Source organism: Hesperophylax consimilis, chromosome 18 (genome assembly GCF_061612785.1).
Source record: "Hesperophylax consimilis isolate HC1 chromosome 18, BYU_Hcon_1.0, whole genome shotgun sequence".
In the NCBI taxonomy this organism is placed as follows: domain Eukaryota; kingdom Metazoa; phylum Arthropoda; class Insecta; order Trichoptera; family Limnephilidae; genus Hesperophylax; species Hesperophylax consimilis.
The window spans coordinates 16,995,969-17,140,147 of NC_142853.1; the positions used below are offsets into that span (position 1 = coordinate 16,995,969).

General features: G+C 33.7%; 1 protein-coding gene across 2 annotated transcripts; it reads right to left on the bottom strand.

The window, feature by feature from the left end:
• Positions 1 to 9,883: 9,883 nt before the first annotated feature.
• bbx (bobby sox) lies at positions 9,884 to 72,826 on the bottom strand. 2 transcript variants are annotated; one of them, XM_089642635.1, is made up of 4 exons: positions 72,593 to 72,826; positions 15,347 to 15,581; positions 14,237 to 14,318; positions 9,884 to 14,065 (listed from the first exon to the last, which is right to left on the bottom strand). In XM_089642635.1, exons 2-4 carry the CDS (start codon positions 15,559 to 15,561, stop codon positions 12,086 to 12,088), a joined length of 2,277 nt encoding a protein of 758 aa, XP_089498761.1. In that variant the 5' UTR covers positions 15,562 to 15,581; positions 72,593 to 72,826; the 3' UTR covers positions 9,884 to 12,085. The 2 variants fall into 2 exon arrangements, with proteins under 2 accessions (XP_089498761.1, XP_089498762.1); XM_089642636.1 differs by lacking the exon at positions 72,593 to 72,826 and adding an exon at positions 17,770 to 17,826.
• Positions 72,827 to 144,179: the final 71,353 nt, after the last annotated feature.

Here is a 144,179-nt window from a genome sequence, read left to right on the forward strand (position 1 = left end):
CTGCTTGAGAAAATCGTTGCCAAACAATTGGTGGGGTACTTGAACTCGGCCGGTCTATTTGCCAAAAATCAATCTGCTTATCAACAGTTTCATTCAACGGAAACTGTCCTTTTGCGGGTAATTTCAGGTTTGATCATCGGGATGGAAGCAGGTAAGTTGGGTTTGGTATCTGTTCTTGATATGAGTGCGGCATTTGACACTGTAGATCATAGTATTTTATTAAATGTGCTTGAAACCGAATTTGGCGTTCGAGGTGATGTACTCCAATGGATGTCATCGTACCTGTCTGGACGAGTAGCTTCAGTAACTTTCAATAAATATACATCACCTGAAACTCCCATCGAATTTGGAGTTCCCCAGGGTTCTGTACTGGGTCCCATTCTCTTCATTCTATATACTAATCGTCTCGAACGACTCATTCACTCAGCTGGCTTTCAATCACAAGGCTACGCGGATGATCGTTTAATTTTCAAGTTTTGCTCCCCGGATGAAAAAGACGTCCTTAAAAACGAGGTGGTTAGTTTCATTGACACGGTTTCAAGTTGGATGTCTGTTAATAAACTCAAACTTAATCCGACAAAGACGGAATTTATTTGGATAGCTTCTCCTGGAAGACAAGCCCTCATCGACTCCAGTCCAATCCGTATTCAGAATACAAATATAATCCCTTCTACGGAAATAAAATTTCTAGGTTTCACTTTAGACAATTGTCTTTCTCTTGAATCGCAAATTTCAAAAACTGTAAGTGCTGGCTTTTTCCATCTAAGGCAGATAAAATCAATTAGGAGATGCCTTCCCTTTGATGGAGCAAAATCACTCATTAATTCGTTCGTTGTCTCACGTATGGACTATTGTAATAGTGCATATGCTGGCCTACCTAAAAAACAATTCAACAGAATCCAGTCCGTTTTCAATGCTGCGGCGAGAATGATTTTTGGTGAATCTAAGCATTGTCGTATAACCCCGCTTCTAAGGGATCGTCTTCATTGGCTTCGATGCCCTGAAAGAATAGAGTTCAAGATCTGCTTAATGACCTTCAAAGCATTGCAGGGAATGGCGCCAGCCTATATATCGGAATTATGTGTCCGACAAAACCTAAGCGATAGACAGCTTACTCTGAGGTCTGCAGATCTAGATGTTACCAATCGTTTAATCGAACTTTCTCAGTCAAATCGAGCTGTTTACTATGATCGCTCTTTTCGTGTAGCTGGCCCACTCATTTGGAATAAACTTCCCCCAGCCCTTACCAATATACAAAATTTGGCTGAATTTAAACGGGTTTTAAAAACAAAATTATTCAAAAAATCATATTTAATAATTTAAAATCATTTATATTCTCATGAATCAAAGCTTCTTTTTAATATACTATAAAAAGCCAGGTTTTGAAGTTTTCCGGTAATTGTTTGGTTTCGGTTTCCTCCTTATTGTACTTTTATGTTTAATGTCCACCTATTATATAATATTTTAATGTTTTCCTGTTTTATATAATATTTTAATTTTAAAGTTCTTATTTTTCGTGCACTGTCACTGTCCTTTATTGTTGTCCTCTACTAAAATGGCACTGTTATTGTTAAATTTTATTCTCTGCTTTTGTGTAAACCGTTTATTCTTTATTTCATGTTATGTAATTAATTTTTTTTAAAGGAACACAATAGGAAATTTTTATTTTAAGTTTATTATAGTTAAGCGCACTTGAAGTGAAACAACACAAAACTGCGCTATATAAATGTTATGTTATTATTATTATTATTAAACAGTATCGGACCCAGTTTGGAAACTTATGACAACCAAATGGGATTCAAAAGGCAAACTCCTACCGATACTGCTATTTTTACGGTAAAAATAACCCTGGAATACTACAGGAATAAAAAGACCACCTCATATGCATGTTTCTTAGACCTGAGCAAGGCCTTCGACAGGGTTTCTCACCCTCTGCTATGGGCTAAACTCAGAGAAAGAGGCATATCATCGGAGGTCATACATATCCTCGACTCGTGGCACAGACAGCAGGAAAACCTAGTAAGATGGAAGGATGATTTTTCCGAACCTTTCCTCCTAAAGAGTGGCGTCAGACAGGGAGGATGCATGTCACCGATACTGTTCAATCTGTACATGGACGAACTCACCGAAAGGCTAAACAATGCAGGAGTAGGCTGCCACATCGGAGGACAGTGTCTGAATAACGTCAGTTATGCGGACGATATGGTCCTGATGGCACCATCTATAAGGGGACTGCGCATTCTTCTGAAAATCTGTGAAGAGTATGCTGAAGAAACAAATATGTTATATAACCCCGCTAAAACGGCTCTATTGGTCATAAGACATGGGCAAGGCCCGAAAAATATTCCTCCAGCTACCTTGAACGGTGTGAACTTGAAGGTGACCGAAGGAACTAAATACCTTGGACACATAATCACCAGTAATCTGATGGACGATGATGATATCGATGGACAAAGACGAGCTCTCAGCGTTAAAGCAAACATGCTCAGTAGAAGATTTCGCCTTTGCAGTACCGCAGTAAAAAGGACGCTCTTCCTTTCCTTCTGCGCAACGTTGTACACGTGCGAACTATGGGCAAACTACAAAAAGAGTAGTATAGAAAGACTACGGGTCCAATACAACAACGCCTTCCGCACAATGTTTTGTCTCCCCAGATACTGCAGCGCTTCCCGTATGTTCACGGAGGGGCAAGTTCCCGGATATGCAGCCCTTATTAGATCCAGGGTGGCAGGAATGAGGGAAAGGATAAGAAGCTCTGGAAATATCCTCACTATGGAAGCCCGCCTCACTCCATCCTCCACCATTGACGCACACTGGAGAAAAATACTAGCGCCTAATATAGTCACGGCTCCCTAAAGGCTTCGACTTTCTATTATTTTTATCATTTTATTTTCAATTTATACTGTTTTTTTTTCTTTCTGTTCTATCTTTTTGTTTTTGATCATATATTTTTTTGTATCTCTATATGGAATGTGTGGGACTGCACTAACCTCCCCACATACCGGAATAAACAGTTTATTATTTATTATTGTATTGATAGCGGCTCAATTTAAAATATTACACGACGTAATGCATCGCCTTAATTAAAAATACGATTGAGGTCCTCTTGAAGTTTAATGCAGTCATTGATCGATTTAATAACTAAGTATATTTTTTTATCATCTGCATATGCTAGGTAATTAGCATGTAAAAAACATTTGTAAATATCGTATATATAACTATGGATTCATGAATCAGGCTAGTGACGCATGTGATATAGTTGAATGTGAAATTAAAAAAAGGAGATGGACAAATTCAAGGAGCACGAGAGGAAGCACAGAATAAAACACAAATATAAAAACATTTACAAATATATTTATAAGGACAGTAGTTGTCGTTCATTAAACTATCTTGCTCTCTACAATATTAAAACAATGCAAGATAATTTAAAGCAGTAACATTCATTAAGATAAAATAAACAAAAAATAATAAATAAATACACAAAATGTGGTTACGGTCAAAAATCTATTATTCCCAAAATAAGAGTAGCTTACACTTATAAATAATTATATCTTTACGACTTAACCAATTACATACATATATTGAGTCCGATATTGGCTAGAAACCATATTATTTTGATGTTATCACAGGCGTATCCCCAATTCCTTATTCAAAACATCACATTTACCGCAATTGAGAAAACAATAGAATTTACGTCACCGATAAATTGATATTCAAAATTTACCAAAACATTTGCATATTTAGGTATATTTATATTCTAAACTTGAGGCCATGTTGCATTTCAAACATTTAAACGGTTTCATTCATATAAGTAAAGTTTCATCTTCTGTGGTTATGATTATATGCGATCATAGCTAGGACAAACTACAAAATATTGCAATTTGGGCGGTAATAACTTGCACAGTTATGTCAACATCCACAAAACCAGAAACTAGCTGCGCCAGAGGATGAAACACAAGTGGAAATTGTTAGGTCAGATTTCATGACAAAAATATTTAAAAAAAATTATTCCGGCCAAGCAGGGCTACCCAAATATTGTTTAATTTAATTGGAACTATACTAAAAAATAACAACTGTATTAATGAATAATTTTTCACATATATATTTATATATGAATAGGCAGAATTCATGATTTTAAATTGTTTTTTATGGTACTTTGCGCAGTAACGCAACAACCTAACCCCACTTGAAAATGAGGAATTACTGCATTTATCGGGTGGTCTTTCATCATTTAGATTTGATCTTAAAATGGCCACCGTTAATTAGTTCACTTTACAAACCATTCCGAGATGATTTCTCATGGATATAAAGTAAAAACAAATACCCACAAATGCGACGTAAACTTTCTTGGAATCTCAACTGCCAAGCATCTTACTTCAAAACAATATGTTTCATGGCAATTCGACAGCTAATTGCAAGGACTATACTTGTGCCTATAATATCAAAATATATATTATATTTATACTCCTACCTAAAGTTGTGTAGAAAAATATAAAACACAATGGTATTTTAATCAGCTAAGGAAGTTATACCCTGGACTCATCCTTTCAATTCACTCTCACACACCAAAATACTATACCCATTTGTGTCAATTTTTTATCATTATATTATGTATATTAAAAAGTTGATTAATTTTTACATTTATAAGGCGTCATGAATTTGCAGTACTAGTCTTTGACAAATAGAAATTTCGGTGCATAAAGCAAGTTTTAAATTATGTTACTTTCTTGACAGCAAAACAAATTGAAACTTGATCATAATAATATAAAAGCATTTATTCAACGCTTAAAAATAAATAAAAAAAAACTCACCTCTCTGATGTTGGTGTTGTCAAGTTAATAAGCGGGAATTCAAAACTCTTACATAGCACTATAATTCGTAAAAGAGAAATTGGCGATTAAAGGGTTAGTAATTATTGTACAAATATTCTTCATAAAGTGGATGGTTTGATATGATTTTTAACAAACATTGATATTAATTGCTTAATAAGAAAAAAAATCTTAGATTTTCATTTGATTACATAATAATTTTTTAAATTCATTTTCCATAAATCATTGTACCTCCAATTTTGTCACAATTAAGTTAGCACAGTAAATAAAATCATAATTTATTTGGGTAAAGTTTTGGAGTAACTGGACACACTTAATACAACTACGTCAAACAAGAAAAAACATGGTCAAACTGTCAAAATATAATTTTGAATCATTGACAAAAAAGGGAACTTTAATGCATCTTTTTCCATCTCCCCCAATGTAAATAGTTGTCTTTTATAGCAATCAAAATGTTATTTCATAAATAAATATTCTTAAGCATGTCCAGCTATCCTAAAATAATACCTTTATTTATAACATAAAAAATTCGAAGGAAAAACAAATAATTATTTGTAAAAAGTGCAATATAATGTACAAAACGAAATATTTATATTTCTTTATAACAATGGATGGATTATTTTGTATTTAAAAAATTTAAATTTTAGTTTCATTAAAATATTTCAATAGACTATGTATTTTCAAAGTGAAAATAACCTCTAATAAACATTACAAGTGGTCCATAAATTTACCCAACCAAATAAGTAATACAATGTTGAAACAAATTAACAAGGTGAAACCAATACTCATACCTACGTAAATTCCACATATTTCATTCTATTGAATTATTCAATTCCTGAATTAAGTTTGAAGAATAATCAGACTACTAAATTTCCTAAAACAAGTTAGTAGGTACTTAAAATGGATCAAATTGATATTCCCTAAGCGCAGTTCATTAACATTTGAAACTCACTTTTTTCAGTAGGTAGTGAACAATATGAACATTTATTTTTCAGTTTTTTCAAAAATCAATGCAAAAACTCTATTGAATTTTCTTTCCAAAAGGCAGCTAATCCGTAGGATGAATTAGCAAAAAAACTCCCTATCTGTGATCTCCGGTTTCATGAAATTCGCACAGTTTTTCGGTCTGAAATTTCTTGGTCAGTGCAACTATTTTTAACTCACAACATCATTATATACTTTAAAATAATGTCTGTTAAACTTTGACAAAATAAGACAAGATGCTAAATTTATTATTGTTAGTTACATATTTTTCAATCTTAACAGGATTTATTTTTAAAAGATTTACTTATGGGAAAACTATAAAAAGCACACTATTGTGTGTGTTTAATTCTGTACTTGCAGCTTTAATACTTCACATAGATATAATAAAAAATTTAATGATAATATATTTTTGGTTAATTTTCACAAAGCATTTTGTTGTAGAAGAAAACTCTATTTACTATAATACTAGCAAATAACCCACCAAGAGACAGGTCACAGTTTCTACATTTATGTTATGATTTTGAAAAGAATACATTTCAAAGAAAACTACAAAACACATAACAAATCACCCCGTTCACTCAAAAGTCACCAAATGACGACACACAATTTTTAAGATATCGCAATTTTAAAGTTAAGACGTGAAGGATCAGATTTGCATGTTAGTTATTACGAGGCGGGGAATACATGAACTGCTACAAGCAGTCGATATTGGCAGCTTCAGCTGTGACTGCATAGTTATTATAAAAAAAACAACACTTCAGTCTTAGTATTTCGAACACAAACTGCAAAGCAGTCCATATATTCCCAGACTTATGCTCATTTTAATGTTTTATCCAGCTGCTAAATAGAAAAAAAAAAACAAATGAAAGCATTCAAAAATTCAAAAAAGAGTTTTTCTCTAACATTTACTTTCCATATCGGTTGAATGCGACGTTCGTTATATTATACGTGTCCATAGATGGCGTTATTTAATTTATTTTATTAAAATATGCTTTTTGTAAGGTATTGCTTCACAATATTAAGACAAATTATTTGTTTGCGCCCGTACATATGCAATATGAATAAATAGTTCTGTTTGTCGAAAAACTAAATTCTTTCGAGAAAGGCATACAAATACAATAGCGTACTAATGATTCAATCCAATATTGTATTTGTATGCCTTTCTTGAAAGAATTGAGTTTTTTTATGGACAAAACTATTTATTCATATTCATATTGCGTATGTACGGGTGCAAACACATAATACTGTAAACCAATACCTTGCAAAAACAGTATTTTAATAAAATAAATTAATTAATGCCATCTATGAATACGTAAAATATAACGAGAAACATGCGTGATTTGGTAACTTTTGCCTGAATGGTAACAAAATGAGAAATGAAAATCAATATTATTGTAAGCATCTCAGTTAGTCAATCAGTGACATAATTTTTATTGCTAACCCAATAACATTTGCTTTTACTTTATTTATATTTATAATGAATTCCGGTAGCTTGACACATTGTATATAAGCGACAGGCGTACCTGCTGGTTTGATATATTTTTTAAAGTCTAAAAACATCTAATTCAATCAATTATTTATCTTGATATATTCTAAACATAAATTGATACTGATCTATCACACCAATATTTGCGATTATTAGAATAATTATTAAAAGATAAAATAATATGTTTACAGGTGACACAAGATTTTCACAATTTCTTATTCTAAGAATTGAATCCATGATACACTATTAATATTACCAATTAATATAAAAATATTATATGTGCTGATAAAACACCTTTCATTAATTACCCAATTATAATACACATATTTACAAGTTCGTGGCACTTAATAATATTAGTGCAATCTGTACGATTCCCCTGCCAATCATAATATATTTATATATTATTATCAATATTAAAATTGTGTACAAGGAAATGGCGCAATTCTTATAAGATTCTTTGGATTGAAGACTTTTACTTTCATTTGTTGTACAAAATGAAAGATTTCAACACATCAAGCAAGATACTGTACAAAAAATTGTTAACACATTACTCGACACATCAAGACACCGCAAGAGAGTCCAAAGCTTGTTAACATATTACTTGAAAAATCAAGACACTGCAACACAGTCCAAAATTTTTGAAGTCGTAACGTGTTAACTCAACACGTCAAGACTGTCCAAAACATTGTTAACATATTTCTTGAAACATCGAGACATTGCGAGATAGTCCAAAAAATTGTTAACATATTACTTGAAACATTGAGACACTGCAAGATAGTCCAAAACATTGTTAACATATTTCTTGAAACATCGAGGCATTGCGAGATAGTCCAAAAAATTGTTAACATATTATTAATTAAGACTGTCCAAAACATTGTTAACATATTACTCGACACATCAAGACACACTAAGACAGCCCATAACATATTACTTGACATATCAAGACACTGCAAGATTGTGGGAAACATTGACGCTAACAACTATGTAACACTATTGGCTGTGAAAATGTCAAATCATAATACAGTAGAACCCCGTTAATTCGAACCCCGATAATTCGAAAAAACGCGTAATTCGAAATTTTCGCAAAAAAAATTTCCGCTGAAAAATTTTTTCATACAAATTTTTTTTTAATTCGAAATTCGTTAATTCGTAATTCGAAATTTATTTTTGTCCGCGCACGAAAATTTGTTCGTGTAATTCGAAAAAATTTGATTTTTGCGAAAATAAATCGTAATATTTCGTAAATCTGAATCTAAAAGTCAGCCGTGGCGGTAAAACGCCGAAAAATGTAGTTTTACGTGGTTATACATCGTCCTAATTAGTATTATTATTTTGTAAATCTGAATCGATTTACACTGCAATGTCATATTTTTTCAAATTTATTTCGAATATCCGAGTTTAAAGGGCCGAGAAAATACATTTTACGCGGATATATGTCGTAGTTTTACGAGTTTACGCCAAATATCTGAATTTAAAGGGTCGGCCGCGACGAAACTCGGCCGCGTAATTTCGATTTACGCGTAAATATATCGTATTTCATCACCGCGACGGAAATCGGGCGCGAAATTTCAATTTACGCGGAAATATATCGTATTTTTACTAACTTTACTTCGAATATCCGAGTTGAAAAAATACGGCGCGACGGAAATCGGCCGAAAAATTTCGATCCATGTCGAAATATGACATATTTTTACGAATTTACTTCAAATATCTGAACTTAAAAGGCCGGCCGCGACGAAAAATTGCCGACAAAATTCGATTTACGCGGAAATATATCATATTTTTACGAATTTATTTCGAATATCTGAATTTGAAGAGCTGGCCGCGACGGAATACGGCCGCGAATTCTCGTTTTACGCGGAAATATATCGTATTTTTACGAATTCAAATTCAGATATTTGAAATAAAGAGCCGGCCGCGACAGAAAATTACCGCGAAATCTCGATTTACGCGGAAATATATCGTATTTTTACGAATATCTCAATTTAAAGGGTAGGCCGCGACCGAAATCGGCAGCGAAATCTCGATTTACGCGTAAATATATAGCATTTTTGTGAATTTATTTCGAATATCTGAATTTGAAGAGCCGTCCGCGACGGAATACGGCCGCGAATCCTCGTTTTACGCGGAAATATGTCGTATTTTTACGAATTCAAATTCAGATATTTGAAATAAAGGGCCGGCCGCGACGGAAAATTACCGCGAAATCTCGATTTACGTGGAAATATATCGTATTTTTACGAATATCTCAATTTAAAGGGTAGGCCGCGACCGAAATCAGCAGCAAAATCTCGATTTACGCGTAAATATATAGCATTTTTACGAATTTATTGCGAATATCTGAATTTAAAGGGCCGCCCGCTACGGTAATCGACTGCGAAAATAAATAAATAATTGGTATTAATACGAATTTACAACTAAAATACCACCCGGATTTGAAGAGGCGGCCGAGAAAATCGATTTTCGGCGTATTTTTTTTGTTTTTTTTTTTCATAAAATTTCGAATTACGTGGGAATTCGTTAATTCGAAATTTGATTTTTGATGTCCGCTGGATTTCGAATTAACGAGGTTCTACTGTACGTAGGTTATCATATTACATATTAAGGACTTTACACTTGTATGTCAGAAGTTGAGGATTGGATTGTCACAGAAAGAACTTTAGTATGGCAGTGCTCAATAGGGCTAATAATATTAAAGAATGCATCATAAATTTTGAGAAAAGGTCACTGCTAAAACAATTCCTCAGTTCAAATTAAGCTGAGAGAAACACAAGCACTTTGTAAATATGTCATGTCCACGTGTTTATATATATTATATTATCTTTCCTGGACTGAAGTTAGAATTTTGCTTGAACCGAGAAATAATATTCAGCAGGAATCTTAAAAAGGTCACATTGGAACAAAGTAACGTTACTTTAAATTGTTATTGGATACAATTACTTCCAAGTATTGCTTATTTAATAAGATACAAGGCAACATTTTAATTGGGAAAGGCGTGTTTTTAAAACTTCTTACTTATTGACTCGTTTAGAATTAAATAACTAATCATACTTTTCAAAGAATAGGGTTACACAATCATAAAATATTAGTGTGTGGAAAAATATATTGTCTATTCACTAAAATGTAAATAAAAGATAATAATGTAACAGGGTTAATAAAATTCTATAATTTGTTTGTTCATTGAACCAAACAATTTTTTGCAATAGATCAAGAATAATATGTATAATTTTACAAGACAATGAAACACCCAACACGTATAAATATTTAGAAAATTTAATCATAAATTACATAATAATATGTATGTATTTAAGATGAATAGGCCTATAGGAATTTTATATATTAAAATAGAGTTCTACGTACGTCAAGGTGGCATTTAAACGACACACTAAACAGTGAGAGATTATCATAACCTATATGTATTGTCCAAGTAATTTTTGCAATACTTGGACATTTCATGTCATTTTAAATTTTCCTCGACAAAATTATCAAAATTTTATCACCAAGATTTGTTGCGTTAGTATAAAAATATTAAGTGCGAGATATTTTACTAAAGTTAATTTTTTTTTGGTCATTATAAGCTAACCTATAAACTACACTTTCATCCTAAGAATTGGTCAAATACAATATAAATACGCAACCACGATGATTACCGGTAATTAAAACTGAATTAAGTTTATAAAAATTCAATTATAAAGCTCCTGGGTTTATTTTTATTTCTGATAAGGCTTTGTTTTGCTGCATTTATCAAAAGAACAAAATAATATGTAAACTATTTTGTTACATAATATTGTTTTATGTTGTGAAATGCAGAAATCATTCATTTAAGCATATTCAGATTGTGTTTGTAATGTATTCATTTAATTATATCTTGACTGTCAAATTTTACGCTGTTAATATAACAATTCTCCTGCTTTTGGGAACATTACAGAAAATTTAAGTTGAAAGATGTATTTATATATATTAAATATGTATATACATTAGGTGTATGGTGTAAGATTGAATTAACTATTGGAGGTGATTCTATTCAATATGTAATTAGAGCTAAAAGTCAATGATTAAAAAAATAGATGTTTTCTTTAGAAAACCATTAAAATTTGCAAGTATGAGGAGATGGCTTTGGTGGCAAGTGGGGAGAGCGAGGGTTTAGAAATATTGATTAAAAGTATGAAAATAAATACTGTGCATCATATGAAAACATTGCAATTTATAAACACCGGACACCTTGTATAGAAAAAGCATGAAATATTATCGGTTTACGCATTGTTAAATAATAATAAGACAAGAATGTTAAAAATATTTGCAAGACCACCATTCAAATCTAACAATAGTTTACAACTGTTAAATCTATGTAAATATATAATGTGTATATTATATATTATGTACATTAACTATATTTATATGACTAAGCAGAGCATAATCAAGCCCAATGATAAAAAAATTACTAACACAGACAATCCCAGGCATATGAGCAGATTTAATATTCAATAAAGAAAAATATGTATTGAGTTTGAACTTTGTTAGTTTTGTCAATACAACATATTTGATGGTAAAAATGTTCAAATCGTTATAAAATATTTGTCTTCTACCAGATATGTTTACTCAATATGGTGGTGAAATTGTTTTGCAAATATGCCGCGTCTCCTAAATAAATATATTTGCACACGATTTAAGGGACTGGCTGAAACTTAATATGTATAATTATTTTTGGATTTTCGATTAATCAACTATATCTTTAGAACATATTCAATAAAAAGGTGTATTTATAAGAGCCGCAATATATTATATTTCACGTGCCTTCCTTGATTTTGGAGGTATTGGCGGCAACTTCGGCCAGGGTTGCCAGGGCGCACAGGTCCACATCCTCGTTGGTGTTCTGCGTCGGAATCTGATGGATCAGGCTTTGCTCGGGCAACTGCTGGTGCATGTTCCGCTCGTGCAGTCGATGATTGCCGCTCTGCTCTGGCAGGAAGTGCTCAGGCAACATGTATATAGTGTTTTGGTCTGCAATGGTCGGCAATAAATGATTTGTTGAGGTAGGTATATTATCAGGGGTGTAAACATTTGTACAATTGTTGTTTTTGGCAGTTTCCATCATATTACTACAGGTAGAAGAATTGACATCCAATCTAGTAATACTAATCTTCCTCGGTTTCCTCTTCTTGCTGCCGATGATGGCGCTCTTTCTCTGCTCCGCGAGATACAGTCGTTCGTCATAAGATATACTCTGGTGGAGGTCATCGGCCAGTCTCGGCTGATTGGTGGTTGACCCGGAGGGACGGTTCAGAGAGGCCCCCGATGCAGTGTCCAGGGGGTAGTGCTGTCCGAGGCTCGGCAAGCGAGGTCTTACCTCTTTATGCTTGGTGGGAGGAATGTTCTTTTTCCGTTTCTTATTCTCTTTCTTCTTCTGTTGGAATCGTTCAAGGCTGAGTGAAGGCAGGGCCATTATCTTGGCATCCAAATCAAAATCATCGGCCGTGAACATTTTGTTTCCCTGATCGGCGATCTCCGCATTATCCGCCATATTATCCACATAATGATAAGGTATCTGACTGGTTTCATCCGATTCAGATTTTAATTTATAGGCACTTTCAGTTAGATCCACTCGTTCGCAGTAAGCTAAATCAGACTCATCATTTCCTTCCGCAGTCCTCGTGGGAGATTGCTTGGGATAGCTGTCATATATCTTCCAACTGCAAGTGGGACTGTTGACATCGTAGGACAGCTTGCTCGGACCGTCCGCCTGCCCCTGCCCGGGCTTCCTCTCCATGTGCTCCTTCTTCTGGCGCTTGTTAACGATGAGTCCCCCAAATTGCATGAACTGCTGATAGCGCTTTCCTTTGCACGCTCTCCCGGACGATTTAGACTGAGACTGTTCCAAGTAAGTATTCCAAGAAATCTTACTCTTTTCAAACACATTCGGATCGTCGAACTGTTGGCAATCTTTATCTAGAGATTCGTCTGAAGATTCGCTGGCTCCCTGCTTCCTGGTGGCAAACTCGTCATAAGCCTTATGCGGATTAGAAGAAAGCTTCTTAACCGGGATGAAGCCAGAAACTATAGCGCTGAAATGCTGGTTAGCATGTTTAGCACCATTATTGTTAGCAACAAGTTTATTATGCAACTTCTCCGTCTTGTTTGAAGTTTCAAATAACGGTTCCAACAAGCGAGTTGTTTCAGAAAGAGCATCCTGCAAATCTTGCAGCTTGGAGTCCTTGGAGCTCAGAACGTTTCCACAGGGAGGAGAAACTTCGTCACTCCTGTACAGCTTGTTTCTGTCGGGGTTGTCTTCCGATTCGGAAAATGGTCGCTTCTTCGGAGGGCTGGGAGTGGAGTAAGACACGGCTGTTGAGCGTTTAGGCGTTTCCAGAAGCGGGGTTCGGATTCCGAGGGTTGGTGAATGAGGGAAGTAATTCCTGTCGGTAACATAGTCGTCTTCGGATGGCTTGATGTCGGAAATGATCAGGCTGCTGAGTCCTCCCATGTGAGCTTCGTCAGCTAGTTTCCACGGGGTGAATATCGGCCGCTTTCCCTCTAGCACTTCTTTGGAGGTGGCCGTAGCGGGATGGGCATTATAGTTGACCTTGGTGAGGTGGTTGTTGTTGGTCTGCTCCACCTTGGCCTCGCTGAGTTCTCCCTCATCCGGGGGCAGGCCCAGTTCAGCAGCGGGCCCGATGTTTCCGGGCCGGGTGGCGAATTGACGGAGAGGCGGGGCCGGCAACTTGTACCACTTGAAGTTTGGGTGGGCAGTGAAGAATGCGTCTTTATACTGAAATTAATAAAGTGAAAATATGTTACTAAAGTTTTTTATAATAATAAATTTATATTAAAATGGGATTCCGTCATGAATTATTTTAGTTTAAAATGTTGCACACAACTGTCTCTCTTATAACTCTCAGGTTCGCAAACCTGAGAGATATACTTAGTAACTAATGTTTACCTGTTTAGCAAGACCAGTGTAGCATGCTTTTTCTTCCTTCTCCAAGTTAGCCCACCATTCCCCGAGAATCTTCGTTATTGACCTGTGAACAGAAAACAAATCAGTTAGTAGCAATACTATCCAAAATGTCCGCAAAAGTTGGCTTAAAAAATCTGAGACAATTTAACAGAAAGTTGCCATTGTTAAGAATGTCTGGATCCATAGCTTAAAGTGATAGAATCAATAGAATATTATGTTTAATTCACGTGTTGCATTATTTGATCAAATCCCATTTGTGTTGCACGCGTCACGCATACTGGGGTGTCACCATTTAGCGCTTTTATTGGCAATCATACAATACAGTACACAACGAGTGACACAGATCACAGCAGTGGATAAGTCGACGAAATTCAATTTTAAACACTGACAGCTGCTGTTACCAATCAAAACCTAAGAACAAGTTAAGTGAAAATTTACCCTTAGCGAAAGACTTATAACGATAATTATTTTTACTAATAGTTCAAGAGATGCCAATAGATTTCATAAATTTGGTTAAAGAAGAATATAATTTTCAATATTTAATTTGAAGAAATGATTTAGTACACTCTGTGCAAAAACTGGCAGTCCGTTTGATAGATTTCCCTATCATAACAACCCTTTCACAGTTACTGACGCTGCATCAGTATAGCTGTGCTCGAATATACTCCCATACATTTTTATATTGCATAATACTGTCTCTCTGTCGCGGCGACACTGATGCAGCGTCACTAACGCTACCGTGGCTGTTCTCAGAACCCTACCTTAAAAGTTTACACAGTTTTGTGAGAAGAAGAGAATAGGTATATAATACAAGTTACATAGTACGTCACTGTATCACACCAAAAAAGACACCGACTCTTGTGCTTGGTGTGGGACATACAATTTGCTTATACATTCCAATTATAATATTTTAGTTATTGAGTTATTTTAATGAGTGAACGACATTTAGATAACAGCAAAATCTTATGTTGTCTGAAAATTACTTCTAAAAAAAAGTTAAATAACTCAATATTAAGTCATATGAAAAATACATCTATTAAAAAGTCAATTAGCCATGTTTGAGTAAAGCAGATTTTTAATTTATATATTAACCTGTTTTCTAGATTGGGATACTTGTCCCTCACAACGCTGCGGTGCCTCTTGCAGAAGATGAGGAAGGCGTTCATGGGCCGTCGGGCGTGGTGCGCCGGCTCCGCTCCTCCATTTCTGGACATGATGCTCCCACCGGCTGCGGCATCAACTGCAGCGTCAGCCCCCGGCCCCTCTCCCTCTGGCCTGATGGCCTGCGCCTCTTGGCTCTCTGTCATGTCGGGATTCTTCGGTACCTCTGGAAGAAAGAGAACAAACTGTTAGTTATGATGAAAATTCAGCGTGCTATTCCAGAGGGCAGACATCCAGTGGGCCACCCCAGGAAGAAATCACTCCAGATACTGTGCGGAAAGAGACTAGGCTTGCAAAGAACGGAATGTAGTAGAGCAGGTTAGGGACGTCTGGAGGCACCTTGTCGATGCGATAGGTCCCCGACCCGAATAGGAAGAAGATGTATGTACAGTAAAAGCATATTCACTAAGCTATTGTATTAAACTCAATCTGTCTAGTTTTCTTATACGGTTTTAATTTATTACAATGTTCAACTACCCTTTTATCTATCGGCATTATATGAAGGACAAAAAACAGACTATATTCGTGTTCCACTTGCCGGGCTATCAAACACCTCATAATTGAGATTATGTCTAATTCAGATGGGAGAAAAATATTCAACGAAGAGGCTAGGCTAAGTGTCAGATAGAGGTTCTTCAGCATCACAGGGAAAAAAGAAAACAACTATCATTACAGGATAGTACATCCTTAACACACACACAGAAGTCTAATTTCAACATTGTTCCCCATACTACTGCAAATTGTATCTGTGCACAGCGGCGCCCCACAGTCAGCAAGCTTCCAAGTCATATCTCTCTTCGTTTATCAATGATCAAACATTTCTCCTTTATGATTGTATAATTCAGATGGGAGTAAAATGTTCAATGCTGAGACCTTTGTACCTAAATATGTACGGGCTCAAACAAATAATTTGTCTTGATATTGTAAAGCGATGCCTTTCAAAAAGGGTATTTTAATAAAATAAATTAATTAACGCCACCTGTGAACACGTAGATTATAACGAGCGACTCGTTTAATCTTAAAAAGGATTTTGGGTTCACTCATTCAACGAAATAAATCTTAATGTTAGGGCATTTTCGCTGCAATGAAACTGCATTTGTCAAATTGACTTTTATTTCTAACCTCAATTCACACATTCTCCGCTAAATCCATGTATTCTGGTAATCTATCTATCTATATAAACAAAAATTTTAATATTCATTTGTTCAAAATCTTCAATCTCTGAAAGTTCTTCTATGATTGCTTTGAAATTTTGACACAACGTTGCATTTGAATAAGTGTGTATTTTTATATAGGTACCTATATTACATAGATGTCACCTGTAACAGGTAAAAACAAGCTTTATTTGAAAAACAGCACCATCTGTTGGACAAACAAGCTTGTTTTTAGCGCCATCTGTTGGACGTAAAAGCAACACAAGTTATTTTTTCTCTATCTGCACAGACAGACTGACCCACAGCAACGCGTGGCGGGGTACAGCTAGTAGTTATATAAACACGGATATTTTCCCAACTGTAGAGCAAAATTTTACATTCAAATCATGATCGGAAGTCATTTCTGTCTTAAAGAGTAGAATACACTAATGCAACTCGCGTAGCGTGCTACCAGCACCGTCAGTAGCGTGCAACAAATCTGGATAACTTATGATTGGGAGACTTAACATCTCATGATGTAGCTACTTTAGAATATGCACTACTTATAAATAACGAGGAACTTATACAATGATAAAAGATCATTCTAATGAATTAAGAAGTAATTTGAAGTAAAGAAACTCCATTAAAGAAGGACTGAACGCAACGCGGTAGTCGCTAGTGTTCTAAGAAGTGAAGCAAGCAGTCCAAGATGGAGTGCTAATACCAACCTTGATATTTGGCAGTCAAGCATGAAACCGGCGGAGTAAGGATGAAAATACATGTACTGAATACTACAGAATTGAAATCCCTGAGACCTATGTGTAATAACCATGTACATATGATCATGTTGCAAATGTAGAGATCAGGAAAGAATGAAAGAATGTAAGCGCAGTGAGTAAGGTTAAGAAAGGAACGCTTACATGGTTTGACATGTAGAGCAGATAAATGAAGAAAAATATTAGAATAAGAGTAAAAATGAATGGTAGAAGTAGACATGACATGATCAAATAATCAAACACTTGAGTTCTGTAATGCCCCAAGTCAGAAAATAGAAGTGTATTCGTATGAGAAATCATAAGAATGTAAATAAAGCAAGGATAGTTTGCCAGGACAGATATCCTCTCTACCTACGAATGCGAGGAAACAGCGTGATGATAAGTTAGTTAGGAAAGTAACATAATGCAGATTGAAAGCTTGAACCAAAAATATTAAGCAAATTACCAGAAAAACAGCAGAGCTAAATTGACGTCCTTACCCACAAAGTCCATAGCGTGGAATGTGGAACATGGAACAACAACAACAGAGTTCTACATAGAAATATTATTATTATCATTAATGCTGAGACAGGCAGTAATTTGAAGATACCGCAGGCTGGCTCAAACGTGCCTTGCAACCATTTTCAAAACAATAGCTTATTGTTGGAAAGGATCACATTTCTAATTATTATTATGCTATTGGCTACTATTGTTGCATTCTGTCAACAGATAAAAGCTGATCTTGCTAAGATAATATATTTTAATATGAACACATTTATAATTAGAAGAAAGAATTCAGCTTTATTGCCACTATTACTTTTTTATATTTGAATAATAACTTTTTCTACGGAAAAGCTTCCTTCAGGAAGGGAACACGATTTTTAGTTACTTTGGTTAATTTGTTCGCTTTTAGAAACAGCTTATATGGTCTCAAAGAAATCGTTATTTCTCCCTTACAGTCCAGTAACCTTGTCGCCTGAAAGGGGGACACTTATTTATGATGTTGGCCCAATGAATAATCCAAGTTTTCGATGTCGAGCGCCGAACGCAACATTTTCAAAAATCCAAAAACCACGAAATTTTCAATCTTTCTACTGTTTTTAGCCGTTTTGAACCCTGAAGGACTAGTTTTCGATTATAACTACTTAAAACGTTATTCATTATTTTTATATGAAACAACAAAATACGGAGATCACAAAATTTGTTGTAATACAATTGTTACAATTGTTTACAAATTGTTTAATAAAATGTGTGTTTTCTCATTATCAGTAATAATAGTTTTAGACAAAAAAACAAAAGGTGTACCATTTTGAAGTTTTCTTTGTTAGAGTAGAAAATTTTAAAGCCTAATAAAAAGTGTCATTTTGAAATTTTTTTTATGTTTGCGTAGAAAATTTTAATAAAGTCTAATAAAATGTGTGTTCTATCGTTATAAGTAATTATAGTTTTAGACGAAAAAACAAAAAGGGAACCATTTTGAATTTTTCTTTGTAAGCGTAGAAAATTTTAATAAAGCCTAATAAAATGTGTGCCATTTTAATTTTTTTTTAATATTTGCGTAGAAAATTTAATAAAGTCTAATAAAATGTGTGTTTTCACGTTATTGATAATTATAGTTTTAGACGAAAAAACAAAAGGTGCCCATTTTGAATTCTTTTTATGTTTGCGTAGAAAATTTAATAAAGTCTAGTTATAACTATAAAGGCTATTTAAATTTGGTCACCAAACACGGCTAAAGCCATTTCATGCAAAGTTTCGATTCTGAATGGTGGTCTTTTATCAGGGCGATACTAAGAGTACCCACTATTCTGGAACGTGCTGCAAATGTACTATGTAGTAGAATGAAAATTATTTTATATTAATGAAATAAAATACCTACAGGATTTAAGAATCAAACCCACGACATCTGGATTTGTAAACGAGGACTTTACTTTTCGACCACGGAGGTATAACCACTCTAACGAAAAATAAGAATTATGAAAACTACTTAGTAAGTGTATTTTCATTTCTCCCAGCCGCCATTGTACCTACGGGACTAATATAAGTAGAAGTCTCACAAAAACATTGAGATTAAAAAAAAAACAGCAACGAAAAAAATGGCAACCCTCTAACCAGTGTATCGTAAGAATAAATAAATACCAAATGCATTGTTCGATAAAAAATGAATCAATACCATTGTTTGAAATTAGCGCGCGGAAATCTGTCCCGCAGAATATTGGGTTCGAAATTCAAAACGTACTTATTAGTGATGGAAAAACCAAAATATTCATTTCGAAACGGAGTTCGATAAAAAATATACATTGAAGTTTATTTTATACACAAAAAGTACATAAATGCCGTATGAAATTAATATTTACACAGACACTACACCAATTTAATTTAATTTGGACGATGTTTAACATTTCAACTAACACGTGTGAATTTATGATCTTGTTATTAATTCATTTAAACCTTATAATTTGTTGTTATTATGACACTTAAGCTTTTGGCGCTGGTTAGTATAATTGCCACTTTATGAAATTTTATAATTGTCCCCCGTATAGGGTTATAAACTGTTGTAATATTTTCAAAGCAATTATTGGTATCCGAAATTAATAGATAACTAGCTGACGTATACTTTCTATAAATATAATATGCATGTATTATATACAGGGTGTCCGGAAACTCGTAGTACAAGCGGGAAACTGGTGAATCTACATCACATTTGGAGTCGATTTTGTAGTATATATTTTTTTGATTTGAGCTTTCGTTATCGAGTAAATCGAGTTAGAAGTTGATTTTTTTTTTTAATCAAATTCTTATAAATTATTACTGAAGATCAAAGTACCCAACTAATTAAAACTATTTGAAACTAAAACAAATGAAGAAACTCGGATTTGAAGCATTATTTTGAAATCACCCTTCATTTAATCCGGTGTAATCATAAAATATTTCTGCTCTGCAGGGTTAAAACATCTGTTGTTCAACCCTAAACACCGAATTTTTTTTTTTTTGTGAAAATGCTCAAATCAAAAAACTTTATGTTTATTTGGGTTCCCCATGTGGTGTAGATTCTCCAGTTTCCCGCTTGTACTGCGAGTTTCCGGACACCGTGTATATAAACCTTCCGGAAAATAATCTCCAAATGAAAGTGAAAACCCTGTCAAAATCCGTTGCGTAGTTTAGAAGAACTAAGCGCACGAATAGACAGACGCGGATAGCGACTTTATTTTAGTACTAGCTGTACCACACCCCACGTTACTGTGGCTCAGTCTGTCGTTGCTTTTACGTCCTACAGATGGCACTGATTTAAAAAACCATGTTTGTCCAACAGATTGCGCTGTTTTTCAAAAGAGCATGTTTAAATCCTGTCACAGGTGACATCATTATAATATAGTGATATAAAAACACACGCTTATTCAAATGCAAAGATGTGTCAATATTACAAAATAATCGGTGAATAACATTCTGAGATTTAAGATTGTGAACAAACGAACATTTACATTTATATAAATATAGATAATAGCTACACACAAGCAGAGATGTGCAAAATGGGTACCCAAAACCATTTGAAATGCAAAATGGAAATGGGTCAAAACTTTTCCATTTGAAAATGCAAAATGGTTTTTAGAAAAGCATTTCAAATGCAAAATGCAAAATACCTATTTTCAAAATGCATTGAAAGTGCAAAATGGTTTCTCTGGTCAAACAATCAAAATAATTATAGAATTTTCAAACAATTTTGTCATTTAATAATGGACATCAATGTAGAACAAACATATTACATGATGGTAAATCCAAAAACACCACGACTACAGATTATGAAACCAGAAAAAATTTTCGCGCGACTAATGTTGCCAACGTAAAAACATAGAAACTGCTATCTAACATTTAATATTACAGCGTCATGGCCCAATGTTCAGTGTTTGAATCAGTATTTTTTGTAATGGTATCACTCAATTGCCAGGGCTCCTACCAGGGAGCAACTTGACAAATGTAAATTATCTCTCATAGCGAGGTTGAGGACCGACTGATGTTTGGGGCTTATGAAAAAAAGATGAGATAGTAGGAAGAATGTTGCAAAAAAGCATTTAAAATGGAAAATGCATTGAGAAAAGCATTTAAAATGCAAAATGCAAAATGGTTTTTAGAAAAGCATTTAAAATGCAAAATGGAAAATACCCATTTTGCATTTCCATTTGAAATGGATTTATTTGAAATAAAGCACATCTCTGCACACAAGCAATATAGAAATGTCTTCCGCGTAGACTTGAATGGAAACCAATGTCGCCACTGATGTGGTACCTTTTGAATGTAAGATCGAGACGGTCATTTAAAATTACATGAGATCGTTTGTCGCCATTCCATTGGACTGAGATATCGATTATTTGAATTTCAAATTTATGGGAGAATTTTGGATCCCGGAACACGTTCACGTTTCATTTTGTAAGGAGATTAAGGAGAACCTATAACCCTTTATTTTATCCTACGTAGTTACCATATTTTATATATATATTTATACAGTCATCTGTCAACGGTTTGAAACCGAATTTGATTATTAAATATAAGAGAAATGCAAAAAAAAATTGAAAAAACTAATTCGATTATCTGAATGTTTCGATTATCGTCACCACCACTATTTTCCACGCTATTCAACCGATTTCATTAAAGAAAACGCGAGACAACACATAATATTATCACATAATATAATGCCAATATATGGATGGAATAAAACTCCTTACACAGAAGGCATAAGTACTAAAATTGCATGCACAGAAAAATAAAAGGCCGCACAATAAATAATGATTTATTGAATTACCGATCGTTGTATTTTTCTTGCATCAACGCGCGGCGGGAATTTGAACTAATTATTTTATGTTTAACAAAATGGTGGACTTCGAACAACGTGATGTTTACGTAGTAGACTCTAGGAAATATGGTCGTATTTATTATTATTAGTTGATAAGTAGAAGCTAGGCTAAGTAGGTAGCTAGCTACCTTAGAGTAACGATATAACATTATTCCTCCAAGGTAGCTACCGTGCCCGACGACGACAAAGAATTTGCAAGCGTAAACAAATACATTTAATAATATGCTCATTAGTGAGCGGAGGGGAGTCAAGTTACGAAAATTTTCCCACAAAATTGCGAGAAAAGATGGCGTGTTTTAAATTGATTCGAAAGCAGAAACTAGTATTACGATGTCTTTGCTAAGACATCAAATTTCATTAAAAAAGGGACCGCAGTAAAGAATGGCAATTATCTCTCATGACATAAACAAATCGTAATCTGCTGATTTCATTGATTTCTTTCCAAAGAATTTTCCCTGCATTTACATTTATTTATTACAAATTTTATTATTGATTTAAAAAATATACGTGTTGTTGTTCCCTGACTTACTTTAACAAATGATTCCTGGTATTATTTGTAGTAAAAAAACGTTAAATATATTTTAATTTCCGGTGAAATTTTTGGTTGTTCAATTTTTTCAACAAAGAAAAAACCTTTCACATATCGTCCTTGATCAACTTTGTTGAAAGAAGGAAAAAAAAACAATTCGAAATTTTTTTTTTTTTACTATAATACACCTATTTTAAAACTTTTTTTTATTTTTGGTTTGGCTGAGCATTGACCTGTCGACTGTGAATGGGACACCGATGTCCCGCACACCGAAACCAATGAATGAACCCGAGTTAACCCAGGTGGGACAAACATTTATTTCGTATATTAACTGCTGTAATGTCTTCCGATTTCAGAGAAATGCGTAGGTATATGTCCGCGTGTGTGTACGTGATTGACACTAAAAGTAGATAGAATGCATTGTCATCGACAACGTGTTTCAGCTCGATCTGATGTCGGGAAGTGGGCATAGAGATACAGTGAAGTGTGTTAATTTCCGCTCCTAAGATTTACATACATTTATTATCGAAAAGAAGAGTGAAATCAAATAATTTTTAAAAACTAAAACCTAATTGTAATGATTTTTTAAACTCTAATTCTTAATTATCTGAACTAATTTAAATAGCTACATAGCTAACCATGGTATTTCCCGAAGGGGTAGGCAGAGTGGATAGACCGCCACACAACTAACTCTATCTCGGCACATACTATGTACACACACGTTGCCTCATCAAAATTCATATTCATAATATTTACTTTATCTAATATCTAATACATACTCCTATGTCATTCCGAGTCTTGACATGACCTCACTAAGTACTTCTAAGCAGTGGCGGCTCGTGACTTTTGGGTGATCTAGAGTGCTAATATTACAAATATGATATTATCGATGTTTTGTAGCTGAAAACTATTTTTTATTTTTTTCGAAAATTCGATTTTTGTATGAAGATTTTCAGGAAACTTCAGTTTTGACCGTGAGCCGCGCGGATTTCCATGAAAATTTTAATACAAAAACCGAATTTTCAAAGAAAAAGAAAGTTGTAGCTGAAAACGATTTTTTTTTTCGAAAATTCGGTTTTTTGTATGAAGATTTTCAGGAAATCAGTGCGGCCAAACTGAAATTTCCTGAAAATCTTCGTCCAAAAATCGGAATTTTCTAAAAAAAAAAAAAATAATCGTTTTCAGCTACAACATCAATAATTTCATTTTTTTGTAATTTTAGAACTTTAGAACACCCAAAAGTAACGAGCCGCCACGGCTTCTAAGGAAATATTTAGGTCATCCCTCAGTAAAGAGAAGAAACCTTAAGTGCAGAAATATGATTATTAATAATTAAAAATTATTTGATTATCTGTATGGAATGCACAACACCCGCCCGTATTCCACTCTTATCTGATTCTACTTTACTGGTATGTACGATAAATTAATAATCTATCTTGGTATACTAAACATATAAACAAGATAATAATTATTAAAACGCATCTATCTATCTCACTCGTAAGCAACTAGGTGCATTCTATACCACCCACATAGGGTGCCAAGGGGCATACCTGAAAAACTTTAACCAGAGATTCCCGAGCTTATTTAGAATAAAAATGTAGATGGAATTTTGTCAAATGTGACATTAAATATATTTTTCAAATACCTACAAACGATTTTTTTCTGTATGCCGTCACTGGTGACTCAGCCTATAACCGCCCAAGAACCCGCCCTAATCCTAACTGTTCAATACCTACTGATTTTATAAACGTTTTTAAGTGAAAAAAAGATCTTAGGAATCACTGGTTACAGTTCGTCAGGCATTATCTCCACCCTGTACAATTAATAATACGAAAGGCGTATTTAAATAATTTTCTATTGTTAGGTTGATATTGGTGGTAAGTTTTTTTAAAATTTTATATACATTATACACTTTACAAAAAAAGGTAAAAAAGTCCCGATAAACTGCTTTTTAGCAGTTTGTCTAACGGGTTCTTTCATTATACATCTTATTATAGTGAGTTTACACTTAAATTTTCACAATTATGTGTATAAAACAAAAAAAATAAAAATTTTCGAGGAATATAGCAAAAGAAAAATTATGAAAAACATAAATAACAATTTTAAAAGTCTTTAGAATAATATATCATTGTAAGCTAACACAAATTAATTCTTTCAGCAAGTCAAGTCTTCAGTAAGTTCACCTATTGTTTGTTTTGGGCACACATATTAAAACAACTGGGAATCATATAGTTTAACGTTCTTTGTCCATATTTATTTGAATGCTTAGGTACAATAAGTCCTTCATTAAAGTTAAAACGAGTATTATGATTGTGTTCTAGCGTGTTTATATATAAGAGGTTATTTATGTGCTGAAATATAATTTTGTACCACAGAATTGCTCTCACTGAAAGAATTTTGAGACTCTGATAGAAGTATGGAATATTATGCTTTTATTTGTATAATTTTTTCAGCTAATAATATAATCAATGAATTTTGCACGGATTGAACATGGTCGATATTTTAGTTGTTACATTACGTATAAGATTTTTTTACAGGTTAATCATTTTAACCCTTAGGATACGACCAACTACAACCGCAGTTCAGCGAAATCATGACTACCTTCAGGTGCACTGCAATGTACAGTGTACTCGTATAGAACTAGGTTTTGCAAGTGTTGAACGCATTTCAATATTGTCCGCGAAAATTCCTAAGTAATACCTTGACATTGTAGATGCCTGTCAATTATTTCAAATATTATATTTGGCTTTGCGAAATTTACAAAATATTAGCCGTCTTCTAAGGGTTAAAGTAGTGGTGTATGGAAGGATAAAAAAATAATTAAATTTAATAACAATTTTGTGCTTGTTGGGAAGCTGAAGGTTAAGAACGTACAACTACATTTAATACCATTATTAATATGCAAAACCTTTGCTTCAACCTAATGGCAATAACAACGGACTAATTATCGGAGATAAAATAGTGCTATTTCATATTAATTTCGTAAATATTAATAGCGTAAGTTCCTTCATATTGGACATGATATTGTGAAGGTTCATCGATATGAAGTTGGCCGATAGATGGGTACTGCCAACCGAAAAAGAAAACATAAATAATAATAGCAATAACATTTTATATAGAGCAGTTTAGTGTCATTTCACTTCAAGTGCGGTTTATTATAACAAACATAAAAAACGGTAATTTAGTATTAGTGTATAAACGCAGAGAAAATAGTTTGAAATTGGATACGAAAATCTAAAAGTAATTTTCGACGGCCGGCATAGTCCAGTGGTAACGCATTGGACTGCCATTCCGAAGGTCGCGGGTTCGAACCCGGCGTGCGCAAATAAATTTTATTTGATTAATTTGTGTTATTTCACAATTAATTAATTAAAATAATATATAGTATATTTGCGGCACGTTCCAGAGTGGAAGATACTACCAGTATCGCCCTGGTGTAAGACCACCATTCAGAATTCAAACGTTGCTCCAAATGGCTTTAGCCGTGTTTAGTGACTAGATCTGAATAGCCAGGTACTTCCCCACCTTCCTCTTTCCCTTCCCCACTTACCTTCAGCCTCACAACATCCCCCAATTGGGGATGCCATAGTCTCACTGGCTCCAGACGGGAGCAGTTGGGACTCTTGTGAGGTATTCACTATAAAAAAAAAATTATAATGGATTGTAAACTTACCTTAATCATTCTGATTACTTGAAAAAAATCTTAGCTTTTTATTACTTACTAGCTGACGTGTACCCGGCTATGCACGGGGTTATGAATGCTTTGGAGTAAAGTTTTGAGGTTGTGAATTCTAGTTTACCTTTAAGGCGAAGCTTAATGCCAAATCACTATTTTGGTTAATCTTTATAACGAATTGGTGTACATTATGAATACCAAAAATATGCTTTCGATAAATTGAAGGTTTTCCTATCGTTACGCTTGAGTAGAATACAAATTTAAAAAAATATTACTCAATAAAAAATATTAATGTACACTACTAAATTTTTTTTTTGATAGAAATGTATGAACGCATAAAGGAAACAACTTAACAAATATAGCATTAAAGCTAAGATTATCTGTGACAGTTTCACTTGATTAACTTTTTTGCTTTCTTATAAAATTATTTACAAAATAAATAAAAACTTGTTTTATGCTTGAAATCGAACGTTTCTAGACTCCGTTTGTCAAGCGATTTGAATGCCTATTACCTACAATATAAGGTATACCAAGAATATGCACATTTTTGGCTTGTAGCTTACGGTGTTTGATTTATTGATCGTGCCATGTCTATCTCGGGCGTCCCCGTCTTCTTCAATCATTCACTTCACGTCATACATTCTCCCTACACCCCTTCTTCATCACATACGCCTTATTTTACCATATATAAGTATTTGTTTCACTTCCTCGTACCATTTCTTCCTCAGGCGTTCCCGACGTAAAAAAATGTTGCAAGATTTCTGTTCTGTTTCGTAAAAGGTTTTAGTGGAAATTTTAGTCTTTCATCAAAGTTTTGAATCGGCCGTCCAAAATAATAAGTTTTTTTTAAATTTAAGAAGTTTGTGAGAAAAACCCGGAGTCACAACCGTTGGGAAGTACCTTCCTGGCTATTCAGATCCTGTCCCCAACCAAGGCTTAAGTCATTCAGTCATCAAGTAACGTTTCGATTATAAGCTCTACTCAATTCTCTCACCTGAGCGATACCTATTAAGAGAATCACAATCAAACAATAAAAATGATTTCCATTATTATAAAACACCGTATTACATTAAAACTTTTTTAACACAGAACAAATCACGCACAACAAAGATGTCTGTGTTATTTTACGAGCGTGTTGATACAATAAATTATATAATATTATATTATTTTAAACGAATTTGCTACTGAGTTGTGACTCAATATAACATTATTATTATTCAGTCGATTAATGCCATTGAAAACAGAAGACGATACAATAATATGCGATTGGAGAACTCTGAATATCCGCTATTAATGAAATTCTTCAGAATGTTGTTATTTATTATGTAACACCACAGAGATTGCAATAATGCTTAAAACTAGAATTTTAACTAGTAGTTCTGTGAATAGTGGGAGAAAGTATGTTTTAATTTTCCCTAATCAAAATCAAAATTTCCTGTGGAATCATAAGATTCCTACTTACCTACTTACGAAGGTACTTAACCCTTCAGGTTTTAAAAAAAATTACCTACAAGTCCCAACGACATGGTGAATTTTCTTGAAATTTCGGTACGCTCCCTAGGTAAAAATATGCTACATATTACTTATTTTTGAAGTCATCGTTAAAAAAAACTATTATACTATTTTGGAAACTAGATAGAATTATCTTTGAAATATTTGCATGTAAAAAAAACACAGATCTTTCTAAATAATATTTTTTTAATATCAAACATGAAAATGTTAGCAAAAAAACTTACCAGGAAATTTTTAACTCGGAACGTCTATAATTTTGATATAAATCGATATTTATAAAACATATTCCATTTGTGTAGGTAACAAGTAATAAACTGTGACTCTACTTTTTATACTCTTTATATAGTAAAAAAATATAAATATTTTTTTAACTTTCAACTTTAATGAAGAAATGCTGAAATTCTTAAACATGAACTCTCATTTAAAAAAAAATTATCCATATAATAAATAATGTATGAATATTTGATATAAACTGTGAGGAATTATTATTTATCTTTCCAATGACGAACATATCACATACGCATTACAGAAAAAAAAGATAAAACTACTTTTATAATGAATTGGTCAGATCTGTACTTCAGAGGCTATAATACAGGGTTTTCCAATAAGAGGTGTTATTTTGAATAGCCCGCTATTTCGGTAGATGTTACTTTTGAAGCTGTGATTTTTTGGCATTTGACAAGTAGAAACTACGCCATTAATAAAAATGGAACGATACACGCTTCAACAACGCATTGAAATTATTAAAATTCACTTGAGTGAATCAAATGCAAATCATCTTGAGTGATGAGGCCCATTTCCACCTCGGTGGCTTCGTCAACAAGCAAAATTGTCGCATCTGGGGCTCGGAAAACCCAAGAGTTATTGTTGAAAAGCCTCTCTATCCTCAACATGTGACTGTTTGGTGCGGTTTATGGTCCGGCGGAGTCATTGGACCTTACTTTTTAGAAAATGAGGCTGGAGCAACAGTTACGGTGAATGGATTGCGCTATCGAGAGATGATTAATGATTTTTTATGGCCGGAATTGGATGGTATTGATCTGGACAACGTTTACTTTCAACAAGACGGCGCTACGTGCCACACAAGCAACGAAACCATTGATATTTTACGACTGAATATCAAAATAACACCTCTTATTGGAAAACCCTGTAGAATATGATGTTTGTGGCTAGTAATGTCCTTCCGAGGTCTGAAGGGTTAAATACCAAAATATATTTTATGTAACATCTTTTTAATTGAAAATAAGGAATTTTTCAATTTATCCAAAGAAACGTCAACATCCCGATGACAATTCTTTTTTCAAACTTTCTTCAGCCACGTAGACATAATATTTGATTGAGCGTAGCGAAGTCCTGTTTTAATTCGACGGTTTTGCATTTCCCCTTTATGTAAATTTGTTTGTACATCCCGTTTCCGTTTCAAGATGGTGGCCGTTTTAAAGGTTCAATAAAAAATATTTTTTTCAAACTGTGCTTATTTGAACTATCTTTTACGCATTTTAAAAAAATATTATATAACCGTCGGTTCAGCGATGGTATAGGTAAGCCGGCCTTAAGCTCGGTTTAAGCCCGTAGTGATAAGTCAAGTTTTCACTATTCCGACCTTACGCGCCGCGTAATATTTATAACGCGATTAAAGTAAGGGGGTACGAGCATAAACGAAGAATACAGCAATAGTTATTCAGAGTGGAAGACTAGTCGTTGATAAAGAAACGTGATAAAATTGAACGACTTACAATACTGGAAGTGACCATTATTTTAAATGTTACTAAGTTTGGACGCGTTATCGCAATAGGCGGATAAAGGTATTTCAGTGGAACAAATGTAATGCCGCCAGTCCACGTTGGCCAAATGCATTGGGCCAATGCGCTGGCTCAACGTGTACAGGACGACTGCATGCCATGGCCGCCAACGTTGCTCGGTCAACCCGATTATTGTCGGTTTTTGTGCACACATCAAGGGATCTCGGCGCCAATCCACTAACGGCGTTCACACGTTGGCCTAGTCTCGCGTTCGCAATACGCGTTCAGCGGAGATACTCTTGTGATTATTGCATTATTGCGGGAGTGAATATTCACGTTTACAAATTACGATGATTAATAATAATTAAACGTGCTGTACAAATAAATTGTCGCAGTTGTGATAATTTCCACATCCATCTAGATTTGATGGCCTCCGTGGCCGAGGGTTAAGGCTCTCGACCTGCAATCCGAAGGTCGCGGGTTCAAATCCCGGTGTGCGCAAGTAAATTTAGTTTGATGAATTTATGTTTTTTCACAATTTATTCATTTAAAAATAATATATAGTATACTTGCGGCACGTTCCAGAGAGGAATATACTCTCAGTATCACCCTGATGTAAGATCACCATGAAGAGACCTTCCTTGTTCCCCTTTTCACTACCTTCAGCGTTACAACATACCTACCCCAATTTGGGGTGCCGTAGCCTAACTGGCTCCAGACGGTCGGGAGCAGTTGGGACTCTTGTGCGATATTCACATTAAAAAAGAAGATCGAATGGCCAAAGCAGAATAGGGTAATATCATTATTTTTTTATTCTTGAAAAAAATTACGATAGTGAAGCCTGTGACAGGCCACGCTAAAAGCGCGCTATATTTTCGTGGCTTGGCCTATTTCAGCATAACAAGGTATTTCTGTAGAACAAAAAATATAATTCGGCAAGACCATGCTATATATGATGATACGTATAGCGTAATGTGTCACCTACCTGAAGGTAGTTTATTTTTATGTTGACGAATAAATTTTCTATAATGATTTGACATGACTGTTTTTAAGTGGTTAACGCGACGGTGTTCACCTGTTGGCGCTACATTCGGCATAAAGTAACAAGGTATTACCGGATTAACATTATGCACGACTATATTATGACGACCACAGTGGTAGAGCGATAAGCTCTTTTGCTCTGGACCCAGGGGTCGCGTTTGAAACAAATTGACGTGAGCAAATCAAATATACTAATTTCGTCGAACAAACATACTAACAATTTAAGGGTAATTTTCAAAATTGGAACTGATTATGTGAAGTTTTATATTTACGAGAGTTATTTCACATACGATTTTTGTATTATTCGTATTGTATCTACATTAGCACGTCGATCCTGAGTGGTTGATACCTACTCTCAGTATTGCTCTGATATAGATCAACACTAAGAATCGAACGATGTTGCTTGTATTATCGACCAGATACTTTGGTCCTCAAAAAATACATTGGTAGGTAGATATTTCTCATACCCAACTCCCATCAGCCGCACATTTCTCAAATTAGTTGATTCCACAGTTTGACTGGCTCGCGATTTAAAAAAAGTTGCGAAATAAACCACATATAGAAATAAACGAATTACCTACTGCTCACGTTATGTATGAAAAATAAAAAAAATGTTACCCAGTATTGTAATCTATAAAAAACGCTAACTTTGATAAAAACTGACAAATACGATTGCTAAAAGAATGCATAGACCTGAAATTTTCGTGTTTACGATAACGCGAAATTCGTAATTCTTTTGCGAAAAAAAACAACGAATTTTCACGTAATATTCTGATATGTAAAAAAAAGAGAGCAATATTGTAAGTTTTATGCACTCTCTGTATATGGTTTTTACGAGTATGTACACCACTTTTGCCAAAGATAAAACGAATTTCGCCAAATAAAAAACTCGAATTTTCGTCAAACCATGTTAATGGGGAATTGACAAGTCACCTTTGACCTACAGTGAATGTGAATGAAAATTGTAGGTCCTACACCACGCGAAAGAAGAAATCTAAAGTCAGCATCGCCTAATCAATTGCACATAAATAACAAAATATTGCCAGAAGAAGAGTCGAAGCAGGAAAAAACTGCAACCGGTGCAGTCACTGTCGCTGCGCGTACATGATGCACAAATGGGTCCTACATGAATCTAAATTGTTGGAACTATTACTTATTCAGTAATAGAAACACACCGTAGAAGAATGCCCCCTATATCAGTTTCCCGGAAGCACATCAGTTGTACCGAACGGGTTATCGGGAAAATCGAAAACGAGGATGTTATGGCTACGACAGTCTTCGTTTTCTATTTTACCTGCGCTCGACGCCGCTCAGCGAGTTTGTACGAGTACTGCTCCCTCTAGACCTCACTATGGAATGGACGATGCGGGGAGCGAAGAGCGAGGAGAGTTATGTTACAGTGTATGTGAGAGACGTAACTTCAACTAACTATCCTCAAGCATACGAAGAAAATAATATTGCTCTAACACTCATAGTTCACTTTCATTCGATAACACTTTATAATGAACATCTTAACATGTGCCCGATACCTCTAATAACTGATTTGAACGAATAAACAGTATTAAAGTAATATTAAATTAGGAATTCTTTAATATGGTGCATTTGCAAAAATAATTGATATATTAAGTTCAACGAACTGATTATGGCAATATTCAATCAAAACAAAGGTCGAGACTAAAATAATATTATCATCGTGAGAGTCAGATAAGGCAGACGAAATATGCTTCGGGTTTACCGTTTACATAGTATGTAATTAATGATTCATAAAAGTAAACAAGAGAGATAAAGAAGAATCGTAACATTACGAACAGTAATAAGGAATTTCAATGAACAAAAAAATAAGAATTCGATTCTTACGAATATTTATACACATACCTACACAAAAAACCAAGTATGAAAAAAATAAACCAATATATCTAAACGCTTCGGCTCGGAACTGACATCATAGATACCGCCTGGGAGGTCATAACGGAGATAGTGATATCTTTGTGACGTCGTCTGATACAAAATTTGTGGGCGCCATCGTTTTGAAGAGTTTCCAAAGTACAAAGAACTTCATCTTCCATAAATCAATTCGAACTTTTTTGATTGATAGAAATTGCCACCAGGCAATAAGCCCTCCCATAATATGATGTATTACTATGACATAATACAATATTTTGTAACTACCTACCGGACCATAAAGTGTTAACAGAAAAATAAACCTTTTACACTTACTTGTGTGCGAATTATCACATTTTATTATTAGTTCCGAAACGTGTCAAAAAATCCTCGCCGAAAATAATAACGAGTAAAACATCAACTGAAAGTCCGCTTGAAAAAAAAATAAGAACACACATCGAGGTTATACATGGTTTAAAATTTACATAAATGTTAAAATTTTCCAAATAGGCCCATGGATGCAGAATATTTTGAGATTTTTATAGCGCGCGCCGTTTATACGAAAAATCACTTCAACGGTGAGTAGTTTGTAATGTATAACGATGAAAATCGTATTAAATAACTCTTACCAATGGTATACAATGCGATAGGATGAGCAGTTAGTGATGTAAATAATCGAATATATGCATATCGAAATGATCTCTTTTATAATTAAACGAATTAGTTCGATTTGACTCTAACTTCGATCTTTTGATTTGGATTCCTCAGGTCACGAATAACCTGCCAATATTTGAAAACCCATATTACCATTATAAAAAGCATTAAATGTTACTTGTGCAATGATTAAGGAGAAGCAGAGAATTGAGGAGGTCGAATTAGAAACAAGAGTCGAAGGAAGAAGTGTGAGATGGAAGGAAAAAAAAGATTTTGAAGCCATAATATAAGTTTTGTTGCACGTGCTCGAGCGAACCGTTCGATTATTACGATGTTTCGAAAATAAATAAATATTGTGACATCACTATTTTTAAGTATCATCACTACTGTAAGTAGTGGGTAGCGAAGATATTATTATCGTCTGTGATCTGTCTAAGAAACAAGTCTAATGTCGTCTGGATTAATAAAGTCAATCAGTGTTTCTCATAAACCACCCCAATTTATACTATTTGAAACGAATATCACAAAAATGTTTCGAATATTCCTATCTCTATTCACTATCTACAATATGCAATAATTATTACTAACATGACAATAGCACAGGGTGTTCTCGATGTCCAGAACACTCTTTCACGTTTCACGACAGTTTTACCACTTCACATAATGAGTGTGATTTTTATTTACACAATGGTAAACGGAGGGCTGGATATATATTATAAAAATAGAAATATTTGGTATACTTAAAAAATGTAATGTTACCACTAACCGATAATTTTATTTATTTATTTATTTAACGCCCAGAGGGCTTTTACATGTAGGTGGTACAATTTTAATGACAGACAGTTTTGAAACATGAGAAAGAAATAATAAAAATAAAATTACATTAAAAAATAATATATGCAAGAAACAAAAGTAAAAATAACAAGAACATAAATTAAAAAAATACAGCGATTTGACTGGTTTACAAAAATATAACTTCCATTTAGGAATAGTGTTGAAATAAGTCTTTTACGTAATCCACAAAATTCGCAAAGAATATTAAATATGTCGACCTAAGTATTGGTTTCCCATAGTGTGAAACCGTTGTATTGGGGAGTTCGCAATGTAATTGCGCTTGTGTGTTGCAGTGGAATAGTGTATTTTGTCGTGTTGTTATTGTAGGTATTCGTAAGTTTATGAGTTGCAGAAGTTCGCAACAGTCGAATTTAGAGTTTAGAATCTTGAATAAAAAAGTAAAGTCGTTTATTTTACGCCTGTCTTCCAATGTGTGTATTTTTAGAGTATTTAATAAGAAATGATATTGTAAGTCTTCTAGTGGGATATTTAATAATGATAATAATGGAATTGTGATCTACACCGATTCGAAAGATTCGATGTCAACAATTTACATAAGACCTGTCGAGTTCTCGGCCCCAACACAGTTGTTTTTCTATTCAAGAAAGAATTACGATATTTGTAAATCTTTGACAAAAAATTGACGTTGTATGTTTTTATTAAGTTCGTTCAGATTGTCCGTATAAAGTATGTGAGCCATTCCCAACTAGCAAATAAATAATTGAGCCGTCAAAAGGGCAAAATAAAGCGTACACGGAGAACTTACTGTAAAATAAAATCGGTTAAAAACGGGATCGCAGGCCATTAACGAATGAAATGATAGGTATCATGATAAACTTTTAGTAAATGACCAAATGTTTTGTAACGATTTCGCAACACGTGTTCATAAAAATGCTGACATTTTCGCATTAAGTCATTTTATATTTTTAAGACAAACACAGGTGCATGAACACGTGTTCCGATATTATTACGAATTTACAAAAAGTTTATCATTTGCAGTCCCGTTTTTAACCGAATTACCAATAATTTGAAGAGATTTTTAATAAACCAACACTACTTCAAGTAGGAAATAATTCACATTAATTATCAACAAATATTACTTAATATACAGGGTGTCCGGAAACTCGTAGTACAAGCGGGAATCTGGTGAATCTACATCACATTTGGAGTCGATTTTGTAGTATATATTTTTTTGATTTGAGCTTTCGTTATCGAGTAAATCGAGTTTGAAGTTGATTTTTTTTTATTTTTTTTATTTTTTTAATCAAATTCTTATAAATTATTACTGAAGATCAAAGTACCCAACTAATTAAAACTATTTGAAAGTAAAACAAATGAAGAAACTCGGATTTGAAGCAATATTTTGAAATCACCCTTCATTTAATCCGGTGTAATCATAAAATATTTCTGCTCTGCAGGGTTAAAACATCTGTTGTTCAACCCTAGACACCAGAAAAAACTTTAACCCTAAAATAGCCGAAAAATATATATTTTTTTATGTTTTTTTTTTTTTGTGAAAATGCTCAAATCAAAAAACTTTATGTTTATTTGGGTTCCCCATGTGGTGTAGATTCTCCAGTTTCCCGCTTGTACTACGAGTGTCCGGACACCGTGTATTTCGCACATCTCCAGCTCATGCGTCGCACACCTTTCGGAGTCTAGACCTATACAATAATTCTAACAAAAGTTTGTTTGTAAGAAATTATAATATTACATTGAATAACTTATCGCCGTGTCTCGGAGATCATCAGGTTTATCAGCTCAACAATTCCATTTAAATTTATTTTATGTAACACATCTGTGTAGTTCTTTTATCACGAGTCGATCCAGTCATAAACGACGGCTTGATGAAAACGTTAAATAAGTGAAGCATGCATTTTGTATGGCAAACGGCTTCCCAAGAAATAGAAAAAAAAAATAATATGACCGAACGACGGACGGTGAAGAGTGGATGACACTCGACGAAGCAAAACATAACCTCCAATGTATAATGGCTCAATATCTAGTTCCGACTTGACACAGCGAAGCATGCGACGCACGACCCAGACGAGTGCGAGCAAGTACCAATCAAGTGATTTGTTGGTTGGGAACAATGGGAGTTGGGAACTGCCTCGAACTCGAGCGCGATGTGTGGACAGGGCTAATGGATATACAGGTTTTCCAATAAGAGGTGTTATTTTGATATTCAAAGAAACTTTTCCCGTAAAAGATCAATGGTTTCGCTGTCGTCTTGTTGAAAGTAAACGTTGTCCAGATCAATACCATCCAATTTCGGCCATAAAAAATCATTAATCATCTCTCGATAGCCATGTCAATCCATTCACCGTAACTGTTGCTCCAGCCTCATTTTCGAAAAAGTAAGGTCCAATGACTCCGCCGGACCATAAAAGGCACCAAACAGTCACACGTTGAGGATAGAGATATTTCAACAATAACTCTTGGGTTTTCCGAGCCCCAGATGCGACAATTTTGCTTGTTGACGAAGGCACCAAGGTGGAAATGGGCCTCATCACTCAAGATGATTTTTCGATAGAATTCTAATAATTAATAATAGTGAATTTTAATAATTTCAATGCGTTGTTGAAGCATGTATCGTTCCATTTTTATTAATGGCGTAGTTTTTACTTGTCAAGTGAAAAAAATTACAGTTTTAAAAGTAACATCTACCGAAATAGCGGGCTATTCAAAATAACACCTCTTATTGGAAAATCCTGTAGAGACGAATGATTATTTTTGAATGAACATTTTAACGAGTTTTACCTTGAGTTTCAGAGAGATTGCAGGGTTTTTTTACAATTACGATACTAAAAATTATAAACGCATACATTATAACGTTTAAAATAATACAAGGTTGATCGGTTTTAGTATAACTTCAGCAGTACTAGAAACAGTAGCGTCCAGTTAATAAGTGCTTCCGAGCGCCGAACAATCCACACATAGCACCCACAGGTTAGGCAGAGTGGTTGAAGTAGTGCATCGGGAATCGATAAAATCTCTCGCTTTATAAATACTTTTTTTTAATTTTTATCTGGGTACCGCACAATAGTCCCAACTGCACAGTGCCAGTGGGACTATGGCACCCGTAATTGAGGCATGTTGTGAGGCTGTAGGGAAGGGAAGGATATAAGGGAGAGGAAGGTTGGGAAATACCTGGCTATTCAGATCTGGTCACACGGTTAAAGCCAATTCAAGAAACGTTCCGATTCGAAATGGTGTATCTAACACCTACCACTGAAAAAAAACTAATTGCAAATATAGACCACCCGCGGTTTAGTGATAACTCACTTCACATTGGGTCCGGATTTAGAGGGAAAAAACATGCATATCTTCATGAAATAGATTATTTCTGGACATTAAATTAAAAATATTCCGTGATGTGGTAAACAGTTTGATAAAACGTTGCACTTGATAAACCTGGCAGGGGTAGTCAAGCTGACCAGTCAAATATAATAAAATAAACGTAAGTTTGGTGTTCACTACGGCGATACTGAGATCTTCTGCTCTGGAACGAGGTGAATAATATCTCATATTTGTATTGTGACTGAAAAAAACACAAATAAATTTAAGGTACTTTCGTATTATATCGACACATCATTAAAAACAATATATGAATACATTTAAAAAAAAAATAATAATATTAATTCTTTTATTTTGCCACTATTTATCTTTTCCCGGTTACATTAACGAAACTATTTAGGTTAGGTTAGGTTAAAATATGTTTTTATTTTTATTTAAATGATGTGTTCATTCAGGAACAAAACGTTGCTTGAAATGACTCTAGCCGTATTTGATAACCCGATTTGAATAGCCAGTTACTTCCTAACCTTCCTCTTCCTCATCTAATTCTTTTCCCCACTTCCTTCCGCCCTACATCATACCCCAATTGGGACGCTTTACTTAATGTACAAATGTAAACGTAAGTACACGGAAAAAAAACTAATAAGATAATAACATGCGTTCGGGTTGCCGGCAATGTAAATGTAAGTAAAGTAAATATTATAATAAATAAACAAATAAAGTTAAATTAATTTAAAATTAAAGTAAATAAATAAATATAGTCTGTGCGTCCAATCTTAATTTGGCGTGAAAATTTTCACGTTCAATGAACTCAAATTTGCTTGCGTCATTTTTAAAATTGGAACTGTTGTAGGATAGTTGAGGTACCTACACCTTTAATCGAAAAAATAAATGAATTAATTAATAATTCTTTATTTGAAATGTGTATTTCTTTTGTTTCAATTTTTGACAGATTACGTGATTTTGTTTGCTAACGGTTTTCATTCGAAAGGTAGATAATTTCTAATCGTCTCCCTAATTTTTCAACAAAAGTATAATAAAATAGAGAATATATTTGTTTTTGAAAGGCAATCTTACAATTATAATATCCCGTGATTTTTCACGGGTTTGCACTAATATAAATAACAATAATAATTTATTTATTTAATAAAATTGTATTAACACCTGTATTATTAATAGAGGTGTTAAGTTAAATTGTATTAACACCTGTATTGTGGTCCTGTAAGGTCCTGGTGTTAATACAGTCCAGCAAATCTGTCACACGGCTGCTTGTCTGCCGGTTCTTACTTAATAAGAATATAAAGCAGAATTTTACATATTACATTCATAGAAATGTGAAAAATGTTGATTGTACTGTGTTAACATCCGAAGAAACAATAGTTTACGGAGTAAAAGTGTTGATTGTACAATAAACAGAATAGAAGAAACAATAGTTTACTGAGTAAAAGATATTATTGTACTGTGTTAACATCAGAAGAAAAAATAGTTTACGGAGTAAAAGTGTTGATTGTACAATAAACAGAATAGAAGAAACAATAGTTTACTGAGTAAAAGATATTATTGTACTGTGTTAACATCAGAAGAAAAAATAGTTTACGGAGTAAAAGTTATCAATTAATGTTTTAGAAAGGGAAATTAATAAAAAAAAATCATTTAAAAATTATTTTACAGATACATTGATTTATCTTTCATAATCCACCTTTCTACTTGACTATTGTAATAATTTACCAGTATTATTTTTTATAGTCAACACAGAAATAAAACACTTAATAATAGAATGTCTAATGGCGGGACGAGAAAAATGATTACCCACTCAACATTGTAGATAAATATAAATACAGGATGTCCGAGGTGATTCTACATGATGGTAGAAATTAAAAAATCGAAATATCAATGTTTATTTTCCCATGCAAAAATATTTTCCATTAGGGAATATTTATTTTCCCGTAAAATAAATTCAACTTTTTAACATAAAATAAAAAATAAATAGAAACCAATACTTAGGTGATGTCGATATATTTAACATTAACTTTGCGAATTTTATGGATTATGTAAAAGACCTATTTCAATACTATTCCTAAATGGAAGTTATATTTTTGTAAACCAGTCAAATCGCTGTATTTTTTAATTTATGTTCTTGATATTTTTAATTTTGTTTCTCGCATATACTTATGTAATTTTATTTTTATTATTTCTTTCTTTTCTTTCTTATGTTTCAAAACTGTCATTAAATTTGTACCACCCACATGTAAAAGCCCTCTGGGCGTTAAATAAATAAATAAATAAAAATAAATAAATAAATAAATAAATAAATAAATAAAAACAACCTTAAAACATTGGAATTTAAAAAAAGTTAATTATCTTTTTTACTTCTAAAATCACCCCTGAAGTTAGCGGACTTTACCCCCGGACACCCTGTATAAAAGATTATTTTTGCCCAGTTATCTTTAGCTTCTCTGCAAATTCGTCAAGTCACTGGGCGGCGAAGTGGGTGGGTTTATTTACGAATCGAGTGATACATTCGACGGAAATGCGATTGCGATTCGTCACTTGGATTCAACGATTTCATTCAATTCAAATGATAGCTTAATGGAGTTAATGAAATTATATACTAGTAGTTCAGTGAACAGTAGACCTATCAAAATAACATGTTTCTAATATTCCTCTATTTAATAAATTAAAACCTAATTTTCTTTGAAATCATAAGATTTGTAAGCAGGTACTTAACCCGTTAACCGGTCGGGACGTATAAATACGTCAAACGTAAACAGTATCGGGTACGGGTAGGACGTATAAATACGTCCTTGAAATATATGTTGCGCCCTGGAACGAGCGGGACGTATATTTCCGAACATATCACACGGAAATTGAGTTTTTAATTTTTACATATTTTAATTTTTTAAACTCAATGTTTCTCTTTTATCTGTGTGCTTTTATTTATTGTTCTGTAACTATAACCTTTTTTTATATTTTTTGTAATCTTTATAATTGTTTGTTCTATTTTTTTAATTAGATGTTTTCACTTTTTTTGAAGCATAAATAAAAAAAAATAAAAGTAACGTCCACCGGGCGTGACGTATTGATACGTCCTAGTGAAGGAGTTCGCGCCCGTTATATGATGCGTAATTCAAAACTGAACTCCCCGGTTAAATACCTAACTACATAATTATAATAGATTTCGTGGACAGATCAGAACAGCCAGGTACTTCATATCCTATCTCCTTCCCCTACCCACTCATTCACAACATACCTGCCTCAATTTGTGATGCCATAGTCTATTTAAGATGAAATATTTTATAAAGAATATTATGTAGGTAGGTAAAACAATAAGCCTGATCTGTAACGTTTGTATTAAAATCAAAATATGTAAATACACATTCATATATACTTATATGTCATTTATATATACGTATAACATAAATAGTTATAATTCATTATCACTGACAACATGACGTCGCATGACGGCGTATGACAAATAAACCACAAGCCATTATCAAGTTCATGGAATTTAAACATATCTAACAAATTCTATATAATTATAATTCGATATCTAACACAAGATATCAACAATATATTCTCTAAGTACTCAAATAATAATAATTGGCCTAACAGATATCAACATGATATCGCTATTTAACTTGTGTGGTTATGTTGCAATGATTGTGTTTTAGAATTAAGTTTAACGGACGCAATAAATATTTACATTTAAGAGATTCGGGCTTTTCAGTTGGGACGTTGCACTACTTCAAACTGAAAGTGGACGTGCCCCATTATATTAAAATATCTAAACTATATTTCCTACACATATTGTATAACTCTCTTCCAGATAAGTATAAAAACAGACAGCGTAATATTCAAAATAATCGGACCGGTCAGTGGCTATGTAAACATCGCGTCTGGGTCCCACCCAGACGTTGTGAGTGAGGCGTAGAGAACTGTGGTGATAGTAGATTTTCAAACTATTGTCAAGTTATTTGTAACCCGGAAATGGCTGCCATTCTTTAAAAAAATGATTTAAATTAATATTTTTGTACATTTAAAAATGAAAATACTTAATTTTCCATTCATGTTTCGGATTGCCTTGTTTCTTTTTTCTTTATTTGTAATCATGCATACATCTTTTTTACCTATGTGCGACTGGATAAGCATCTTTCTGTAAATTCCTACCTTGGGTTTGTGCTTATATGTATTATACTTTATTTTACCTTGTTGTATGTTCTACACTGAGAAAAATGAGTATTGTTGATTTATTAAGAACCATTTCAATGCGAGGCTTTAACGAATGAAATTACTTTTCGTACCCGCCTCAGAACAGAAATCTTCTAGTGAGGCGGGTTACTTTCATGTTTGTTATTTTGATCATGTTAATGCAATAAACGCCCGGGTTGCCGGCAATTAAAAAAAAAATTAACAGGTTTCCTGATAAAATTTTAGTCAATTTCTAATACTTATACAACAATTGGAAGAGATTGTTAATAAATCGGCAATACTCATTTTTCTCCGTGTACCTAAACTATCTTTTATTTTTGTACTGTAATGTATGTAAAACTTATATTCCCGATAACAAAATACCTACGTATGAAAAATTATATTTCCCCCACTTATATATTGAAAATTCCTCCAGTCATAAAATGAGTTTTATAACTATCGTGAGTCGGTCGCGAAAGTGTTCGCAATATATGGGCGCAAAGTCTCTAGAGGGTCTCTAACATACGGCCGCAAACATAATATCGTCCTTTTGACATAATAAATAAAATAATGTAATCATGTCACAAGACAAAGTTACGTAATTTGCTCAGTTTCCTAAATCTGCGATTAATGCTGCTATTCGATTCTCGGCCAAAAGGTAACCCTGACCTACTTAGGAAGTTACTTACAGTCAATTTCAAGACTCAAGACTAGGTCTATCTATATCTATATGACACAAGCTCTGGGATTACTTAATAACAAAGCAAACAAGTAGGAGCGGTGTCTCTACTTGGGAATGAGCTGTGTTCTGTTTAAATTTTAAGAAACCGGATCGTTGTTCCGGTTCAAAAATAAATTAACAAATTGTTAATACTCTTCTATTCACAAATCTGCAAGCAATGCACTTCCAGTCTTAATGAATTAAAAAAAAACAAAAGACCTCTCCTGCAGCTTTTGTTGGATTTCATCATTTTTGTGATGGTGCTGCCAATCTAACAAAATCTTGCAATTTTTCAGATGATGTTAGAGACAATACGCTGCTAGATGAACAAAAATCGCTGTGTACCACGGTAAAATATTGCCACTTTTAGAGATTCCAGAATTACACGAGCTTGTTTATGAGTTTCAAAAATGGTCGATAAAATTAGAAAATTTTCAAATCAAAAAAAAAAATTCTAATGCCTTGTTGAAAGAATGCTCAATGATATGATATCAAAAGAAGAAGCAGACCGAAGAAGGGGGAACTGACTGCACTGATGAAGATTAACTCTTTGTACTGCGTTGTCGCCGCCACGGCGACATAGGAAACACTAATAACCAAAGGCGCCGCAGCGGCGACATAAACAATGGGTATACATTTTATTGTTTAAAAAATAAAAGTGTTCTTTTACAGGTATTAAAATATTCAGTTGTTGTTCTTTCCACTTACTATTGGTTGTGCTTTTTGCTCTGTTTTTCATACATATATAATAACTACGCATTCATTTCATTTTAATATTTTTTACTGGGCAAAATATTCTCACTCCATTGGAGATCAGGCTCAGTGGAAAACTCCATATTTTAAGAAAAGGTTCCAAGCGGGACTGTGTGGTCTGCTCCAAAAGGGCAGTAAAAGTTAACAGGCGAGAAACTAGTGAGTACTGTTACACGTGTCCTAACAAGCCACGTATGCATTTGGGCGGGTGCTTTCTAGAATACCACAAGTTAAAAAATTATAATATGCAATTTTTTCATTTATAAACAACCTTATATGATAGTAAATATATATTTCTTAACATAACTATATCATTTTATTTAATGCCTTACCAAAAAACATTTTTGTCTAATTTTCTAAAAATATATTATTTTTCCTCAAATTTTTACATTACACTCTATGAAATAAATAGCTGGAATACCATAAAAAATAATTTGGAGTCCAAAGGGTTAAAGCAGGATGGTAAGATACGGGAATTTGAGAAGCTAGTGAGATCAGGAGCCGGAGAGATCACCTGTGGAAGATGCCTTATCCCGCCCTGAGTTAAAGTCACGGTGACGAAGTTCCGGTTAATAGCGTTGTTGAATGCAAACACTGAGAGCGAGGCAACAGCGTGAATTGGTAGTTTTGTTTACGTTCAGTAGGGAAAACTGTTTCATTATTTATGTAACGTGTATGGAAATTTGGGGTGTACATAATATCACTGACATCATTAGGTAATTTACCTACTGTTAAGAGAAGCAATGTTTGGGTTTTTCCCAGGAGCTCATCATGATCATACCCACTAGGTATACGCATTGACTTTTATATAGCTGCAGCGAAAAAATAGGAATATTGGCAATTTTTATTCCATTTTAGGTACTGTGCCGACCAGAGATGTGCAAAATGGGTACCCAAAACCATTTGAAATGCAAAATGGAAAATGGTCTTTAGAAAAGCATTTCAAATGCAAAATGCAAAATACCTATTTTCAAAATGCATTGAAAATGCAAAATGGTTTCTCAGGTCAAACAATTAAAATAATTATAGAATTTTTAAACAATTATGTCATTTAATAATGGACATCAATGTAGAACAAACATATTACATGATGGTAAATCCAAAAAAAACACGACTACAGATTATGAAACCACAAAAAATTTGCGCGGGACTAATGTTGCCAATGTAAAAACATAGAAACTGCTATCTAACATTTAATATTACAGCGTCGACCATGTTCAGTATTTTTTGTAATGGTATTACTCAATTGCCAGGGCTCCTACCAGGGAGCAACTTGACAAACGTAAATTATCTTTCATAGCGAGATTGAGGACTGACTGATATTTGGGGCTTATGAAAAAAAGATGAGTGGAGAAAGTAGGAAGAATGTTGCAAAAAAGCATTTAAAATGGAAAATGCATTGAGAAAAGCATTTAAAATGCAAAATGGTTTTTAAAAAAGCATTTAAAATGCAAAATGGAAAATACCCATTTTGCATTTTGCATTTCCATTTGAAATGGATTTATTTGAAATAAAGCACATCTCTGGTGCCGACGATAGACGAGTTTGAGTTGGTACTTTATAAAAATTGTATGCTATCGTAAGGATATAGGTAAAACGTAAATAAAATGTAAATGTGATGCAATGTTAAGAGTCTGACTGTTCAGACTGAGTACCTTTAATGATAAGGTTATGTCTAAATAATATGAACGAATACTCTTGTGAAACGCAATTTCGGACATGCTTTTAGAAACTTCCAATTACTTGCATCATTATGGATATCGATGTACCAACAATACTATTGATATGAATTTGTTATTTTTATTTAAGTTTTTGTCTTCATAAAACACGCTGTTATGTGTGACTAAGTTTAGTTTTGGGAAGCAATGTTATGAGAGGCAGGATGGCATAAACCTAATGTTCAAATAGTAACTTCGTACACACTTTATTATAATTTTAACATTAACTGTTAAAAAAAATTCAGTAAGTTTTCATTTAAATATAGTGTCCACCCACAAAGTGATTTCTTTCTTCTATAGTCTCATCCTTATGTTATTTCTGTATTACAAACAATGTATACGTCAAAATACACACCCTGGTAAAATGATATAAGACTCAAACTAAATTAAGCATATAAAAAGTTTTCTAATGAAAAGATTAAACAAATAATATCAGAGAAGAGCGCGTTCCTAAAAATACTGTGATATCCTAACTAACACGTACACAATGTCTTTGCTGTACACCATAAGCGTGAGTGTTAGATTTCTATTGGTAAGTATACATGTGCAAACCGAAACGCGAACCGAGCCACGAATTACGGGAAAAGAAAGAAGCTACTGCAAGCGGTGTTTCGCGCCGCTTGCGGTTGCTTTGTTCCTTTCCAGTAAGTTGAGGTTCAGCTCGGCAGTTCGGCTCGCGTATGCATACGTGGCATATGGTTGGCCGGATTCCACGATAACTCAACACACTATTAAAAAGTTATATAAAGTCATTAGAAACGATGAATTTTTTTTTAACCTAACCAACTTAACCCAGTTAATAAAGTTTTTGTTTCATCACTTTCCATGACTTTATATAACTTTTTAAAGATGTGATGATTTATCCGGTCACCGGTTGGCCGATCGTCCGAATTGTAAGCAAAGTATAGGGTGTTCGCGAACTGAATGATTATAATAAATAAATGTCATAAAGAAGCTTGGGTGGCAGAAATTACTTGAAAATTTACAATATTGCTCTCGTGAAATTGAAAATCAAGTGTAAATGAAGCGATAAATTATAGGTATGCTAAAACATAACTTCTTTAATTTAATGATTAAAAAAACACGCATTATAATAGGTACGCGTAATTCACAATAAAGGATTACAGTATTTTGACTGTGTTACCATAATGTCTATTATATGCTGTTTCAGAAAATAGAAATCTAAATTAATAATAATTTTAATAGTTTAAATATGTTTCAGTGAAATGAATAAAATAAATCACCCTAGCATGATTATCTTACACCAAAATATCACTGTAACAAGTTACTAAAGGGAAACCACAAACCCAAAGTTACTTCAAGTACCGCTACATTTTACGGTTACTCCCAGTTGAACAACGTACGGCGACAACACAGACTGCCCTAATTAGCCCTTACTTGCCATTAAGCCGAATAGTTGGTCGTTGAACAAGCAACAAAAGGTTAACATTGACATATCCAATATGCAGAGTGCTTTAAAAACTAACTCACATACGATTAGAGTCACGCAATCTCTCCGTAGGGACATGCGGTGAATAGTTGTATAAACTACCTTCTAACAGATGATCATCGTAGTAAAGTGGCCTACACGGAGAGAACTTACTGATATGAAATATTGCTAATTAATTAAAAATATGGTCAAATTAGTCGTTTTCCCGTTAAAGATGGGACTGCAGACCAATAAAACGAATGAATTGAAAGAGTTCCTAACAAAGTATCAGTCAAAAGTGAATGTTTTTTGAGGACGGCGGAACACGTCTTCATACAAATACTGATATTGTCGCATTTCGTCATGTAATCTATTAGGAAAAGAATACGTGATTTCAATACATAAATTTTTCTCAAAATATGAAAAACGTTTCTTTGGCATTACATGGGCGATAAGGGAGTTCAACTGTGGAACCCCCAATCCCCAATATTGGGGAATATTTTGAGGAATTAGCAACTTAATGAGCAATTATGGAGAAGTGGGGACAGTATCTGCCTTTTCATTATTAGTTAAATTTTTAAAATCATTTTATGATCGTAAAGACCATCTCACCAGGCAGCGCGATACTTTTTTATATTTTTTTTATAGTGAATACCTCACAAGAGTCCCAACTGCTCCCGTCTGGAGCCAGTGAGACTATGGCATCCCCAATTGGGGGATGTTGTGAGGCTGAAGGTAAGTGGGGAAGGGAAAGAGGAAGGTGGGGAAGTACCTGGCTATTCAGATCTAGTCACTAAACACGGCTAAAGCCATTTGGAGCAACGTTTCAATTCTGAATGGTGGTCTTACACCAGGGCGATACTGAGAGTATCTTCCACTCTGGAACGTGCCGCAAATATACTATATATTATTTTAATTAATTAATTGTGAAATAACACAAATTAATCAAATAAAATTTATTTGCGCACGCCGGGTTCGAACCCGCGACCTTCGGAATGGCAGTCCAATGCGTTACCACTGGACTATGCCGGCCGATACTGCATTGCCATTGATGTTTTAGTCAATGTGCATTGCCATTGATGTTTTAGTCAATGTGCATTGCCATTGATGTTTTAGTCAATGTGCATTGCCATTGATGTTTTAGTCAATGTGCATTGCCATTGATGTTTTAGTCAATGTGCATTGCCATTGATGTTTTAGTCAATGTGCATTGCCATTGATGTTTTAGTCAATGTGCATTGCCATTGATGTTTTAGTCAATGTGCATTGCCATTGATGTTTTAGTCAATGTGCATTGCCATTGATGTTTTAGTCAATGTGCATTGCCATTGATGTTTTAGTCAATGTGCATTGTCATTGATGTTTTAATTAATGTGCATTGCCATTGATGTTTTAGTCAATGTGCATTGCCATTGATGTTTTAGTCAATGTGCATTGTCATTGATGTTTTAGTTAATGTGCATTGCCATTGATGTTTTAGTCAATGTGCATTGCCATTGATGTTTTAGTCAATGTGCATTGCCATTGATGTTTTAGTCAATGTGTATTGCCATTGATGTTTTAGTCAATGTGTATTGCCATAAATGTTTTAGTCAATGTGCATTGCCATTGATGTTTTAGTCAATGTGCATTGCCATTGATGTTTTAGTCAATGTGTATTGCTATTCCATTTGGAATGAAACGCAAATACTAGTATAATAAAACTCTACATCGAAAGCGCTATGATGATTTATACATCCACTGCCTTTGAACTTTTCACGTTGTACCGAGAAATGCAAAACGTCAAAGTCAGTGAGGAATTTTATAAAAAAACAATCGTAGAACGGACATTTTTGTATAGTGACGTCAAGAGCTAAAAAACAGATTTATTTATTTTATCAAAAGATATATCAACACGATTTTGAAAATATGAGTGCAAGTGCCTGTTCAAGTATCATCTGCAAAATTGGAACTGACTGAATTCAGACAAGCGACAAAGTATCTACCTATAATATTATATTTTTCACTAGAACATTATTTTAATTATATATTTGAAATATGTATGTCTTAAAATGTAATTAAATAATTATATTTTAATATTTTAGGTTTAATCTTGACAGTTAAAGTCAGATTTCGTGATGTTACAAGCGTCTGAGCTTTTCAATTTTAAAGAAAGAGTTAATTTAAACAAAATTGAACAAATATCCCGTGATTTTTCACGAAGCTTCCATTTCCGTACGTTCATAATATTTAGGGTGGTACGATATGTCCATTACGAAATGATTTATTTTACAAAATATTTTATATTCTGGAAAAAAAAATTCTAACAAATCCTTCAGAAAACTGAAGTAAAATTAACCAATAAAATATGTAACAACTTCACCTCTAACAGTTCTGAATAAATCAGATAGCAATCGCCTTTGAGCAAGCACCTACAGTACCTAGGAACAGGTAACACCAGCCGCGGATCAAACAAGCAAACAGATTAATGGCAACTAATTGGCTGTGACGTGGCTGAGTGACGTCAGTAACGCCGGGATGCAGACAGACGCTTATCTGGGTACTGGGCACTGGGCATAGACCACAAACCAGAGAATACTAATTATTCTAATTTGAAACCAATACATTTTTTTCGTTAGCAAAAAATTGACCAAAGAAGCCAAGTTAGCAGTCTACAATGGAGTGCTGATACCTACCCTGATGAGTGAGGGATGGAACTGGCAGAGAAAGGATGAAAGCAGACTGAATGAGATCCCTGAGGCATAAGTGTGGTAAAATCATGTATGATCGTGTGAGAAATGTGGAGATACACAAAGAGTGCAAGGCTGATGTAAGAGTAATGAGTAAGAGTGAATCAGATACCTGTACGTGTAAATAAATGTTAAAAATAATATTGTAAACATTGATATATTATACATATAAAGGACTAAATGAAATAAATTTTAAGGGAAATGTTACAACAGTAAAGAAGAACTTTTTTATGTGAAAAATAATATTGTAAACATTGATGTATTTAATTTTTTGTATTTCTTTGGCATTCACTATGTAACAATTTCTAGACATTTTTTTTTGTTTTTAATGAGTTTTATTATTCACAATGTACATTTGTTACGTATATATTTTATTAATTAGCGACCGGTTTCGACACGTCCGTGTCATTAACTAGCTATTTTAAAACTAAATTTTTAAGTGCAGAAATATGGGGTTTTATTTAGTTTGGTTCTTTGGTGGGAGGGAATTTGAGGGAGGAGGAGGGTGTTGAGAGGGAAACGGAGGGAGGAGTCAACATAATGGGAAACATTGTCAATAGATGTATTTATATGTATAAAGGACTAAATGAAATAAATAATAACGGAAATGTTACAACAGGTCACACAGAGTAAAGAAGAACTTTTTATGTCAAAAATAATAGCAGCTTCAAAAATAATATTTTGAGTTTTATTTAAAAAAAACTTGTATTACCCTCCAACAGATTATCTGTACAATCTACATCCACACGTGGCCCCGATAACCGAGGTTCCACTGTATAAGAAAGGGAAGAATTAGCCTAGTGTAAAAATACGAGAAAACCAAAGAATTTATTGGTAACGTAGAAAGCAGAAAAAAATAGCGACCCCTCCCTTTGTTAATTCTTTGAAATTTTACCTACATACCTAGGCTCTATCTGTTAGGTAAAGTTAGGTTTTTATTCAATTTAAAAATGAATTACATAATTTGTCCAAAAAATGTCACCATTTCAGTTCTTTTTTCAATATTTCTTCAGGCAACGATTGTTCCGATCTAACAGGCCGCAGTAGGAACCACGATAATGAGAACTCTGGCGGGATAGAATAGGTAGTATACAACATGGCCACCATCTTGAAGCGGAACCGGAACGTAGCAAACAAATTTACATACAGATGAAATTCCAAACAATCGGGTAAAGACAGGACTTCGCTACTTTCAGTCAACTAATGCCCAAACAATAAAGCATATACAGGGTTTTCCAATAAGAAGTGTTATTTTGATATTCGATCGTAAAAGATCAATGGTTTCGTTGCTTGTGTGGCACGTAGCGCCGTCTTTTTGAAAGTAAACGTTGTCCAGATCAATACCATCCAATTCCGGCCATAAAAAATCATTAATCATCTCTCGATAGCGCAATCCATTCACAGTAACTGTTGCTCCAGCCTCATTTTCGAAAAAGTAAGGCCCGATGACTCATTAACACGTTGAGGATAGAGAGGCTTTTCAACAATAACTCTTGGGTTTTCCGAGCCCCAGATGCGACAATTTTGCTTGTTGACAAAGCCACCGAGGTGGAAATGGGCCTCATCACTCAAGATGATTTGCATTTGATTCACTCAAGTGAATTTTAATAATTTCAATGCGTTTGTTGAAGCGTGTATCGTTCCATTTTTATTAATGGCGTAGTTTCTACTTGTCAAATGTCAAAAAATGACAGCTTCAAAAGTAACATCTACCGAAATAGCGGGCTATTCAAAATAATACCTCTTATTGGAAAACCCTGTATAATCGCAATTTGCTTTCTATCGCCACATAGATGGCTCCATAGACATCGTTAAGCATTGATGTATTATATTTAGATGAGACATGAAGCGAAAAAAATACGTTCCACTTTTTTATCTCCAATTAACCTCTAACTCTTCCAAGGCTCTAACTAAAACTATCAAAGGCGGTCTAAGCACAACGCTTATCGCGTTCTAATAATAGTGGAACACTTTTCGACGAGATATTAGTAATAATTGAATAGCTCTACGTCGTTAAGTATGCTAATGAATTAATAAATAATACAATCCAATCTCTTTGATTTGAAAAGAGTGCCCCTTATAAAGGCTACCATTGAAGTAAAACTGATTGGTTTCAGTTATTTAATGGCAGTAAGGTCCTCCCTATAATTTGGTCGCGATAATGACAGAGAAACATCAACAAACCAACTGGTACGTATTTTATACTGGGAGACATTTTTGATTATCATCAAAAGAGTTCATTTGAAAACTGAAATGAAAAATATGAAAAAGATATGAAAAAAATATAAATACCAATGCGCAGCTTGAACCCGAGCAAAATTCGTTTTAGTAAAATAAATTAATCGTAAAAGATGCAAAAATTTTCAATCAAGAGACCAAGTAACATTTGTTTACATAAGCTCCACACAAAAAAAACTCCCACAGGGCCTATGTCATCTTTGCTCTGTAGAGGGTCTTTTTAGGGAAGGAAAGGAGAGAAATTCCTGGGAATGAAAAAGGTATGAGGGGTGGGTTTATGGTTTATATGTTTATACGGAATTATGAATCCATCCCTCCTACCGCGGTGCAAGGCGATGGGTCGAGACTCTTGCTGGAGAGGTCAAAAGGTCTCCCTCAACCAGTCTCTCCCGATTCGTCCATAACCTCCTAGATCACAAGGCCAATCAAAGCAGCCTCCTAACTTGTATGAGGTTCTACAAATAAAATCGTTTTAATTGTTTTTTCAATTTATTCTTATAGAACATTTAACATTTATAAATGTTACAGTTAATTTAATAAAATACATTTTTGAGGTTCTCATACAAGTTAGGAGGCCGATTTGATTCCCGTGTGTCCCGGCCTTGTAATCTAGGAGGTTTTAATAAGACCCGCCACGCAGTAGATGGGCAAACGCATCCGCCGCCAGACCTAGACAAACCTCAGTCCGTGAACCCGCGCACCCCTGCTAAGTCACCAAACGTAGCAAAACACTTAGACCTATGGCAGGGGTGTTGGTTATCCAATAAATGGTTACCGGGGCGGCGGTACCCATACCCCATTCCAAAATAGAAAAAAAAACAAAGATGTCAATTTTTTTGAAATATCATTAAATAGCTCGATGATATTCTGAAATAAATATCGGTTACTTAGGACGGGAACTTAGAACTTGTTCAAGTTCTGTGAAGGTTCTATTATATTTGTTGTGATTTCAATTTTTTCAGTTTCTATAATGATATAATAATAGAACTTGAATAGAACCTTCACAGAACTTGCAAATACAGATGATGAATTGTTAAAATTAAGCGAAACAATCCGTCCTTAGTTTTAACTTATTAACTAGTATATACTACCTAATCGGTTCCGGCCGAGTTTCGACAATATTTTTCCTTATTGGAACGAAAATTTATTAATTTATTCAAAAATAGTATATTACAATAAAATCGTAAGCCGCTAGTCTCACTAGGGAATTAGTGTGTCGAGATGTGTAGCAACACTTCTATTAGACATAATTTGTCCAAAGAAAATTTACACGGATTTTGTCTTTTCGATCAGGTGTCTACCATCTACTAGACGGTTACGAACAAAGACTTACATATTTCAAATAAGAGAGTTTAGTTAAAAGACGAAACATAAATGACCTTTTAATGCTTTACAAAATTGTCAATAATCAAGTAGATAGTAACATAGTCCATCTAATCAAGTTAAACGCCAGGCTCAAATTCACTAGAAACCTTAACATATTTTGGACCGAAATTTTTACCAATAACACTGGTTATTTTAATCCTATGTCTAGAATGTCTCGATCATACAACGATATTGCTAAAACACATGCTTGCATAGATATTTTCTTAAATAATATAACTTGTTTCATGAGATATCTCCAAAATTTCTGTACCTAAAAAAAAAAAAAAACAAATATTGTTTGTTGATTTTTGATGGTTTGATATTTTCTATTATATACCTAATTTAAACATATTTTCAAAATTATTATGTCTTATAATTTCTGAATGAATGTGCAAATGTGATTGTTGCAGACACATTAGTCTAGGGACATTTATATTTGTATATAAATTTATTTTATGCCATACAAGAATGTACTTTAAATGTCCTGTTTGTGTCTCAAATAAAAAAAAAAATAAAAAAACACAATTATAGTAAATAATAAAATTAAAAACATGTGAACATAATATAAACGTACAAAATTATTACAAAAAATAAACACTACAGTTATTCAAACTAAACTTACATCTGGTCGGTATGTTTAAAGTTGGGAACAATAACATTCTACTAACTAAATAAGTATTACAAAGTACCAGTGTTGGCTTATCAGCCACAATCATAGGGCACCCAATACTGACAATGACAAGAGGGACAATGTGATTGTTAAGGATATTTCGAAACTAACGATAGAAATGTCTTTTTGTGCTGATTTCAGACAGAAAAAGCTGTGGAATGACAAAATGGTTTTATGCTTAATACAGGGTGCGCCAGGGAAACTTACTTATTTGAAAGTTCAATAAAAACAAAAGCACTGTAGTTATTGTTGTAATTCTTTTTTTATTTGAAAATGCAGTGTACCAAGTTTTTTTTCATACTGTTTTAAAAATTACATCTTTTAAATGGCGACCCTCATCGCGCATACACTGGTTAAGTCGTTTTTTGAAGTTCTCGTCCACTCTTCTCAGCATATCAATCGGAATATTGGCAATAGCATCGCGAATGTTGTTCTTCAGGTGATCTATGGTCCGTGGTCGATCGACATAAACAAAGGATTTCAAATAACCCCATAAAAAAAAATCACATGGAGTCAAATCCGGAGAGCGCGCCGGCCATGGGAGATCGCCTCGGAGAGAGATGAGGCGGTTGGGGAAATGTTGTCGCAGCAAATTCATTGAGTTTCGTGTTGTGTGTGCTGTGGCTCCATCCTGCTGAAACCACACGTCCCTAACGTTCATTTCTTCGAGGCTTGGAATAAAAAATTCCTCGATCATGCTCCTGTAACGAGCTGCATTCGACCGTTACAAAAGAAGCTCTCGACGGCGAAGCCCCGCTGCTCTCTAGACCACAGCATAATGGCAACCATAAATGAACCACTCACTAGATCAATATCTTCGGGTTTTTAGTACTGAGCCCATGGGTCCTAATGTTTGCCATAGATAAAAGTCTGTAACTGAAAAATATACGTCACTACTACACATACTCACCATCGACTAGGATAGAAACTATAAAAAAGGCGTAACCATAGACAATATAATTCTCATTCGGAGCCAACCCATTGGCTAGCCTAAAATCGGCCAATGACAGCGGCCTATAAACATGCATGAAGTTCGTGACAGCGGCCTATAAACATGCATGAAGTTCGTATTGGTTTGTGGAAAATATACGTCACAAGTCACCCATAGAGATTACCGTGTCTTTTTTTCTGACCCACTTTTTTCTCGGAGTTATACCCCCCTGATGGCAACTGACGAGAATGGGAAACAAACTTGGGGAAGTCCCCCTCCAGATGAGTCCCCTCCCGCCCCTCTACCTGCCCAACTCAACGGTCGGGAATTTTTTCAAATAAGTAAGTTTCTCTGGCGCACCCTGTAGTAAAGATTGCAAGTTATATGCAATCCGGAATGTTTGAATAATTTTATAAAAATAGAGGCAATGTTGTAACAAAACGCCTAGTTGCAACAGGAACATCGTTGTTGCTAGAAAGGTTGCAGCAATTTTATTAATATTATTTTGTTTAGGAACAGTTATTTAAAAGATAATCAATCCTTTGTAAAATCTTGTAATTAAAACCAATTAAGTTCCATTAATTATTTAAATATACCAAGATCATTGATATTTAGTCGAAACTACAATGTAAACACACATAAGTATTCATTGATATTTAGTCGGTGTATATACTACAATTTAAACAAAAACAGAAGAAAAAATAAACAATAAGAACAGTGAACACAGAAAAAGTATCTAAAATTTTTGCACCAAGAGATAGTTAGATTCAGCCAGTTTGATTTTATATGTTTTCAATGTGCAGTTGAAAAAGTTAACATCTCGTAGGGTGTTGAACGTTTTGCAGATACGTCCCGTTAATAAATTTTGCGCATAATTAGATTTATAATGTAGTATTCTGAATAAATCATTCAATCTGGTGTGTCGTTCAGGGCAACGAAACGCAATCCTATCTATCTGACGTGTACCCGGCGCGCTTGGCGTTGCTTGGGGACTGGTTAGGGGTAGTTAAGAGGTTGTGAGGCCTTAAGATATACCATTCCGAATAACGTTTAGCCAGCGTTAATAAATATATTTTCCAAGCACCCTAAAAAATATATTTTTCCGAGTTTATTACAAAACGTCGACTTTGCTCTACTTTCTACAAATATAATATAAATATATTATTTATATAAACCTTCCGGAATAAATTCTCTAAATGATAGTGAAAATCCTGATCCTCAGAGACGCTGATAGCGACTTTGGTTTTAGTCTTTAACTAGCTGACGCGTACCCGTCGTTGATGGGGGTTATCCTATACCATGGCGGACTGTTCTGTAGGCGTTTTTAAGATATACAATTCCGTAGTACATTATTTTGTTATATCTCATAAGGTTTAGCCAGCTTTAACAATGTAGTGCCCGAAAACATATTTTTACGACTTTTCTCTACATTCTATAAATATAATATGCATGAATATATATGTAAACGTTTCGGAAGAAATCCTATCAAAATGCAAAAACTAAGCACACAAACAGACAGACGCGGATAACGACTTTATTTTATACTATTTAGAGATTAATACAAAAAGATCATGATGAATCTATAGTACAGTTCTCAATTTTGTATAAGAATAACTCATCAGTGATTTTTCTACGTTTTATATAGAGTAATGGGATTAAATTGATGATTAATAAAATAAAAATTAAAACAGATAATAAAATTTAGAACCCACTTAAAGTAGTTAAAAGATTGGTAATCAAAGTAATTTTGAAAAAACCGTCAAAATTTCAACAAAATTTCAAAAACCGTCAGTAGACAAAATGTATCAAAAATATTCAATACTTCAAATTTACAAAGAAATACAGTCAGATACTCATAACTTGCAATTCAATACATCAGCAAGATACCAGAAAACTATTAAAATCCCACAATTTAACACTAAGCTCATTCAAAATACCTATCTTTATCTAGGCATAATTTATTTTAATAACCTTCCATTAAATTTAAAAAATATCGAAAATATTCAGGAATTTCACCTTAAATTAAAAAAATTACCTTAAACTATTATAAGTCCAAAATACGTTCACTACTTACATCTAGAAGTAAGGTGATGTTCAGTATTTTTTTTGATGATTTCAATACGATCAATATAAGTTTGATATTGGGGATTCTAAATGACTGAGGTAAAGTCTTACATGTTATGGTCATATATTGCAAAATAAGTGTGTGCGGTATGGTAAAGGGCTTTGCAAATCATAAAACGAATCCCATTTGTTTATAGGTCTTTCCTAATAATTGTATATGATCCTTATATAACTAGTATACAATATTATACATAACCGTTATATCTAGCATTTCGTCTGGAGGCTTTCGACATAATTAGCCAATGTAGGTGGAGGTGTTCTCTTTTCGTTGGCATTGTTGTTGCAAGCAGCAACACTCTTGTTGCAGAAAACATTTCAATTAAAATCGCAAAAAAGGTAGCGATATTGTGGGGAATCTAGGTGAAAGGAATTCCGAACATTCCATACATTCAAAGTTGTCACTTGTTTATTTGAAGCTTTTCTCACATTCACTGTGATAAATATCCGACGCGAATAAATCTGCGAGCCAAACCACGTAGGTACCGGTGATTTCCTCGTCGGAATATAAATTCATTATTTTGGCCCGCGTCATTTTGCCGCCCGAAGAAAGCAGATGCAAGCAAACAACGTCATCGCAGCTATTGATCGGGAAAACAGTTTTTTTTTCAGGTGTCCGAGTGTATTCTTCACTGAGAACATATAATTAGTCGTACAAAACATATGAAAATATAGATTATTTTTATTTTAAGTGGTAGGTGTTGCTTGTACAATGGTGGTAAACTTAGCTAGGAGAGGAATTGAACCCACGACGCGCGACGCTTGGCTGGGAAACAGACGCATTAGGCAACTTAGACACTAACTGGATTTCTAAATAATAGTAATAATATACAGATACGGTCTGCAATATCTGCATAGCTCGCGTAAGTAATCGTGCTCTTTGATCCTTTGACATTATTAGCGTATTTTTTTTAACAAAACTGAATCAAATACGAATGAAATACCCTACCAAAAATATTTTTTTTAAACAATGTACCTATTTAAAAAAAAAACAATAAACCAAAATGTTATGGCAATATTCTGATGCGGATGTGAGATACTTTATTTATTTATGTTTTTTTTTGTATTTTTTTTTTTTATAGTCGGAGGCGGTTTACTTACGTTCCCCGCGAGCACTTAGGCCATAGGCCCATTGTACTATCTCCCATTTTACATCATTCCCTTGCCAGTAACCCGGTCCCTTTTATGAAGTTCACCAGGGCTGTCATTGGATATGTGGCGATGTCTTCTGGTTCCACACTGTGTCTTCCCAGGTATCTGAGCCTTATTCCCAGCAGAGCGCGACATTGGCACCATAGGTGAATTGGAGTCTCTTCCTCCTCTTCACATTTCCTACAGATGTTGGTGTTTTCCACTCCCAACAGTTGCATGTGTCTCCTGAGATGGCAGTGTCCCGTTAATAGTCCTACCAGTTCCCTCAGTGAGTTTCTGTCCATATCGAGTAGTTGCCTGGTTCGGTTAGGGTCCGGTCCGTTTATGAGTACTTTAGATTGCATCATTCCGGGTGCCTTCTTCCATTCCTTCCAGTGTTGGGATTTGACCCACCTCTTGATATGTAGTTTGGTGTGGCAAGCTGCTACTCCTACGGCCGGCTCAGATCCCACAAGTGGTGTTTTCGCCCCTTTCCTTGCTAGTTCGTCAGCCCGCTCGTTGCCCTCAATACCTTTATGTCCTGGTACCCAGAGCAGGGTTACTTTATTGATGGTCGCCAGTTCTATTAGGATAGTCCTGCATTCCATCACCTATTTATGTTTAAAATTATAAAATATAGGCCATTAAAGAAGCCGATTTTTCATGATTTCAAAGACAACTTTCGTCTGTCGTCGAACTACGACCAAAGTGCACGGACTATCAAAGCGGCGCTTTTGTGAAGGTGTTTTTGCGGACATGGTCTTTTTATGAGAAAGCTGTTCGATATTTTTCGTGATAAATTTTACAATCCTTCTATACAGGGTGTATCGGCACTAACCCGACAAACTTTAACCAGCTATTCCTTAGCACATTTGGAGTAAAAAATGTTATGGGCACTTTGCTGTCCGGTAGCATTTTTTTTCAATTAAAAACAAAAAAAAATAAAATTTCCACACTACATCACTGTCATTGGCATTGCGTTTCGTGTTAAACAGCTGTTATAAGCAAGTATGTCAAAAAGCGTCTTCGCTCTTTCGCACACACTAAATAATAATAGTTAAAAATGAGACGAATGGTGCCGTGCCATTTCGTTGTGATTGTAAGTGTGCGCCAATATAGGTACACACGTGCATTTTTCAACGGAATTCGAATAAAATATTCGCCAGATGGGTTTTCAAACTTTGACAAAGGATAAAAAAGTGGTGACATGTGGTGAAAATATGAATAATAAATTTTTTATTAAAAAAAAACGTTACCGGACAGCAAAGTGCACATAAGATTTTTTAATCCAAATATGCTAAGGAATAGCTGGTTAAAGTTTGTCGGGTACGTGCCGGTACACCCTGTATAAATGTAGCATTAAGGAAAACCAAAATTGGGTTCCTGAAATTAATGTTAAGGTATTGAAAAAAATCTTTAATCCGGCAATTGTGTTCTTTTAGTGATGCACATGTGTATTTTTAACAAAAAAATATTTTATAGGTTTTTCATCCTTATTTATGTACGTTTGAGATTATTGAAATACTTAGGTATATACGTACAATTAAAATTAGTATCATCGCATGTAGCACCATGGTGAATTGAAATGGGGAACTTTATCAAAAATCAAGTCGCAAAAAAAAACTGCTTAAAAATAAACTACTGTCGTTGACATTTCGAAAGATTGCGATCTCACGTGACTACCAAGCATAGATATACCAGTTACGTAGACAGCCATTTGATTTTACAAAGAAAAAAGAAACACTTTCTTTAAAATCATAGACAATACGTGTAATATTGCCGATATCTAGGTTTACGAGCTATTTACGGATTACATTCCAAGTTTGACATTAAAACCAAGCCGAGCTTAAAAGCAACTGATATACCGGGCCACAGTCGAATATTATTCACATGCCTTCCCGCAGCGTCCACGACTAAGTAAATCATGCTAAACTATACCCACACTTGAGGAGTGAACATTTATAACGGTAACATTTTTTTTCAATTAAAAACAAAAAATTATAAAAAAAATCCACACTCCGTCACTGTCATTGGCATTGTTTCTCGTGTTCAACAGCTGCTATTAGCAAGTGTGTCAAAAAGCGTCTTCGCTCTTTCATACACACTAAATAATAATAGTTAAAAATGAGACGAATGGTGCCATGCCATTTCGTTGTGATTGTAAAAGCGCGCCAATGTAGGTACGTACGTATATTATTCAACGAAACTCGAATAAAATATTGCCAGATGGGTTTTCAAACTGTGACAAAGGATAAAACCGTGGTGACATGTGGTGAAAATATGAATGATAATTTTTTTATTAAAAAAAATGTTACCGGACAGCAAAGTGCCCATAACATTTTTTACTCCAAATGTGCTAAGGAATAGCTGGTTAAAGTTTGTCGGGTACGTGCCGATACACCCTGTATACGACTACCTACCAGAAGTTAATTTAAATGACAATACATTATAATAAATATATACTCGCAGTAGGTAGATAACTCTTCTAACTTATCAGATTTTTAGCCACTCTTCATAGATTCGAGTGCTGAATAGTAAACTCGAACTTAATAAATAAATAAACCCTAAATCGAAAATATCTATCCAAAGTGTTTTTGATAGCTATGAAGATGATGGTGAAATGCCTCTATACTAAATACCCCTTTCGATGACCTCCGCGGTCGAGGGGTAAGGCTATCGACCAGCAAGCCGGAGGTAGCGGGTTTAAATCCCGCAAAAGTAAATATTATTTGATTAAATAGTGTGTTTCACAATTTACTCATTTAAAATAATATATAGTATATCTGTGGCTTGTTCCAGAGTGGAAGATACTCTTAAGCATCGCCCTGGTCTGAGACCACCATTCGGAATTGAAACGTTGCTTGAAATAGCTTTGGCCGTATTTGGTGACCAGATCTAACTAGCCAGGTACTTCCATATCTCCTTCCTCTCCCCTCTACCTTCAGCCTCACAACGTTCAGTTTTATTATTGTTATGTTTTATCGTGTTCTATTTCATCATGTTCAGTTCCTTTCGTAACCACAAACATACAACGTTTTTGAAGATACTCCAAGAATAATATATAAGTCTTGCTGAAGCAAGGACAACCAGCTGCAGCGAGATTATTCACGTAGGTTTCTATTCTATAACAACATTAATTTGGGAGGCGTGTGTAGAGCAAATTATAGGAAGTTTACATCTCCCGAAAATAATAACAACATTACTTTTACCCACATTTATGTGAGACTGGTATCACTGTAAACCTGCTCGCGATACCTCGCGCGGCAAATATTTCATTCTCTCTCCAGTGGTCTAGTCGCCGGTTTAGCCCGAAATCTTCTCTAACGTACGCGATCTGTTTTGTTCATACAATTATTGTAACGTGAGTTTTGTTAAAATAAAAACTAAATTGAAAATATTCGAATTCTCATTTTTACACACCGAGAGTAATCACGCAACCTTGGATTCTGCGGATTGGAGAACCACAGAATCATTCAGCCAACAACCCATTTAAATTGGTGATAATCACAATCCTCCAAACGTGTTTGGGTACCGTCACCCCTGATCTTTGGACCTTACCATATGTACAAACGCATTATAGGATAATTAGAAATGATGCTTGATTATTTAAAAGATAAATATATTAAGGCTAACTGAATCATCTTAAAACTACAACGTAAAAACAAGGAGGGCTTAACTGCATTCCCACCTGACATATGTGCTGATCTATCAAACGGACCGAACAGAGTCATGTGCATTGTTGGATATTCTGGAACTCCAAACTAGAGGTACAAGGTCAGCAGCCGTGTGCTAATATATAATACTGGTATTATAGTATCTGCGGGCTTTTACAGACTTAACACTCACAGAATAAATAAGAACATAAAAAATTCATTTCGCTCGAATCTGCTAGCCTAGATTCTTTTTGTCAGAGTATATTTTTGAAATAATTAAAAAAGGCGTCATTTTTCTAATAAATTATAGATTTTTACGAAATAGTCAACAAATTAATGTATGTACTATTGTTCAAATAGTAGGTAGTGGGATATTTTGGATGAAAATTCATACATAAATGCTCGTCGCTAGGCCTGTGACGTCATGCTCGCTCGTGAATACTAGGCTTTATTATGCGAAATGTATTACGAAATGATATTCTCAACAATTAATTGACTTTGGAGGCCATAGAAAAATTATTATTTCCGGCATTCGTTCTAACAATGATGTAGGTTGTGGAGGTATTTGAGTAGGTTTAAAAGATTAATTATAATTTGTTAATGTATCGTTATAAAACTCGATTTAAATCGAACATACATCAAATAAATCGATTGTATTATCTAAAAGACATAATATTTTTCCAGTCCTTATAAAACCACAATTGGTGTTATATATAATATATTTACCATATTATTTAATTATAATCATTCCTCAAAATATTAATATGGAAACAAAATTAAAGTGACTCTGGTTTAAAGCCAATGAATTCACCCTCATTTCACCGCTTATCAAATATATTTAGGTTGGTGACCGGATAAATCATCAAAATGATAATTCATCACATCTTTAAAAAGTTATATAAAGTCATGGAAAGTGATAAAACAAAAACTTTTTTAACTGGGTTAAATAGGTTAGGTTAGATTAAAAAAATAACTTTTTCATCGTTTTTAATGAATTTATATCATTTTTTAAATGTGTGTTGAATAATCATTGTGTTGAGTTATCATGGAACCATTTAGGTTATATAAATTGGGCACAACGTTTTTGCAACATTGGCATAATATGGCAAAAATCGCTCCAGTCGATTACATGATTTTAAAACATATTTATCCGAATCTTCGGATTTATTTTTTTCAGCAGCAAATGACAAAAGTGTAATGCAATCTCAGCGGGACTACCCTAAATGCCGTGTCTGTTTTAAAAGAATTTTAATGGAAGGTGCTCCGAGGAACCCCGTAGCTGTTACACATGTGAGACCGATTGCGTTATGCAGTTACTAGCATCGTCTCGCTTCTCTTCGCGTCGTCTATCCCGCGCTTCGTCCCGTGTCGGTTTTTTGTACGTGAGTCAAATAAGTTATATTCTAATTTTCCGCGAGAAATCACTCGATATAACATGACTTGCCAAGATCAAAACTGATGATGGGAAAATGATGTTTCTGCAGTATCAAAAATAATACACATTTCAAAATAGAACAAAAATTATATTTTCTTTATGTAATAGAAATAACTTGTTAAAAGGTTTATACTAGATATAAAAATTTATTTTTTTATAACATATAAAACATCAAAAAATATATACACGAGTATTATAAGTAGGTACTTTATAGCTTACTAGGTAGGTAATTTTCACAACACGTAGTTACATTATTTTATTGCCAAGACTCTGAATAAATAAAAAAACACTATACCGAAAGGCACAGAGTATTAATCAAACATTTTAATTTCGTCTGTGGGTCTGTTGGTGAGTGATTGAAATTCTGGTTCAATGAAATCGGACTTTTTTTAAATTTAAGTATCATTTTCAACATTGGAACTGATTGTAGAATTCAGACAAGCGATACAGTGCCTACTTATAATAAAATGCTTTAACAGAAAATTATTTTAATTTTCAACATTGGAATTGATGTGTGAAGATTTAGACAAGCGATAAACCTATATAATAATATTTCACAAGAAACATTTATTATTAATTAAATAATAATTACTTTAATTTTATATATGAAATGTGTATTTCTTTTGTTCAAATTTCTTACGGTTCATCAAGACAACTTAAGTCAGATTTCGTGATTTTTCAAGGTTCTGCGCTTTTTCCATTTTCAAGAAAGCGTTATTTACTAACTAAGTTGATTTACTGGCATAACAACTCGCGATTTTTCACGGCTGTACGCTAGTTGGTAATAATAATTATCTCTTTATAATAACAGCTGATACTACTTGTTGAAAAAACAACCCTAAAATAACAATCGTTAAAAAAACTACAAATTTACGAAGAACTTAGGTAAGTACCTAATATTAGCACATACCAAACGGGCAATTTATTTTAATGGTCATGAACATGAAATCACAAGTGAATAGCCATAAAATGTTAAGAATCAGCATTTAGGTAGGTACCGCGTATTTTATTTATTATCTCGGTAGAAACTATTTGTGAATCATCAATCTGGCAATAAATTCATAAGGAACGAGATACGGAGCAGGTACCCACAGAATGACACGGTTAACCTTGCAGTCGGTGGCATGTGGCGTAGTTAGCGATGATTTTGTGGATACCGAAAAATAAGTGAAAAAAAAACAGTTAGTTTTATTGTAATGTTCCATTTCATGATAGTATTCGCAAAAGCCTAGTATCTAGTAATAATCTCCATGCACAATTTATCTTAACGTGAGAGGTGGGTCCTGTGAGTACTTTTCATTACTGGGTACAGTGAGTACAGATACAAAAAATACCTGTTAAAAATACCGGTTACAAAATACTCCAAAGTATTTTATACCGACCTGGGGATCATAGTACCTAGGGACTGGGGACAGAAGTAATAAATACCCAGTCCCAGTATAAAATACTACAGAGTATTTTGTATGAAACCTAGAGAAATCTAAAGACAGCCCAGTTACCCTTAATAAATACGTACCACTTATTTTATTATTCTATGAAACATACAGGGTGGGGCAAAAGTAATCACCCTATTGGAAAACGCTATAACTTTTGCAAATGGCGCCAAATGTCAATTCGTTTCTGACATTTGTGAAGTAAACAAACGCAGAATACAAATCGACAAGACATGAATCGGTTTACTCCGCAAGAACGCGGAATAATTGTTTCCATTATAATTAAATAAATTATTACAAAATTACAGCAAAAGAACATCGGGTGATTACTTTTGCCCCAACCTGTATTAGACCAGAAAAATTCGCGTTTGCAATAATGCAATTTTCGTAATTTTCACGCGATTTGTTGGTATTTTAAAATAAGAAAGTATCATTATAATATCAGCTTATAGTCGAAATATTTCTGTGTCTATAGTTTTGACAAGTTTCAATAGCCATAAAATGGAACGCATTTCATATATTAAAAACACAGTTGCGATTTGTAAAAAAAAAACAATAATAAAACTGCTTTCCACTACTTTTTTGCTAAAATAACATAAGAATTATTAGAATTATAAAAAAAACAATAATTCTAATGAGAGAATATTTCATTCAATTTCAAATCAATTTTCAATATTTTCAGCCGAGTGCATTGCAATAATAGAATCTCTCAAATATATAATAAAAAATAATTTTGAATATTCCCTCGTTCTCTCTGACTCTCTCAGTTCCCTCCAAAAACTTAAATCCAGTCCTCTTCTTCATCCTGATGATCACTTTGTATGCCTTATTCGAGTGATGATTCCATTCAAAGCTCTGGTAAAACTGTAACTCTGGTTTGGATTCCTGGACATGTTGGTATCATGGGTCAATGATATTGCGGATGCCTTGGCAAAACAAGGAGCGTCCAACCCTGTTGTTACCTTCGTAAACCACATTCCCCTATCTGACATTTTTTTCCATCATCAAAGATAGATCCCGCAATGTTTGGGCAGAGTATTGGCACATTGCTAGCCAATCCAAGGGAGCCTGCTATGCCTCAATACAAAGGACTATCCCATCAAAACCGTGGTTTCAGCAATTCCCCCATTATTTCAAAAAAATAAATTTCTTCCCTCATTCGAATGAGGATCGGACATTATTCCGTTCCTTCCCACCTTTTTAAAATTCACGCTTTTGACTCCCCAGATTGTACATTCTGTGGTGTAGAAGTGGGAACTTTAGATCATATATTTTTTGGTTGTCCCTCTCTAAACAAATATCCTCTTTTCTATCAAGCCTTATCTAAAATTGCCTCCCCTCCATTCAACATCTCATCTCTTCTAAGTCTGAACTCGACTGCAATTGTCATTATAATTTTGAAATTTGCCTATTTAAAAAAAATAATTCTAAATTCACCTTTCATTTCTGCATCATTTTAAATGATGGCCAAGAACACCCTTGAAGGGTGAAAGCCAGAAATAATGGAAATAATAACAAAAGAATTAGATAACAATATTACTTTTGTGGAAAAATACCACCGCTGTTGCTGCAAAATATCACCACTTTTCCCAAAAATAACGTGTATTTAAAACGAAATTTTCAAAAAAAAGGTTTCTATAAATAACACAATAATGTTCTCTAAATACTCGATGAGGAACGTATTTCGGTTGGTTTTAATGGAAAAATTTAAATCGAAAGCAAAATGCATCTAAAATTAGGGTAGCAGGAAGAGTGGCAAAATTTTTATAGCATAGAATTTCGATTGTATCTTAGGTTAAATGATATTATTAAAAGAATTTTGTCGCCAGATTGACAAAGGTTTGTTTTCCTCTTCTCAAAAAAAACCCTCCGCACAGCATTCTCTATGTGTTAATCACCAATCAGAAAACCCTCCTCAAAGTATCCTCTGTGTGCAAATCACCAATCAAAAAATGGCTTAGTATTAGTATAACCACTGTATAGATAAATTGTATATTTTAATCTTCCTTCCATGTATATTTTAACGTAAAACCAATTTCGCCACAGTCTTGGTATCTTTTGGTTCTAGCCTATTTAGCACGCGCTTTGTCTCTCTTACACTTGCCTGACATCGTACATCGCCATCACATTTGGTCAAAATTTGATAATGATGATGCACAGTTCCGTATTTGAGATTTAAGCAAAGAATGGTCAGACTTTTGGATCACGAAACAGATCCACAAAGCATTTCTTGTGTTCTTCTTTAACCTACGAGCACCCATACTGAATTGAAAGAAGAACAGTTGTCGGCAATTATTTCCGTATTAAAATCTTCAGAAATGATCTATTTAATCTTTAATCAATTAATATAACCTACTCAGAAATGGATTGATTATCTGTTCGAGAAGGAAAATCATATTTAAAAATGAATCAATTTCGGGTAAAGTAAGATTAAAAAAAAAACAAAGTTTTTTACTACTTTTATTTTTTTCTATTTTTATTTTTTGCTTTGACTGAGGATTGAACCTTTCTCCACAGGGACTGGAATCAACCGCGCCAATAACCTCGCCAAATGCCAATTGGGTAGGACCGACATTTATTTCGTATATCAACTGCTGTAGTGTCATCCAATGCGTATTTCTTCCGCGTGTGTGTCCGTGATTGAAGAATTGATATAATGCATCGTCTTCGATAAGGCGTCTATCTTCCGAATTTCAGCTCGATCGCACGTCGGGAAGTGGGTTAAATTCCGCTTCCAAGATTTGCATTCATTCATTACCGAAAACAAAAGTGAATTTAAAATAGATGTATTCAAAAATAGCTCACAGCGGGAAGTATCGTGGTCACGCCCCCAACACACTTCTATCTATAGTTCAGTGGTACCTACACACAAGTATTTAACCTATCTGATAATGTGAATGACAGAATAACACGGGAAGATAAAAACATTAATTACATTGTTATCGGACACATCGACAGCCATTATCATCTACCTCCTACGAAATCTGTTATCCGGGCAAACCCCTTCCAACCGAGTACAGCAGGGCAGTGCTGTGGTTTGCAAACCACCCGAAGGTTATGGTTCCTTTCCCGTGTTTATGGTCTTTTTATGTGAATACTCCACAAGAGTTTCCAAAATCGTCCAGAGCCAGTGGGACTATTGCAACCTTAACTGGAGCAAGTTTTGAGGTTGGGGATAGTGGAGAGGGAAAGGAGATAGGAGAGAGGAAGGTGAGAAAGTACCACTTATTTAGATCTGGTAACTAAACACGGCTAAAGCCATACCAAGCAACGTGTCGATTCTGAATGGTGTTATTTCACCAGGGCAATACTGAGAGTAAAACTAAATCAATTTGAAAACGTTGAATTATTTCCAACTCTTGTCACATTTGTTGACCATCAAAATGTCGATCGTGAACATTTTGAATAGTTGACATTTGAACAATTCTCGGTCCGTTTCAGCTTTTGATCAAGTCACGATCGGCTGTCAAGCATAATGGTCATGTTGTTATGATCTCCAGCTGATCACAATCTGAAACGGACATTTTCGTGCCACGTGTAACAAAAATTATCAGTTTCATATCAAAGTGACGTCACGAAAATAAAAATAAAAATTCTAATATTTCCAGTGAACAAAATCAATTTGCTATTTTTTGAGCCAGTTATGCATGCCGATATTGCAAGTTCATATCAAATTCGCTTCTTTGAAAGTCAAGTATATTCCGCATCGTGACAGTCAGTTATTTTGGCTTTGACATTGTCCCACTTCAGAACCTGCTGAACTCGGTCATGGCTGGAATGCCGTGGGCGTCCTTTGTCGCACGTAATACCTATGCGCCCGTTACTTAATCTCATTCATAATGCTTTTCTTGGGTTTGAAGAAGACCATAATGTTTGGCAAAATAATAAAATTTAATAAAGTGGAACTAAAATTTTCATCACTGCGGCAACTCCGATCTTTGAGTTAATGGTGGTCACAGAAATAAAAAAAAAATACAAGTGTATATTCTTGGTATACCTTATATCGTAGGTAATAGGCATTAAAATCGCTTGACAACCGGAGTCTTGAAACGTTCGATTTCAAGCAAAAAACAGACTTTTACTTATTTTGTAAATAATTTTATAAGAAAGCAATCAAGTGAAACTTTCACAGACAATCTTAGCTATAAAACTGTATTTTTTAATAGTTGTTTCCTTTATGCGTTTATACATTTCTATTCGAAAAATATTTTTTGCAGTAGTTTGCATTTATATTTTTTTATGAGTAATTTATTGTTTTATTTGTATTCTACTCAAGCGAAGTGATAGGAAAACTTTCAATTTAACTAAAGCATATTTTTTTTTCATAATGTACACCAATTCGTTATAAAGATTAATCAAAGTAGTGATTTGGCATTAAGCTTACACGATGATATACGATGCAAGTATATGGGCTAGAACCAAAGGGTATTAGGTCAGTGGAGACATTGGTTACAATTCAAATCTACACGGAAGACATTTCTAGTATGTATGATCTATTCAGTGTGTGCGAGTTATAACTTGCGTCTCAAGTTTACAGACTTCAATGGAACTGCTAAAATAATATGTACACAATCATAATATGATTATAGTTATACGAACATGTTATAATTGACTGAGAATAGGGAAGACCTTTCATCTGTCTTTAATGCCGGCCTCCGTGGTCTAGGGGTAATGCTCTCGACTAGCAAGCCGGAGGTGGAGGTACTGAGTTCAAATCCCGGCGTGCCCGACTAAAGTTTATTTGTTTTATTTCACAATTTATCAATTAAAAATAATATACAGTATATTTGCGGCACGTTCTAGAGTGAGAAATACTCTCAGTATCGCCCTGGTCTAAGACTACCATACAGACTTGTTGAATTACAGAACATTACAGATCAGAATAGCCAGGTAATTAATTATCCATCTCCTTCCCCTCTCCACTACCTTCACCCTCACAACATACCCCAATGACATATCCTCACTGGCTGCAGATGGTTTAGGATTAGTTGGCAATTAATGGCACTTACCTGCATTAATGAAGTTTCAAAAAAGGGCTGGATATTTATTTATTAATCTTTGCGAAATCGACAGCTGAATTCAAAGATTAGGTTGAATTTTATTATTTTTAACACTATACCAAATATACAAGCAATTAAAGATTTCCTCTGGAAAATAGAGTTATATTACAGGATGTATGTATATAAAACAAATTAAATTCATTACAAAATTATATAAACAACAACGTTTCTTTTGACAAATTGTAAAGGGTTTCCAATAAGAGGTGTTATTTTGAATAGCCCACTATTTCGGTAGATGTTACTTTTGAAGCTGTCATTTTTAATTTATATACATAATAAAATAAAATAAGTGATAAGAAGTGATGTGTAGTTTGTGGCAAGTGTGTGTTTATGTATATAAAATAAATAAAAAAAATAATTTATATACATAATAAAATAACACCTCTTATTGGAAAACCCTATACATATAATTCACTTACATATTAAGTGAATTTACGGTTTGTAATTTTAGAGTAGATATACCTAACTACGAAGTGAAGGGGAAATTTTGGTTTTGATTTATTAAATAAAACATAATTAGAAACATACTTTTGTGAATACGAGGTCTCCTGGTTACAGAACTAATAGCTACTTATAGATAATCCGGAGAAATGCATTCTGCAAATTAAGTAATATCCCTCGACTTCCAAGTCCCAGATATGCCGACGAAATTGATTATCTGCTCATGAAAGAATTTCGATACTATTTGAAAAGCTTGGCTACGGACACGCCCATACTACACGTCTATCGGCTTAAATCTTCAGTGTTATACCTACAAACACATCGGTCCCTAACTACAAACGTTTTCCTCAAGTTGCATAATATTGTAAAATAATAACAAATAAACCAAACTACCTTGTTACAGTTATCGCAGCGAATGTAGATGCGAACACATACAAAGTACCCACTCACACACACGCATTGCTTGCATACAGTATGTTTCAAACTTGTCCCATTTAGAAAATATTATTTAAGTGTAATTTAAAAAAGTTCAGTAAATATATACATAAAATGGGTACACGCTTAATGTGCACTTTTTAATTTGAAAAAACACTTAGTAATAATTAGAAGTAAGTATTTCAGATTCGGGAAATGGAAATAATGCATTTTAAATTTCATTAAAATTAAAACGATGTTGATATTGATGCGAAAGTATTAGTTTGTTTTTTTTTTTCTTCTCTTATTTAACCCAAAATATGAACCCATGATCCTAAAATAGGCTGTTAGATTCTTAGTCTGGGTTTAATTAAGAAATAAATTATTAAAAAAAACTTTGTCTATTTTAATATTATTAATATGGCGTGAAGAAAAGACGTCAGATTTTCCGTATATTTAAGAAAAAGCTAAAAAAAATACATTATTTTCCATTTCCGGAGAGTGAAATACTTGCTTCTCATTGTCATCTAACTGATACAAGGTGTTTTTAAATTAAATGTGCGTATGAAGGTGTCCCTATTTTCTGAATATTTAAATATTCATAGTAAAAAGAACACCCTCTATAACTTAACATATACCTACTCAAATTCGACCTTGAACTTGTCCCGTTCTCACTAAAAGCGAAAATACAAAAAAACTGCTTCTCAGAGACATTTCTGTCGGAAGTTAATATAAATTATTCACCGAAACACACAATCCTAAGTATAACGTGTTGTTCGCATTCTAATTGAGCAACCAATAATGTTTTTATTTTATTTATTACTTCTTACTACGGAAACGATAATTAAGAATTCCTTACAAAAAAGTACACAGGAATCTATAAACAAGAAGAAAAAAAAAACATGCAGGCGATTCACACCGATACTAAAATAGAATTTATTAAATAATTCGTACCACTAGCGCCGCTCGACGAGCGGAAAAACTACAAGAAAAAGTCCCGACCAATAAACGGCGGTACATAGTTATTATGGGCCTTGTACACGTTGTACAATTGTATAATGCATTGGGCCAACGCGCTGGCCCAACGTGTACAGGACGTCTTTGCTGTTGCATGCGTTGGCCACCAACGTTGGCCGGTCGACCCGATCAAAGTATCTTGCGGCCAACTCGAAAAGAGCGTTCACATGTTGGCGCCGTCCTCACTTCGCAATAAGAGCGGAGGCGGTCGTGTTTATTATTGCGTAAAAGATAATTTACATTTACGAATGATGATTTAAGATGCTGTAGAAATAAATTGCTGCGGCTGCGACAATTTCCACATCCAACTAGATTTGACGGCCTCCGTGGTCGAGGGGTAAGGTTCTCGACTAGCAAAGGTCGCGGGTTCGAATCCCGCCGCGCGCAACTAAATTTTATTTCACAATTAATTCACTTCAACATAATATATAATGAAGGCACTTGCGGCACTTTCCAGAGTGGAAGACACTCTCAGAATCGTGACTAGATCTCGCCACCTTCCTCTTTCCATCTCCTTTCCCTCTCCACTACCCTCAGCCTCACAACATACCCCAAATGGAGATGCCGTAGTCTCACTGGCTCCAGGCGGTTGGGAGCAGTTGGGGCTCTTGCGCGGTATTGACATAAATAAGGAGGTCAAATGGCCAACGCAGAATAAGGTATTTTCATTGATTTTTTTATTCCCGAAAATGTGAGGAAAAAAATTATGAAAATAAAGGTATTTTTCGTTTATTTTTATGTTGACGAATAAATTTGCTATGACGATTAATAATGTGCCATTTTCAATTTGCTGCCGCCTAAACGACATGACCCCAACGTTGGCGACGCACCGCGACGTTGGCCCCAACATTGGCACAATGCATTGGGCCAACGTGGATATGGAGCTTTACACCTTACACCATACACCATGACAAGGCGCACACTTGCATCGGGAAAATGAACTAAAAAAACGCCATTCGACCTCTGTTTGATATTTAATCAAGCAGTAAATTGACAAACAAATAATAACTAATATGCAATGAGCACCATCGCTCTCCGCGGGGTATATGCACAATAAATTAGTGCATTCATTGCACTTCTTAAACTACGGTAAAATCCAGTTCTAATGTGCACCGTACCTTCTTGTTGCTACCGAGAATAAAAAACACACCCAAACACTTTGCGATACATTTCTACCAGCATAAATTATTTCACAGCAAATACTAAGCATATTAATCAAAATTCTCCTGTGTGTAGGTACCTACTACACCTTCAATCTAAAAAAAATATGTCAGCCAGTAATATAATTCAGTCATATTTTCCCGTGTTCGTCATTGAAAATGACACAATGATTGATATCAATGAAACGGAAACCAAAACGAATGAATTAAGTATTATTTAAAAACATAAAAAATGCAAAATTTGTCTTATAATTTATTGCAAAACCAACGACGGCCTACTTAAAACACTTTCTATACATTGGGATTCAAGTCTATTCCATTTTTGACCGAAAAAAGTGATAAATATTACGTTGCGAACATTTTTAACGTAGTGGAAATATTCTAGAAAGTTGCCTCAGTGAGTGACAAAATAAACCCTGTTCAATTTTGATCAGACTTCGCAACAAAGATATTTCGCTGCATTGTTTTCAAGGGCATTTCACAAATGGAAAACACATCTATGAAGTTCTGACTTGTATGTTTTATGTACACAGAACGCTGTGGAAACACATAACCGATTGTTTAACAAGTCATGAATGAAAATGTGGATTTATCAGTATGGTTGTAGGAGACATGATTACATGCTTTTATACAGAATAAGTTTAAAGAAAAGGAGAAAAATACTCACAGGCTGGTCGGCAGCGTTACGACGTGTATAATCATACACATGACGTCATTATTTAACGCAATACATTCCCAAAATATTAAACAAATCGGCAAGATTGACAAGAAAGGGCACTGGTATTATCACAATCACTAAAACACGACGATCTGGTGGCACATAAGACTAACACATTATGTCATTTTACAGGGTTTGTACAACTTTAAACTAATTATTTGGTCACCGAGTTTCGCAGATTTGACAAGATGGTAGCGGACCGTGTGTTTTGCTTTGGTTGTCAGCTGATACGGCCGGCAATTACTTCAAACCAAGCTGCGAACCATTTCTTTCTCTCTTTTCCTATATCCAAACAATGGGCACGAGTGAAACAGACGTGTCTCGTTGCCTTCAAGTGGAACAAGTCTAATGTCATTTCCACTGCTTAAAATAATCGCACAATAACAATTTCAAATAAACAGCTTTCACTAGCGGGCCAAGAGATGAAATAAAATATATTTATTTAAAAAGTAAATATTGAAATTTAAAAAACCGTGTATCAATGTCACTTAGTTAATATTTCAAGATAAATAATTCAAGAATTAATGGGCGTGACACTCATATTTGTTGCGAGTGCTGCCATCGTGTGGAAGTAAAATGAAATATCTTTATAAAACAACCGAGATTTTTGGTTTGAGTCTAGGATGTAAGTTACGAACTTTCCGCTATAGGGTTATAATCATAAAAATACATAATAATAAAAATAAAGTTATCAACATTGAAAACTGGAAGTTATTTGAAGTAAGGAAAGTTTTTATTATTATTAAATCATCTTTCTTCAGAGACATGAAGTGTTTTAGCCACGGATTGAGAGTATGAGAAAGCCAAATGATATATTTATGTAATATTGATTGAAAATGCGATTTGGGGGAGTTTATAAGAGTTGTACCATCCAAAGTAGGAAGGCAACATAATTTGATGCATTATACATAAAATTTATATATATTTTATATATATAACAAGAGATGGTTTATAAGCTTACCGGGAGATCCTGTGCTGAGGGGAACTTCAGGAGATCCTGAGGGTCTGTTTGTGCAATACCTCATATTAGGCACTGGAGGTACCGGTTACTCGGCTGGCGGATGGGGGGCCGGGGCGAGCGTGCGGTGTGAATTTGATTTGTATAAAAATTTACAGTATTATTCCGAGGTTGATAAAAATTTGCACACTTGACCTACAACATAAGAGGAAGGTTTTCTACCTCCTAAAGCAGCATTTTAATGTTACTTGACGAGTTTTTGAACATTTCACGTACAAAATAAGACGAAAATTACTGTCTGCATCTAATTTGATTTGCGAAGCCCGCGAAATCAGCTATATATTATCTATCTATCTACACATACAAATAAGAGTCCCAACGTGATTTTGATTTGTTTACAAATCTGCAGTTTTTTTCCGAGATTGACGAAATTTGCCCTCTCGACCTCCAAACCAAGATAAAGGCCACTGAGTATTTGGAATTTCACGAAACTACCCCCATTCCCCTTTCCAACCCCTTTAAAACAAAAAATTTGTGCTACAATTTTTGAACATTTGATTTTCACGATTAGATCAGAACTTTGATGCATCGTGATGAAATTTTGCAAACTTGACCTCCAAAATATGAGGATAATACCTACTGTATAACTTTTTCCATCTGAAGTCGAAAAACTCTACGGGAAGCCCAGGCAACGTCGGGGATTTTTTTATTTGAGTATATTTAGGAATTTCACAATATACATGTGAATTAATTTTGGATTTAAGATGTTGAGTATAAAATAAACCTGTAAAGTTTCATTTACAATATTTCTTACGGTTACAGGCTAGGAATAAAAAATATATATGAAAGGGATAGACGAATAATAAAAAATAATTGTTTTGGTAGTACATTGTCAGGTTAGTATGATTTTTTTTAAATTAAGGGTACGGTGGAAAATATCAATATCTCTTAGGGAATCTTGTAAGTTTTGCAGATACGTCCGAATAAAGAGTTTTGGGCGTATTTTGATTTGAATTAGGTATTGTATGTAAAATAGGGTATTATTTATTTATTTATTTATTTTTTCATGTTCTCCATAAAACGGTTATACACCAATATATCACGGAGAAGATTACAAATTAAAAGGTTTACACAGGCAGTTTTACTATTTTGTGACATGTGTTATAAGATAGTTACTGAATTGTCTGTAGGTGACATTGAAAATGTCGATGGCTCAGTTGAGTCGCTTTGTAGGCCAGTGCAATTAGCGATTCGCGATCGAAGTAATTCCGGTAGTCCCAATTTTTTTATATGTTATATAAACTGATCTCCTGATGTAAAATCTGAATTTCCGACCTTGGCACACCTGTGCTCGCGCCGCCATTTTGAAAAAACTGGCCGAAATCGGGCCAAAATCTAGTTTTTCCCAAATATCTCATTTCCAATGCAAATTTCGGCTGAAGTATTTTAACAAGTATAATAGAACATAAAATAATCTACAACTTTTGTAAAAATAAATTTCTTCTATCTCTAATAGGTACCGAGGTAGAAAGTCGTAAAGGTGCGTATATTTTTGAAAAAACAAGTTTTTTGCGCGACTTAGTTTGGTTTTTTATAAATACCTCGTTTCCAGTACAATTTTGTGAAAAATTTATTGATAATAATTTTGTAGAAAATAAAATTTCGTTAAAGAAATAGGTATATAATTTATATTTTTTATCTCTATTACGTATCCAAACTCTAATCCACCAAAACCAGGCCAAAAATTGAAACATAGGTTAGGTGTTTTAAACTTGGCATTCCTTGATTTTATTTTTCTTTAACAATTATTGTTCTACATATACGTTGACAACAATCGTCATGCCTGTGTCAGACCTAGATATAAATATAGTAGATAGACTATTTCAGCATATCGGTCGCCATACATTCCCAATGGGAAGACCACTAAAATTGGCCAAGCCACTACATTTGTGCTCGCAGCTTGGTCTGACATGCCTATCAACGTAATCACAACATACATTTAAGATTATTAATACAATTAAGATGATAAGGTACATAAAAAGATAAAAAAATGGTATTTTCGTAAAATTAACATTTATTGACATTCTTTTCTTTATTAGTTAAGTTGTCAGCATAACAAAAAATAAAATTAATGGTAGATCAGTTTAGACAGAAATACGAGCACTTGACTATAGTTTCTTACTTCTGGCCCTGAATAGCTTCTTCATATTCCTCGTCATCGTCATCAACAAAGGCTTCTTCAGCATTCTCGCAGGAGTTGCCATTGCAATGAATGCAGAGTACATTTCAAATCCGACTTTCTGCAGGTGCACTTTCCAGCGCAACCTTTTTTGCATTGACATGATATGAAGTTCAGCAAGGCCTGAGGTGCAGCTTCCTTTAACATTGTTACTGGAGTAAGTAACCCAACAGCATCCTTTTTCCACCCCCATTCAGTCGGATCTTTATCGTGACCAAGCCAAGTCTGCACTTGCAAGTATGTTCTTGAAGCGTGTTGCTGGACTGCATCTTTGGTGGGTGGTAGCCTGGATAAATTTAATTTGTTCTTTTTTACTCCTTTGACAAAAATGATGTACCTTAAATTTTCCAAATTTGATTTCTCGTTGCCGCCATACAAAAGTGCAAATAGTTGTTCGGCAGCCAAAGTGATTGTTTCTGTCTTTGCTTTTGGGTCTTGAAATACACGAACAAGTTCATTCACTGAGTGGTTATTGAGAAGAATATTACAAAATTTGTGTTTGCCTTGACCGAACGGAGCTCCAGTTGTATCGCAACCACTTATGGCATGAAGGAATAAAATGTTTTCAACTATTTCAATGTGTTTAAAACATTTGTTCGAGTACAACGCGTTAGGTGATTTACCTTTTCCAACTTTTTGGTAATATACGTTGGGAGGTGAGAGAGCTGTGAGGAGTACCAGCAGATCAATATCCTGACCAACGATTATGACTACATCATGTTGAGATGACAACGAATTTGCTGTGTTCACTATGAGAACGTCAGCATCCTCTTCAGCTTGTACTGTCGTTATGTGGGATCGTGCAAATGAGGTTCTGAGTAGGGAAATAAAACGAGACTTGTTCTTCTCATTTCCCAGAAACTTTTCCTGTGGCACTTGTGGGTGCATGCTTTCAAAAAACAAAACTTCAGCAGAAGTTGTAACTCTGGCACGCCGTGCTCTTTCCACCCCTTTAGTGCTTTTATTTTCCATAGAATCTGGGTATCCATCGAATACCACTACTGCATTGGATCCATAATGATTTTGTACATACCTGACATATTGCTGGAAAATTACTGAAAAAGGTTGAGCACGACCCCATACAACTTTGTGCAGTAAATATCCTCCATCAATTACGTGTATTTTACTGCTTCCCAGTTCTGTATTATTTGGTAGAGGGTTGAATGATGAATAAAATATAGACTTCGTTTCTTTGCGCATGCCTTCCTCTGAGAAAAGAGACAATGGTTCAGGAGAGAGTTCATATTGAAAATATTCTTTAAGTTCACTTTCAGACTTTTTGGCAATACACATATGATGGAATAGCATTAATGGATCTATTGCCATAGTCACACCCTGATTTTTGACACTGCTGGTCACCGCCGCAAGAGAAACTATCGCATCATTACGTTTTAAGTGTAGGTTTCCAAAGTTCTGATTGATAACTTGAGACATAGCTAATTTCCCCATCTTTTCAGCCATGTGATAAGTGACTTTGCTATCCCCGATTGTGCCACTGCTCGATAATGACTCGATACCCTCACAAATGTTATGCAGATAAACGAATCCAGCAGTCCAACGAAGGATGGAACTGTCTGTGATTCCCCGTCCTTGGGTCAAACCTCCAGATGTTTTCATTAGAGATGTTCCGACTAGTCGGTAAAGCCGACTATCCGGCCACTATTGTAGTCGTCGATTAGTCGGCGACTAATCGGCAAAGAGCGCCGACTATCCGGCTTCTTACGTTGTATGTATTTCTCAATTATATGAATGCGGGGGAACTACATAAAATAAAAACCTTGATTATATATATATTTTTTTTTATAATCAGTCTTATACATTAAAAAATGTAAAGCAATCTTTCCTTGGTAATCAGTTTTTAAAATTACTTGCTTGTAAATAAAACATAATTATGACATTTATTGAACAAAATTAGTACCTATCCTAATTAACATAAAAAACAACATAATATCTTCTTATCTTCAATGAACATTTATAAGTATTTCTTATTGTTAAAATAAAAAGTAGATTTTTTAAATTAACAAACTCAGTTATATGTATTAAAGGAAAATTGTATGTACAAGATGCACAGTAATATATGTATATATTATATATATATATATATATATCCAAAAATTCTAAACATGAACTGTTCGATAAAAACAAAAAAAAATGAAAAAAACATATTTCTTGTAACCATACCTACATAATCTAATCAAATCAAAGTCACAATTGTGACAACCAAAAATATCATAATCTCCTTATATTTTTTATAACTTACTTATATTTTTTAATTAAGGGTAAATTATGATGTAAGAAGACTAAAGCTTCTGCCCTTTCTGGTAGCAATCGATTTCTTTTTGTTTCATATATGTTTCCGGCCTCTGAGAACAGCTTCTCACTGTAAACAGAACTTGCGGGACAGCAGAGGTACACTTTGACCATGCGCGACATTTCAGGGTACCTAGAACTATCCCCGAAACCGTAATCGGCTTAGCCGACTAGTCGGCCGACTAGTCGGTCTTATTACAACCGACTAATCGGCTAGTCGGCTAGTCGGCGAAAGTCATAATCGGCACATCTCTAGTTTTCATCGATCTCATCAGAGTTTGTTCGATGGTCATGTCAGACTTAATCCCTGACCAAAATTTTAAATTTTAAATCAACAGCTTTTTTTGAAATTTTATGTTCTACATAATTGGTTTCAATAAATTTTTCATGAAATTCCACTGGAAACGAGGTATTCATAAAAAACCAAACCTAGTCGCGCAAAAAACTTGTTTTTTCAAAAATATACGCACCTTTACGACTTTCTACCTCGGTACCTATTAGAGATAGAAGAAATTTTATTTGACAAAAGTTGTAGGTTATTTTATGTTCTATTATACTTGTTAAAATACTTTAGCCGAAATTTGCATCGGAAATGAGATATTTGGGAAAAACTAGATTTTGGCCCGATTTCGGCCAGTTTTTTCAAAATGGCGGCGCGAGCACAGGTGCGCCAAGGTCGGAAACTCAGATTTTACATCAGGAGATCAGTTTATATAACATATAAAAAAATTGGGACTACCGGAATTACTTCGATCGCGACCCCCTTTTTGGCGCTAATTGCACTGGCCTATTGTTTATTGGCGCGTTCTGATAGGCAGAAGTCCTCGCTTTCGGAGCATATTAAATATAAATATTAAATATAAGTATCTTAGAAAACAGAATAAAACACACATTTTGATCGCAAAAAGAACACGTAAAAAATATATTTGAAAAAACTCACGCGTGTGTTTGTATACAAAAAAAAAAATATTACCCAACCAAAACACATTTGCAAAAAAGAGTGCTTCTCAAACTTCTAACTGTAGAAGGCGTAAGTGTAAAAGAGACTGACGACAGAAGATTGTTGAATTCAGTAAGTTAAATCAACAGAATAGACCAAATTATATTTTTGTATATGTTTTTTATATTTTTAAAACAAATTGTTATTTTTATTGTTATCACTGTTGTCATTAAGTAAAATAAGTTTTTATCTTTTTTTAATATTTTTTATGTGAAAAGTTGCCATCGACAAACTACTGAAAAGTAGTTTATTAGAACTTTTCTGTTTTTTTTTTTATTTTATTATTTACTGTAATATGTATTTTTGTCTTGCTTTCTTATAAAAAAAAAAAAAAACGCCCGATTAACGAATGATTAATAAAAAGGTCCGCCGGGTAACAAAGGCCTTTGGTGCTCACTAGACCCTTTTTTTATCCCACTTGCACGATGTATGATGCTATGTCCGTATTACAAGATTCCCGATACGTTATATATATTTTTTACAATTTATTTATATTCGTTCTAATGAAAGTTTCTAATTTTATGGTAGGTTTCCGTAAATAATGTCTAAAATTAAGCAATCCTTCAATGCAGCCTGGAGTTTCTCCTTCAAAATAATGTACCACCTCACTTCTCATAAAATCACTTCTCACCACCTCACTTCTCATAAAACCTCATAAAATTGAAGTGTACTAAACTCAAAAATCTAAACTATTAGAAATCAAAGACCGCGCTTCAAATCAGTGCATTTATATCTTGTGAAGTGCTATTTTTTCATGTTTTTTTGTCTTCACAAAGAAACTGCATGTTAACTGTCAAAAAAAAAAAAACCAATTAATAAAAATAAATCTGTCATTCTGTACTAAAACGAGCTAGCTGTTAAAAAATTCAAAAGTGCCTAAACTGTGTTGAAACTATCAATATTAAACATCATTCAATCAATTTTATTCACGGCGAAATCAATTTATTTCAACATGAAATACACTGTGCATCGCTTGCGACAAAAATATTGACAGTCCAGCCGAATTCATATCTTGTGTTGTCTGTGATAATGGCTATCATCTTGTTTGTGCAGAGATTGGTGAAAACATACGTGGTACTCGTAATTCTCAGTGGAAATGTAAAAAATGCTCTAAAGCTTTTTCTAAAAAAAAGACCAGAAATATGAATTATTATGATGAAAAAATCGATCAAGAACCATCTACCGGCAAACCTACCAAACATCTAAATCAACAGTCAACAGACGCAGAGAAATTTCCTTCATCAACCATAGATGGCGCAAGCGGCATTCTTACGTCAGAAAAGTTTATTTTAGAATTAAACAATTTCAAAAAAACAATAATGGATTTTGTGGAACAAAAATATGATTCTATTATCGCACAAAACAAAGAAATCCTTGATTCATTTAAATTTTTAGCGGATCAGCAAGACCTTCTAAAAAAACGTTTAACTGTCATTGAATCCTCGCAAGAAAGGTTCATTACTGATATGCTAGAATTAAAAAAACAAAACGCTGTATTAGAAAATACTACTTCTCATCAGGACGACAAAATTGACCGGCTGGAGTACATTACACAGATGTGCAATATCGACATCAGAGGCATCCCTGAAGCAAACAATGAAAATATTATGGAAACTCTTAAAAAGATATCAAAAATCATAAATTACGGAGATACCTCGATACCTTTACAATCTGAAATCAATAAAATGTACAGACTAGGACCAAAACTGTCCGAAAAAAATCCCAGATCTGTAATAGTGTCGTTCAATAGCATTAAATCTCGAGATGACTTCCTACTCAAAATCAAAGACTATAAAAAATCCTCTACCTCCAGTTCAAGCAAACTCAATACAGCAGATCTAGGGCTATCTCAAGAAGCAAAACGGATTTACGTGTCAGATCATCTAACTCAAAAAGGAAAATTCTTACTCTCCCAAACTAAAAAATTCGCCAGAGAAAATAACTATAAATACTCTTGGTCATCTTTGGGGCGCATTCTGCTAAGACATACGGATACATCCAAAATTATTACGATTAAAAACATCACTGATCTTGATCGAGAAAAACGCCAACAACTATGACAGATGATAAAAAGTACCTCAACATTTACTGCACTGCTAAACAAAAATAATCCGGATAATATCATATTCATCGCAAGTTTTCTCATGAGTTATTTCTTTGTCTTTATAAATAATAATGTTTTAATTGAAAATAATGCATTCCTACTCTTTTTAGGAGTTCTTTCATGTAGCAACATTATCAGTGTGAAAATTGTTTATATCAGTATTCACTATTTTTATTATACTTTACCTCCTTTGACTGTATCTCACGTTTCGTTAGCTCTCTCTAAAAAAAAATTATATATCTCCATAAATAATACTTTCACTACAAGTTTTTATTTGAATATTACCGCTATATACTTTTCACACACCCTAAGCATAATACCCAATTTTTATCAAAATAATTCATTCTTACTTTCATTAGTAGCTTTCCCTAGTAACATCAAAATTATTATAAATATTGCGAATCTTACTATTAAAAATTCTAACCATACTCTTCCTCTAAGCAACAAAAACCACGCTGTTTTAGTATTCTTTAAAATATCTGTTTACTGGGTAAATATTATTCTTCCTTCATGTTCTCGTAGGAATCAGAGTAGTAATATCTTATTTACTCACTATATGATGCTCTTATTTTCTTCAATAATCTTTTTATTTTGGCTAACTTTTATTATATTCACTTGTATTTACAGAATTTACATTAACTACAAATGCTCGAGCTCTGTCAAAATAATGTTTTTGTATTTCTCAAAAACCTTTATTACTGTTTTATTTACATATTTTATTCGCACATTTTTAATCATACTTTTGCATTTTTCACATGTTACTAAATTTAATTATTGTCCTTTATCACACCTAACAATTACAATCAGAAGCATTATACACTATAGTATGCACTTTACAGTTAAAATATATTTTAAGTGGGAATACTATGTATCAACATTATCATTCATGTTATATAATGTTCTCTCATTATCTCATAATAATGCACTCTCTCTATTCCCTCTCTCTGTGCTTCAATCAAACTCATATGTACGTATCACAAGCAGCGAGAGTATTTGTAAGATTATGTTCCCAACAAATCTTTGTAAATCTGGAAAAAATCTTAATTTACATAAATATGTCCTAGTATTGGTTCTTCTTTGCATTTTTCGCATGTTATGGTATTTAATTATTGTTTTTTGGCATTTTTTTTCGCATCAACTCCTCTACAGAATCAGCACATACTTTGCATTTGGCCATTTTATTGATTTTATTGTTTTCATATTTTTTGTATTTGCAGCCTTCATGACAGATATCTACATAATCATCAACTGCTTAGATTGCTCTATACGAAACTTACCAACACCATCATCTTTTATAACATCTTTTACATCTAATATAATTAGTGGATTCAACTTTCAGCTCGAAGTAAAATACGCATCATACTCGAATAATCAGAACTCACATTCTACTATACAATATATTAATAAAACACCGATTAACAACACAGTAATTTACACTTTCGTTTTTAACTTTTTGTTTGCAGACTTTTCGCAAAAGAACTACGGGTTCACCACCACACATCATAGTAAATTTAATCATAATTATGTTTCAGTTACCTTCGGATAATTACAATGATTCTGTAATTAGCATTAATATGAATATAATTCGAGATCTGGAGAATTTAAACAACTATAACTGGGACTCATATAGTCTAAAAATCATACACCAGAATATTAGAAGCATATCAAATCTAGATGACTTTACAATTTTTCTTGATCAATTTAATTCATCTTTCGATGTTATAATATTAACCGAATGCTGGTTAAATAAATACTACACCGTAAAATCAATCCACAATTACTCTGAATATCACACCACAACCAACCTCAACAAATCCAGTGGAATTGTTATCTACATCAAGGACGGAATCAAAGCTCATGTAGAGGAAATTACTTTAGCACAATCAAACTGTATGAAAATAGTATTGAATAATAACATATGCATATTCGCCATTTACAGATCTCCTTCCTTCATCAATATTGACCCCTTCCTTTCTTCATTGCAAGAAATTTTAAACAATGCGAAAAAATTTGAACAGCAAATTATAATGGGAGATTTAAACATTAACACTATCCCTGACTACCACCGTCAATCAATCGATTATCTATGTCTACTCGCGGAAAATGGTTTCACACAGACTATTAACAGCTTTACTCGTGAACAGGGCTCGAGTAAATCCTGTCTTGATCACATCAATGTAAAAAATATTAACTTTATTGACACTTTTGTTATACACTCAACTATTTCAGACCACTATACAACATCTCTTTGTCTTAAAAACAAGCCTCCCACTTCTTCGAAAATTAAATACGTTGCTAAAACTAATTTCAACAAGTTAATTGAGGACTTGGGCGCAGAAAACTGGCTAAATGTTCTAGATAAATCAGATACTGACTTAGCAATGAAAGAATTTATTATCAAACTACACGAGTATATATCAAAACACACAAGTAATATAACCGTATCTAATAAACAAATTAAATTCACACCATGGATCACCCTGGGGCTAGTTAAATCGATTCACAGAAGAAATCATCTTCATGAAAAGGCAAAAATATATCCTGAGAATTTGGTATTACAATGTTATTATAAAAAATATAGGAATTTGTGTAAGAAATTAATTACATCGGCGAAAGAAAATTATTATAAAAAACTCATTTACGAAAACAACTGCAATCCAAAACGTTTTTGGGATACCTTTCGCAACATAACCAAATCCAAAATCAATAAATCTTCGGAAATAAAATCGCTATACATTAACACATCAAACTCTGAAGTCCCCAAAGATATGGCAAACTTTGCAAACAGTTACTTTTCATCTGTGGGTGACACACTTGCGAAAAAAATTCTCGATAAGTGTAAGAAATCAGAAACCGCTCTCGCCAATTTAACTATCCCTAGAATCGGTCACAAAATAGACTCAATCACAACTTCAACTAACGAAGTCATGAAGATAATTGACGACCTTAAATCATCAAAAGCATGTGGTCCCGATAAGATTTCATCAAATCTTCTAAAAATCATTAAAGTATACATAGCCATACCGATTGCGTTCATTGCGAATCTAAGCTTTAATTCAGGGAAATTCCCTAACCATTTAAAACAGTCAATCGTCATTTTACTGCATAAAAGTGGGGACAAATCACTGATACATAATTACCGGCCTGTTTCCTTGCTCAACTCTGTCTCTAAAATTATGGAGAAAATTGTAAAGAACCGTCTCATCCTTTATCTCGAAAATAACAACATCCTTTCTAGTAGACAATTCGGCTTTCGCAAAGGTTTAAGCACTGAAAACGCCATCGCTAATTTGACAAAAATCATCTCTAATAATCTAGATAAAGGTAGTAAATGCATTGCACTTTTTTTAGATCTAGCTAAAGCGTTCGACACTATCTCGCACAAAATTCTGCTGAATAAACTACAGCGAATTGGGATACAGGGTCAAATTTTCAAGTGGTTTGTTAGTTACCTAGAAAACAGGAGCCAAAGAGTGGATATTAACGGTACTCTAAGTGATCCAGCCAATATTAAATATGGCGTACCACAAGGAAGTACACTAGGTCCCATATTGTTTAATGTTTATATAAATGACTTATGTAATACTTCATTTGCAGACCACATTATTACATTTGCTGACGATACAGTACTTTTATTCGAAGGCAAAACCTGGTATGAGTCTTGCATTAAAGAGGATTTTGGCATAAACAAAGTTAAACAGTGGCTAGATAGTAATCTCCTCACTCTAAACTCGGATAAAACGAAATTCATCTGCTTCAGTTCAACTCAAGCGGGTCAACCACAAGAAATTATTAACATTAGAATACACCATTGTTACGACACTATTACATGTAAATGCAATACCTTAGAATGTGTGGACAATATAAGATACCTAGGAATTATCATTGATAAATTTCTGAGATGGGACAAACACATAGCCTTTACTTCCACAAAGGTCAGGAAACTTACACATCTGTTTATAGCAATAAGAAATATTCTATGTCTAAATGATTTGAAACGAATTTACTTTGCAATGTGCAATTCCATACTTGACTATGCTTCATTAGGTTGGGGAGGTTGTGCCAAAACCATACTCGATCCCTTAGCTAAATCCCAGAAATCGCTTATAAGAGTCATACTGAAAAAACCTTTCAGGTACCCCAGCGATTCATTGTTCGCAGAGTTTCGTGTTCTTGATGTAAGACAATTATACATAAGGAAAATCATTTTACATACTCAAAAACAGAGGCACTACTTAGCTTCCGTAAACCACTGTCATAATACAAGACATGCAAAAAAAAACCCAACAGTTCCGCCCACCACTTCCTCATCTTTAGCACAGAGACAATTCTCTTACTTAGGCCCTAAACTGCTCAATCTCATACCTGATGCATGGAAGGCAAAGAGTACTAATATTCTGCGTATGCAGGTAAACAATTGGCTTCTGGACTTGGGGAGAGTTGAATGCGAGAATATGCTAAAAAACAGTAATTAAATTGTAAATTTTGTTTTTCTTTACATTCTTCTTTACATTTTAACTTATATTGGTATTATATTAGCATTACAGGAACTGTATTTTTACATAAAGAAAGTTCGAAAATTGTTCAATTCTTCGTAATATTTTTCCTTAAAGGAAAAATTCCTTCTTTACTTTCATTTTTAATTTTTTGTTATTTTTCATTTCCTTGTTTAATATATTAATATTTCTTTAGTTTTATATATCAGCTAAACAATAGTAAAAAAAAAAAATGAATATACATTTGTATTACCTTACCAACAGAATTTCTTCAATTCAGTTTCATTTTCAAATTCATTTTCTTGTTTTTATCTATTAATTCAGCTTATGTTATGTTAATTCAGTTATTATGTCAGCTAAATAATAGTAAAATATGTCGTGATATAACTGGAAGTATTCTAGAATATGAATATACATATGTATTTTTTTAACACCAGAATAGTCAACACTATAATGTACCATATATTACATGTAAAAACTTATCATATTGGAATGTCCTAAAACGGGCAATCGCCTAGTTGGACATTTTAAGTTCATTAATTGTATTATGTAATATTTACAAACTAACAATAAAATAAATAAATAAATAAAACTTAAAATCTTGGAGATGCTGGTAACTGATGCACCAGTAGTCTCACTTGCTGAATGAAGAATAGACCAAATTATATTTTTTAGAAATTTTAAGTGATCACAAGTACTTTTAGTAATCATGAGAGACAAGCACTTGTCCAGAATAGCTGGAAACAGACGTGGTTGATTTATCAATAAATTAGACCACAAAATGTTATAACGTGTCAAACGGGTTTTATGCATCTGAATACCAATCGATGTAGGTACTGACAAACCTCAGTTTTTGCTTGTAGTACATAAATAAAGTTATATTAATTTATTTGTAAGTCAAAAAGTATGTGTATTTCTATGAGGCTATTACTTATATAAATGGAGCGAAACGACGACGTAATAAAATAATATTGTAGGTATAAGTTTGCCAGTAACAATAATGTTATTGACAGTGAAGGGTGGAATAAGTCGGAGACGCCCGAGGAAGATTTGGCAAGTGATTTGAGTCGGCATAATAGAAAATTATGTTTGAGAAGGGTAGAAGACATCGGAGACGACCAGGGAAAACATGGCAAATGAGACAATGTATGAATGTGAATAAAGCAAGATGTGTGTGCTGCAACAAAGTCAAGTGATGACCTGTCCTCTCTGCCTGCCTCTGCGGAGAAACTGCGTGACGGTTAGTTAGTGCCTAACTGCCCCAGCCGTCTGGAGCCAGTGAGACTCACTCAATTAGGGTATGATGTTTTGGGTACCGCCGCCCTGGGCACAATTTAATGGATAACCAACACCTCTGTCATAGGTCACCCCAAGTGGTTTGTTACGTTTGATGAATAAGCAGGGGTGTCCGGGAAACAGCGCGCGGCGTAATGGTTAAATAGGTTCTTAGCAAGTAAATAAATTAGATAATTATTATAAGTACCTAGCAAAAATTTGTGAAAAATTTCATAACTACCTTTTTATAACTTAACTTTCATAAGCGCATGCGTCACTGTTTTAGAATAACACGAAACTGTGTTGTACAAAATTATTATTATTATCGATTTCTTGTAGTCACTTCGAAGTTCAAGCCTGAACCCTTCAAATCTGAGTAGGTATCCAGCTGGACTTCAAATTTTATTCATAATAATATATAACAATAGTTGACGTATACCCGTAAGGACATATTATTTTATATACATTTATTTGTTTCTTATGAAAGCCAAAAGAAACTAATTCCAAAAATAGACCGTTCCTTGAAAAAATTATATAATTTTGGAGATTTTACATACTGTGAAATTTTGATATTTGTAAAAATAAAATTCAGGGAAAATCGGAAAATTTAAGGATGAAAAAAAAACATTTCCTTTTGATTTTTTAAAATTTCTTTTTAAGTTTTTTTTTTCTGAAAAATTTCTTTGTGGAAAAATTGTGCCAGGAAAAATGGTTACAATATTTTTTAAAGCAACATATCTTTTTGATTTTGAAATTTCCATTTAGGGTATTTTTATTTTTATGAAAAAAGAGAAATTCGAAAAACGGAAATTTAATCGGAGAATGGGTTCCAAAATTTTTATAAAATCATCTTTTTTACATTTATGTGAAGTTTGGAAATTTACCACATTGGGAAATTTTTATTTTTCTGCAATAAAAAAATGTTCTTGAAAAATTGGACAAATTATGCTCGGGAAATTGTGAAAAATTTTTTGAAACTGAGAAAGTTTGGTAAATTTCTTTTTGACAATTTCTCATCCGGGATTCTTTCAACAATCAAAACTGAACAGGCATTCAGATACTATTACTATCAGATAGGCTGTACGCATCATGGCTTGGCCTATTTCAGCGTATCGCTCGCCATACACTACCAATGGGAATGTATGGCGAGCGATATGCTGAAATAGGCCAAGCTACAAAAATATATTCGGATGTGGAACAGTTTTCATAATGAGCTCTGTAGTATCTCTGTACAGTTTATTTCTTAGTCTTAGAAAATTTACCTTTTTTAAATAATATTATATTATATAATTTATATTATATACATAAATAAATAATTATAAGTACCAATGTGCTGTACTTATCAAAGTTGCATTTTAATAAATGATTTTTTAACAAGGAAATTTTCTTTTATTTAATTACAATACAATTTCCCCAATGTGCATTTACCTATGTTTTGTTAACTTCAGTCAGAAATTACATTATTTAATCAATGCTCATCAGCCTTTAGTGGCGGCCATCTTGATTCAGTGTTCTGGCCTTGTGGATCTAGGAGGTATTGAAACGCCCCTGGATGGAAGAAATCAGATGAGTGGTTTATTTATGCAGATGATTATTTGTAGGCAGAGAAGCTAGGAATTTGCTTTTTATTTTAATGGTAGCGACATCTAGCGAAAGTATCAAAATTTAGAATTTGTGCCCGCAGTTAGTGCAGATCATCCGATATCTTCCATTTTAGATCTGTAGATGTCGCTACCATACAAAATTAAGCCCCCTCTACACAATGGCCCATCAGGTGGCCCATCAGATGGCCCAGCGATGGTTGCAAAGCGTCTACACAGCGGCGACCTTCATGCAAAAAGGATGATCCGTCGATGACCTGTCAAATGGCCAAACTATGACGCAGCGACGGCTGCAAAGCATTTACACAATTGCGACGTTTAGTTTTCAGTTCTACTTTCGTCGTACTTCAAGATGGACGTGGAAGTGATCGGCGCTGTGGCGATATTATTATCTATCTTCCACGCTATTGGAGTGGGGGTTATACATTTGATCTTCAGCAATGAGGAACCGACTTAAGAAGATGAAGCACGCAACATATCAATCTCTCTAACAAATATATATTTTTAAATACTTTCAACTTCACAAATCTCACAATTATAATATCGCGTCAGTTTTCACGGGTCTGCGCTAGTCTTATATGTATATATTTCAAGATATTTGTTTGTAAAGATATGTATGTTAATTTGTGATAGTCCAATTTTAAATACATTCCCTTTCCCCACACCCAATCTCACCCCTTCTCTCTTACCTACCTGGTTCAAATTTTAAAATAATAAATAATTCCAAATATATTGAATTTTACTAAAATACGTTTTTTTATACAAATAAATAAAATCTAAACCCAAACAAATTAAAACAAATCGGCCCAATAAACAACATGGACAGGTTGTTTCACAGAATTTGAACGGTTCATTAAATTTCAAAGTTAAAATTCAAGACCTGTTAAAGTTCTATTCAAGTTCTGTTATTATGTACTGTTCTGTTAATAGTAACAGAACTTGATTTTTCTTTAAAACTTTGATGAATTGTTCAAATTCTGTGAAACATTCCGTCCTTATGAATTGTTCCTACAAACATAGATTCGATGCGTGGCGTCCAATTTTTTGGACGGGATTTTTTTTAAAACCGTCGAAATTTTTTTTGAAAACATGTTTTAGTCGAATTATATTAATAAAAAAATGTAAAAATATGTTACGAGCAACTTTGTGTGGTAATGGGTTAAATGGTTCACAATTGAAATATTGCGTTAGCACGAAAAACATCAATAATCACTTTGACAACATGTGTTTTTCGGCAGTTAAAATAACAGGTTAGTATTTCAATCTAAAATTCCTATATTCGCGTTTCGATCGTCCGTGGATCGTGTATATAATTTATTTCAACTTAAGTGCTTAGTTAGTTCACCTCCATTAATTAATTATCCAGTTATTTTGCTTCACGAACGACATTATCCAAAAAGTCATGCACATTGACAGCTTATCCGATACATTGGAGGCCTCGCTAAAAGCAGCGGGTTTTGTCTACCGACTATCGGAATCGTATTTTGACCGTTTTCGCGAACATCGCTAACTAACCATAGGTGACGAATTTCGTCAATATCGTATAGAAGAGGGCTTAATGGATCGGTATAGAATCATCAGTAGTTACACCTATCGATTCAACATAGTAAAGTTATCGATTTCACTGTGCTAGACCCCAGGATAGATTAGTTTAGTGGTTAACATTATTTGCGAATCGATCATGCTTTGCTTACTGACCACAAGTGACCTGTCAACTTTATTTGCCTACAGAACACACTTTACAGCTGACCAAAACCTCAATATTATGATGTCTATTTAAATGATTATACATTTTATATTTTCCTCATTTGACCAAAATACCGCCATTACAAGTCATCTCACCACGATGATGGCATGCTAGCACATGCCAATCGATGGGCTACTGTGTAGTAGCCCCGTCACTAAGGCCATCCCATATCATCGCACTGCCGTCATAAGTCATACGACGCCATTACGGCCTTATAGTGGGCCATATGTTGGGCCATCGATGGGCCGTTGTGTAGTAAGGCCTTTATAATATTTTCAGGACCGCGAATCTAGTGTGTGAAGTTAGTGTTTAGTCTTCTAGAGTTAATGCGAGCTCGTGAGTCGTGTCTTGCAAGTTCGTTCTCCCATATTTCGCCGGTAGTTCGGTGTATAAATTTTCCGCTATGAAGAATAATTATTATAATGTTGTGGCTGTTTTTAGTGTCATGTGTGTTGGTGGCATTTATGCCAGCGAAATATCTTTTGGAAAACCTTATCTTCCACTAAAATCTTACGTGGTGACCAAAAGTTTATTTGAAAACTCCAGCACTTATGAATTATTTTTTCCTTACATGATTCTTTACGATACTTGCAATGGAGCATGTCTATGCATTAATAACTGCGAAAAATGCTTCGTTAGTAAATTCATCAATGAAACTCATAATATTACGTCGAAAGACGCTGTTAACAAAATGAAGGGCGGAATTACCTCGCATATACTTAACATTTCTAAGCCTATTGAATGCGTTTGCTCTTTTCCAAAATTCAAATTACAGCCCAAGGATTACACTGCACATTCAATAGCATTCAATGTGCACGCGAGTTCGACGAAAGATATAGATCGTATCGATCGATCATCACCATCCCGATTGCTCACTGGTTTGGCTATTTTTTCTCTTTCGGTTATCGTGATGATCGTGCCATTTTTCCTACTTTGGCGTTGCGGCTGCTTGGTTGTACAGTGCCCAAACAACCTCCGTGAAATATTTACAGTATACTTCTGGAATCGCCTGCTCCTATCCTACATACTCCCACTAAGGGCCGGCAGACTTCAAATAAGGAGTGCCAAAGATGTCGAGAAAATAGAAAATGAAATTTAATGTACCAGAGTAGAGACATCAGTGGTGAAGAGTATGCTGTTCCGGTCAAATTACGTTCGGCGGCTCCAAATTTAAATATGGCATCAAAGCCCGTGATGACTTGACAGTTCTGCAACGGAAACAACTAGTGAACCTAAAAAAAGAATTATTATCACGCAAGAGAATGGTGAACCAAACCTTACCATTAAGTACATAAACTCTAGACCAACAATTGTTTCAAATTTACAAAAAAACGACACAACTGAATGTATTACCAAAAAATTATGCTGTGCAAAATGTCAGAGGCACGAAAACTAAACTCAAGGACTTCAAACTACATGCCTCGACTCTGCAACAAGACGTTATTCTAACAGAAACCTGGCTGGAACTATCCATCAATACTGCTGAACTCATGTTTACTGGGCTGAAAAAAGTCAACTTACCAGCTCTAAATCTAGAGGTGGTGGCGTCATGATAGCTGTCAACAAGGTACATTCTTTAAAACTTCTGAAAACCTAAAACTGTAACGTGGAACAAGTTTTTATCTTATTAACCGTAAAAATCAAAAAAACATAGGCAGTGTTTATATTCCGCCATCATCGGATATAAGTGTATATAAGTCATTTTGAGGATCTTGAACAATTGTCGTACAAAATTCCAAATAGTAAAATCACTATCATCAGTGACTACAGTTTACCCAAAATTAACTGGAACATTCGCGATAATTCTAGTGCATCTCAAAACTCTGGCTTATCCGCAACAGAAAAATAAATTATTGAATTGTGTGGTTTCCTTCACCTAGTTCAATTAAACAATGTAAAAAATGTCATAAACAGAATATTAGATCTTATTTTTTGTACTGACATGCCAACTGCGGTTGACGAGTCACTTGATTCAATTCTTACTCCTGCTTGTCACCACCCACCTTTAGATATTACTATATTATGTAACCCTGTGAAAAACCAAACTAAAATTAAGACGCAATATCCCAACTTTAATAAAGCCAATTATATCGCAATTCACGATTATCTAACTGAAATTGACTGGTCTATATTGGAAGGAGGTAACCACGATGGAAATATTGAAGCCTGTTTTAAACTATATTAAATGAAAAAATGTAAAACACCACATTTATTATGAATTAATATTAACAGCCAACCAGGTTTCGCTCCAGAAATAAAGCCCGCTTTTTATACTAATATTAACTTGGGTAAGATAGACTTATATCTATAGACTTAAGAAAATTCTAAACCTACTTTTTCCTGGTGCGATCTTCAATCACTTATGGCATAATATGATGGGGTGGTGCACCTGATACATTTATTAAGCCTTTAAAAATAATTCAAAAACATATAATCAAAGTCATATATAACAAAAATAAAACATTCTCGTCCGACTTATTATACAAATTATCAAAATTATTTATATTACAATCTATGAAATATATATTTAAAAACAAAAATAATTTCAAAATAAATGAAAACAGAATGAGCAAAAGAACAAATAATACATTTTACACCCCCCAAACTAATAGTAAATTAATGCAGACACATAGCAGTTTCATTGGTCCTCGTACATTTAACCTTCTACCACTACAAACTCAAATGGTAAAATCTGTAAAAGAGGTAAAATTATGGCTGAATGACGCAGATATTGAAACGCTTTTTGTATAAATTTATCTATCCTTCTAGAACTCACTTGCCGTAACTTTCTAAACTGTAGTACATTATGTTTTTTCTTTACTTTTAACAATAACTACAAAAAAAAACTTTTAATGATTAAAACTTTTTAATAATTCATGACATACGGACATACTTGATATGTATATTATACTTTGATTTATTTACCATTTCATGTACTGTTTTTAAATTCGATATTAATTACAGAGCCAACGTATTTTGCCATTACTTAGTTTTTTTTTCTTTAGATACAACAGACATTATTTTTCTTCTTTTTTTTTAAACTTCTGTTTTATAATACATATCAGGTGTTATTATTTGAATTTGATGTTAATCTTAGTATAAGCATTTTTTGTATATAGTTATGCTATTATCCATGTATTATGTTACACTTACATACATAAACTGTGGATTTCCTCTGGTAAAGTCTGATAGGGCGTTAATGAATAATAAATAGTAAAAAACTATCATTCATTAACGCCCTATTTAGAAATTTTTGTTCCAATTAGCTTTAAATTATCTTCAAATTTCCCTAGCTGGTTTAACAAGGATTTCATTAAACTATTAATTGTAAAAGAAAAAAGCTCATAAAATTTACAAAGATACTAAAAATCTTTCTGATTTTACAATTTTCATCAAGTTAATAAAAAATTGTAATAGATTGTCAAACACTTGTTATGATAGTTGTATCAAGAATGTTGACTTTTCAATTTTTAATAATATAAAACATTTTTTTGACTACCTATTATAACTCACAAAAGAATGATAATCTTGGCATACCTGAAACTATGTGCCACAAACAGAAAACTTCTTGTAAAATTAAAGAAATTGTCAATTTGTTTGCAGATTTTTTAAGGATGTGTATGAAGCCGATATTCCCGACGAAAACATTCCAAATTTTGAGTCGGACATAAATTTACAATTATCTCAGATTCAAATTAAGATTAAAGACTGCAGTGTGTATTAAACTACTGGAACCTAATGTTGCTCAGGGCCAGATAAAATTTCCCCCATATTCCTTAAAAACTATGCAGATAGTGTCGCTTATCCACTATACCTACTCTTTAATGTGTTGAGCAAAAGTAGTGTTACATTTTTGTGTTATTTATTTATTTATATATTTATTTATTTATATATATATATTTATTTATATATTTATTTATTCAACACAAATAAATATATATTATATTGTGTTGGAAATATATGTTTTTGAAGAGTACGACTTTCAGTTAAAAAGCTGTGATTTTGTTTTTATTTTAATATTTTAATTATTATGTTTTTTCGCAATAGACGCAAGTCCAAAAGTAGTTGTGACGAAATAATCTCGAAATATATGTTAAATACGAATAATGAAGAAACCGTAGCAGATAAGTTTGTTGAATATTTTACAAATAGTGTTAACTCTATGATACATAAATGTGATTATTTAGCATCGAACGTCAGGCCGAATGAAGTGCAACATAGTATGTACCTACCCAGAGCTACCTGCCAAGAAATCAATATTATTGTTAGCAAATTAAACAATTCAAAGTCACCAGGGATTGACAACATTCGAATGTTTGACATTAAGACACATATTAATATTTTAGGGCCTGTTATAACACACTTTATCAATTTAATTTTATCGCAAGCAGTAATACCAGATGAACTAAAAAGTAGCATCATTAGGCCAATTTACAAAGGGGGCAAACATACAGATATTCAAAATTATAGGCCAATAAGCATATTGCCAGCCCTAGAAAAAATACTTGAAAAATACATTTCCATAAAACTTAATAAATATCTAGAATCTTTCTCTTTGTTGGATCCCAACCAATATGGATTTCAAAAGAAAAAAAGTACGGAAATGCTGCTTCAGGAATTTTCAAACCACATAAATTATGAATTAAATCTAAAAAAACAAGTTTTGGTTTTATTCATAGATAACTCTAAGGCATTTGATACCATTGATACAAATAAACTATTAGAAACACTGGAGGCAATAGGAATTAGAGGAAAGCTGCTAGTTTTATTAAAAATTTACTAACTGATCGACAAATAAGAGTAAAAATTCTTAAAAAATTTAGCAAAAGAAAATATATCTCAACAGGTGTTGCACAGGGGTCAATTCTAGGGCCAACCCTTTATATTATTTATGTCTCAATTATGAGAAAATTGTTTTCATTTGTTAAACATTTTGTATATGCAGACGATACGGCGCTCGTAATATCGCACGAAGATCTGGTTACTGCAATGAACCTTATGCAACATGATTTTATTGCCCTACTGAAATGGTCGCATGATGCAGGCCTCTTTATAAACGCCAAAAAAACTAAAATTATGCACATCAGATCTCCACACGCCAGATGTAATGTAATTCCTTCATTATATACACACACATTTGACTGCATACATAAAAATGTTGCACAGCCCTGTTCATGTGAAACCATTGATTTTGTCAAAAGTTATGTATATTTGGGTGTTACTATTGACTGCTACATGAAATGGGATGTACAAATTGCTAATGTTTGTAAACGTCTACGAGCTATTGTGGGTAGGATTTATAAAATAAAATATTTCGTGCCTATAAGTACTTTAAAGTTAATCTACTTATTTTTTTTTTTTTTTTTTTTTTTTTTTTTTTTTTTTTTTTTTTTTTTTTTTTTTTATAAATTTAATTTAGATTAAATTTGATAATATTATTATTAAGTTCTGCAAGTGTTTTAGTTTTTTATTATTGTGACAGCTGTTTCGGCTTACAAGGCCATTTTCAAACTGTGGTTAGTCCACATTGAGACGACGTTTTTATACTATTTCAAATGTAAATTTGAAATAGTATAAAATTGATTTATTACTGGTTACACCGATGACATGATCTATTGTTGGTTAAACCAATCTATGTTTTCCCCTCAGTAAATGGTAATGGGTTCTTAATTATTTACTAATGACTTTATTGCTATGAATTATTTGGGTGCATTATACTGCTTGGGTTTTGTGAAAATACTAAGAAGTGGTGAGTAAATTATTTTCCGTACTTTATTAATTAGTGTTAAATTTGGGTCATTCGTTCGTTTATTGATTTCTAATTGTTCAAGTAAATTTAATCTAATGCCCTTTTTTTCTATATGCAATGGTTTAGGACCCTTGTTGTTAAGTGGGGTATGATTATTCACCAAGAGATGTTCTGCGAATTTTGAGGATGTGTTTTTATTATTATAACATCGTATATGTTCTTGGAATCTAGTTGAGAATGCCCTCCCCGTTTGTCCGATGTAAGTGGCGTTACAATCGGCGTGGTCACATTTTAATTCATATATGCCACTGTTATTGAGTATAGGGATTTTACTTTTAGAGTTTTTAAGGCTTGTTCCTAAATTATTGTTTGTTCGAAAAGCTATATTTAAACCACATTTTTTAATTTCTTTTGCAATTTTTTCAGATATTGGGCCGAGGAATTCGAGACATGCAAATTTTTCTATATTTTTGTTATTTACCGGATATATTAAATTGATTTTATTTTTATATTTCTTATTTTTTATTATTTTTTCAATGTTATTTGCCTCATAGCCGTTATTAAGAGGAAACCGGGTGGTGTTTTTTCCATACAAACGTATTCCTCATTTCCCTCTCTGGATTTTGACACTAGAGAAAATATTTTTTTTACATAATATGAATATTGACTGCAAGCGTGTCGGTACGTTTTGATTTTTTTGATAAGTTACTTTTTATAGGAGTTATAACCCTTCAAAAATTGTTAAAATTGCCTTTTTTAACGCCATCAACAAACGTTCAGTATACAAATAAGACGATGTATTTTTAAAAAAAGCAAAACGTACAGACATAGAATGTTTTCTTTCAATACATTTGGTAAAAAAAATCTTGGAATTCGGTTCAGTTTTGGAGTAGAAAAATGAGGACTACAAAACCTCGATTTTGACTATTTTATTTAGGTATTATCAGGCTGAGGTGCATGTGTCCCTTTCTCTCAGTATTCGGGGGTGAGGGGGGACGGAGAGGGTTTTGTTGAATACGTATACAGTCAACGAAGTGATGTGACATTCTCAATAATTATATCGATACACTAGTCCACTAGTGTTGTCATGTCCCGAGTTATCGATGTTTTTTTAAAATTATTTTTCTGTTTGGTGACTTATCTTGAGTGTGCCAATACTTACCGAGCTTATTTACTAAAGATATTGTGACAAATTTAATTTGTTTACGTCAAATAAATTAATCGAAAAAAATTGAAAAAAAAAACACCTGTTACAGAGAGACCCCGAGATGATTCCGTTCCGTATTGCCGAGTTGGATATGGAACACAAAAATTAATTAAAATATTTTTTGATAACTTTTGAAGGTTGTACTCAACATAATATTATCCCTTTGTAGGACACTTTTTTTTAAGATACAACTACCGAACCAAAAAAAAACTTTTATATTTGACTATATATATTGTTCTAGATTTTTTTTTAAAATTATATTTTACAAGAAAATGTGTGATGGTAAGTAAGTACATACACCACTGATCGTTTGATGGAATGCTGGTACAGCGTATGTTCAGTGGTACATGCATCTACCACGTGTTGTTGAATCGATTATGTTATTATAATATCATATTATACAAATGAATATTGAAATATATGTAGGTATAAGAGGCACCATATTGTTTATTGTGCTACATATTAGGTACATACACATAACTAGTTTAGTTTTTATTTAACTTTTTTAATACGTTATATTATTACAGAAAAATGCACTTTTGGGAATACCTCCTACATCACTTGACATTTTCAATCTTCTTCAATGATCTAATATTTTTTGTTTTTAAACGCTTTATTGTAAAAAAAAATACTGTTTAACATCTACACAATGAAATTAAAACAATTTATGGTCCAGACCTTTCCCTCGCCGGTAAATTTCTTGGTATGCGACCGTCAATTATTTCTGGTAAAAGGCATTGGTGGTAGAAATTTTCTAACAGTGGAACGATTTTTTGCCAGATTTCATCGTCCCCCTCAATTTTTTCATACAGCAAACCTTTTGGACTCCACACAACAAAATAACAATAATTACGACGAGTAATATGTAACTGGCCTTGTACTTGGTAGAAGTAATTATGATTCCGTTTTAATGTTAAAGAATGGTCTTCCAATTTACAGTAATCAATTATCTTTTGTGCAATTCCCTCTTCTGGTGACATATTTGCTACACTATAAGGGCATTTAATTTCAATTATAGAATCCTCACCGATAAGGCCATCCGGACTTGCCGCTAAAAAGTTTTTGGTTTTATCGATAAATAGCCCACAAGCGGATACCTGCAAACTTGTTTTTTTTTAAAATTGCTCTATTGCTAGGCTTTCATTTTCTTTTCCATAATTTGTGGCCATAGTTCCTTTGAATTGTGAGTACAGTAAAGAGTTTAATACTCCCGTAACTGAAGTTTTTTACCGAAGCTTATATATTTTTCCAAAGTTAGACGCCGTTATCCGCTTACGTCTTTCAATTGCCCACAGATTGTTATTGCTTTGGCCTACCGTATTCCGTTCGAGCTCTTCCTTATTCGTTGAAGATAATTCTTTGAGAAATTCCTCTTTTTTCGTTTAAAATATTTCAGGTGGCATATCTGGTTCTAATTCCAATTGACCATAATTTTCATCGGGCCCTGTAACTTTTTTTCTTTTTTCTGTCGTATTTTCATTATACTTTAGTTTTTTTTTCGACACATTTGTGTATTCTCCTTCGAACGTCGTTTTCTCTCTATAAAGTGCTTCGTGTATTTGCCGGGACTGTGGCCTTGGATTTTCTTTTATATTCTTGAATGGGTTGCCAATTCACTATTCCACGAAGGTACTGCTCCAAAACATCTTGCTTGGTAAGATCCTCTTGTAGTAAAATTTACCCTTTTTCCACCTATAAATTTGGCGATAACGTTGTTGAATTGCTCCACAGTGTTATTTGTCACGTCAATAATAAGACTTTCTGCATTTGCTATTAGAGACAATAAGAATTGTTGGATATCAGTCCATATTCCACAATCTCGAAGATCGCTTACTAAATTTGGATCATCAGTATACTTCTCCGGCTTGCAATAGTACGATGCACAATTTTTATGATCACCAAACACATGATTTGCGGTATTTTTTATGTCCATTTTCAATTTTTTTTATTTTATCACTTTGTACTGTGTTTTCTTGCTCTTTTCTGTAATTTACTGCTCCAACTACAGCTCTTCTCATGCGTAAAACGTTTGCTTCAACCTTTTTCCTTATATGAACTGGTACAAAGCCTTTAGCGTTGTTGGTTTTTTATCCAAGTGCTTTCATTTTGTTGCAAAAATTGCGGAGTAAGTGATTTTTGCACTCTATTTTTTGTACTATAAGGTTAGGACCATATGGCATTTGTTGCATTATTTTTTCATGATGCTGGAGTCGCCATCACCAACTAGTTTGTTAAATTTCAATCCATGCATTTCCATGCTTCTCGAGAACCCTTCTGCTATAATGTGGGCTTCCATGGCATGAGCTCGGAGCAGGCAGTCACATGTATATACCTACGCACAAGTTGCGATGTGACTGAGATGATGAGTCAACAGCAGGCGCTCTTGTTGCGAGTTGCGACATGACTTTTTTATGTGTGCAGCAACCTGTATACACGCACCCACAAGTCTCATTTACTTGTGCGTGTGCAGAAGATGAGCTCGGAGCAGGCAGTCACATGTATATAACTACGCACAAGTCGCGATGTGACTGAGGTGATGAGCGAACAGCAGGCGCTCTAGTTGCGAGTTGCGACGTGACTTTTTGTATGTTAATACCGCACAAGAGTCCGAACTGCTCCCGTCTGGAGCCAGTGAGACTGTGGATTCCCCAATTGGCGACTTAATTGGACTAGTATTACAAAACCCTGTAAGCTGATTTGGCCGTAACTAAGTCGCCGCGTGTATCATTATTTCTCCAGACAATTATTTTATATTATATTTAATTAATATTCTTTTTAATGAATATTATTTTTAATATTGTGAAACAACATAAATTAATTAAAATCAATTTACTTGCGCACGCCGTGATTTGAATCCGAGACCTCCGGACTCGAAGTCGAGAGCCTTACCCCTCAACTACGGAGGCAAAATAAATGTATCTACGTACATATTTGTAGTAAGTAATAATAATAATAAAGTTAAGTACAATACAATATTAAATAATGTAGACATCACTATTTTATTACGAATATGTACCTAGGCACCTACTTAATTTTTGGAATAAATGAATAACAGTAAATGAAATAATAAGAACTGATCGCGATAATTTGACGCGAAGTCGCTATCGGGCGCGGCGCGACGTTTCGTGCTTCGAACACCTGCAGCCACGCACACACACGCATTGGGGTTCACCAATACACCGATAGCGCTTTTGCTGTCTCCGCTGAGATGAACGAAATAGAAATAATTTTTACAAATACCTATCGTTAAAATTTCTCGGCGCTCCTGCGCGCTCTTAATCGCGATCGTTTTTATCGTTTCCTTTTCTTTTACATAAGCTTTATTGTCTAAGGGAATGTTAATGAGTCTATGTACCATTGAATGGTACGCTGATAATTTATGAGACCAAGGATGATTTGAATTTGAATTTATTGTTGTATCTGTAAAAGTTGGTTTTCTAAATATTTCAAAGGTATGTTTATTATTACTTTTACCAATTGTCAGATCTAAAAAGTTTATTTTACCTTCAATCTCATGTTCAACTGTGAAGCAGATTTTATTATTAACGGTGTTGGCCCAATTAGTAAAGATATCTAACTGTCGGTTGGTACCATTCCAACATATAAGGATGTCGTCTACGTATCGGACATAATATACTATATGTTTAGCTAAGGGAGATTTAAGAATTATATTTTCAATATAATCCATAAATATCTCCGCTAGAAGTGGACTTAATGGTGACCCCATGGGGAGACCATCATGTTGTTGGTAATATATATCATTGAAAAGGAAATAATTTGTATCTACGCAGATTTTTATGAGCTGGAATAACTCTTTTCTTATTACCGGATTGATGTTGCATTTTTCCAAGATATTTTCAATTATTATTAGGCATTCTTTAATGGGGATGTTGGTAAATATGGATTTTACGTCTAGAGAAATGAATTTACAGTTATGCGGGAGATTAAAATTTTTTATTTTATTAACTAGTTCTATCGAGTTTTTGACACTGTAACGTGGTGAAAAATTTGTTAATTTTTTGAAGATGAAGTTAAGTCTTTTAGCCAGGTTTGATGTAGGGGCGTTAATAAAAGATACTACGGGCCTTATTGGATTATTCGCTTTATGGAGCTTAGGTTGGCCATACAGAGCTGGGGCTCTTGGGTTCATGACCCTTACGTTTTTCTTTGACCATTCGGTGGGGAATATGGCATTGCAATTATTTATAAGGATGTTGACGTTATTGACAATTTTATTGGTTGGATCCTTAGTTAAAATTTTAAAATCTTCTGGTAACAAGAAGTCTTCCACCTTACTGATGTAATCAATTCTATCTAAAATAACGATTGAGTTACCTTTGTCAGCTTTGGTTATAGTTAGATTATTATTTTTAATTTTATCTCTAATTTCTTTCAATGTTCGGGTTTCTGTACTGACAGCATATTTATTTTTATTGTTTATCGATTTTAGTGTTTTTTCTAAAATAACTGCCGTGACGTGTTTTGTTAAATTATTATTTTCCACTTTACGTAGAGAAATTTCAGTGTCGATAGCTAATGATTCTATTTGTTTGGGTGTTACTTCGCTAGGGATTTTATATTTAAAGCCTTTATCTAATAAATTATTTTCATCCGTTTCAAATGCAGTGTTTGACAAATTCACAGTTTTTTTATAAAATTCTATATTTTTCCTGGTGGGAATCTTAGTTATTTTCGAACTTTTATTTTTGTTATCAATCAAATTTTGAAGTTTATTTTGTTGTGTTTTAAATTTTTCAAATATAATTCCGTTAATATGTTCACGTGTATCAAAATCTAGGGTATCAAATTCCCATGCGTGAAGTTTAAATGTTAATTCTGAATGGATCACCTTTATGTAGTGAAGCAATGTGTCCCGTTTCCGACAGCACTCCTTTTTTTCTTCCTTCAGCCTTAGAACTTAATAATAATATTATCAAATTTAATCTAAATTAAATTTATAAAAAAATTAAATGGAGTTCTACGAATTAAACACAAAAACAATTAAAAAAAAAAAAAAAAAAAAAAAAAAAAAAAAAAAAAAAATTAATCTACTTATCTCTGGCTGAATCCACTATACGTTATGGAATTACTTCTTGGGGACATTCTTGTAAAACTAATATAAGCTATATACAAACATTACAAAACTCCATTATAAAATTGTTAATCCATAAATATGACAATCAACACAGAAGTAACATTAAATTAATATACAAGTCTCTGAATATTTTACCTGTCAGAGGATTATTGTTTTATAATATTGTAAGTCAACATGTTATATTGTCTGATTCATTGTATAGGGAAAGAGTTTGCCATAAACATAACACAAGATTCACTCAAAATGAAGGACTGGTAGTTCCGAAATGTACTAATAAATATGGTGAAAGAACTTTAAACTATATAGTACCCAAAATGTTTAACTTATTACCAATGACAATTAAAAATAATAACATGTATACTGCTAATGTTAAATATAATCTAAGGAAATGGTTATTGGATAATAATGATCTATACTGATGCCCCTGAAATGGAATTCATATTCTTAGAAAATGGAAAAACAATTATTTTTTTCTACCTGACTACCTACCTCTATTTATGAAACTATTGATGTACTTGTTGATAATACTAATTTGTTCATACATTTATTTTTACTTGCTTATTTTATAAGGCTTTTATGTTTTATGTTGATAATACTAATTTGTTCATACATTTATTTTTACTTGCTTATTATATAAGGCTTTTATGCTGCTATTTAAACTTTTCTGCAATGTAACCAATTTATGTAATTATGTACCGTTCAAATTGTATCTTATGAGTGTATAAATGTTGTCTCTATGTCCCTGCTGACAAACTACACAAGTAGTTTAGCGGGTTTAAATGTGAATTAAAAAAAAAAAAAAAAAAAAAAAAAAAAAAAAAAAAAAAAAAAAAAAAATAGATGATTAAATTTTAATACTCTAAATTCTTCAAACATTAAGTGTGTTGGATAATCTCTTGGTTTTTCAATTTTATTTTTATAATTAGACTAGAGAATTAGGCTAGAGAATTTCAAAAAAAAAGTGGGTGTGTCAAGCCTACGCAAGACAGAAGTGAAACTTCTAGTATTCCTCTCTCTCTATTTTCATTTCATCAAAAATTAAATGAATTAATTAAATGAACTACAACTATAAATGTAAATGTAAACGCAACACAAAACGCGAACACAACTTATCACAGCGGGAGCACGCTGCTAACTGATTCACTGGCCGTGGTGGGCGTGGCCGCGCAAGTGCGCTACCGGCCGACCTGCTAAACCGAACTCGTATCTCGCTCGTAACTCAAAGCAAAACGTTCGTGAGCGGCTCCCCCACCTCAACAAGCGCATATGGTGAGAGAGGGACAGTGAACGGTGAGCGGTGGTGGGGGTACCCGCATTTTCGTGTCGATCCTGACTCGGTTTTACTCCGTCCCCGAAAATCCATTACGCGCCTAAAGAAGTTTCACTTCAAAAATAAAATTTGTCCCCAGAAAATTAAATTTCATGGGGGGGGGGGGGGGGGTGGCTAGAGAATAGTAGCTCCGAATGAAGAAAAACGAACGTTTGCGCTAGTCTCACGGAATTCCGAATACGGAAAACGAATTCGGAAATCGAATACGAAAAACGTATGTATGCGGCCAGCCTTAGGGTGCCGACACATTACGCTATACGCATCAAAAGTTTTTTTACAACTCGCTTACGCGGCTGTCAGCTGTCAAGGTGATGGATCACGTACAAAGAAAATATATTCCGCGGCAGCTCCCCAATTGATCTGATCCCTCTCTTGTCGTAGGGAGAGGAAGATTAGAGCCTAGTGTAATACTTTAATATATAAACTGTACGGGTCACGCCTAAATAAGCGTTGACGCGTATAGCGTAATGGGTCTTAGGCTTTATGCAATCCAGTAAACATGAAATACGTCAGACGTGTTTATGGAAGTGTTTGTTTCCTGAGAAAGTAAAAAAATCTCTTACAATATCTTTTCATTTTCAAAAAAGATCCACGAATTTACTGGTTTTATATTTATAACTCATAACACATAACTGACGCAGCAAAAACAACACTGGGGTATTCTTTGATTAATGGGCCTTACAGACCACTCACTTTGGTTGGTTCAACCGTTGTGTGTCAAATGCAACGTTAACGCATACAACCCACCTCCACGGGGTTCAATTTTAAGTTCAACTCGATCAGATTGATAACAACCGCTCATCCAAATTGAGTCGTGTGTATAGCCCATTATTAACAACTATTGTTTCATAACTATACTGTTATATATTTTGTTTTGCATAAATATATGTTTCACGTTTATATGAACAAATTCCGAAAACACTATTACTTTTGGACGTAATTAGTTTGCTAACTTGCACTGCTTAGAATAACGAAACAAACCATTTTGTGTATAAAAATATATCGGCTTCTCAGTCTGGAGGTTGTGTGATATCAATTGTATTTTTTAATGAAATAAAATATTCAGTATCAAAGAATTGTCCAAAATAAAATATAAAATAATTTTAAAAGTTTTAACATAATTATAATGAACATAATATGGTCAGCTACTCTGATCAACTATGACATATAAAAGTTGATATTTAATGAAAAGGGTGAAATCATTTTTAATAAAATAATCCCATTTCGTATATACATATACCACTTTAAAAATGCACATCAAGTTATGGATTGTTGTTCTTGTTTCTGTTTTTCTCTCTTTGGATTCGAATGAATTATTTAATAAGTTTGTATTCTACTGTATTCAGTATTTCTTTTACGTATGTATACTGATGCATACATAAAAATAAACATACTGAGGTTATTGTTTCTGTATTACTTTGTTATTTTCGTTCTTTCTGTATTATCTATTTTTGTTATTTCAGTATTACCTTTACGTGGTTTAAGTAGGGTTGCCAGATAGTCGCGATAAAAAACCGAACATTTTTTTATCAAAGGGTCCCCCTTCGATTTTTTTTGGTACAATTTGTCAAAACGAAAGTGTCCTTTGATAATCATAAACCCCTTTGATTTTGACCAAAAAAAAATCAGAAAATTACCGAAAATTTCTGAGAGTGAGCACAATTAAACAGTTAGTAAACATTAAAACTTATATTTATTATTGCTATTGGTAAAAATACAATGACTTTTTAACATATTTGCCACTAGATGGTACTGCTTTAAATAATCGTTTATTGCCTGAAATTGTATCTTTAACAATTGTCAGTGCAACTGACATTTAAATTGAAGAAAACATATAATTCGCTTTTTACGTTATTCACACCTAGTAGATTTCTTTCGTCAGTTCATACATTACCCATTACACTAAAAACTTTTTCTACGAAGGTATTGGAAACGGGAAAACTGCATACATATTGCACCATATTCAACAGATTTGAGCAAGTATTGCTACCACCACCTGTCAGAATCGTTCACGGCTTTTGCTCTGTAAATTATCTCGTTAGTGAGGTATATATGTCGCGCATTTTAAAAAAACCGGACATGCGGTAATTCCAAAATTTTCTAGACCGGACAGCCGTTTAAAAAACCGTACTGTCCGTTCCAAAACCGGCACCATCTGGCAACCCTAGCTCATTATAATTAATTAGATAATTTTTTAATGATTTTTCTCTTATGATGTGTCTCTTTTGGCTTTGGCTTTATCTATATTTCTGCCAAATGTTTATTTTGTAAAAAATGGTTTTGTTACTATTAAAATTAAGCATAAAAAATATCATTCAAACAATGAAGTAGAGACGATGTTAAGAGCAAGCAGTCCCTTTAGTACGTACTTAAATATTTATCTTTTTCTGTTTAGTTGTTTGAATATTATCAATACTGTTTAAATGGGATCTTATATTTGCATAAAAGTTTTCATAAATAAATAAAAAAAGTTTTTTTCTTTTATCTACCTATCCTTGATATTTTTAGAGTTTTTATTCCGGCAGGACTGGGTAGTTGGCACAATATCCAATCTGCCGAATTAAATGGATGCAAAAAGATGCAAAAAAAATAATTGTCAGCGGGAACGTGATTCAAGATGGTCGCCACATTATCTGCACAAACTTTTAAATCGAAGGTCCAATTCATCAATTTTCAATATAAATATGTTACACGGACCGAAAGGGGTTGGGTATTAACCTACAGTTTTAAAAAAACAGTATTTTTTATTCTATTAAAAAAAACACATTTTCTACACAGGGCCTTACTAAACTTTTTAGAAAAAGATAAAAAAATGCACACATCTAAAAAGATTTTTGGGTGCTCTGGATTCACAAGTTTCCCGCCAATACTAAGAGTTTCCGGACACCGTGTAAATATAGCATTTACGTTTTCCTTGACTGGCTGCCTAATGCACGCCTACTTTGTGCGTAATCTTTACTAGAATCTGCGAATGGGTGTTGTTTATTTAATTAGTGTCGATTCTTCTTTTTCTTTCGTATGGTGGGGGGGGGGGGGTCAGACGGGGACATCTAGGTCTGCGAGCCAGTCTAGGGCCTCAGGCGTCGCCATGTGGACCTCATCACATTCGTTGACCACATGTTCGGTGGTCTGCACAACACCTCATTCACACATCATTAGCGTCAATAAAACAGTTATACACCAATATAGAATATATTAAAGAGATTATTCCTTCATGTAGAACAAAGAAAGGTACTGGCAAAACATTATAAAAATTTGAATGTGCACACCAAAAGGATATTTTTTTTAGAAACAATTTGGAACACCTCCTCGTAGTTCCCTCTCACCCCTCAAATGCCCCAAGATGCTGGGGGCGTAGCGAAGTTTATCAATTAAGAACATACATACTATATATATTACAAATGTAAATGAATTAAAGATAAGTATTTACACCTAGCATCAGTACTTATTTGAACTGGTGATTTCAGTATATTTACAATTTATAATATCTACATTCATATACCTATACATTCGTATATTTTTTGTCTTGCTTATTAGTGTGCACAAGAGCTTAATATATTCTAATCGAATCCTTGTCCGAATGTCAAAAATTAACCTATCACAAAATAGACCTGTTAAAAAATTAACGTGTGTGCGGGTATGTATGAGAGAGTTAATGAAATGAAATGACATCAACAATGAGTCTGAATCTATCTGAATGTCGGGATGTGGGTTAATTTCCACTTCGAAGATTTTACTTCATTCATACATTTGTAGGATCTTGGTAGTGTGCCAATGAAAGATAAAGATGTTGTTGTCACAGCGTTTTTTGTGAGGAGCGGTGACGTAACCGCTACACATTCATTAATATACTAAATGCACTAATTAAAACTCAAAAAGCCATAACGAAAATTATACTGAAAGTTCCTGTAAGAACTGGCACTGACGAAAGCTTCACCAATCTTAACATCATGTCAATTAAACAACTATATTCTTAACTGTACTCATTTACATTCATAAGTACAAAACCCAAGAAATAACAACACACACGTACAATAGAAACACTAGATCTCATGGTCAAAAACTTATCCAACAAATAACTACTGATACAACTTTTGGGCAAAAAAGCTTCTTATATCATAGTATTAAACTCTACAATAAAATACCACTCTCACTCAAAAACCTCAACATTATAACATTTAAATCTCAAATAAAAAGCTGGATACTTAATATAGGGAGATCTGAAATAGAAAATATACTGATATCAAACACAGACTAAAACCGAATTTACTAAACTGAACTATACAAAAAACACTATCTTACTTATTTTAAAATTATTTAAAAAAAATAAATTATACAACATGATATATGTTTATAATTAAATTCATATGTTACTTTGTTGTAATATTAATTTCTTATAATTAAATTATAATATCTAAATGAAATCATCAGCACGGGAGATCCCAGTGAGGATATCATTATCTCTATATGTTACTAAGAAAAGAAGACAGTAAATCATTATTATTCCAGAAATCAAAAGCGAAATTCTAATGGACCCCTATGTATTTTTTTTTAACCACCCAGTGCAACAATACACAATAAAAGGGATCTCATTAAATTATTTATCTGTACAGTAAAAGTGAAAAGGTTAAAAATATAGGTACATAAACAAGTTGTGGTTATATCAAATATTAGAAATGAGTTCATACCTTCATAACATAATTGTGTATATAGTGTTTTACAAAAATACCAAAAAATCTGTAAAACAAATTGACAGAGGATTAAGATAGTTTAAAAAAAATTGCAGTAAATAAAATTTTTATTTTTAAGTATTTTGTTTTCATTTTTATACTGCAGTTGTTCAAGGCAATTTTATCAAACGGAAAGATATATAGATATATATTTTCTTTCTGGAATTCCTGATAAAAATATTGCTAATTTATATAAAAAAAATCACATTCCTTTTAAAAACGGGATTGTAGGCAAGACCAATGTCCCGATATTATTACGAATTTACCAACATTCGGGAAGCGGCTTGCAGTCCCGTTTGTAACAGGATGACTAATTATTTGAATAGATCTAACGTGCATGTACGTGGAGACTTCTTCATATTTACTCATCATAAAAATAACATTTCAATAAAGCACACCCTTTTCCAGGGGACAAACAAAGCAGAAAAAAGTCCTTCAAAATATCGAAACGTAACATTTTCCGGTATCGGGTGTGGAATAATATTTGAATATCGGCTGTATAAACAGAACACAGTATACAAAACGAAGGCAAATATCATTTTGAATCTAACGTAAAAACGACGCAGAAAAGCCCTTAAAGGATTCCTGGATATGTTTTTATCCAAATGATATTTGAAAAGATATCTTATACTTGAGTCAATATGAATTTAAAAGTGCATTTACGAAAAACGCTGTTTGGAAAGGCGTTTTTGTAAGTAAGTTTTATTAATCTCCAGCGACCGTTCCTAAAAACATTACCTCAAACATTACGAAAAACATTAGCGCAAACATTTTAGATGGGGAAGTTCCCGTACACATTTTTGTTCGATGGAAAACAGTTTTCCGTGCGGGTGAAAGGGGAAAGACATGGGAGAGGTCAGTCACAGAGCATAAATCACGCCAGTTTTTGAGGTTATGTGCACTGAGCGAGCTTAATAATTATGAATTGAATAAATTGTAAATAAGTAATGTCGTAATGGATGATTGTTTCTATCATGTACTCACTTTTAAATAAAGTCCTTTAAGGCGATGCCATACGTAGTAATGCAAAATCGTGTGTTTTTGGTTTGAAAATTTGGTCACCTAGAAATGTTTCAGATGCTTTAATTAAAGAATGCGAGTAGAATACATCTTGACCTTTGAAATAATCGAGTATTTTTTATATAAGTCTTTTTATAAGCCCAGAAAAAAATAATGTATAGGCCTATGAAAACTGCTTTAAAGTTCAAAATCTCCTACTTACGAACCCATTTTCGGTTATGATTTTATTGTATAATGTGGCAAATTAAGTTATTTATAAAATGATAGGAAAAAAATTAAATATTTATGCCTGAACATCCACAAAATAAAATAAAAGGCACATTTTGGCCATGTTTTTTTATTGCATAAATGAAAACAGGCGGATGGTGTTAAGCAGGAATTTAAACCTTATAGCCATCTACGTAAGGGTTGTTATTGATAGCGGCTCAATTTAAAATATTACACGACGTATTGCATCGCCTTAAGTGTACACAGAGGGCCCAACAAACATCCGGACCAATTTTTGACAGCTGCTGCTGTTTCCAGATTCTCAAGTGGTACATCAGAATTGTAGATGAATCCTCAGTTGAGAGAAATCGTAATGGAAATCGCATTTCCGGTAAGATGGCGTCGCTTTTCCACGTTGTTTATTTTTGATATTTGAGCGAATAAATAAAACTAATCCATCGAAATCAGTTTTCGAGACGCGGAAGAAATTACCTAAACCAAATCTGTCGTATATTTTCAAATCCTGATATAAATTGAAATTTTTAGGTCGAAGGTACGGTCGAACCCGAAAGCGGTGTTTCCTTCTCACCAGAACTCATATTGACAATTGACAGCGAAAATCTGAAAGCACATAGTCTTCCTTCAAAAATTTGGCGGTAATGTTTGTGGTACAGCGCCCTTGAGGTGATTTTTCACGATAACCGCGCTGTATAAATTAGCCAAATATTATTATTAATAATGTTTGACGTATTGTTGGAAACATTTGCTGGAGACTCTGCTTAAGAGAAACTTTATTTTGGATTTGAGGCCAAAATACCCAACCAAACTGATATTTTTTTTTAGAATTAAAATGTGTAGAAAATAATACCTAATATGGGTGTTAGTTATACAGGATTTTCCAATAAGAGGTGTTATTTTGATATTCAATGGTAAAAGATCACTGGTTTCGTTGCTTGTGTGGCACGTAGCGTCTTGTTGAAAGCAAACGTTGTCCAGATCAATACCATCCAATTTCGGCCATAAAAAATCATTAATCATCTCTCGATAGCGCAATCCATTCACCGTAACTGTTGCTCCAGCCTCATTTTCGAAAAAGTAAGGTCCAATGACTCCGCAGGACCATAAACCGCACCAAACAGTCACACGTTGAGGATAGAGAGGCTTTTCAACAATAACTCTTGGGTTTTCCCAGCCCCAGATGCGACAATTTTGCTTGTTGACAAAGCCACCGAGGTGGAAATGGGCCTCATCACTCTAGATGATTTGCATTTGATTCACTCAAGTGAATTTTAATGCGTTGTTGAAGCGTTTATCGTTCCATTTTTATTAATGGCGTAGTTTCTACTTGTCAAATGTCAAAAAATGACAGCTTCAAAAGTAACATCTACCGAAATAGCAAGCTATTCAAAATAACACCTCTTATTGGAAAACCCTGTATTTATTTATTTGTGTTGCGATGAAGATTTTAGTGTCCTTTTCTTTCAGATGGGTACAGAATTTATATCCAAGTCATAGGTTTATTACAGCCGCTTCATACTAGAAGCACGAGTGTGTGCCGCGATAAAGATCTTAGTGTCCTCATCTTCCAGGTGGGTGCAGAATTTATTAAAAATTTTTCTCATTTATAATTTACAAAAAAGGTAGGTATACAAAGTTTTAACACTGATTTCAGTTTTGCCCAAGAATCGAAACGTAGGCTTAGTTTGAAATAGCTTTTGCGGGTGTTTAGAAGAGATCTGAACAGATTGTAGGTACTTAATTTATTCACACCAATCCTCTTCAATATCCTACGTACTCTCCCGTTAAAAAAAGAAAAATTACATGCAAAACATTCGCATTTACGATTCGAAAGTAAAATAAAGTAATCTTCATTTGTTCTAACAATAAGATAAAGGTTTTGACATTAACAGTTTGTGAATACGATCATTGATTTAATTCAATTAATAATTTTAATAATATACATAAAGTTATATTCAGTTCTCGGGTAAAATTCGGTTTAGGGGAGTCACTCAAATAACCGAAATTGAACTTGATTTGGACTAATTTAGGGCTGGGGAATCCGAATCTGCGAATTAGGTGGGGGTCGGTACTATTAACTGAGATATAGGGTCTTGAAATTTCGTACGCGATACATAGAAACCATGTTTTATTTATCAACTATGATTTAAGAAAATCATTTCCTGGGTTCAAGTTGTAAATAATTCCGCAAGAATTTTGTAATCATTCAAAAAGATAGCAGCCAAAAATATGGCAAAATTAGTTGAAGATAATAAAGTTAATACTGAAGTTGAAATATGAGATCGACAAAGATGACGTAAAAAAATTGGTCTGGATTAAGGCTTTGTCCCGGTAAGGCAGTAATCCTGGGTTTGATTCCCAGTTACGACCGTTACCATTTTATTTTATCTGTTCTTCTTGTTATCTACCTTTTCGATGATTGATAATATTTATTTTTCCATTTGAATTATTTATAGTTTGAAAAAGTTCAAGATAGTACAGATTAGAAATAGAAGGACCACCCCATTAACGACCAACTACCACGACGCATGGAAAATTAATTACGTGTAGATATCCAACCCAGCTACAAGATAGTTTATTACAAAATATACTTTTGCAGCGCAAACGGATATTGTTCAACGAATTCTGCACATCACTGTGTACGTCAGAACTGTGGGTAGATTAGCATACAAATGGCAACAGTTAAAATTTACATACAATAATTCTCAACGTTATCTGTTAAATAAATACACTGTTATAAAACTCCAATCACTTTAATTCAATAATAATACAGAACGATGACTTGGTCTCATGTTGTTGTTCGCTCAAAGTTCGAAATTTAGAAGAAGGATGATTTGATTCTGTAACCTCTGTCATGGCGTGTTCTCACCTTGATGAGTCCTTAAGTTCCATTTATAGAACCAAAGTTGAAGTCATTTATTTTGGGTTTATATTATATTCTATACCGTAGAACAGCCTGTTCTCATGGATCTGTTTCGTAAATTATATTCTATAATATACTGTTTAATAGATCAGGTGAGATTCCGGCTCAACAGAAAATGGTTCCACTAATATCGCTCTAATGTCAAATCAAAGGGAGAATATATACAAATATTGCTCATAAATAACTTATTAGAACAATGTTCAAAAAACCATGTCTTCATCCCACTGAAAATCTTTTAATTAAAAATAAAATACTTGATATCAGGAAGCTATTCATTAAAAAAATATCCATATAAATTGCATAAAATCGTCACCTTCCCACATATCTCACACTCAGAACACTAGAGCTAAATCTAACAATCATTTACAAGTGCCAAAAATTAAATCCACTCTTGCTAAAAACACGAATCTTACCTCGCTCCTTCCATATTCAATATTTTCTTAAAAGAAACACAACATATAACTGAAAACAACAGAAAATATACGTATAAAAACTTAATATGGTTAATGAACAAACATAGAAATTGCATTAACAAGTTACTTGCAAACCGTTCGTGTTAATAAACATAATTTTAAGTAAATGTAAATTTTACACCGAAAATGGTTTCTAATGTGTCTCCTATATGTTGAATACTCTTTTTCTGTTTCTCTTTTTTCTTTTTTCTTTAATGCATTTTTCTTTCCTTCTTACAATGTATTTATTATGGGCCTACATCATTTATGTTAGACAATTGAGGGTGTTATTATTTCATTTTATTGTATTTTTTACACATACACAGACTATTATAATGTTTCTAATGTTTTAAACGCAATTGCTAAAGGATTTTCCTTACTTTTTCTTACGTACTTTTATTTTTAAACACAACTTTACTCTATACATATGATAGGTTTTTATGGGGTACTCCATCTCAATAAGAACTCTCACACTAAATATTGTTCTATTATTTTTATATATGTATGTATTATTTTATGTATTTTTTATTAAGCCCTGATTTGTTTATAAAATATATGTAATGATACTGCTACCCGGCTCAAAACAAATATTGTCTAGAGCAGGGGTTCCCAACCTTTTTGTATTCTAGAGCACATTCTAAAATGTCGGTAGGGTGGCGGTCACCACCTATTTTTAAACGACAAACTAGGGGCAGCAATCGCAATCAAAATGACAACAACGCGGTTCCAGGCGGGGAATGCTATTTGCACATCATTCCTTGTACACGCCGAAAACGCGAAGTAAGCCGATGATCGCTGAACCGGTCGGGACGCTACGAGTACGTGACTACTGTCAGTTTGGCTGTCGGGACCATGCTTATTACTTTCACTGACAGACAGAGCTGGCAGAGTTATGTGCCATGTGTTTTGGCGCCTTCGGCGTTCATCGGCTCAGTTCGTGGTGTTCATTCACTTCGGGTTTTCTGAGTGTACAAGGAGTGATGTGCAAATAGAACTTCCGTTCCAGGCTAGCGTGAAGAGTGCAGTCTGGCTCGCCGCTAGACAGGTTGCGACAAGTACTGTCAGCAAAGGAACCACTCATACATACAATATCGCAAACATACGAACGTATTTAGTAAACCTAGGCACTCAAAAAATTAAAACTCTAACAAATAAATAAGAAAAATTCACATTTTTAATTAATGTTTATGAAAAAATTATTTCAATCTCTAATAGTGGCGGGCACATATGAATCGTTGCACGGGGTTAAGAACCCCTGGTCTAGAGAGTCGGATAGCGCAGATGATTTGTAAATAACCATTGATGTTAATAAACGACCGGGTTACCGGCAATAAAAAAAATTGCCAATCTGTTGCGTTATTTTAGGGATCAAAAGCTCCATTATATGGTTCCATGATAACTCAACACAGTGACAATTCAACACACTTTTAAAAAGTGATGTAAAGTCATTAGAAACGATGATTTTTTTAACCTAACCTAACCTACCCTACATAACCCAGTTAAAAAAGTTTTTGTTTCATCACTTTCCATGACTTTATATAACTTTTTAAAGTTGTGATGAATTATCATTGTGATGATTTATCTGGTTACCATTTTATCCATGTATGTTTCTTTTTTCTGTTGATGACAAGATATTGTAAAGTTACGCATTCTGAAAATGGGCACGTTGTAACCAACGTTGCCATCACGTTAAGATGAGATAATACCCTAAAATAAAGCCAGAATCTTAACGACGTAAGTAAAGCAGCCGTGCACAAAAATATGCAACGCGTGCCCTGGTGTATTGGACAGACCCAAGGTTGAAGTTGCCCTATCAAATCTCTAAAATAAAGTGGTAATCCTAAAGACACAATTTATGAAGTCGTGTAGAAACAGTATTCGGCCCGCGGGACGGTGTAATGGACCGACCTATGGTCGACTTAGAAAATTCATCTTTCCGTGGGGTTTATTTTAATTATTTCTGATGAACTTATTACTAAAATAACAAATGTTTCTAGAGGGATCCCTCGGAATGTTACTAATTCACCGTCTAGAAACATAAAATCTGGTGCTTAATGCTAATTTAATATTAAGAAAACGTTTTATAAAATTTTCAAATCATTTTACATAAAATATTTTAGCAGTGAGGTTCTGTTTTTATGAATCTTAAATATAAATATCTTATATCCGTATCACTTCGGATGAAACTTAACCTCCCTCTAGAAAATTTTGAGATTTTAGAAATACGTTTATCAGAAATAATAAAATGTGAGAGTCGAGCAAACCTCCGTTATTAGAGTCTTATCTCGCATGTTGCCAAGGAAGGCACTTAAACATGAGCCGTGATGTATGGATGTATTAAACGAATTATGATAGCACCATAGAATCATCATACCTCGTTCATATTAGGGGAATTTAATGTCGTATTATATATTGAGTAGCAGCCTGTGAGGTATTCATGAATTAGTGAGGGAATGGATTAGTTACTAGAGTAACTAATCATGTTCGTGTGAGTTCCCCATTAGACGGAGAGATTATTTTCAGAATATTAATAATTAGAAATTATTTGAGAATATCAAGCAGAGTTAAAGATCCTCTAAGTATCGCCCTGGTGAAGGACCATGCATTTGACGCATTTAGAATCGAAATGTTGATTGAAATGCTTTAACCGTGTTTTGTGACCTGATCTGAAAAGTTAGGTATTTTCCCGCCTCCTTCTACCCCATATAATTCTTCTCCCACTACCTTCAACCTCACACCCTAACTGTGGATGCCAAAATCCCGCTGACTCAATAAGGTCGGGAGCAGTTGGTATCAAAAATTATTATTTAGTACCGTGATGAACATTAAAAAATAAATATTTAAAGGGTGTGGTGACACCGATGAACAGATACTCTCCAGATGATAAGTCCCCAGACAGGCTACACGGCGAAAAATGAGTAATGCTGACTTATTGAAAAATCTCTTCAAATTATTAGCCATCCTGTTAAAGATAAAGTGTTGAAAAATTCATAATAATTTCGGATCACGTGTTCATCCACCTGCAATTGTCTTAATAATATATAAAGCCGAAATGCAAATAAGAACAAGTTATCGGACAACGTGACAAAACATTGATATTTCACTTAAAGTTTATAAGTATACCTATCGATTCATTCGGGTAGTGAAATTGTTTGTCGGCTCAAGAATAAATTTTGTTATTAAAAATGTTAGGTCAATTTTAGCAGAAGTAAGGAATAAATTAACTTAGGGCGCACGTACACGCCTATAGCAATATTTTTCGGTTTATCGACAAACACTCCTCCTTTAAGTTGCAAGTAGGATCAAAGTTAACTTTTGACAGCAGTGTAAAAAAAATAAACCCTACCTGAATTTGAATAGAAATGAAAGCCGTTTATTCTTTAAAAACATTATCCATTCATTTGTTTATTTTTATCAAGTTTAATTTGTAGAACTTCGTTTTTTTTTTAACAATTTCTGACTTTATGTCCTGGTTAAATCTTTCCCATAGGAAAAACTAAACCCTTCCACACACTTTTCCACAAATGATCATCTAGTCAATCAACACTATGCAAGTGCATTATGTAAGCAAAATAAATACAAAACAATACAAGAACAACACGTCAACTCACCAGAGATCAAATGGGAAAATAATTCCCCGACTCCAGATATTTTCATATTCGGGTTCGGCTCGGTAGAACTCCTAACAGGGCCTATAAATCTTACTGATCCCTCAACATAAATATTTAAAAAATCTTTCGTAATCCTACATGTATTTAAAATGACTGATTTTTTCATTTTTATATATAATTTTTTCGGTAGATCTAATACGCCTAAATTTTGAATGAGAGAGCTAGGTATACTGCCAGTAGCCGAAATAACAAATGGTAATATTTTTATAGTCTGAGAATGCCAAATTCTTTTCATCTCATTTTCTAAATCTGTGTATTTTCTTACTATTAATAAGTTCATAAAAAGTTAAAATAAGTTAAGTTTTTATAAAAAGTTCTTTTCTTTATTTAATAATATTATTATACAATTAAAAAAACGGACTATTAATGAGCATGTTTTGCTGTGTATGATATATAGGTATATGATATAAATGTAGGTATATGGAAATATTGTTAAATATAAATAATTCAAATTATCTATCCAGATACACGTTTTCAAAAGGAAATTGGCTTGTGCAATGAACCTATAAATTAATTTGTTTATGCCGGTTTGATATAAATGAATTCTATTACATAATCAAAGATAGGGTTGTATTTACCACTGGACGGAGAAAATAACTGATGAAAATATTGCTAATTTATTAAGAATTTCTTCAAATTCGTAATCCGGTTAAAAACGGGATTGCAATACCTTAAAAAATTAATTGATAGGTTTTCTAAACTTTTAGTAAAATACCAATGTATTAACATGATGTCGGAATGTCACTATCTTTACTAAAAGTTTAACAGGATTTACTAAAAGTTTATCAGGAAACGGTCTATAATCCCGTTTTTAACTAGAAGTTCTCTCAACGACTACTAAACACACGAATGACTGAAGTTAAATGCTAACTTAAGCCGTTTTAATGAAATTTTCCCTAAAAAAATTAGCTACCGTTCCTCGCTCAAGTGTAACCGGCATTAGAGGGTCTTAAGGGGTGATTCGTCTCTCGTGAGCGGAACTATCTCTATTTGAATTCGTCCTCAGGGAGATGTCAGGTGTGTCGTACACCTGTTTACGCGTGCGCGAGCTTCCTCCACCCCCAGGCGGGAGGCTGTTGCGCGAAGGGTCGTGGTAGCTCAGTGTTCGACGGACGCCCGCCGAGGTCCGACCCTTAAACCGCCGGCGTCTCATTTCGAATCGACGTCGGAATTTCCCGCTCGCGAAATCGGATTTGACGTTTTCTCGATTTCTGCTCCCTGAGAATAATTTACCGCGTTTTTCTCGCTTTACGCGTCTTGTAATCTTATTGAACGCGTCGGCGTTTTACACTTTTTTTACGGGGACCCGAATAAATATATTTTGATGTTGCTCCGTTACTTGTGTATTTGCAAGTTTATTGGGGAATGTTCAAGTTTTGTGGCGAATATTAAAAGTGAACTTGTGTATCGTTAGCTTTATATTTCACTCACGAGGAATTATAAAATTTATGCCTAAGTTGGATAAAATAAAGTTTTAATGCATTTCAAAATTATTTAATATATAATATAATACATGAAAATTATTTTGTTAATCGTTAAATAACAAGTTTAAATTAGTTGTGTTTTCGAAAATTTAAATCATAATTGAAGTTCCATTTACAATAACGATAACATTAACGGATAAAAAATATTTTCTATATTTTCGAGCCTTTTGATAAATAATATAATCTAAAAATACAATACATAATAATAAAAAAAACAATTAAAAATGATGGTTAAAAATTCAACTACAATCATTATTTTTAATACATAAAACACGACAGTTCACGTTGGTCGTAAAAAGAGCAAATTGTGTAGATTGGAATTTAAATCACCCCCTCTTAAGGGTTTGTATTACAATAAAAGTGTCTGCATTAGTTCTTGCGAGACAGACATGTGAAAAAGTCACCCCTTGCTGGATGTTCTACACTCACAACTTTCTCCAAGGCGTATACTATCGTAAGTAATGATAATATATGTACAATTTGAACTAGATTTAAAGTTATTTGATGTGATCACGTGTAACGTGTTCATATGCCCTGATGAGGGACACTTAAACGCTGCCCGAAACGTTGGCTAAACGAGGAGGAAGTGCCAAAGGAAACCAAAAATTAATAAAAATGATACATTTGGCAGTATAAAATCTTAAATCACATCAAATTTCAATTATATTAAAGGCGTACCTTAAACTGAACCGAACGAAAAAATTGATGTTGTTTCGATTTGATTTTGTAAGAACTAAAGTATGCTTATATATATATTTTTAGTTTTCGAATCTACATACTATTAATTAAGATTTTAAGACGCTTCAGCGAAAAAACACAAAATACAAAAACGAAATTCATATACTGAAGAATATATCAAAGTACCCACAGAAATATATTAAAAATTTCCAGATACATATTTTATTTGGGTATGTATCAATAAGAAATTCCAGGAAAAACACAAAATAGCGAAGGATATTTCGAAAAAAAATCACTGCGCCTTTCGATACAGCAACTACACTCTAATGAAAGCATGATTGGGCGGAAAACGAATGCCCTTTTCTTTCAAGTCACGTTAACGAAGTTACAGTGAAAAGTAAAAAAAAGTAGTACACAGAAAAAAGTACAAAACTGAAAATTCCTTCCATACGAATTTGAATAAAAAAATTTGTTTCATTTGGCCCATTAGTCCAGGGCCCTGTCTCATTTATACTCGCCTGACATTGTAGATCTCTATCCCATTTGAATATCGGAAACACAGTTTTGTATTGATAAAGCCCGATTAGGCAAATATTTAAATCATGAAACACATTTCTTCGAAAGGCATTTCTTGTGTTCTTCTTTATTCTGTCATTACATCTGACAATGTTCTGTTACGAAGTTACTAATTTCCAGTAAAACAAAAATATCCCACAAAAGTTTATCCACTAGAAATACTTAATTAGAAATAACTGAAATTCAAATAAAATTACTGTTTTCCAAATCCGTGAAAAGTAATAAAGTACTATAAATCAATAGGTTCACATTTTAATTACGTTACCTATTTTATTTTAGCGTATTTATATTACCTTAGTAATTATTGCTGAATTGAAAATGGCGATTCTATTCATGTTTCAGTGGAGAGTTTCTTTTGAATTATTACGAAATCTTACAAAATAAGGTTTAACATTAGCCGCTATTTTATCGCCCGGCATAAATCACGGGAAAATGTGGCTAATAACTTAATTAAAAACATTGTCAAACTTGCCGTTATAGCGTGCCCGTAGCCGTGATACAATCTCAGGTCAAGGTTTGCCTTTCAAATTTATTTATTATTATTTATGAATAAGGCATTAGACTGAAGGCATAAAAATTGTACAATTCCGCGGGCAAAAAAACGAAAGCTTTTTCATACGAAAGTGTCGATTGTACCCACGTAAAACAACCATCGCAAGATTAATATTTCTTTTGGAAAGGATCATTATTTTAATGTTGGATTTTTACAATTTATTAGTTAACCCGCTGGTAATGTGTTCTTCTAAACTACAGTTGCACATTTTTAAAATGTATAATCTTTATTTTAAAAAAATACTTCGTTAATTTTGTAACATGGCATAACTTCTTTGGGGGTTTAGTAAAAGTATTAATAAATGGGGCCACTCAGTATCACTCGGCTTGACCAGTATTTCAAAAAACATGAGTCCAGTCAGTAAAGGGTTTGAAGACGCCTAATCCATATTTATTTTTTAAATTATTAGAACTAAAACTGAAACGTATAAACCCGTCTCAAAAAAGGATAAAGATTTTAATTTTGTTATTTAAAAATACTGAGATTTAGATATATTATAAATAAACTCATAGAATTGCTTTACATTTCTCAACAGTATTCTGTAGTGGCCAAGAAATTTAAATTCGATTTGTCCGACTTTCATTCAATAGTTGCCGACTTAAAATAAAATTGAAATAATGAACACTTTTTTAAACAAGCAGAAAAAAATAGGACAGATACGTATTTATTGAATCACACATTTGATCATACATGCATAGGTATTCAATAGCAGGTAAAAAAATACCTATCTAATTAATTTTATTTCGGTACGTACCTACTACACATAATTTAAATTTTCAACCCCTTTTTGGATATTCACATAGTAATATTAACTTCTTTGTATTTAAATATATTTTGTATCTATTTACTTAAAATTTGTAGAAAATCCATCAAGTAGACATTATTTATAACATAATAATAATTTGAACCTGTTATAAACAATATTTTTTGCTAATGAGATGGCTGTATTTTGTCGATACTGATTAAAAATAAAATAAACTGTATTTGAATCTTCCATTTTGACTATAATCAGCAAATATATGTAAATAAAACCCAATTTACGATGCCTCGTAGATATGAAGATTTAATTAATAAAAAAAAAATTGAAATGGATTTTGTGATCATCTGTTAACTTTACCTATCTGGAATGTCTTGATACTGTTATCTCTTATAATATTGAAATTAATACTCGTATATGCAAGAATTAAAACGAATCACTCGAGACGAGGTAAAAATATGATTTCGGGCTGCACAATAAAGAGCGGGTACTTAATTCTAAATATAGCAACGTGTATCAATTTTAATATTAAATAATATGATAAAAATGAAACTGTTCATTGTTATTATGTGTCAATTTGTATTTACTTATAATAAAAATAGTTATAAATAGGGATATACCTGAGATACTTTAAATCGGTGATTCCTGAAATTAATTGGATTAAAAAAAAAAAAAAAAATTGTGTCCAGTGACTTTTTTATGATGTTTTATTTGCAATTGAAAAAAAAACACAAATGTCACCGGAGATCAAAATTTTTAACTACAGATAGTGTCAGGAATTACTGGTTAGAGTAAGTCATAACACCCGTACATCTCAATATTCCAATGCCCTTTTTTCAATTGCACTTTGCTGGGGTGAAATCATTCATTTTACGAAATGTATTTCTTTGAATAATCTTTTAGGTTCTTGTAAAACAGTGAAAAAGCAGAACACGATAAAAAAATAATAGGCTATTTCGGTTAGGTTGGGTTAGCTTAGGTAAGGTTAGGTGAGGTAAGATATGTTTTTTCTTCACTTTTCATAATTTCTCAATGTTCGTGGAACTTCTGATTTTCTCTTTTAAAGATATTTTTCTGGGGTGAAATCAGACGCTGAATTATACCAAAAATATTTCGTTGAACATTTTTTTTTGTCTTGCGACAGAAAAATAAAACCTAAAATATGGTGTCTAAAATAACTTGCCCCTCTCGCAAGACTCGTACTGACTGTCACATTCACAGTCAGATACTTATTTAATTAAGCCGGCAGAAGTTCCCAACTATTCTCTTTGAGTCACTGAAAGTCGGTAAAGGAAAGGGTGAGGGCAAGTGGATGCGATGGCGAAGGAACACACCCCACATATTATACGAGGGTGTCTTTTAAAGACTTGATTAACTGCTCGAAGAAGGTCCGGAACCGTCAACCGAGGAGAGGCGAACTAAAGTGATAAAAAACAGTTCTACTACAAACACGAGTTCGCCATTAGTTGGCGGCAATATGTACCACCAAAACTTTCGTATTACAAACAGTTGTTCTGATATTATTGAAGCGTGGAGGGATCGGGGCAGTTATGAAAATCCTCGTGACAAAGTGGTAAGACGGACTCCACGATTGAGGATTAAGACTCTCGACTAGCCAACTAACTTTGACGGCCGGCGTGGTCTAGTGGTATACGCTTTTGACTACAGATCCGAAGGTCGCGGGTTCGAACCCGGCGTGCGCAAATAAATTTTATTTGATTAATTTGTGTTATTTCACAATTAATTAATTAAAAATAATATATAGTATATTTGCGGCACGTTCCAGAGTGGAAGATACTCTCAGTATCGCCCTGGTGTAAGACCACCATTCAGAATTGAAACGTTGCTTGAAATGGCTTTAGCCGTGTTTGGTGACCAGATCTGAATAGCCAGGTACTTCCCCACCTTCCTCTTCCCCATCTCCCTCCCCTCCCCAATACCCTCAGCCTCACAACATACCCCAATTGGGGATGCCATAGTCTCACTGGCTCCAGACGGGAGCAGTTGGGACTCTTGTGCGGTAATACTGTAAAAAAAAAAAAAAAAAAAGCAACCCGGAGGTCACGGGTCGAAATAAATTTTATATGATTTATTGTGTTATTTCATTATTTATTAATAAAACAAACATGCTGAATATAGCAAAAAAAAAAAATTGGAAAAATATATCTTTTTTGGTAAGAATTCGCCAAAAACTTTAACTGCAACTCCATTATTGCTCCACATTTTAACTACTTCTCAACTATCATTTTCCTGCGTAACGGCCGAGAAAAAAAATAAATTTCAAATTCTCGAAAATAGGGCAATGAGAACAATACTTAGACGAAATAGATATTCAAAAGTAAATAAAATGTTAAAGGAACTAAATTGGCTAACGGTGAAACAGATGCTGACATTGAACACGATGATATTTGTACATAAATTAATAAACAACCTGTTACCCAAATATTTCTCAAATAAAATTTTATACAACAAGGACATACACAAACGTAAAACAAGGACGTGCAATGAAATCAGGCTACCAAAAAAGGACAAGGCGAATACTCAGAATAGTATATTATATAGGTAAAGGGATGAAATACTATAATGCGCTGCCGGAAAACTTAAAGTCTGCACCAATTGGAAGGTTCAAGATGTTGTATAGGAGCCACATCAAGCAGGAGAAAATATAACATATATGCATGTAACAATTAATTAGTAATTTGTAACCTTAAATGTACAAATTACTAAAATAAAATTAACAAATAAAAATAATATAAAGTATATATGCGGCACGTTCCGGAGTGGAAGAAACTCTTAATGTCGTCTTGGTGTAAGTCCGCCCTTCAGAATTGAAACGTTACTTGAAATGGCTTTAGCCATGTTTGGTGACAACATCTGAAAAGTCAGATACTTCTCCACCTTGCTCTACCCCATCTCCTTCACCTTCCTACTACCTTCCCCAAATATGTTAACTGATTTACAACTTTAACCTGTATCCCTTCATACTGATAACAGGCATGTCGATTTCATTAAATATTTGTGTAGTGTCGTTACGGCAGAATTTGAACAAATGAGATAACTAAAAAATGGCCCTCATTTTTCTTATAGTTTTCGCCGTGAAAAACGTGCTCCTCCTTAGCTCTTGTATCGCCGGAATCACGAAAGTAAGCTATGAACCATGGACCAGATGGTTCGTAAGATTGCCAGCTTTAAGTACCTACTCAGTGGCAGGGTAGTTTGCGAGCTAAGACATCGCGGTTCCGGCGTTCGATCCTGGACACTTACGAAGAAATGCATAAGTTTACTTACAAAATAAACCGATACTAATTACTTACAAAATTAACCGAAATTAATGTTGGAAAATTATGTCGATCTTAGAAAAAAATATAGTTATTAAGATATTGTTAATTCTGAATTTGAAATATGAGATCGACAAATACGACGTTAAATAATTAGATCCTAATGGTCGAGTGACAGAGATCCTGGGTTCGATTCCTAGTTGTAACTGTTATCTTTTTATTGTCTGTAGCTTGTTCTGTTTTATGTTTCGTTCATATTTGTCAGTATTATCTTCTTAAAAATATAAATTAATGTTTTTGCTACGGGAAAAAATTCCACAAGTACAAAAATTCGGAAATACCATACCGAAATAGACGAGAAGTTATAAAACCTATATCACGACGGCGCCATCTTGTTTTTTTTTGTAAATTTTAATTTTTCTTTATTCGGTATATACCATGGGAATTACAAAAAAGTATGTCTATTGCATATATCTAATATTTATTGAATTGTTTTGGATTTTACGACGACCAGTACGTGTTGTGGCGTCCGAAGGCATTTCCGAATGTCACTGAAAGAAGCGTGCATAGTGAACACGTGACTCTGGCAATGCACTTTTCAAAATCATTTTTTTGCCTACTAACTACTATAACCTGTGAAGGTATGCTTTTATAGACCATTTTTAGGAAAATAAAGAATTGTACATCATTAACTACTGAAAACGTAAAGACAAGAAATTTGATCATCTTTGTAAACCATCTGTTCGCAATCTGAAAATCTGAAAACCGAGAAAAGTTATGCTTGTTATGAAAGGCAACTTGATACGACGCCGACGCGACGTGTTGTCTCCCAAGCTGGAATCTATGCGCTGAACATTTAGCTTCCTTGTGAACGATCTTCGCTTAGCTTAGTGACTGAAAGAGATCGTTTAGCTGTAATGATGCAATGATGGTGATTGATGCGGCAGAAGACAAACAACCTTGAAGTGGATAACGGTTTTAGTATGACTTAATACTATTGTTTAGGTATATTGGCTGCATCTAAAATGCAAAAGCTACGATGATTGTTCAACCTCCATGCTTTAGTAGGAGCCAAACGGCGCTTGGCTCTAGTGAAATTTTAGCGCCCTTGTCAAAACAAAACCTAGTCTAGGTCGTTGATCACTGTAATCTCTAATATTCGGGAAATTTGTATTTAATATTAAGGTTGACGTGTTAGGTCTGTTAGGCGCAAGGTAATATCGGAACGGCTCTGGTCCGATCCGCGCAGTTTCTCCGGCGGTTAAGTAGCGATGTCTGAACTAACTCAAAATCGCACTCGGCTAGTTTCAGCTGACGACTTCAGACGCATAAGTCGCCATATACAAAACGATACACTAGGCTGAAACGCGCTGCTAAATCTGACTAACCCCATTCTCTGGCTTCAAAACAACTTAATTAGAATGGCCGTCTTTCTTTATTGAATGTGAATGATGATTGGTTCATCGCTGCACAAATGATCTGCCACGCTGCTTACTTTAAATTATCCCACGTTAGTGGACCGCCTCCTGGAACGGGCCTAAACTACATTAACTTCTGGAGCAGATCAATCAGCAACATATTTGCCCTCTTTAAGAACGGTTACGCGGCCTTTCAAGGCGAAGCTAAATGCTAAATCACTATTTTGATTAATCTTTCTAACGAATCGGTGTAAATTATGAATACCAAAAAATATGCTTTGGATAAATTGAAGGTTTTCCTATCGTTTCGCTTGAGTAGAATACAAATAAAAAAATGAATTACTCAATAAAAAAATGTAAACTATTAAAAATATTTTTTATCAATAGAACACGTAAAAGAAACAACTTTAAAAAAATACAGTATTATAGCTAAAATTATCTGTGATAGTTCCAGTTAATTAATTTTTTTTTAAAATTATTTACAAAATAAATAAAAACCTGTTTTGTGCTTGAAATCGAACGTTTTTAGACTCCGTTTGTCAAGCGATTTTAATGCCTATTACCTACAATATAAGGTATGCCAAGAATATACAAATTTTTGGCTTGTAGCTTCCTCTTAAATACAAAACTAAAATTTCGATTTGGGGTCGAAATTCTAAACCAAACTGATTTTTTTAATCAAAAGGTACAGCAAATAACTAGCACTTATGTGTTGTATATTACTTTATGTTCGCTTCACTCAAATGTTAATTGTTAACCTCCATATACGCTTAGTAATTTACAGGGATCGGTTCTGTCTCCAACTTTGTTTTTGTTGCACATCAATGACCTTTTGACATGTGCACCGATTCATTGTTACGCGGATGACAGTACAGTTCATGATAGCTTTTTGTTTGACAAGCCCCCAAAGGGCACACAAACTCCAACGGCTCGGAGGGCTTTGAAGCAGAGAATGGACGGTTATCTCGAGAGTATTTCCTCCTGGGGTAAAAATAATCTCGTCGAATTTAATGTTTCAAAGACCCAATCCTGTCTGATTACGTCTAAAAGGGATCCAAATGATAATCTAGTCTCCTTCAACGGAAGCAATCTTCCGAACAGGCCTTCCATTGATATGCTTGGTGTAACTATAAGTGACCAGCTCAGGTACGGGGGCTCCATCGAAGCTAGAGTAAAGTTGGCCTCTCAGAAGCTGGGCGTACTGTACAGGGCCCGCAGATCCTTTAATAGTACTCAACTGCTCACCCTGTACAAATCGCAAGTGCGCCCTACTGTCGAATTTGGCAGCCATCTCTGGTCTGGAGCCCCAAAATACCTGAAAAAAACCCTTGACTCTGTGCAGAAACGGGCGGTCCGATTGATAGATTCCCCAATCTTAACAAACGGACTGCAATCTTTAGAGCACAGGCGTCAGGTAGGTATGCTGTCCTTATTCTATCGGTATTACAATGGAAGATGCTCTGAAGAACTAGCGTCATTGATCCCTTCGGCACCGGTGCGTAGTCGGGATACACGCCAAACGCGCGCCCAACATTTGTACACAGTTGACACTTGTCACATGAGAACGGGTCGCTTCTACGATTCGTTCTTAAGTTCAACAGCTCGGCTGTGGAACGAACTGCCGGCCTCTGTGTTTCCTCCCTCCTACAACATGGGACTCTTCAAGACCCATGTTCACTCCTTCCTCTCCACAAAAAGACCCTCCACACAGCATCCCCAAAGATGACATAGGCCCTGAGGGAAATTATTTTCTTCAGGGCCTCCTGTGTGGAGTAAATATAAAAAAAAAAAAAAAAAAGTCCTAGTGAGGTTGATTTTTATAAGAAATAACATGATTTATGTACAATTTAAATACATATGTGATTCTCAATTTATTTGCTTTTTTAATTATCAAATTATCATCCAATTAAAGAATTGAATTATTCATGATTTTAGAGGCAACTTTGGTAATTATTTGTGAGATAATGCTAATTAATTTAAAAAATCCTATATTTACTTTAAAAAGATTACGTAATGAAAAAAAAAAACATTTTGATGGGCGTATATTTAAATTACAAGCGGCCGATTTATGTTAGAACACAAATTTGTTGAAAGTATATACATTGAAATTTCTACACAAAAAAACGCTATTTTAAGGATATTTCATTTGTAATTATATTAAAACAGTGCGTAAGGTATGAATATTTCATTAATAATTACAATTAACTCATAAAAAGTGCTAAGGTGGCCTCTTAAATAATGCAAAATTTAATTCTTTAATGGCCTGTGCAACATAATTTAAAACTTAAATAAATAAATTAGCACATATCGGTACTAGATACGAGTTTTTACCGTACTTTTGATTTATTTTGTTTGGTTAGGAATTTTGACCTTAAGTACAAATTTTAGTTTTGTGTGAAAAAGTATAAAATATTTATATTTAATTGTTTTCAATGCAAATAACATATTGCGGGCCCGGTCATCGTCGTGGTTTCAACTTACTCATTACATTATCTTAATTAAACACCCCTGTAATAATTTTTTGTTTATTTATTTATTCGTCATGATATTATATTAAATGTAGATATTATATTGATATTATAACATAGTGTGAAAATACATATTATTTAACTTGTTTCAAAATGGTTAAAATACAACAAACTTGTCTTAAACTACAGCAAAACATTTTACTTACCTTTTTATAAAAACATCAAAAACAAACCAAAAGACAACCTTAAAATTAGAATCCATAATACAACTTGCAATCAAGAAATGTGCTTCCTGTGCAACGAACTCTCTAATGTCAAAAATATAAAATATTTAGGAGTATCAATAGATATTAATCTTAATTGGAAATCTCATATTAATCAAACCACTTCTAAACTAAGATATCTAACCTACATATTTTATAGACTCAAGGAAATTTTAAACGCTGAAAAATTGAAAATGATCTACTTCTCTCTGGTGCAATCTGCAATCACTTATGGCATAATAGGATGGGGTGGTGCACCTGATACATTTATTAAGCCTCTACAAATAATTCAAAAGCACATAATTAAAGTCATATATAACAAAAATAAAACCTTTTCGACCGACCTATTATACAAGGAATCTAAATTATTTAACATTCGTAAATTATTTATATTACAAACTATGAAATATCTATTTAAAAACAAAAACAATTTCAAAATAAATGAAAACAGAATGAGCAAAAGAACAAATAATATATTTTACACCCCCCAAACCAATACTAAATTAATGCAGACGCATAGCAGTTTCATTGGTCCTCGTACATTTAACCTTCTACCACTACAAACTCAAATGATAAACAAAAAGATAGAATATATTAAAGAGGTAAAATTATGGCTGATTGACGCAGATATTGAAACGCTTTTACTATAAATTTATTTATCCTTTCTACAACTCACTTGCTGAAACTTTATAAATTATTGTACATAATGTTTTTCTCTTTACTTTTTATAATAACTATAAACAAAAAAAAAACTTTTTCTACTAATGTATATTATACTTTAGGTACTTGAAATATAGTAATCGTTTTATATTACCCACACTCAGGCAGTCAGTGCCTTAGTGGGTTTTCATTTCTTTTGTAAACTATTTGGTATTATATATTATGTTATTTTATATTATCTATTAATATGTATAATATGTGTAAAGAAATGAAAATAAATAAAGTTAAAAAAAAAAAAAATTAAAAACATTATCATAAAATGGCTACTTATTCTTCTAATTAACCAGAATATCTATCGGTTTAAGGTTTGTTGTTTTAATTATCCATTAAACACAGATATTTCAAATTCCGCTTTTATTAACTGCGCGTTTCTGAAGAATTAAAAAAATTGTTCAGTCTTCACTAACTTCAATTTTTTTTGAGAATTCACAAAACCAATTAGACTTAAAATATTAATTTTTATTTACTCTGCAGAAACGCTTTTATGCAAATCCTCCAATGTCCTCTTAATTGATAAAGTTAATTTGAATGAATGAATTAAATAATGCCAATGGGATTTGGGCTAATTTCATGCCATTCTAGAATTGCCTACTGTCTCCTCTTTTAAATGTTTAAATTCCGATTTCTCTCTTCGGTATGATACATAAGTAATTATTTATTTAGAGGTAGTTGAAAATATGTTAAAATAATCTAGCTAGAAAAATTGAATTACATTTTTTGTGGCAAGTACATATTACGCATTCCACACAATATTCAATCGTGTCTGAAATAAGAATGGTGCTTAAAGAGAGTAAAGAGAGGGGTAGATAATTTCCCCACACTTCTCTTTATTTTCTCTACTGACATCTTGTTCTTCATTCTTATCGTTATGAGTTAAGTTATAATATTTAATAGTTAATATTAGTTAAGTAGCCTACTTATTTCAGACGTTATGTTTGATCAGGTGCCATTTTATCTGAACACAATATTATTTGTAATCATATCGCATAAAAAAATGAATCGTTGCTTGACAAGACTTAGACTATGTTTAATGATCAGATTCCAACTTTCCCCTCTCTCCTCATCGCCTTATTTCAGTTAGGTAAATAAAATAACGGTGCAAATTAACAGGACTCACAAACCAAAGATATTAGAAGAACGAGATGTGCTATGAGCAGTTCGTACTGAGTGGAATTGTTTTGCAGAGTGTCGCCGGTTTTGTTCACCAATACTACTGCACACCTTCGCTTGCGCTAAGGTATCCGCACTAATACATAGAACAGATTTCTGTGCGTACACGTCCCGATGCCGTTCAAAGTACCCTAATTAGGTAGTACTCCGGCTACGGTCCGGCGGCCAACATAGCATATCTCGTTCTTCTAATATCTTTGTCACAAACTATAATAGTGTATTATCACCGTTCTCGAAAAAAACGTTACGATAATGAAGGTATTATTTAATTTTTTTGATGATTATATTTTGTATAACGATTTAAAATGTACAATTTGTGAATGTCGTGACAGCGGTCACCAGCCAGTGACAATGTCAACGTCAAAATGAATGTACTGGACGTGAATCCGCACAAGACTGTAGATTTAGGGCGCCGGGTCCAAACCGTGTCTTCAACCGATAGTGATGCTCCTTTACGGTCGATAGTGATGATAGTTGTAAAGTTGAAGATGATTGTAGAGTTTGCCTCCCTCACGCGGTGCTCGGTGAATGTTGGGCACTGGGTGTGCTGTTGTCTCTGCTCGCTTCTGGCGTTTGGCGGTTGCCTAACAGGGCCGGCTGATCTTGAGGAGGTAAACACCAAAAGATTTAGATCAAAGACTAGGCAAGGCGAGGCAAGTGAAGGTCAGGAGTCACTTGTAGAAAGGTAGTAAAACACTTTGTTTGTTTATAAAGATGAATTGATTTATTGGAAATTATGTGGCCGTTATGATGATACAATGAAGTTGTAGCCAGTTGGAACCGTTTTGGAAATCAATAATTATGAATGAATACATTAAATTTTTTTTTGTATTTCTTTGGCATTCACTATGTAACAATTTCTAGACATTTTTTGTTTTTTAATGAGTTTTATTATTCACAATGTACATTTGTTACGTATAAATTTTATTAATTAGCGACCGGTTTCGACACGTTCGTGTCATTAACTAGCTATTTTAAAACTACTGTACATTGTGAATAATAAAACGTATTAAAAAACAAAGAATATATTAAAGTTAAATATTTTTGGTACGATAGTCATAATCAGAAAAGTAATTTTAAATCTTTTACAAATTTACCATATTCACAATTTGTGAAAATACCCCATTCCGTAGAAATATGAAATCCTAAAAAAATTTAAACATATCGAGTTGCAGTCATAAAATAGTAGATGTAAATATTTTACACAGTAATTCACGAAATTCTCTAAAATCAAGACGCTGTTCTTGAAGTACCTAATTATTAATACACATCATGTATCCCAAGCAAAATAGTTTTAAGGGCCCTCTGTATTACCTACAAATGCATTGCCCAATTTTAAGATTCAATCGAGGAAAAGCCATAATATATCGCAAGATACTAGAAATGCAGCTCTTCTGTACCAAAAAAAAATACACTTTTAACCAATTTTCATGTTTAAATTTCGAATTTATTTTTGCTAAATATCTTACATTGAACATCAGCATTAAGGTACCTAATTTAATTTAATTTAGTTAGCAAATAAAATAAAAAATAAAATGGATAAAGAAATAAACAAACAAAATAACGTATTTAAGATTTTAACGAATTGATCTTTGACTGGCTTAGAATGAATCGTAATAAATATTTTGTAAGAATACCTATGGATGTAAAGTCACCATTGTAAAAGTAGTTTATATTTCTAGACGCATTAAAGAAAATTTACGAAGTGAAAGCTTGTCACAACAAAGAAAATATACAAAAGCTAATAATAATAGCCGCTGAAACATCCCTTACAACACATTAATGCAAGAATTTATAAATATCGGAAATCCATGAAGAGGTATAATATTGGGGGTGGGAAAGGAACTAAACCTTCTCTGTCTAGAATGTCTTGAGTCTAGATGATGTGTGAAGTCTATATGATCGCGAAAATTATCAATGAGAATTAATTTTCATTCAAGGAAATTAAAATACGAAGGCTTGGTTAAACTTCCCACAAATAATTGCCTGGAAAAACAACTGATCTGATTTTTGTTTTATAAAAAAAACAGTTTTACTATTTATTTTGACCCCAGTAGCCCCTTACCATTGTTAGTTTCCAGCAAGTAAACGAATTTTTGGGCGGTAGTTTTTTTCAGAGCATTTAGGTAAAATTTTCAATCCTTTCATATAATTTGGAAAGTTGGTAGGAGGTCACCCCAAGTGGTTCGCTACTTTAGTGGTTTAGCAGGAGCGGCTGATACGTCTGCCCATCTTCTGCGGGACGGGCCAGATCGGGAGATTGGTTTAGGGCAAGGCTGCCCAACCCCAGGCCCGCGGGCCATAATGTGGCCCGTGAACGAATTATAAGTGGCCCGCGTGAACCATTTTCAAAAAACCCGCCAATCCGCCAATTTGAAAAAGTATCGCTATTTGGGCTACTCAGACCGAGAATCAGCGACGAAAAAATCTAACCTGTTGAACTTACTTTTTATACAAAAATACACCGGTTTTGATATAGTATTTTTTGCGTCCGAAATGGAATCTTGTAGCCACACCCCCCCCCATGGAATTCGAAAAATTGTTGTGGGGAATCACATATGATGTTTTTGGGTGCGCGGAATTTTTTCTCAGCGAAGTTCCGTAACAACCCCCCACCCCATGGATTTCAAATACTTGGTGGGGAGTACTCATTTTGATTTTTTTTGTGAGGAATTATGTTTTATAGAAATTCTCTAACAACCCCCCCCCCATGGAAATAGGAACCGTCAGGTATTCAGTGGCCCGCCAGTGATTCAAAATCGTCAATTTGGCCCAACTGTTAAAAAGGTTGGGCAGCCTTGGTTTAGGGAGACCATTTAACATCTCCAGCTGGACTCTCCAGTCCAACGCCTTGGACCACAGTCTAAGGATGGATACAATGACATCCCGAGTTATCTACTACTCATGCATGCTCTGTTATTTTTATAAGGCGTTTATTTGCGGCATACACTTATACGGCACACACGTGAAAATAAAAATACAAATGTAGACATCGCTTACAAAAACGTATGTTTCTAATTTTCTCTGAAATCATAATATTTGTGGGTGGATGGTCCCTGGCTCTGGTCTATGGGGGTTTGGAATCGGTTATGAGGCGAGTTCCATTGTAAACTTTTTGGCTTTCCAAAACGAGGGTGGTGGCCAGTATAGAGAAGTTTGTAGATTAAATATAACACTTGGTAAAACTTTGCCTATAACTAACGTTTTTAATACGCATTAAAAAAAAACAATCATTTAATCAACTTAATGACAATAAACAATTGCATTTACGATTTTGAAAAATATTTATATTTAATATTATTTACAAGAAAATTTGCCATACGACACACCATTTTGACAGAACCGATATGAAAATCGCGCATAATTCGCGTTTGTTTGTAGGCAGTGTAGAAAACATGAAAGACATAATCGGCATAATAAACAACTATTCGAGATCGCTGGCCACGCACCCGTTAACTATTAGACGGCTAAAGTTGGTCCCAAACATCATATGAATTTAGTTTCTTAATATTTAAATAAATAAAAAACTTTTGATTTTAGGTTAGGTTAGGTAAGGTTGTTATAGGGTAGTTTAGGATAAGATAGGATAGTTTAGGTTAGGTTGGGTTAGGAAAGGTTAGGTTTGGTTGGGTAATGATAGGTTATGACATCTATCATATTGCGTTAAAAATGTCTGCAGAATCAAGTGATAATGAAACCGTCATTATTATATTTTTCTTTTCTTGTATAATCAGGAAGCCTATAGTCGTAAATACACGGAAAATTTTCAACCTCCTGAACAAATTAAATGTTTTCCTACTCGGAAATATCGTAATCTGACAGCTCTTGAGGAATGGAAAAATCGCGAATTTCTTGAAAACTGTCACATCTTTGGGCAACTGGCAACTGAAAACACGCAGGCAGAGTTGCGAGTGGTTATGTCGCTGATGAAAACTCGTTTTTAGTAAGTTGCGCCGTTTGTGGACGGTCGGCAACTGAAAACAACACCAGTTGGCAACGTTGCTTTCCTGTGCTTTTCAATGGCGCACAGCGGGCTGAAAATCGCCTTTCCTAGACATAGAGACTTGAATTTTCAAGGGTATTTTTTTGGCTAGAAATGGATTCTGCTGATCATTACTATGCTATAAAATAATAATAAGTTATTTTCAAGTTCTGCAAGTATTAAATTTAATTTTAATTAAATTTTTCAAAAATAAATGGAGTTCTACGAATTAAACACAAAAAAAAAAAAAAATCACCTTTTGTGATTTCTTAAACTGTTTTGGCTTGCAGTGTAAATAAAATATTGTAAACTAGACAAAGCATACTCATATGTTAAGAATTTAAGCATTCAAATGAATCATCAACATAAAAAGTTTTTTTTCAACTTTGAGGATTTCAAAAAAAAAATCGCAAGTTGCGCCACAATACGAAGTATGTCAAAAAAATACAAATAAATAGTAGTATATCGGTGTGTAAGGATACAATGGCCAACCTTATGATTCCATAGATAGCCTCATTTTTAATGCCAGTGCCATACATTTTTTTACTCACAACTTTTCAACTCCTTCATTTGTACACGCAATTGCTGCATACGAAATTTTATAGCATAGTAATGATCAGCAGAATCCATTTCTAGCCAAAAAAAATACCCTTGAAAATTCAAGTCTCTATGTCTATGAAAGGTGATTTTCAGCCCACTGTGCGCCATTGAAATACAAGGAAAGCAACGTTGCCAACTGGTGTTGTTTTCAGTTGCACCGTGAGCGGATGGACTAAATATTAGAAATGACGACACAACACTCAACAGTGAGTAGGTACATAAATACCTACCTGCTTAATTATAAACCATAAATATTTTAATGACAATTCTTTTTCTTTTCAGGAAAGTAGGTACCATAATATATTGATTGATGAGTTTTGTCATCACTTTGTATAAACATTGTATTTAGTGCTGTAATATTAGATCTGTATTGGGTACGGCACACTTAGGAATAATTTTAAGAACCACTAATACTGAATTACCATTTTTAGGTTTTTTATAGTTAAGCGCACTTGGAGTGAAACGACACTGAACTGCGCTATATAAATGCCATGTTATTATTATTATTATTGATTATCCAATTTGAAAGCTTGTAGTAGGAATCACGATCATGTGTACTCTGACCGGATAAAAGCTAGTGTCTAACACGGGCACCACCTTGAACCGGAACCGGAACGTAACAAACAAATTTACAGACTGATGAAATGCCAAATGGTCGAGTTAAAACATGTTACGCTCAGTTAATTACGTTTATAAACTTTACCCACTGGAAGAAAAAGTTGGAAGAGTTTCATGATGTGCCAAAGACGAATTAGTATCGCAATGGTCCAAACATCGGGTTTCCACCTAGGTGCCACGGGTTCAATCCTCTGTTAGCTAAGTCCTCCATCATTGCACAATCAACAATTTGCGCCTTTAATGATAGAAATACGAGGAATTCAAATATTTCCAGGTTATTTGTAACGAAGGAATAATTGTCAGAGTTATTTTTACCAGTATTTATAATTTCTTGAATGTGACTCCTCGGTGAATAGAAACTTTTCAAGAAAACTTTTAAATTTAGTGAAAAATTTTCATCTTTTATAAAATCTATAAAATTCTACCATCTTGCTGGATGGTGACTTTATAAATTACATTAGTTCTTGGATTAAATTTAAATGTCAAGTTTTCTAATATCTCAACAGATTCCAGCAGCGTGTTGTATGCGTGAAATTTATGTTTTGAAAATATTACAAAAACTCTTTGCAAAAGGGTAACAACATGTAAATGAAGAAACTTTCTAAATTGAATACAAAATTTCAGCAACAAATCATCAAGTTAGATACTAAAATAAGTTATACAGTAGTGTCTCGATTTATCGGGTTTTTCTTAACCTTTGAAAGCTTTGATTGTTTTAGATTTTTTTTAAATTCGTTTATTTTTGTGTGTATATTTTATTGCATAGTTAGGTACATGTGTAAAATGATATTGTAATTGTAAAATACGGGAACCCACACAGGCGGCAGGCTTATGTGTGTGGGTATAATAATAAATTAATATAAATTCTTTAAGTAATATAAAAGTATGAAAGTTTATAGTGGAATAATGTGTATTTACGCAATATTATAGAAGTGTAACATAATTTATAGAAATAATGTTTCAAAATCAAAATCTTTGTTATTTTGTCTCTTTTTTTAAAGTAAGAAAAACATTCCCGGATTACGAAAAATCTGACTACAAAGACTTAGCCAGTCGAGAAATTGAACTCACGACGCCTGGGTGGGAACCCGACGCATTAGCCAACTAAGTCACTGATGAGTCACTCTATTTTTAGAATTTCTTTGGCATTAACTGTGTAATAATTTCTAGACATTTTGTTTTGGAAGAGTTTTATTTTGTACTCGAAACCGGTAGCGATATAATATAAACTAAATAACAAACATTTATTTATCTTCTATCTACATATTTATATAGAAAATAGTGTCTGATGTGGGCGGGAATACGGGCGGACCTCATGGCTTTGAATTTTATACATATCTACAGTTTTATTCTGAGATAGGTTACATTTTGCACACTTGTCCTTCAAAACAAGAGGAGGGTCAATATTTTCATGAGATTTAAAAAAAAACATCTCTACCCCCATCCCTCTTTCCCGCCCCTTAATGCCGAATTTTACTACTTCAGCTAGTTGCAAAATAAAGCAAGAAGGTCATATTATTATACATATTAAAATTATGATTTTTTTTATTTAATACAAAAAAATGTAGAGCTTAGCTTAAGTATTATTTCATCCGCCATACCAGAGATTCCCTTTGTTATGGCGGGTGAAGTTTACAGATTGCTTTTATTCATAAAATTATTAATATTAATTAAATTATACAGTATAACTATTTTTAATAATAATTAAATTGAATAGGGAATTTGAGAGACGTATGACGGGTATTTAAGTGGTTATACGGTAGAAGTATGGTTATTATGATTGAAATGTATTGCGGATCCAAAGCGTTATTTGTGTTTCGAAAGTGTGGAGTTGAAGATATATTATTTCAGAGTAAATTACTTTGCGCTTAACCGGAATATTTCACTGCGATTCCCGGTGAATCGAGAGTTTACAGTACATTTTACAATTCCCTCTCCGCGAAGAGACATAAAACGGTTTCAACACGATTTTACGCATTAGGTTCATGTTTATGAGATAATATTCGATTTGGTATTCGGTTTTTGGTATTTGGCAATCATATATAGACCGAACTAAGATACGTAGGTGCCTACTCTTCAAAATTCCGTAAAAACTTTAATAATAATATGAAAATGTCTGTTTTGGTTTAAGGTTTAGGCAAAATTTATGTAAATTGTATTTTAAAATAAAAAGTATCAGGGTTTGCATTTATTTCCGTTGTGTTCACTTTATATAATGACATGGGGGCCATTTATGTAGAAGTCCAAAGCCGAAAACAAAACAATTTTAAACATAATTTTGCAAAACGTATTTTCGAATCCCAAATAAAAGGGTTTCAAATAATAATAGTAACTGCACAGTTTATGTAGACAATATTGACATAGATTTTATTAAATAATCATTGAATTGATATATCCACGGATTATTTGAAATAACATAAAACGATTATTTTGAAAAAGAATAATATAGTAGATATTGTTTTACACGACAGTTTTTTACTACCATAATACCAGCCTTCTGATTCCTCTGACTACTACACGGGTCTCTTCAAAACCTATAACTTTTGGTCAGTTGTTACGCACTGAAATTGTAACAGTTTGTAAATATAACTTTTAAACCACTCGAAAATGAACTTCGAAATTTGACGAATTGTTCGAATTCTGTAAAACAAGTGACCCTTATACCTTAACCAAAAAATGCAATACTCCGACGTGAGTTGACAAGTCCGAAATTTTGGAAAAAGGAGAATGGTATCCATGCCAGAACCGTTCTGATTCCAATTTCTTTTTTCTACTATTTCCTTCCGCCTACAATCTTGCACAAACTGGGAATGTCATGGCTTTGGGCTGTTGGAACATTTGAGCGATATCACATTAAAAATTATAAATATTTTCTAGATAAACGTTGGTGTGTTAACTTAAGCCTACTAGCATTCGCGTTTCTGGTATACCATTGTTCCACTGTCTCTTGGCAGATGGAACACTATTGTGCGGCATCCACGATTCGAGGATACCATTGTTCCACTGGATCTTTGCAGATGGAACATACCTATTTGGCATTCCCGATTCGAGAATACGATTGTTCCACTAGCTCTTGGCAGATGAAACACTCCTGTGCTGCATTCCCGATATGGGGATACCATTGTTCCACTAGCTCTTGGCAGATGAAACACTCCTGTGCGACATTCTCGATACGGGGATTCCATTGTTCCACTGGCTCTTAGCAGATTGAACACTCTTGTGCGGCATCACATAAAAAATATTAATAAATTAAGTCTTCTAAATGTACATTATTTATTTAAGTTGTGTTTCTGTTTCCAATTGGTCCATGGCCATAGCGTTGTAAGGTGAATTTACGAATGAATAAATTAATTCAAAATAATAATAATCATACAGTGTGTGCCGGCGTAATTGGAAATAACTGTTTAAATTTGTCCGAAATGCGCCCTGGCCCAAATATCCCGGTAATATAAGTGTCCCGTACACCCTTCTCCAGATTGTAATGGTGTCCCAAATACGCCCCGCTCTACCCCTGCAAATTTATTCGATAATGTTGCCAAACTCACCTTCATATATATTAGAAAGTTAAAACGGCCTAAATTCGGGACTTCCCAATATAAATTTTAAATGAGATAGCGATATTGAAAGGGAAATGGGTTTTCCCTGGATATTGCTATTTGTTTTACATTAATGGATTCCGCCGACATTGTTAGACATAAATCTGTCCGGAATTCATGGATTTCTATGTACGGATGTTACAAGTTACAACCAATCTTAATTTAATCGCATTCGGCAATATCTTTGATTACAAAAACTTTATTGAAGACCATTCAGAAAATAGTTATTGCAAGTACGTAATTCTCAAAAGTAATTAATTTTTTATTGAATAGACATAAATACAAGGTGGTAACTTTTTGTGAATTGAAGATTAGGTAGGTAGGTTAGTACTGTACCCTCTTAATTTTTTTTATCGAACATATGAACGGCAAAACGATGATTAGGTGGTCAAACTAATAAAAACCAGGTGGTTTATTGAAATGAAAGTTCATTTAATAATAAGTATTACTTATATATAACAATGTAAGTAAAAAGTATGACAGTAAAAAAAATTCCTAAAATATCTTTGTTTCAAGTCATTTATAAGATATTAGCTTCATACTTTAAAATTGATTCATTCAGTGTACGAAGGCATCATAAGGATGCACTATTCCTGTATAAAGTAGTTAACAATAATATTCAATGCCCAGAGTTGCTAAACTCTGAAAAAAAAAAAAAAAACAAGATTCCATTCAATGTACCTGCGCGTTCAACACGCTCTTGTGTCCTGTTCAGGGTTCATCAAAGCAAAACGAACTCTAAGCAGAATTCTTGCCTGAACAGACTATGCAATAATTACAATAGCGTATTATCCAAGTTGATATTTCCAGTTCCGAACTTACCAAATATATGAGGTCCATAAAAGAATATTTTTCTGATGGTTTGTGAATAATGTTTATGTCTCTATTGTTTATATCTCTATTATGATTTGATTTATACCTACAACCTCTCTCCATGGATTTAAATGTATTGTTTTGTAAATTTTTCGTTTTATGTAATCTTTGTTTTGTATAATTTATTTAAATAACTTATTCCATATTATGCTGTCTCAGTTAAAGTCATAAGGAGGAAATCCATAATTGGTTTTATTTTGATACTGATCAAATGTAAACTGTCAATTTCCCGAAAATGAATATATAAATAACAATGTAAGTAAAAAGTATGACAGTAACTTTATAACAAGGTAAGTAAAAAGTATGACAGTTACATTATAACAATGTAAATAAAAGTGCACAATCTGTGCGCTTAAATAAACAAAAATCTTTCAAATACGGACGCCTTGATTGGACTACATAGGCTGCACATCTATTTTCGTTATGTTATAGTCAGTACTCGATAATCTAGAAATAAATCAATAAGGGTCATTCCCTAAAAGAATTGTATACAAAGTCCGGAAAAAGGAACACATTCATTTTTTGCTCGGATCATTGAGGAAAAAATACAATAACCCTTTAACTACAGGTAGGTCATATAAAAATATAAAGAAACAATATGTTCCTAACAATAAATTTAAAAATCATCGCGACGTTAGACATACAACAAGTACAAGCAAATAGTATTGAATGTTTGTTAAAATTTTGGAATTAGTTTGTAACAATAGTTTCTCCTTACCTCGAAATTGCACAAACATAGCGAATGCATTGTTTTTTTATTTTTTTTTAAATTCATACTAAGTAGTTCATACAGTACAACAGTACAATGATTTACCTGTATTTAAAAAAAAAAAAATTTGCAAGTACATACAACTCAAGAGTCCCGATTGCTCCCAAATTTGTGGAGTGTATGCCTTTCAATACTTTTCAAGGAAAGTTTCAATTTAGAATGGTGGGCTTTCACTTAATGTATTCAGGTATCTCTCTGGAACGTGTAACGTAAAATATTATTTTTAAAATTAATCATTTTACTCACGCCGGGATTCGATCCTGTGACCTCCGCATTCGTAGCCGAGGACGTCGACGATGACAACAATGAACAAGTTCTGTGAAAGATTTTTTATAGTTCTGTTTTAATTTCAGTTTTGTCCCGGAAAAACCCGGAAATGAACTTTGAAATTTGATGAATTGTTCAAATTCTCCGAAACAACCCGTCCTAAGTATAATACACAATGGGTAAAGGAAAATGTAGATTTACATTATTTATTTGTGTTTCAAATTATAAAATATGGGTGATTAAAGAAATCGATTTTCACGATTTCAGAAGCAAGTTTGGAAGTTTTTTGTGCTTTAATGGTAGGTAATTATTATAAAAAAGGTAATTATTATAAAAATAATCTTAAATTTTTTACTTTGCAAATATAATAAAAATATGAGTTATTAAAAAAAGCATTTTGACGGGTTTAAAATTAATTTTCAAAGTACTAATTTACGTTGGACTACAAATTTGTTCTAAATAAATTATGAATTCTGACACATAAAAATATTTTTTGCTTAATTTAATTATATTAACAAAGTAGGTTGGGAAGGATTATTTTTTTAAATAATTACCATTAACTCACAAAAAAATGTCAAAGTTGCCTCTAAAATTGTGAAAAATAGAAATCTTAATTGGCCTATATTTTCTAATTTAAAACACAAATAAATAAAGGAGCACTAAAACAAACTAGATATTTGCCATACCTTTTCATTACGAAAATAATTATTTTGTTAGTATTTTGGCTTCAAATTCAAATTTATGTAGAAGAACGCGCAGCCGTTCCTCTTAAGCCTGTGACAGACCGTGCTATAATATTTTAGTGGCTTGGCCAATTTTAGCATATCACTAGTCATACATTCCCGTTAGTATTGTAAGGCCAGCGATATGCTGAAATAGAGTATTGCGTCATGTATTTTCCATTAACCCCACCCTGAGGAAAATGATTTCCATAAGGGCCTATGTCATTTTTGGGGACGCTGTGTGGAGTGTCTTTTTAAGGAAAGAAAAGATAAGAAGTTTTGGAAAGGAAAATTGTATGAGGGGTAGGTAGGAATATGGGGGTCAGTATGTCGAGGAGTGACGGACCGGATCCCTCCCACTGCAGTACAAGATGAGGGAGAGTCCGATGTTTCGAGAGGGCCCGCTAGAGAGGTGAAAAAGTCTCTCTCAACCAGTCTCTCGTGATCTGGCCTGCCACACAGTTGGTGGGCAGACGAATCCGCCACTAATAGACCTAGAAAACCTCACCCCATGAATCCGGGAACCGCTGCTAAGTCACTTAACGTAGCAAACCACTTGGGGCGACCTATAGCAGAGGCGTCAGTTATCCGAAAAACTGTTTCCGGGGCAGCGGTACCCATTCTTGCCTCCCAAATTGCCTACCTTAAAATTGAAAAATATGAGAGGACATTTTAGTCGTTTTCTTCTTTAACCCCACCGCAACCGCAAACCGTCGCGTCGTACTTCTCATACATATCAAACATTTAAATGTGGTTTCCCATGCTTGAACGTCGTGATAATAGACTTTCATCAATTGGATTCGCCTATAAATATCCTTCTCAAAATCCACTGAAGATAAAAGCGGATGGAGCTTACGTTTTGGCTTGAGCGAAGTAAGATTCATTATCCCTTACTTCGGGCCTTATATTACAGTTGTAAATATTTTAAATGTTAAATGAAATTAGCATGTAACATTTCCAGATAAAACAGTTACGTGAAACAATGACAGATGTCAAATAATGTCCGCCATGCATGAAAAACAATGACAGATGTCAAAAAATGTCCACCATGCATGAAAAACAATGACATATGTCAAATAATGTCCGCCTTGCATGAAACACAATGACATTTGTCAAATAATGACCGCCATGAATGAAAAACAATGACATTTGTCAAATAATGACCGCCTTGCATGAACCACAATGACATATGTCAAATAATGTCCGCCGTGAATGAAAAACAATGACATATGTCAAATAATGTCCGCCATGCATGAAACACAATGACATATGTCAAATAATGTCCGCCATGAATGAAAAACAATGACATATGTCAAATAATCTCCGCCATGCATGAAACACAATGAAATATGTCAAATAATGTCCACCATGAATGAAAAACAATGACATATGTCAAATAATGTCCGCCATGCATGAAAATTGGTTTTCAGAATATAAAATACCTTTCTCCTTCGTAATCCTGTAAACTGTACAAGTTGCTATTTAGTGATTGAGTAGCGATCCTCACAAGCTCGCGAATCGCATGAATGGGCGCTTAGGTCGAATCTAGTCATCGATCTCTTCTCGAAAACTCTAAATCACTTACGTCACTCCCTTCCTTTGTATACCTACTGACTCAACTTGGTATGCATGTACAATATGTCAAAGGAAAACGGAAAGTCGGGAATCTGGTGAATTCATTCAGATAAACGGTCTTCCGGATAACCGACTTCCTGATTGTCAACATTCTACCGCAAATATTATAAGTAAAATTAAAGATTAACATTAGCTTTAAAAATAAATCCGAAGGTACTTCACAGTATGGAATGATTAATATCCCAATCGACTAACGAGTGACCTATGGCAGAGGTGTTAGTTATTAATAAATTGTTCCCGAGGCGACGATACCCAAACCCACCACCCAAATTGTGTGACCAAACTGGCAATGACAAGAGAGGTGGTATGAATAATTATAAAGACAATGCTAAGACATTTAGGCCTCAGACCAAAAAACCCTAGTGAGGAGGACAGTGAAAACTGTGACATTATTCTTATAATATTACTATTAATATATATTTATTTAATAAAAACATCAATGAATATAAGTAATATACATATAAACGATGTACCCCCATAATTAAGCTGATCTTGTGTATATGGTAGGGTGTGTTAGTTGATTGTTTTATAATATATTTATACGTTTCGTTAATGATTGTTGCAATCAGCAGATTGACTTTTATTTGATCAGTTTAATTTAAAATCAGCGTAGATCAGACTTCCCGGTATTATCTGATCAATGTAATTGAATAGGTGCATATTTTAAGTCTTACATTTTTCCTTATTGAAAATAGAACAAAGATGTCAAGAAATGAAAACTCCCTCCTTTACTCCGACCGAAAATAGCATGAAACGAATATCATCTGTACGTATTGGAGCATACATTATTAATACGTGTTTGTGAAATATTTACATAATCTGTGCTTCGTTGGAACTGTGGAACTCATTGGCATCACACTTACCCATTTAATAGTTGTAAATCTTATTTCACATAAAAATATTCCTATTCCGAAACCCTTGTCTTCCACGCGTGACGTAAGAAGTCTTACAGGCTTTTGCTCTTAGAACCTTCGAGT

Excerpts from the sequence above, each read along its gene's own strand:
- bbx (XM_089642635.1), bottom strand. The coding sequence starts at position 15,561 with ATGACAGAGAGCCAAGAGGCGCAGGCCATCAGGCCAGAGGGAGAGGGG. Across the intron at positions 14,319-15,346 it reads TATCCCAATCTAGAAAACAG|GTCAATAACGAAGATTCTCG; the intron begins GTTAATATATAA and ends TTCTGTTCACAG. Across the intron at positions 14,066-14,236 it reads ACACTGGTCTTGCTAAACAG|TATAAAGACGCATTCTTCAC; the intron begins GTAAACATTAGT and ends TATTAATTTCAG.